Source organism: Lithobates pipiens, unplaced genomic scaffold (genome assembly GCF_037356315.1).
Source record: "Lithobates pipiens isolate NorthernLeopardFrog02 unplaced genomic scaffold, aLitPip1_a1.2 Scaffold_16, whole genome shotgun sequence".
NCBI classification, from domain to species: domain Eukaryota; kingdom Metazoa; phylum Chordata; class Amphibia; order Anura; family Ranidae; genus Lithobates; species Lithobates pipiens.
Genome location: NW_027507748.1, coordinates 112,461,813 through 112,605,991, shown reverse-complemented (window position 1 = coordinate 112,605,991; position 144,179 = coordinate 112,461,813). Strand labels below are relative to the sequence as shown.

The window sequence follows — 144,179 nt, the reverse complement described above, 5'->3', positions numbered from 1 at the left end:
GGGGAGAAGACGGGGAGGATGCTGGCTTGGATAGCTAAGGAACAAACCCCGATTTCTACCATAGCTAGGATACAATCTGTAGATGGGACCATACACACTGATCCAGCAGACATTAATAGTTGCTTTGAAGACTTTTATGCTAAATTATATTCTTCTAAAATGAATTATTCCACCGAGCAGTTACACGAGTTTTTAGATGCTGTGATGTTTCCGACCCTGACCCCCCGAAGCTAGGGAGGCCCTGGATAGTCCAATCACGATAGAGGAGGTACGGGTTGTGCTGGGATCCCTCCAATCAGGAAAGACCCCGGGTACGGATGGGCTCCCACCTGAATTTTTTAAACAATACGCGGACGATCTGGTGCCCAGACTTCATGACATGTTCAAGAAAACGTTGTCCGGCGATGTCCTTCCCCACTCTATGGCTCAAGCTATTATTGTCGTAATACCCAAACCTGGTAAGGACCCCCAGCTCTGCTCCTCTTACAGACCTATCTCCCTTCTTAACTCTGACGCCAAGGTATTGACTAAAATCCTTGCTAGACGCCTTAACGAGGTAATTCTTACCCTAATTCATGACAACCAGTCGGGCTTCATGCCCGGGAAGGGGACGGACATCAACCTTCGGAGACTGTATGCGGTCTTGTCCTCAGGGGTCGGAGATGTTGACAAAGCAGTAGTGGCCTCCCTGGATGCGGAAAAAAGGCTTTTGATTCAGTGGAGTGGGTCTATCTTTGGGAGGTCCTCCGCAGATTTGGCTTTGGTCCCATCTTTATCTCCTGGGTCGAGGCCGTGTACAGGTCCCCGACTGCCAGGGTGCGCATGGGGGCTGTCCTCTCCTCACCTTTCCCCCTGAAAAGGGGGACGAGACAGGGTTGCCCTCTATCGCCGGGGCTTTTCGCCTTGGCGGTGGAGCCTATGGCCATCCTTCTCAGGTCCACGACCCTAGTGAGGGGCATAGACATAGGCCCTCTGACGGAAAAAGTGTCGCTCTATGCGGACGACACGCTGCTGTACCTTCGAGATGATGGTGCTTCCCTGCAGCGGGCACTTGAGGTTATAGATAGATATGGGCATTACTCAGGAGTCCGTATAAACTGGGGTAAATCCGTACTTTTCCCACTTCATTCAGGGGTAGGCCCTGTAGACTCTGACGGGCAGCTCCGGCGAGTATCCCAGTTTAGATACCTGGGGGTGGAGATCAGTAGGGATCTTGGGCAATATGTTGCTCTTAATCTTGCCCCTGTGGTGGCTCAGATTACGCAGAAGTGTGCGGCTTGGAGGTCTCTCCCCCTATCCCCGGTAGGTAGGGTCAATTTAATTAAAATGTCTATCTTACCTAAACTCATCTATCTTTTTAGGCAGACTCCCGTCCCCATACCCACCTCCTTCTTCAGGAAACTGGACAGTGTAGTTGTCACCTTTATTTGGAATGGGGGGGCCCCCAGGAAAATCTACCTTACAGCTCCCGGTTGCAATGGGGGGCCTTGCCCTTCCTTGCTTCCTAAAGTACTACTGGGCGGCGGTTCTTGTGACACTTAAATGGTGGCTGGGTGGGGAACAGGCGAACCCGGCGGCGGTGGTAGAGGGGGCCTTATTGGGGACCCATTCCGACTTGCGGAATCTAATTTATAGAGGGCCCAGATCCAACTCGGGGGTGACAACGCCTATGAAGGCAACAATTCAGGTATGGGACACGGTGACCAAGAGGCTGGGAAAACCACACACCTGGTCCCCCGAGACGCCATTATGGGGTAACCCGCGTCTCCCTCACTTCTACTCCATCCCGGACCCGGTTGTCTGGACTAGATACGGGATTGCCACACTGGGGGATATAGTGTCCCAGGGACAGCTTCGCACGTTTGATGACTTAAAGGGGCTTAGAGGCCTATCAAACCGAATGTTTTTCAGGTATCTCCAGGTCCGACATGCTTATAGGTCCCAATTTCCTGAACCAATTACTCTCCAAATGTCGGATCTGGAGAAAGAGCTTAGGTCTCCTGAACGGACTAAAACACTGTCAACTATCTATAATATGTTGGCACTCTTGGACACTTCTAGGGTTTCTCAGCTGTATGAGACCCGGCGAAGGGACATTCCGGATTTAAGGGGGGGGGACTGGGAGGAGGGGATCCAGCAATACTTGGCCCTGGTTATCTCTTTGAGGGATAGATTCACCCAACTAAAATTTCTACATCGTGCTTACTTCTCCCCGAAACGCCTGGCCAGGATGTATCCGGACAGATCAGCGGCATGCCCCAGATGCGGAGCAGGGGAGGCAGATTTCTTTCACACAGTCTGGTCATGTCCGTTGATCAGGAGTTTTTGGTCAGAGGTCCTGGATGATATCAACTCTGTCAGTAAGCTACATATTCCGAATAGCCCCCTCCCCCTTCTCCTGGGCATATGGTCCTTCATCGAGGCCCCCCAGCGGAAGAAATTGTTTGTGTTCTACGCCGCTATGTACGCTAGGAAGGCGATTATGCTTCACTGGAACCAGGCTCAGCCCCCTACCAAACAGTTCTGGTTGACACTTATTAATAGGGTACTGCCTCTATATAAGTTAACGTACATGGGAAGGAATTGCCCTGGGAAGTTTGATAGAGTGTGGGTGGATTGGGTAGAGGCAAAGCAGGTGACTATTGGGTAGACGATGATTCCTTTCTGGATTGACCGAGATTGGACCATAATCTGACGCCCGTGCTGTGGCTGGCGTGGGGGGCGGGTGGGGGTGATCGGTGGAGGGTGGTGGGCCTGGCGCCCCCCGCTCCCCCCTCTGGTAGAGTGGTTTGGGCCCTGACAATACTTACGTGCTTGCAGCTTTGAGGGTGGGCTGAGGCCCCAAAGACACATCCCATCGAATTTCAGATGTACTTGTTAAGCACCCGGGTTTATGATCGTTTGTAATATCTGTCTATTTTGACTGTTTTTGGATTGTATTGCTTGTTTTGCCATGAATAAATAAAAATTTTATGTTAAAAAAAAAAAGCCAGAGGATTTTCGGTGGGAGAGGTGTCCAAGTCTGACCTTGCCCCTAGGTATTCCTGCACCATGTAAATCAGACGCTGGCAATGGTTGCTGGAACCGATCATACCTTGGGGCTGCGGACTAAAAAATTGTCTGAAAGCATCAGTCAGACGGCCACCTTCTCCACCGCTCCTTGTGACTGATGCCTCAGCAACACGTTGTCCAGGACCAGGAGTTTGTAACCTGCCAGTCTCTGGGAACGCGTTGAACAGACCTTTCTGCAAGGCCTCCTGGAGATGTCTCATCCTCTGCTCCCTCTGCGATGGCAAGATAAGGTCGGCAACCTTACCCTTGTACCATGGATCAAGGAGAGTGGCCAGCCAGTAATGGTCCCTCTCCTTGATCCGAAGAATACAAGGATCCTTCCGCAGGCTTTGCAGGATCAGGGAGGCCATGCAGCGTAGGTTAGCTGAGGCATTCGGTCCGGAGTCCTCTGGGTCACTAAGGGCAACATGATCCGCAGCTACCTCCTCCCAGCCACGTACAAGTCCACATGTTTCTTGGGACTGTAAATCATCCCTACAAGACTGCTGCTGCTGCTGATGCTGAGTGCCAGCCTCCACGCTGACACAATCATCCTCCTCCTCCTCTTCCTCCTCCTCATCCTCTTCCTGTGTGATGGGTGGCACAGCAGGAACACTGTCTGGATAAAGGGGGCCTTGAGAGGCAAGGAAGTCCTCCTCTTCCTGCCTCTGTTCTGCCTCAAGTGCCCTGTCCATTATTCCAGGCAGCGTATGCTCCAAGAGGTGGACAAGAGGTACAGTGTCACTGATGCATGCACTGTCACTGCTCACCATCCTTGTGGCCTCCTCAAAAGGTGACAGGACAGTGCATGCATCCCTGATCATGCCCCACTGGCGTGGTGAGAAAAAACCGAGCTCCCCTGACCCTGTCCTGGTGCCGTAGTCGCACAGGTACTCATTGATGGCCCTCTGCTGCGTGTGCAGCCGCTGCAGCATGGCCAATGTTGAGTTCCACCTGGTGGGCATGTCACATATAAGGCGGTTCTTGGGCAGGTTCAACTCCTTTTGGAGCTCAGCCAGCCGAGCACAGGCATTAAATGATCGGCGGAAATGCACACAGACTTTCCTGGCCTGCTTCAGTACATCCTGTAAGCCGGGGCACCTGCCCAAGAACCGCTGCACCACCAGGTTAAGGACATGAGCTACACAGGGCACATGAGTCAGTTGTCCCTGTCGGAGGGCGGAGAGGAGGTTAGTGCCATTGTCACAAACCACCATTCCTGGCTTAAGCTGGCGTGGCGTCAACCACCTCTCGGCCTGCCCCTGCAAAGCTGACAAAACATCCGCCCCAGTGTGGCTCCTGTCCCCCAAACAAACCAGCGCAAGCACGGCATGGCATCGTTTTGCCTGCGTACTTGCGTAGCCCCTGGAACGCCTACGGAGCACCGCTGGTTCTGAGGACAGAGCACTGGAAGAGGCCATGGAGGAAGAAGAAGAGGAGGGGGTGGAGGAGAGAGGTGTGTCACAACCAATAGTAGCATTTTGGAGGCGTGGTGGCGGAACAACCTCCAACACTACTGCACCTTGTCCTGCATCCTTCCCAGCTGCCAGAAGAGTGACCCAATGGGCCGTGAAAGACAGGTAATGTCCCTGTCCATGCCTGCTGGACCATGAGTCAGCGGTAATATGCACCTTACCACTGACCGCCCTGTCCAGCGAGGCAAGGACATTGCCTTCCACATGCCGGTAGAGAGCCGGAAACGCCTTCCGTGAGAAAAAGTGGCGTTTGGGGACCTGCCACTGAGGAACCGCACATTGTACAAACTCACAGAAGGGGGCAGAGTCTACCAACTGAAAAGGCAGCAGTTGAAGTGCTAGCAATTTAGCCAAGCTAGCATTCAACCGCTGGGCATGTGGATGGCTGGGAGTGAACTTCTTTCGCCGGTCCAGCAGCTGGGGCAGGGACATTTGCCTGCTATAATCGGACGTGGGTGTACCGCTAGCAGAGTTCCCGGAAGCATTTGGCTGTGACACACCTAATTCTACACCTTCATTCCTCTCAGAGCAGGTTTCAGAGAGGACTGAAGGTCTAGTGGGGTTGGAGATGTCAGCTGATGAGGAGCAAGGAGAGGTCCGCTTTGTTCTTTGGTGTGGGTCTTTGAGGTACGCTTGCCAACGAGCTGCATGGCAGGTCAACATATGTCTGGTCAAGCATGTGGTGCCCAAGCGGCTGATGTTTTGGCCACGCGAGATACGCTTGAGACATATGTTGCAAATAGCAGCGGTGCGATCTGATGCACTCGTCTCAAAAAAGGCCCACACCAAAGAACTTTTAGAATAACGCGCAGAGGCAGCGCCATGCACAGGCGGAGCTCTGCGGTGTGATTCAGTCGGTGTGCTGCCCCTAAGCTGGCCCCCGGAGGGCATCCTGCCTCGTTGGACATGTGCCTCCTCCTCCTCCTCCTCCTCTCTCCTACCAGGCACCCACGTGGAGTCAGTGCCCTCATCATCCCCTCCCTCTTCATCGCTGTAGCAAACCTGGCAGTATGCTGCAGCTTGTGGAACATGACTGCCAGATTGCTGTCCTTCTTGAGCATCCCCTCTCTCTGCGCTCACGCTACTGCCTTCCTCTAGCTGAGTGTCATCATCAGAGCCCACAAAACACTGGGCATCCTCCTGGAGCATGTACCCAACACTGTGCTCAAAGAGTTCAGGAGACTCCTCAGGAGGACGTGGTGGGTCTAGGGAAGGAGTCACTGATAAAGACATTCAGAGGAGGGAAGACGATGCGTTGGCAGCTGCTTTGCTAGTACCCTGAGACTGGGTGAGAGAGGATGAGGAGGATGAAGAGGGCTTGGTCATCCACTCTACCAAGTCGTTGGCATGTTGCGGTTCAACATGTCCAGCTGCCGAAAAGAAGGACAAGCGTGTCCCATGGCCACGTGCTGATGACAATACACCGCGTCCACGACCAGCACTGTTGTCTCTAGACACAGAGCCTGCTTGCCCTCTTTTATTGGCTCGCGCCTGTCTGCCTCTCCTTGCTGGCCTTCCAGACATGGTAATGGCCTGAAGGGAGTTGGGTAAAACAGCAGTGTAATGGAGTCACACAACACCCACTAAGCCCTGCAGATGGCTCTATTAGAGAACAGCAATAAACGGTAGATACAGGTGTATATTGTGCTGGAGTCACACAACACCCACTAACTCCTGCAGATGCCTTTATTATAGAACACCAGAGATAAAGGGGTATACTGTAATTGAGTCACACAACACCCACTAAGTCCTGCAGATGCCTCTATTAGAGAACAGCAATAAAGGGTAGATACAGGTGTATATTGTGCTGGAGGCACAAAAAACCCACTAACTCCTGCAGATGCCTTTTTTATAGAACACCAGAGATAAAGGGGTATATACAGATGTATACTGTGCTGTGCTGGAGGCACACACAACTTCCAATAACTCCTGCAGATGGCAAGTGGGCTCAAATAGAGAAGAGCTATGTAGGTGGATATAGCGGTGTGTACTGGGTACAGAGCACGCAGACAGCACGCACTATCTCCTAATACTACTGACTGCAAGCTCTATTATAAAAGATAGATCACTAGCTATATAGGTGAGGTGAATATAGCGGTGTATACTGCGGTCAGGGCACCCAGACAACAACCACTACACAACAGCAAGATCGAAAATCGGCTGAAAACGATCGGTGTGTACTGTGTTGAAGGTACACAGAACACCCACTAACTGCTTCAGACGCCAACACACTACACTAGGCCGCCGCGCTGGCGGCCTTATATAGTGTGGGGCGTGTACTACACAGCCTGAGCTATGATTGGCCACAGGCATCCTGCCTGTGGCCAATAATGGCTCTCCTCGCTGCTGGCGCTGTGATTGGCCAAGCAATCGGGGTCACAGTGCATGCTTGGCCAATCATGAGCCAGCAATGCACTGCGATGACGCAGTGCATTGTGGGCCGTGAGCGCCACACGAATTTGGCGCGAACGGCCCATAACGTTCGGAATTCGCAGAACGGGCGAACAGCCGATGTTCGAGTCGAACGTATGTTCGACTCGAACACGAAGCTCATTCCTACATACAGTGGTGTGAAAAAGTGTTTGCCCCCTTCCTCATTTCCTGTTCCTTTGCATGTTTGTCACACTTAAGTGTTTCGGAACATCAAACCAATTTAAACAATAGTCAAGGACAACACAAGTAAACACAAAATGCAATTTGTAAATGAAGGTGTTTATTATTAAAGGTGAAAAAAAAATCCAAACCATCATGGCCCTGTGTGAAAAAGTGATTGCCCCCTAAACCTAATAACTGGTTGGGCCACCCTTAGCAGCAACAACTGCAACCAAGCGTTTGCGATAACGTGCAATGAGGCTTTTACAGCGTCCTGGAGGAATTTTGGCCCACTCATCTTTGCAGAATTGTCCTAATTCTTTTTTTAACAGGTAAGTTTTTATTTATCACCATTACACGAATTAAACAAACATTAGTACAATACAACAGTGCATCGTACAACACAGCATAACACAGTGTTCAGTATCCAGTCGGTTAATCAAACTTACAGATCAGCTGATAAGGGTCAAAAGGTAGAGGGGAGGAAACATGGTAAAAGGAAAAAGGAAGGAGAGGAAGAAGCGGGGGGGGGGGGGGGTGGGGGGCGGGGGGGGGGGGTGGAAAGCAATCAGAGGCCAAGCCTCCAGATACAGCTCGTAGGAATAGATAAACCACATCAATTCTGCATTTCACTCGTAGCATTCAGTAGTGATCAAGTAAATACAGGAGAACATCCCAGATCCTACAACCACCCATCCCACAGTTGACCCATCTACACTCCCACCCAAGATCCCCAAATCTTGTCAAATTTAGACGGGCACTTCCGACTCATGTAAGTCAACTTATATAGTGGAAGAGCGGAGTCAATCAACCCTTTCCATTGAGAAATCCCAGGGGGGTCCGCCTTCTTCCAGTTAAGAAGAATAGTCTTCCTGGCATAAAATGCCGCATAAAATACAAACAGTTGTCTATGCGTACCCACCACCAATCCATCACACACCCCCAACAGCAGGACCACAGGGTCCATCCCCACCGAGAGGCCCCCCACCGAATTCAGAACCCCCACCACCTCCCTCCAGAAGGTCTGAATAACTGAGCATTCCCACACTACATGCATAAATGTCCCAACCTCCACACCACATTTCGGACATCTATCGGAGCTTATTGTGTATATTCTCGAAAGTCTCTGTGGAGTGTAGTAAGCCCTATGTAAAAACTTCAGCTGAATGAATCTATCGCGCGCAGAGATCATCCGGGGGATATAATTCTGGATGCCTTCCTGCCAGTCCTCCTCATTCAGTGATGGAAGATCAGACCTCCATTTGCGAAAAAGCGCAGACTCTGCTACGGGTTCCGAAGCGGAGAGCCGGAGGTACAAGGAGGAGAGGACACGATCAGCATATTTGGAGATGAGGAACTTTTCAATCTGGTGCGAGCAGACCGAGATTGGGGCAGGGAATTGGGCCCGCGCCGCATGGCGCAGCTGCAGGTATCGAAAAAACATCTTATTCGGCAACCCGAAATCCCTCTTAAGGGTATCAAAATTTAGGAGGGCCCCCCTAGGCATAATCTGCTGTATGGTTGTGATGCCATATTTGGAGAATTGTCCTAATTCAGTTACATTAGAGGGTTTTCGAGCATGAACGGCCTTTTTAAGGTCATACCACAACATCTCAATAGGATTCAGGTCAGGACTTTGGCTAGGCCACTCCAAAGTCTTCATTTTGTTTTTCTTCAGCCATTCGGTGGTGGACTTGCTGGTGTGTTTAGGATCATTGTCCTGCTGCAGAACCCAAGTTCGTTTCAGCTTGAGTACACGAACAGATGGTCGGACATTCTCCTTCCGGATCTCTTGGTAGACAGCAGAATTCATAGTTCCTTTTATCACGGCGAGTCTTCCAGGTCCTGAAGCAGCAAAACAGCCCCAGACCATCACACTACCACCACCATATTTTACTGTTGGTATAATGTTCTTTTTATGAAATGCAGTGTTCCTTCTACGCCAGATATACTTGGACACACACCTTCCAAAGAGTTCCACTTTTGTCTCATCGGTCCACAGAATGTTGTCCCAAAAGTCTTGGGAATCATCAAGATGTGTTGTGGAGAAATTGAGATGAGCTTTGATGTTCTTTTTGCTCAGCAGTGGTTTTCTCCTTGGAACTCTGCCATGCAGGCCATTTTTGCCCAGTCTTTTCCTGATGGTGGAGGCATGAACGCTGACCTTAACTGAGGCAAGTGAGGCCTGCAGTTCCTTGGACGTTGTTGTGGGGTCTTTTGTGACCTCTTGGATGAGTCGTCGCTGCGCTCTTGGGGTAATTTTGGGCGGCTGGCCACTCCTGGGAAGGTTCACCACTGTTCCATGTCTTCGCCATTTGTGGATAATGGCTCTCACTGTGGTTCGCTGGATTCCCAAAGCTTTGGAAATGGCTTTATAACCCTTTCCAGACTGATAGATCTCAATTACTTTCTTTCTCAATTGTTCCTGAATTTCTTTGGGTCTCGGCATGATGTGTAGCTTTTAAGGATCTTCTGGTGGACCTTACTGTGTCAAGCAGCTCCTATTTAAGTGATGCCTTGATTGTGAACAGGTGTGGCAATAATCAGGCCTGGGTGTGGCTAGAGAAATTGAACTCAGGTGTGGACAACCACAGTTATAGTATGTTTTAACAAGGGGGGCAATCACTTTTTCACACAGGGCCATGATGGTTTGGATTTTTTTTCACCTTTAATAATAAACACCTTCATTTACAAATTGCATTTTGTGTTTACTTGTGTTGTCCTTGACTATTGTTTAACCACTTGACCACTGGGCACTTAAACACCCTTAATAACCAGACCAATTTTCAGCTTTCGGTGCTCTCGCATTTTGAATGACAATTACTCAGTCATGCAACACTGGACCTATATGAAATTTTTGTCCTTTTTTTCACACAAATAGAGCTTTCTTTTGGTGGTATTTAATCACCGCTGGGTTTTTTTTTTTTTGTGCTATAAAAGAAAAAATACCGAAAATTCTGTAAAAAAACGAATTTTTCTTTGTTTCTGTTAGAAAATTTAGCAGATTAGTAATTTTTTCTTCATAAATTTTGGCCAAAATTTATACTACTACATATCTTTGGTAAAAATAAGTACAAATTGGTGGATATTATTTGGTCTTTGTGAAAGTTATAGAGTCCACAAGCTATGGTGCCAATATCTGAAAATTGATCACACCTGAAGTACTGACGGCCTATTTCAATTCTTGAGACCCTAACATGCCAGAAAAGTACAAATACCCCCCAAATGACCCCTTTTTGGAAAGAAGACATTCCAAGGTATTTAGTAAGAGGCATGATGAGTTTTTTGAAGTTGTCATTTTTTCCCACAATTCTTTGCAAAATCAAGATTCTTTTTACTTTTTTTTTTTTTTTCACAAAATTGTCATATTATCAGGTTATTTCTCACACACAGCATATGCATACCACAAATTACACCCCAAAACACATTCTGCTATTACTCCCGAGTATGGTGATACCACATGTGTGAGACTTTTACACAGCGTGGCCACATACAGAGGCCCAACATGCATGGAGCGCCATCAGGTGTTCTGGAGCAGCCAGGACAATTCTGACATTTCTCTCCTACATGTAAAAATCATAATTTATTTGCTAGAAAATTACATAGAACTCCAAAACATTATATATGTTTTTTTAGCAAACACCCTGGAGAATACAATGGTGGTCTTTGCAACTTTTTATCTCGCACGGTATTTGCGCAGTAATTTTTCGAATGCTTTTTTTTGGAAAAAAAACTGTTTTGTGCTTAAAAAAAAAAAAAAACACAGTAAAGTTAGCCCAATTTTTGCATAATGTGAAAGATGAAGTTACGCTGAGTAAATAGATACCTAATATGTCACTCTTCAAAATTGCACACGCTCGTGGAATGGCGGCAAACGTCGCTACTTAAAAATCCCCATAGGCGACGATTTACATTTTTTTTACTGGTTATATGTTTTGAGTTACAGAGGAGGTCTAGGGCTAGAATTATTTCTCTCGCTCTAACGTTCGCAGCGATACCTCACATGTGTGGTTTGAACACCGTTTTCATATGTGGGCGGGACTTACACATGCGTTCGCTTCTGCATGCGAGCACATGGGGACAGGGGCGCTTTAAAAAAAACATTTTTTTTTATTGTTCATTTTACTTTATTTATTTTAGTTTGACATTTTTTTTCCCCAAAAATAATTTTTTTGATCACTTTTATTCCTATTACAAGGAATGTAAACATCCCTTGTAATAGGAATATGGCATGACAGGTCCTCTTTACAGTGAGATGTGGGGTCAATAAGACCCACATCTCACCTCTAAGCTGGGAAGCCTGAAAAAAAAAAAGATTCTGGCTTTGATCGTATTAGCGATTCGGTAGAAGCACCGGAGGGCGGAGGGCGGCGGGAGATGTCTATGGCTGGGTATTGCAGGGTATCACCGACTATGGCTGGGTATCTCAGAGCATGATGTTGCAGAGTACTGCGTTGCAGAGCATTGCAGGGTATTGGCGGGTGTTGCAGAGCATTGCAGAGTGTTGCAGGGTATTGGCGGGTGTTGCAGAGCATTGCAGAGTGTTGCAGGGTATCGGCGGGGGTTGCAGAGCATTGCAGAGTGTTGCAGGGTATCGGCGGGGGTTGCAGAGCATTGCAGAGTGTTGCAGGGTATCGGCGGGGGTTGCAGAGCATTGCAGAGTGTTGCAGGGTATTGGCGGGTGTTGCAGAGTGTTGCAGGGTATTGCAGAGCGTTGCGGAGTGTTGCAGGGCATTGCGGAGTGTTGCAGGGCATTGCGGAGTGTTGCAGGGCATTGCGGAGTGTTGCAGGGCATTGCGGAGTGTTGCAGGGCATTGCGGAGTGTTGCAGGGCATTGCGGAGTGTTGCAGGGCATTGCAGAGTATTTGCAGGGAATTGCAGAGTATTTGCAGGGAATTGCAGAGTATTTGCAGGGAATTGCAGAGTATTTGCAGGGAATTGCAGAGTAATGCAGAGTATTTGCAGGGAATTGCAGAGTAATGCAGAGTATTTGCAGGGAATTGCAGAGTAATGCAGAGTATTTGCAGGGAATTGCAGAGTAATGCAGAGTATTTGCAGGGAATTGCAGAGTAATGCAGAGTATTTGCAGGGATTTGAGGGGTTAATTTTCGGTGAGCAGCGATGTGGGCACTGCAGATGCAGCCCACATCGCTGCTGACACCGATCTCTTCCCCCTCCGCTGTACCGATCGGTACAGAGAGGGGGAGGGAGGAACCGGCGTCATAACATGACGCCGGCTTGTTTACAAGTGATCACTCCGTCATTTGACGGAGCGATCACGTGGTAAACGGCCGCGATGAGCGGCCGTTTACCGTGATTCGTGATGCGCCGGGTCCACTGGACCCAGCGGTCACGGATGCTCTCGTGTGCGCGCCCCAGGGGGCGCGCGAGAGCAGAATTCTGAGAGGCCGTTAATTAACGGCCTCTTAGAGTTAAACAACCGCCCTGATGCCGTTAATCGGCAATGGGCGGTTGTTAAGTGGTTAAATTGGTTTGATGTTCCGAAACACTTAAGTGTGACAAACATGCAAAGGAACAGGAAATGAGGAAGGGGGCAAACACTTTTTCACACCACTGTACCAACTTGTTGAAGTCATTCATATGAACGTTTGGTATACATATATGCGGACTTGCATTCTCCCTTCCAGGGGTGTTATTTATTTCCTATTTCTTGCAGTCTGTTCTAGATTCTAAATATTGCAGTATTACATATATGTATATTGTGTTTTAGTTTTGTTCACATACCATGAGAGGTATTTGTTAGACATGAGCATTCGTTTTCGTCCGAATGCATTTTTGTCCGAATTTCAGGTATTTTCGTTATTGTTTTAACAAACGATAACGAAAGTGCAGAATCCGAAAAACGAAAGATCCCACATAAACAAATGCTTTATTTTAGTTTTTGCTGTGACAACAGTTCGATATAGATAGGAGATTCGACATGACGCTGACAATAACAATCTGTGTCCATCGAACCTGTGGTCGAATGTGCCTAACCTTAACTCCATTAGTGCAGGATTATTCTAGATAGAGAGAAAAGATTCGACATAGAGAGAAAAGATTCGACATAGAGTGAAAAGATTTGACGTAGAGAGAAAAGATTTGACATAGAGAGAAAAGATCGCTGCTGGAATTGGGTGGGGGAAGTAAAATATAAATAATGATGATGATGAATGTTATTGGCTGATTGTAACCAAAGAGAAGGAGCAGTAAAATAGCTAGAACTAAGTACACATGTACAGCCAACTTACTTTCACTTACAATTGCTAGCAGAGAGAGACACACACACTGAATCATTTCAGAAGAAAGTCAATCTTAGCTGGTCCATTTGTCAGAGAACCTAAATTATTTAGCAATTAAGCATAAGCACAGCAGCAGAACAATAGTGAAGCAAGCTACAGTTCAACTTAACTTTTTCATAATAATCTGCTGTTATTGTGTTAGTGTTGTGAACTTGATAGTGATACTAGTGTTGCTAGTGATGTGATAGCCTCAGAGGCTGCCCGTGTTGTGGGGGGGGGGGGGGGGGGTATTTATTATTATAGATTCTATATTATAGATTGAGATTCTATATAGATTCTATATACCCTATCTTGTTACCTGTCTGATCAGTGATCACTATCACCAGTCCATTTTCTGTTTAAACTATATACCAGGGATATGCAATTAGCGGACCTCCAGAAGTCATGCCTCTGCCTCTGGGTGTCATGCTTGTGGCTGTCAGTCTTGCTATGCCTCATGGGACTTGTAATTCTGCAAGAGCTGGAGGTCTGCTCATTGCACATCCCTGCTATATACATTCAACATGAACGACAAAGATTCGACAAAGCAGCGAAAAACATACAAACGTTGAATCTTTGTCTTATGGTGTCTGTCGAAAGTTCTAAGAAGATTTGACAGAGCAGATAAACTATATGGAGTCATACAGTTTAGCTGCTCTATCAAATCTTCTTTGAACATTCGACAAACACCATAAGCCTTCAATGACAGATTCGACCTTAATTAATTTGGATTTTCGGACGAACACATTTTTTAACGAAAAACAAAATAAATAAAAACGAATTTCGGGAGTAACTAAATAAATGTATTTTATGGACGAAAACCAAATCCGAACCTAAATATTTCATTGTGCACATGTCTAGTATTTGTGTGAGATAACACTCACTCATATGTGTTCATCACTAACTATTTTCATATTTTGTATTATTTAGCATTCTGCATTTAAGTTTGTGCATTTTCTAAGCTGCTACATGTGTTTACATATTACTATATGTCACTTACGGCTTGGATATATGTTTTTAGACTAGTGTTTTAATCGCTTATAATACTTTAGTACATTTAATAGTTGCAATTACATCTTGTGATTGCATGTCTTTATATGCAATACTCAGCCGCCCACTTACATTTTAGTTGAATGTGTGTACAGCATTGTGCCTACATCACTCCAGTATTGATTATACCATTCCCTTTTTGTTGTGGGTACAAATACTATAGTTGGTATTTTAGTTATATATTTTTTATTTAGTGATATACACAATCAATTAGGTGTTGAAATATACATTTACATTTTATGCGATCACATGCATTTTTAGATCACGCCTATGGTTGCTTCCCCATAGGTTTAATATATATGTTCATTTCACTTGCTTTTCACAGTGATTTATACACTTTAAATTTTGAGTGTTATATCAAGTATTTATAGCACAATTTGCCTCCAGATTTCCATTCTGGTTAGGTCTTTGTGTAATACATACATCACTAGCGCCACACTTTATATATATATATATATATATATATATATATATATACACTGCCTGTACTGACTGAATGTCGAGTGAACACTGAATATATAATATATGCTAAATGCAGAATATATATATATATATATATATATATATATATATATATATATATATATATATTAATTTAACTCAAGCTATCTCTCTGTCTACGCCAACAACACTACACACAGCCGCTTTTTGTCTTTATTCATGTCAAATAAAACGGTTTTAAGGATTTACACTATGGATGCCGTTTCAGATTTTTATGTGGATACCGCATTATATGCACCTTGTTCCGGAGCGAAAGAACATACTGGTTCCAGGGACATCATGACTGGAGATCCCATTTACTACGTGCTCTTTACCCCTGCAGGGGTGAGGGCATATATCTAAGGGGGAGCACGAGAAGTCACCTTGTCTGTTGCACAAAAGTCGAGATAAAGTCGCATCACTCGAAAACCAGCACAAGTCACTTTATTGGGAATACGGATATTTAAGATTAAGAGACTTTATCCTTTTTCTCTTATATATATTATTTCACTTATGGACTGAGTATTTATCACATTTATTCTTACACACATATTTGTGGCTTTCATTAGCTGTGCTTGTATATAAGTTTTTTGTCACACAGTTTTTCCATTCATTGATTAAATTTTCACTCTCAATATTCTTTTGTTCCATACGCATTTCCGTTATTGATTTATTTGGTATTAGTGGGTCACTCTGCTATGTATATATATACATATTTATATAGCAATTAGGACATACTATAAGCTATCAATCTTACGGTGGAAACTTAGGCCGCGTACACACGGGCGGACTGTATGGCCTACTTAGTCCGTCGAAACACATTTCAGCGGACAGTCCGCTCGTGTGTGGGCTTCAGCGGACTTTTTCAGCGTGCAGTCTGGCGTACTAAGTATTTCGGATCTTTCGAAATTCTGTCCGTCATACTTTGGTTTCAGCGGACAATCCACTCGTCAGTAGGCTAGTTCGACGGACTAAGAATGGCGCATGCTCAGAGAGGATTTACAGGGCGGAAGGGTGCATTGCTGTGTATTGGACTTCCTATTTCTAGTCCCGTCGTACGTGCTGTACACGTCATCGCGCAAGCTTTCGACGGACTGTTTGTGCATCCGTGTGTGGTCAAGTCCGTTCATTCGAAAGTATGACGGACTGTCCGTCGGATTGTATGACGGACTAAGTAGGCCATACAGTCCGCCCGTGTGTACGCGGCCTTACACTTCTCAGGTGTGAATAAGGTTTTTTTTCCATATTTTATTGGCTTTTGCATATGGTGGTTCACACTACGTAGGGACTTACCTTAACATATTTTTAACTGTCCCATATAGATCTCATACTGTCATATATCAATTTACAAATCGTCATGATTAGGTAACACTTAAGCCGCGTACACACGTAGCCGTCTGTCCGACATACTTGGTCTGGCGGACTTCCCGCCAGACCGTCCGTCTGACTTTCCGAACGGGCTACTTGCCCACACACGGCACTTTTTCAGCTGACTAATACGGCGTACTAAGTCCGCCGTACTATCCGCCCTACTTTTGAAATGAACGGACTCGCCCACACACGCGGAGGAAAGTCCGCTCATTTCGAGCGCATCTCCAGGTAGGCGGGGCCCACGAAGGATACGCGCTGGCCCCGCCGCCTGGTATGGACTTAAAGGGGAACCCCAAAGCCGAAAAAAATCGGCGTGGGGGTCCCCCCAAGTCCACAACAGACCCTTGTCCGAGCACGCTACCCGGCCAGCCAGGAAAGGCGGGGCGAGCGAGCGCCCCCCCCCTCCTGAGCCGTACCAGGCCGCGTGCCCTCAACATGGGGGGTGCCTTGGGGAAGGGGGGGCCGCGCGGCCCCCCCACCCCAAAGCACCTTGTCCCCATGTTGATGAGGACAAGGGCCTCTTCCCGACAACCCTGGCCGTTGGTTTCGGGGTCTACGGGCGGGGGGCTTATCGGAATCTGGGAGCCCCCTTTAATAAGGGGGCCCCCGGATACCGGCCCCCCACCCTATGTGAATGAGTATGGGGTACAATGTACCCCTACCTATTCACCTGTAAAATAAAGTAAAAAAAAAAAAAAACACAACACACAAGATAAAATAATTTATTGCACAGCTCCGGGGGTCTTCCGTCTTCGGGGGTCTTCTCGCCGGACTCCTCCGCTATCTTCTTGTAGCTCTTTTACTAGCGGAGGAGCCCGGCATTCTTCTTCCGACTTCGGGGGTCTTGTCCCCCTCTTCGGTTCTTCTGCCGGGCCACCGCGCCTTCTTATAGATCTTTTACAGGCAGTGGCCCGGTCTTCTGTCGCCGCCGCCGCCGCTGCCTTCCGTTCTTCTTCTTCTTCTCCTGGAGATGTTGACTCGACGTTGTCTCCGGCCGCAATGCCAGGGACGCGCTGTGCTGCGACTTATATAGGGACAAGGGGCGGTGTCACATGGGTTGATGTAACATGGGTTGGTGTCACATGGTGACCCCGCCCCCTTACGATGTCACAGTCCCGGAGGATGCTGGGACTGTCGCCATGTGACATCAACCCATGTGACATCAACCCATGTGACACCGCCCCTTGTCCCTATATAAGTCGCAGCGCGTCCCTGGCATTGCGGCCGGAGAGAACGTCGAGTCAACATCTCCAGGAGAAGAAGGAGAAGAAGAAGAAGAACGGAAGGCGGCGGCGGCGACAGAAGACCGGGCCACCGCCTGTAAAAGAGCTATAAGAAGGCGCGGTGGCCCGGCAGAAGAACCGAAGAGGGGGACAAGACCCCCGAAGTCGGAAGAAGAGGCCGCGGTGACGAAGAAGAATGCCGGGCTCCTCCGCTAGTAAAAGAGCTACAAGAAGATAGCGGAGGAGTCCGGCGAGAAGACCCCCGAAGACGGAAGACCCCCGGAGCTGTGCAATAAATTATTTTATCTTGTGTGTTGTGTTTTTTTTTTTTGTACTTTATTTTACAGGTGAATGGGTAGGGGTACATTGTACCCCATACTCATTCACATAGGATGGGGGGCCGGTATCCGGGGGCCCCCTTATTAAAGGGGGCTCCCGGATTCCGATAAGCCCCCCGCCCACAGACCCCCGACAACCAACGGCCAGGGTTGTCGGGAAGAGGCCCTTGTCCTCATCAACATGGGGACAAGGTGCTTTGGGGTGGGGGGGCCGCGCGGCCCCCCCTTCCCCAAGGCACCCCCCATGTTGAGGGCACGCGGCCTGGTACGGCTCAGGAGGGGGGGTGCGCTCGCTTGCCCCTCCTTTCCTGGCCGGCCGGGTAGCGTGCTCGGACAAGGGTCTGTTGTGGACTTGGGGGGACCCCCACGCCGATTTTTTTCGGTGTTGGGGTTCCCCTTTAAGTCCATACCAGGTGGCGGGGCCAGCGGCGTCTCCTTCGCGGGCCCCGCCTACCTGGAGACCCGCACGAAATGAGCGGACTTTTCTCCGGGCGGGAAAAGTCCGCTCATTTCAAAAGTACGGCGGACTGGCGCACACACGGCCGGATTGTCCGCCGAAATGCGAGACCGGCGGGAAGATTGGAGTGCAAAACTACATTCTAAGTCCGCCGTACTTTCGGGTCAAAAAAGTATGCCGGAGGCTACACACAGGGGGATTGTCCGGCGGACTTAAGTTTGCCGGACTTTTCCACCCGCTTGTTTGATCATGTGTACGCGGCATAATGCAATTTTCAAAAAAATTTTAGCAGCGCCATTTCCCTTTTTGTGATAATTTTATCTCTCTGTCCATACCAACAACACTACACACGACCGCCGTGTAAGCAGCCTTATATAGTGTGGGCCGTGGACCCTGCCTTTGGCCAATTATGGCTCTCCCAGCAGAGCATGCTGTGATTGGCCAAAGCATGCAGGTCTGGTGCATGCTTTGGCCAATCATCATACAGCAATGCACTGCGATCCCACAGTGCATTATGGGGTGTTCCACAGCGCTCAAATTTTCCGCTGTTTGGCGAACGGGCAAACATCGAGCTTATCCCTAGTCAGTATGAGAAGTTAGAAGGGTCATGTTTTTTTCTCAGAAGAAATGTTCTGGCATTCTTGTCAGTTGCACTAGGGAAAAAAATGTAATAGTAGAACCTGTTTATAGTGTTTCTCACTGACACAGCCAACTTTGCTGCAGATAGTATGCTTTCTAAACTCTCCTCTCTCAACTGCTGAAGTGCTGAGCTTGTAACCCCATGCATCAACACAAGGAGAAGGAAATCAGAAGAAGTACATCAGGGGAGAGGAGGAGGTAGCTGTATCAGCTGTGTGTGATTAGGGAGAGCAGCCCACAATGTACAGCTGGGCGGGTCTAGGAAAGCACTTGTGGGCTGATACTGGGGAGGAGAGTGGGAGGAATCTCCTGGTCTAGTGGGAGGTTTACCCCAAGGTCATGTGGGTGTGTTCAATGACATCAGCACCTCTGCATTTCCTGACTCCAGGGCCGTCCTTCATAGGGTTACCACCTGTCCAGGATTTACCCGGACAGTCCAGGTTTGGAATCATGCATCCGGGTTTCAGACTGCCTGAAACCCGGACACATTATTCAGACTGGACTATGGCTTCCCAGCAGGTTTGCCCAAAGGTCTGTCCAAAGCCAGCACTAACAATTTTAACAACCCCCCCCCCAAAAAATAAAACAACACACAGATGAGACGGGAGAGAGGGCTCAATCTGCTCCTCTTCCTCCCGTCCCTACCCCTCTATGTCTGCTCACACTCCAATTCCCGGTGCAGTGCCTCAGAAAAAGATAGCGGGGGCCAGAAATTGGAAGTCTAGCAGCCTCAGATACATCTGAATAAGAGGTGCTGACTGCCAAGGGGTGAGTGAGCTCACCATCCATCCCTGTCTGTGACTGAAGTCTCCCCCCTTCTCTCTCCTGTCTCTGAATCAGTACGCTAAGGTAAATCAGGGTTCTCAGAGCACCCCTTACATCAGAGTTCCCCTTTACACCAAAGGCCAAAGTGTTCCCCCTTACAGCAACCAGAGTCCTCTCCGACCATCAGTGTTCTCCCCCTTAAATAGGGGTTCCCAGAGCATCCCTTATGTAAGAGTCCCCAGAGTTCTCCCTTACATCAGAGTCTGCAGAGTCCCCTCTTACAGTGAAAGAGAATCCTGAGTTCAGATGTAAAAGGGGAACTCTGTGGACTGATGTAAAGGGGGACTCTTGTTATTAACATATGATTAGAAATGTTATTTAACAGCAAATATGTATAGTTTATACTATTAAAAAAATGCTGTGCGCTGCTAAAGTGTTCGGGTTTAATTTGAAGAAAAGGTGGCAACCCTACCTATGCTTAAGACGGATTATAGGAAGATAAGAAGTGATTTCTGTTGAAGCAACTGCTAGCTGAAGTAAGGCCTGCTTCCGGGGGGCTCCATAAGAGCTACATTACAGCTATACAGGCACACAGAGAAGGTGGATGTTTAGGGGGAAAAAAAAGTGAAATTAGCCTTTAAATATTAGGCTTTGGAGCGGTAGGAAAAAAGCATATGCTGTGCAAGCCCTACAATTGACATCATCTTTTCGGAGCTGCTTTGGGCATTTTCATTAAGGATGTCACTGGAGCTAAGAGTACTCATCTACCTCAGCAGATGTCAGGTCACCTTGAGGCGAGGTGACAGGTGCACCCCGTAGAGATCAGGAGTGCACCGCAAGGTTGTGGACCCTACGGCTGACTGCTGCAGACGGGGGACAGAACCCACTGGGGTTAGAGCGTAAGATTCCCTGGGGACGCGGAGTCTAAGAGCCAGCAGGTGTTCACCAGCGCCTCTAGTGGTGAGGATGGACTTGGCTGCAACTGGCTCCAGGTCGCGACCCCCAGGGTCCCCCAGCTCACTCCCACAGTAGGCAACAGGAGGATAGGGATGGTGAGGGACAAAGCCAAGGTCGGGGCCACAAGCAGACAAGAATAGTTGGGGACACGCCAAAATGTCAGGAACACAGGCAAACAGGGATAGTCAAAGACACGCTAAAGTCAGTAACGAAACAACAGAAGAGCACACGGCAGGTAACAGGAAGCCAAACACACAAAGGAATACACAATGGTTGATCAGCACTGATGGCCTGCAGTGCACAGGTTAATATAGGGCTTCCTGATAGGGCCTGGGGTGGAGCCATGCTTAGAGGAGAGGTTATAAAAACCACCAGGTGGAAGTGGCTGGCCTCTTAGTCTGAACACATGAGGGGAGGTAAGCAAACACAGGAAGATCACTGCATAACCATGACAGCAGATAGCTTAGTCTTCAAGCTGGGAAGTCTCACCTCTCTTCCCTTTCACCCCCTTCCCAAGGCCAAGAAGACTTTCTTTTGTTACTAATAGGCTTTTAAAAGCCTACCAAAATCAGATCTAAGCCAGGAGACCAGTTTTACTGCAAACCATAGGCCCATAAATCACACACAACTGCAGACAAGTAATTTTTGGCATGAAGGGATGCCTCCGCTTACTAGAAGTGCAACGTATCGTCACCGATCTGTGATCCGAACGGGTCACCCTGCTTGGATCAGCCTAGCTCCAGGGGGGCAGCCATCTTTCTACACCCAGGTTGTTTACAATGCAATCACTCTGTTAAATGATGGAGCGATCACTTGTAAACAAACCGGCGTCATGACATGACACCGGTTCCTCCCTCCCCTCTCTGTACTGATCTGTACAGTGGAGGGGAGAGATCGGATGGAAGTAGCACTACTGTGGGCTGGATCTGTAGTGCCTACAGCGTTGCTCTGTGACAGCCATCCCTCCATACCCTGCCAATACTCTGAAATACCCTGCCATACCCCGCCAATACCCTGACATACCCCGCCAATACCCTGACATACCCAGCCAATCCCCTGACATACCCAGGCAATCCCCTGACATACCCTGCCATACCCAGCCATACTCTGTGATACCCTGCAATACTCTGCGATACCCAGCCATACTCTAATACTCTGCGATACCCAGCCATACTCTGTAATACTCTGCGATACCCAGCAATACTCGGTAATACCCAGCCATACTTGGCGATACCCAGCCGTACCCAGCCATACTCAGCCAATATTAGAGTGGGGGGAGATGTCTATTACAGTGGGGGAGATTGTGGATATTACAGTGGGGACTATATCGTGGTGGAATTTTCACAGATTTTTGCAAATTCAATTATTATTTACTGATCTGAAAAATGATCCAATCCGTGACTCTGATCCGAGGAACGATCCGATCCGGGAGTTTTTTGATCCGTTGCACCCCTACCACTTACCATAGTGAAGAGCATCTGTTAGCCTTGGTTAATTTAAACAATTTTACCAACATATGTTAATGTATTAAAACCTTGTTTTCTTCTTCCCCTTCAGGGTCCTTCTGGTTTGAACTCCTGCAACATTCTCCCCCTACTCCTCCATTCTTTATGCTGATTTCATTCAGCCAACTGACACCACACAGCTGGTCCGGACTCTGCAAAGATCCCAACTTTAATGTGAAGTTCCACCCAGATGCCTGGACCGGCAGCTGTTTCAGTCTCTCAGTGACCTGCTGTGAGACTAAGCCAGCCACTCCCGCCCGGTGCCCCTCCACAGTTTAGGGCTCTAGCGAGCACTGGGGCCAGAGCAGAGAGAGTTACCGGTTCTCTGCTTACTGAAGACTGAGAAGTGAGCTATCAGCAGTCTTTGATCGCTCAGTTTTCAGTCTTAGAAGCAATGGGGGACAGATGCTGCATCCAATGCTGCATCCACCCTGGTGAGTATAATTTTATTTTTTACATTTCCTTTAGGTGTTTGTTAACATTTTTACCCCAGCACTAACAGTTTACAACTTTCAATGCTTCTCGCACCTGCTTTCTGTGCTGCTTCTCTGAATGCCCGGTCTGCACAGAAAAACTTTAAAAGTGGACAATGTAGTCTCCAGTCAATCTGTTAGTTAGGAGGAGGAAGGGGAGGCGTATTGAGAAGCAGGGGTTGCAAGGGTGGCTGTATAGGACACTGCAAGAGAAAACAGGCACCCTGAAACAAGAAACCTGGGGCAGTGGTCATGGCACCCAGCTTAACCACTTCAGCCCCGGAAGGATTTACCCCCTTAATGACCAGGCTATACAGCACTGTCACTAACTGACAATTGTGCAGTCATGCAACGTTGTACACAAACAAAATTGATGCCCTTTTTTCCCCCAGAAATAGAGTGTTCTTTTGGTGGTATTTGATCACCTCTGCGTTTTTTATTTTTTGCGCTATGAACAAGAAGAGAACAACAATTTTGAAAAAAAATATATTTTTTTTAAGTTTTGCTTTTTTCAATAAAAAAAACCCCGCAATAAGCATATATTGATTGGTTTGCACAAAAGTTATAGCGTCTACAAAATAGGGGATATATTTATGGAATTTTTATTATAATTTTTTTTTTCACTAATAATGGTGGTGATCAGCAATTTTTAGCTGGACTGCTACTTTGCGGCGGACAGATTTAAAAATAGCCACTGATTACTGTATAAATGGCACTGGCAGGGAAGGGGTTAACACTAGGGGACGATCAAGGAGTTAAGTGTTCCCTAGGGAGGTGTTTCTAACTGTGTGTGTGTGGGGGGGGGGAGTGTACTGACTGGGAGTAGAAAGAGATTGCTGTTCCTTATCACTAAAAACAGCCAATGTCGCTCTCTACTCCCCTGTCAGAATAGGGATCTGTTTGTTTACATTGACAGATTCCTGTTCTGGCTCTCTGTGGAGCAATCACAGATGGCCGGTGGACATCGCAGCCACGCGCATCGGCTCCGGTGATTCGTGCCCGCCTGCTATTGCTCTTAAAGCGGCCAATGCATGGCTACAGCGATTTGCGCAGCCGTACCAACCTGCCATAGTATAATGATGGGCGCAAGTGATTAAACATGATCATTAGCGATCCAGGATTAAAAGATAAAGAAAATGCATAGTCAGTAAGTGATGGATGCTGTTTAAAGGGGCTTAAAAAACTGAGGGTGTAATATCACTTTAACAATGGCAGCTCCCAATTTCTTTCTGTACCATTTTTAAAGCAGGAAACCCAGGAGAAAAAAATGGAAAGGATATGAGACTAATCATAAACATCATCAGACAGCTGTCAGCGTTTATTGCCTGTGGTTACACTAATACACCACATACAGAAACACTGGTCATGCTTTCAACACATTCACTGTGTATTGTAAATCCTAAAGTTTTACAAAAAAAAAGTGCAATAATTTTGCAATAGAAAAAGGCATACATAAATCATAACCTATAGTTGATCTACGTAGGTAACATTTTTTGGCAAGTTTTGTCCACCTGCTTTCATGGCAGCTGTATAGCGGGCATCTGTCCGTTTTTTAATTGCTTGGGATAGTCTCTTTGATATGCTTGTTCTTTTGGGTTCTTCTATGTATTCTAGCTCAGTTAATTCTAGCTCATGGCCAAATAGTTCAATCTAAAATTAGAAAACATTGATTATTTCATTGCTTCGTTTAACATAAGAGGTGAAACACATTAAACTAAATCGAACGTTTTATATCAGAAGACCTATACTTATAATTGAAAGTACCAGGTATTTATTACACAACTTTATGTGACAAAGCAATCGTCAAAAATATATAACTTTCACGCATAGTTCCTGATTAGAAGGCATTGTTCTACCTGTTCTACCTGTTCTACCTATGACAGTACCTACACAAACTTCACTATTTCGGCCTCACAGGTGCTTGTCAGGACTTTTTTTCAAAGACATATCTTGCCCAATCCTACCTATGATGTTAGATTAACACTGAATGATGTCATTGGGGTTGGGGGCTCCAGGAACAGAAAGGCTGGCCTGCCTAGTGATAGCTTTTACCTTTACTAATATGGCTGCCATTTCTCAGCCACCCAACACTGACAATGCAGGTCTGAGCAACTTCATAACGCTCCTAAAAACTGGCCATACACCGATCGAAATTTCAACAGGGACTGGATCAGTTTTGATCAGTGTATGGCTATCCCCACTTGACAGAAGTCAATTATTTGATCAACTTCTCTTAAAGGGACATGTTCGAAAACTTTTCTGAATCAGCAGCTGCAGCGAATCGGCTGCTGCCACTGATCAGTGGTGGGTGCTGCTGTCAGAATTCAATGTCCCAGTGGAAGCATTCTTCCCTCCACCTCATTTGTGTGGTTGAAGAAGCCTAACAGGTTTTATTTTTCATTCATCCCCTTGGCTGAACGAAAAAAGTATGTGTATAACGCCCACGTTTTGTACACATTTTGTATTTTTTATGCTTTTTTTTGGCTAGTTTGTCAACAAATTGGCCAGATTAAAAAACACAAATCATGGCAAAATCACAAGAAATTTGCAGTAAAACCGTGGCAACAAATGCACTACTTGCTTTTCTGCCTCATCTCCATTGAAATCTATTGAACAAAAAATGCACCGTTTTGCAATTAAAAAAGTAGCAGCAACTGAAACAAGCATAGATGTGAACGTGTCCCATAGGAAACAATGTTAAATGGACTGCAGTGCGTTTCTGCAAAAAGCACTAAAAAGAACGCATAGGTGTAAACCAGGCTTTATAGCTCTTAAAAAGCAGTGGAGATCACTTACCTTTATTGACCAAAACTCTTTTCCAGTCTAACAATATTTGACAAAACTCCTTACCTTCAATAGAATGGAAAAGAGAACTGTCCTGTCTATGCTTCAGTGAACTGCTGCCAACACTGCTTATTTATAACTCCACATTTTTATCGTCAGGTTTAGCACCCATTGCGGCAGAGATAGGCACAGGGTGCAAGTATTAAAAAAAAACCTTCAAAGAGACCCAGGGATGACAGCAGTTGATCACTCCCCATGTGGCTTGAGTGAGGTCGATATAATGGAAAGGGACTAAAGAGGGAATATTAGAAAAAGTACCAAAAAAGTTTTATTCACATAATATAATGAAAAAAAATTCCAAAGCAACACATTTACCCCCCCCTCCCCCTCCCTCCCAATACATCAAACCATTTACCATAGGACAATTTAAAAAAAGAGACAGCATTGTCTTGCTTTAACAAACTGACATTCTGGACCTTTCCACAAACCAAATGTATGCAAAGTATACAGTCAGTGAAATTCTATAAACAAGGTAGTGTTTGTGTTATTTTGGAATTTTTGCATTATATTATGTGAATAAAGCTATTTTTTATACTTTTGTAATATTTCCCCTAGAGTCCCTTTTGATTATATCCACCTGGCTCAAGCTACGTGGGGGTTAATCAACTGCTGTCATCCCTGGGACTCTTCTCAGGGGTTTTTGTATTCTTTAGTTTTCTTTGGGTTACATCCTCCACACCAGTATGGGGTAAGTGGGTGGCCGGTTAAGGAGACAATTTTTCTCCCCTTTCGAAACTGGTCTTTTATATTCTGTACAGTGAGCAAGGAGCTGTATTTCTATATTATATAAATTAAGAAAAACTATTTTGAAAATAAGTGATGTTCTGACTATTAAATTTCTTAAGGCTCTAAATGTCCCCCCAAATTGTTTAAGTTGGGACTTAGTGTATACAGTTTTTCTCCCATACCATTGGTGGTCAGTGTGCCCCCTTTATGGTCAATATGCCTCCTTGTTGCCCTATAGACACCCCTTTGATTGGCAGCCAGTGAGAGCTGTATTACTTTCATATACACATCGGCTAAAAAGCAACAAGGCCTAAGAGGAAGGTTTTATTGACACTTTTGTGGTTACATATGTACATAGCCACAAGCTGTAAAAAAGAGTGTTGTTTATATACGGCACTCCAGAAAAAAGGTTCCCTCCACCCACCATTTTTTCCAATACAGTGGTAGTAAGTTGGTTAAACTAATTTACCAACAATATTAATTTAAAATGTATAATATATATATTTTTTTTGATCCAGTAATTGTGCCTGACAATGATAGTATTAAACACGTGCAAATTCCCATCTTCAGGCTGCAGTTGCATCTGCAGCCTGAAAGCTTCCTTTTAGTAACTGAAAGTGGTTCTAAAGCCTCAAGGTTTTTTACCTTAATGCATTCTATGCTGGATTGAGATCAGGCTCGGGTATGTATGGGGGAGGGGATCCTGTGCACAGGTTTTTTACATTAATGCAGAGAATGCATTAGAGGCAGAAAAAGCCTTTATAACATGAGGACCAGTGTGAGGCTGACCCATCCACCCATTACCATAATTCTTGCTCCTGCTATTAGAAGATTCACCTCCAGAGGTTGGCATATGTGTGTTTACATCCCAATTATTGCCATGTGTATTGTGTAAGGTGCCAGTCACCTACTTAAATAAATGTTTTTAACAACCACTACACTCCACTGTGCCCTCTGCTGTCTTTATCTGTTATATCTGTATGTGTATCTGCTCTAGAGAATCTTCAGTTTCTCAAAAGGTGCTGCACTAAAGTGTCTTGGAACTATGTCGGAGCCATTCCATAATCTTCCACAGCCACTCTCCTTGGGGCATAGATCTGTTTGCACCCATGACACCATAATCTCCACTAGAGGTGGGCCGAACACCTCACGGTTCGGTTTGCACCAGAACTCTTGAACATCGCAAAAGTTTGGACCCGAGCCGCAATCACTATTTAAGTCTATGGGTCAGTGCAAGTTATTGGCCATAAAAAGAGTTTGGGGGCCCAGATACTGCCCTGGGGGACATGTATTAATGCAATTTTTTCTTTTTTTTTTAAAGATCGTTTTTACAGGAGCAGTGATTTTAATGATGCTTAAACTGAAACAATAAAAATGAAAAATTCCTTTAAATATAGTGCATCTAAAGTGGTGCATCTGTACCATGTACTTATAGAACCTGCTGTATCAAAACTGCCATTTATAAAGAAACAAATGACATTTAAGTTTCCGGCAGGACAATAAAATTGCTGGCAATACAAAAAATGTTAAAAGAAAACGTTGCGGGTCCCCCCACAATCCATACCAGACCCTTATCTGAGCATGCAGCCTGGCAGGTTAGGAAAGGGGGGGATGAGCGAGCTCGCCTCTCCTGAACTATGCCAGACCACATGCCCTCAACATAGGGGGATGCCAGCCCCCTCCCTATGTGAATGAGTACGGGGTACATTGTACCCCTACTCTACATGAGTAGGGGTACAATGTACCCCATACTCATTCACATAGGGAGGGGGCTGGGATCTGGGGGCCTTCTTGTTAAAGGGGGCTTTAAGATTCCGAAAGCCCCCTGCCCGCAGACTCCTACAACTACAGCCCAGAGTTGTGGGAAAGAGTCCCTTGTCCCCATCAACATGTCAAAGTGTCAAAAATAAATAAAGCTAGGAAGCAGTTTTTGACAATTCCTTTATTAAAAAAATAAACAGTGTCCCCCGATCCATCATCAATTATGACACCACCACGGACAAAGGCTAACTGCCAAATGCCTGCTCCGCCATTTGATAGTTTCTAAATAGGTAAGGGGTAGGGCGAACGGATGAATGGGTGAACGGGCAAACAGGTGATGTGCGGGCCAAATTTTGCTTAACTCAAACTGTTTGCCCAATTCTAATCTCCACTCCTGTAACCATTCACTTTTGGTCTGCCTTTCAGTTGTTGCCACTTGGCCTCTCCTAAAGAAGACACCCTGAAAACTGCGATGCCAAACCCCAACTGTTTTGTGGTAATTGTGAAGGCAAGGCACACCTTATATTCTGTCTTGGTGAGAGACTGCTGAATGGCCTGAGCCAAACTATAATCTGTTGAGCTCTGTATGTAGGCATATCTTGGCAAAAAGGTTCTCATGTTGTTTTTATGGTGGTTGTGTGATTACAGTTTGATTGGTTTTTGGACAAAGTGGAAAAGCAGAAGGGAGGCTAGGCCTTAAATTGGGCCAATAAGCATTCACAAGGTTTTATTCTTGAGCACAATAGGCACATCTGAGATGAATTTTGATTCTGGCAGACCAATTTTCATTTCTTTGTTTGGCACCTATACTATCATACTCCATATCTGCTATGTACAGCAGTGTTTAGTATATGCATCAATACGGTTCATAAACATAAATTACCTCTGCATTCTTAACATCCTCTTTGTAATTCTTCTGGTGTTTTCTTGTAATTCCATTCAATGTATCTTTTTCTGCTACAGTCCGGCCATTAATGACTATGAAAATAAAAGTAAAATTACAAAAAAAAAAAACTTTTTGGAAATGAGCATTAACATGTGAAGTATTTCTCTTAGCTAGTAATACTGTATATTTGAAGGTGAGCCAACCAAGCAACTAATTACACAGATGAAATACACATAGGTTACTTGTCAAAAGATTTGTATTTTTGTCCATTTAGACCTTGGCTTTACACAGCTCTGTTACACAACACAGTCCTGCCTGGCAGAGCAGGAGACCTATTTTTTTCTGCTGCAGTTTCATTTTCTCTCCCCCATTCCCCCACACCTTCTGACTGGACAGTGAAAGGAGAAGCAGCACACTGATAAGCTTACCATCCGTCAATCTGCTCTATTTTCAAATCAGCATGCGTCTTGCACTGCAACATATCTGGTAAGTTCCTTGTGCTGCTTCTCCCTCTTACTCTCCCTCCTCCAACCTCAGAATGCCTTGCATTCATTAAATACAATTATTTTTGGCATACTTCAGCTTTAAAGTAAACAATAGGATGTTGCTATATTTTTACAGTTGCCTCAAAGTGACAAGTATGTTTCTGTTGCATCCAATATATTAAAATTTTTGGAAAATCATTTAATTTGTCACAATAACAAATGTACGCTCTGTATATAAAGATTCTACACTTTATACTTGATGTGTATTTACAGCTACCGTATTTATCGGCGTATAAGAAGCACTTTTCCCCCCTAAAATCAGGGGGAAATTGGGGGTGCGTGTTATACACTGATCCCCCGCTGTTGCTAGGGCTTTCTGCGGCTTCCGTGTATTTTCGGCCGCACTCGGCCGATTGCGGCTATCTTCGACCGTTCTCGGCTATCTTCGGCTGCACTCGGCCGTTCTCGGCCGAGAATGGCCGAGAACTACCGGCTCCATTTTTAAACGGCAAATGACTGACAAGGGTGCAAGTGCAAGGCTGCATATGACTGACAAGGCTGCAAATGACTGACAAGGCTACAAATGCAAGGCTGCAAATGACTGACAAGGCTACAAACGAATGACAAGGCTGCAAATGCAAGGCTGCATACGACTGACAAGGCTGCAAATGACTGACAAGGCTGCAAGTGACACTGACAAGGCTGCATTGATGGGCATTTACATGTAAGTTTTTTTCCTTAAACTTCCCTCCTAAAAGTTTTTTCCTTTTAAATTCCCTCCTAAACTTGGGGTGCGTGTTATACGCCGATAAATACAGTATGTCAATTTTCTTATCCATACATTTTTTATTTTATCAAAAGAGAACATCAATTTTTTTATGTGTTCACTGTATAATTACTCTCATGTGACAATAAAACCATAAAAAAAAAAAAAATACTACACTTAGGCTGGCCATGCAATGGTCGATTCTCAAAATGATTTTCTATTGAAAATCCGAAATTTTGTGTGTTTTGTAATCCGATGGTGCCACCATTGATTTTGAAATTCGACCAACCAAGCCTTCAATTTCACCTCCGGTTGCTACAGAAAATAATTTTCATAGCTGGGCATCTTCTTTTCTTCCAGGCAATTTTCTTTTCTTGCACATGCGTTCTTTTTCGATTACATTTCTTGCACAATTTTCATTAATTAGAAAATCGTTCATTTTTCAAAAAATTTCCAACATGCCCAATTACTCAAATTTGATGGCCACACAAAAATCAGCTGTCTCTGCAGCTCACTAGTGGTGCGAAATACTAACAAAAATTCTTAGATAAGATTTTCGAAAAATAAAATTCTTTCGAAATTCGACCCATGTATGGCCTGCCTAAGTCTGATTTAATGCTACTGGACATAGGGTTGTAGGCTGCATGCTACATAGAATACTAAACACCATGATGATTGCTGCTATACGTTTACAGTAGAACTGTTCTTCAATTAGTTGTTGCTCAAGGCCAGGATCAGAAATGCACCTTACAGCTAGAACAAATTCAACAAACATAATGGCCACTAGGTGTCACTGTTGCTGCACAAAGTCAGTTTTTCCTTCTAAACTTGATGCTTATTGCTGGGTGGTAACAATCTCCTTGTATCCTAAATGCTCCTGTAAAATGTCATACATGTCTTACATATGTCTGCAGAATCCATCATGTGCTTTACCAGATCAAGCACCACAGTGTTGGCTGTTTTTCCATTGACTTCTTTAATAGTGGAAAGTGTCCCTGGAAAAAAAAAGCAAAGTACCTGGACATCAAAGATCTCATAAGTCTCCACAGAAATGTTTACTAGGGACAAATTTAATTAATATTATCAACAAACCAGTTTCCTGTCCAGGAGACAATGGAGTGGCAGTTGGCCTTCTCTCTGGAGGGGTCTGTGAACTCACTGAAGGTGGCGGAGCCATGACACTGGAACAGAACACATTACAAAGGCTTAGGGTCTATTACATCTATGAGTACTGGAACAGTTAGCACTCAAAATCCATACACACCCTGCAAGTTCAAGTCTTCATACTTAACTTTTTATCTTTTATAAGCATTCTTTGTACTGTGTTTACTCATGTATTCAGTGTGTATGTATGTATCTGTATGTGTATGCAGTATGCATGTGTGTATGCAGTGTGTATGTATGCAGTATGTATCTGTATGTGTATGCAGTGTGTATGTATGTATCTTTATGCAGTATGTATATGTATGTGTATGCATGCAGTGTGTATGTGTGTGCATAGGTGGTACAGCTGTGCTATTTATAAGAGGGTGGTGGTGAAAAGGATCAAAAGGAGTGCCGTGCGCTAGACTGTATGTACTTATAAATCCTAAACTATGTACCATACTCCTGACTTTTGCGGTCTGTGCATTACCTACTCCTGACCCCCTCGATTTATACATTTAACACCTTAAACCTGTAAGTTACCCACTCCAGCCCCTGCACTATATATACGTTATCCACCTTGAATCCCTGCACTATGTATGTTACATACTCCTGCCACCTACACTCTGTACAGTACATCATTTATTTATTTTTTATTAGAAAATGTACATGGTACAGACATCCAGTATGAAGAAAGTATATCATTGAAATATAACAGTGACAATTGGGGGTGGAAAAGACATAAAGCATTAGACTTCATCAATCATGACTCATATACGCAGTGGCGTCGCTAGGGGGTGGCTATTGGGGCTATAGCCCCGAATCTTGGGCCCATAGCCATTTGTCCCATATCTTAGTATATTCATGTGGGCATCCCCTGTGTTCATATATTAGCTTCTTATATTTATTCTTAGCATCTTAAAATATTAAGTGTGGTATTGATGTCTTCCAGTCTTGAATCGAAGACATTACATACTTTTAACCCCTGCATTCTTTATGTAGGTGTAAGATTTAAGTCCCATCCACTGTTACCAAACTTGTGCTACACCTACTGCATCACCCCCATTCTCAGGAATTATAATTTTCAAAAGTTCAAGGTATGCTCATGGAAAAGACAGTGATTTTCTAGGCTTCTTTTAAGCGCAAGATTGCTTTTGAAGACATAGATCTCTGTATTATAATTATAACTAAACAACAGGCTTACAGTACGCACTTTTCACTGATCATTGCTGTCCATTATATGCCATTACCTTTCTATGGAGTGTCCACCAAAAGATCTCTACAACAGAAAGAGAAATACGTGAAATACTGTTTAGACAACCTAGGCCTATTTTGTACAGATACAGTGATTAAAGACGCATTCAAGTTAAAAGTTTAAACTTCCATTATGCAAATCCAATAAATGTATGACATTTAAAAGTATGCAGCACAGCTACAGTATATCATATGGCACTGTGAGGTTGATTTACTAAAATTGGAGAGTGCAAAATCTGGTGTAGCTGTACATGGTAGCCAATCAGCTTCTAGCTTCAGCTTGTTCAGTTAAACTTTGACACACAAAAAAACCTGCACACTGATTGGTTACTATGCAGAGCTGCACCAGATTCAAGTCTAGCATAGCATCATAGAATATAATTATGATAAACTTTTTTTAAAGGGAACCCCCAGTTTTTTTTTCTAAACATTGCATGGATTTTAGAAGCAGATTCTTACTTGCTCCTGTTTTGTAGATATTGAGACAGGCAATGCAGGGCACTTGACAAAAGCCACCCTGCCTACCATAGTCACATGAACAGCAAACATATATTGCAATGAAACTTAAAATATGACATCTGAAAACAAATTTTGATATTTTCCCATTAAAGTTTTGAATAATAAAACAAACACCAGCAATTGCTGCTTTTTTGAGGCTCCCAATTGTGGTTAGTATTCTGGATTAAATAAGACATTGGTCCCTCTATGCCCCTGCTGGTGTTGGGAAGTTAAAGAAAATATTAAGGAGAATAAGATTTAAGCTTCATGGGGTGCTACAAATTCAACCAGATCACAGAGTGATCACAGTTCTCAAAATTCCCTGTATTTCTTTGTAGATTTGTGTACTCCGAGTGTAGTTACTCCATAAATTTATGGTTTTAATTCTAGAATATGGATCTAGCATGGACTGAGCTGGGGAGGGGATTAGGTATGCTTCCAATGTAAAGCAATGCGGTTGCAGGCCAACACAATTGCCGTGTACACACGACCAGACTTTCCAGCAGAAAAGGTCCGATGGTCTTCCTGACGGACTTTCAACGGAGTTATGAATAAAGTCCATTCGAAAGTCTGTTCGTTTTGAACATGATGATGTACGACGGGACTAGAAAAGCAAGTTCAATAGCCAGTAGTCAATAGCTGCCCTGGCAACGTATTTGGTCCGTCGCACCAGCATACAGACGAACGGTTTTCCAGATAGGAATTGAGTCCATCGGACAGATTTGAAGCATGTTCTATTTCTAGGTCCGTTGGATTTTTTAAAAGAAAAATGATCAGACTATCCCACACACGATCGGACTATCCGACTGAATGATTTAGTCGGACCTAGTCTGCCAGAAAGTCCGGTCGTGTGTACGCGGCATCAGGGTGCTTTCACACTGAAAGCGCCCGGGCGTCGGCAGTAAAGTGGCGCTATTTTTAGCCTTGCTTTACTGCAGTTTTAGCGGCGCTTGTTTTCAAGGAGCAGGAGCGAGGGTGGATCGGTATATTCACCGCTCCTACAGTGCTGCAAAGAAGCTGCTGGCAGGACTTTTTGTGAACTCGGGCTTTCACACTGGGATTGCAGCTGAGGGTTTTTTCAGGAGCTTTTCAGGCGCTATTTTTAGCGCTAAAGCGTCTCCAGGGTGAAAGCGGTCTGAGGCTACTTTCACACTGCGGCGGGCAGGCGTCGGTGGTAAAGCGCCACTATTTTTAGTAGCGCTTTGCCAGCAGTTTGGCAGTGCTGCTCCATTGATTTCAATGGGCAAGGGCACCTTAGGAGCAGTGTATACACCGCTCCTACAGCGCTGCAAAGATTCTTCTTGCAGGACTTTTTTTTACCGCCCTGCAAGCGCACCGCTCCAGTGTGAAAGCACTCGGGCTCTCACACTGGAGAGACTATTTACAGGTGCTATGCAAGTGCTATTTTTAGCACTGTAGAGCCTGTAAAGCATCTCAGTGTAAAAAGTATCTTAAGGGTGGGGCAGTCATTGCCTGTTTTGTACAAGTCATTCAGTGATAAATCTAGCAGATTCATTGTAGAGTGTAGGAGGATATTCACAAAACAAAATGAGTTAATTTATAGTTTTAGATAAGAGTTTTTAATTGGCATGACTAGTAAATATGTAGCAAGAGGCAATTTCCTCTTGATATCTCTAGCAAATATTGATATTTCTACATATCACATGTAGATTCTCAACACGATATTGAATCAATTTTCCATGTAAAGCATTCATATAGACTTTTTGCTTGTGTCCAGGAGGGTTGTCAGCTTATAAACGTGTAGGAGAGGGTGTTCTTTCCTAGTAATTTTTTCCCATGCCCGTATGTAGGGGTGTGAATGGATCAGAAGATAGGAAATTAAGGACTTGATATATGTCAGAGGTAAGTTCCTTGTGAGGAGAACCCTGCCTACAGAGCTCTTCAAAGGGGTGATTTTAAAGCCTAAAGCCTCGTACACACGATTGGATTTTCAGCAGGGAATTGTGTGATGACAGATCATTTGCCCTAAAATCCGACCGTTAGTACGCTCCATCAGACAATTGTTGTCCAACAAATGTTGGATGGCAGGCTAGTAAATTTTCGGCGGACATCGGTCTGTTATCAGATTTTCCTATCGTCTGTACACAAGTCCGTCACACAAAAGTCCAAAGTACAAACACGCATGCTCAGAATCAATGCTCACCAAACACGACATTCGCAGAACGTGCCCAAAGGGTGGCGCTCAAGAGCTACAATTCCAAGTAGTATGTCACTACGTTCGTGTTTGTTGGCCAACAATTGTGTACTGTTTGTATGCAAGACAAGTTCACGGCACACACCCTTTGGACAAAAGTCTGATGCTTTGTTTGTGGAAAACCCAATCTTGTGTAATGAGGCTTAAAGAGGGATTCCACCAAAAAAAAAAAATATTAAAAGCCAGCAGCTATAAATACTACAGCTGCTGACTTTTAATAAATGGACACTCACCTGTCCCGGGTTCCAGCGATGCCGGCAGCCGAGGCCGATCGATCGCTCGGCTCTCGGCTGCTGTCGCCACCATTCTAGGTGAGGGAATCAGGAAGTGAAGCGAATCGGCTTCACTTCCCGGTTCCCTACTGCGCATGTGCGAGCCGCGCTGCGCAATAGGAAATCTCCGCGCTGTCACTGGGACCCGTGTGTGTCCCAGCAGACAGCGCGGCAGGGCAGGAAATGGCGTAGACTCCCACGGGAGTCTATGCCCGGAAGTGGGTGAAAATACCTGTCTTTCACAGGTATCTCCACCCCCCTCCCCCCTGAAAGGTGTCAATTGTGACACCGGAGGGGGGGAGGGATCCGATCAGCGGAGGTTCCACTTTAGGGTGGAATCCCGCTTTAACTCCATGTTTCAGACTTTAAAGAAGGCTAAGGCCGCGTACACACGGGCGGATTGTCTGTCCAACTTAGTCCGCTGAAACGTGTGTCAGCGGACAATCCGCTCGTGTGTGGGCTTCAGCGGACTTTTTCAGCGGACAGTCTGGCGGACTAAGTCTTTCGGAATTTCCGTAATTTTGTCCGTCCAAACTTGGTTTTGTCCGTCCAAACTTGGTTTCAGCGGACAGTCCGCTCGTGTGTAGGCAAGTTGGACGGACTAAGTATGGTGCATGCTCAGAAAGGATTTACACGGCCGAAGGTTGCATTGCAGTGTATTGGACGTCGTTTTTCTAGTCCCGTTGTACGTGCTGTACACGTCATCGCGCAAGCTTTCAACGGACTGTCTGTTCATCGTGTGTGGTCAAGTCCATTCATTCAAATGTTGGACGGACTGTCTGTCGGATTGTCTGACGAACTTAGTTGGCCAGACAATCCGCCCGTGTGTACGCGGCCTTAGTCCTTGGAAGGGGAGGAAACACAAACTTTAAATAAAAATTGTATTTACTATATATACTATATATTGTCTTGTGCCTTTAGTCAAATTTAGTGATGATCATAGAATTTGGAATAGTTTCACTTGTGCTTCAAAGCACTGAGCTTGGATGGATGGATGAAGCAATCCAAATGTTCTCTACTCCAACAGTTAATGCTATAAAAGCATAGAACTGGATTCTAGATGGATTCTAGATGCTTGAAATGTGCTGTAATATAATACTTTGTACAGTCCAGGAAACCTATTCCACCTTGGTGCATGAAAGCCAAAATGACTGCTTCAGGAAATACTATTTATAAATTTGCACTAAATCAAGACAGCTGCTTGGAGTCTTATAAGATCTTTAAAAGAAGTCTTATATAGAAGGGTTTAGAATACATATATTTGGTCATGTGGTCTCCATCTTACCTTGCTTCAATGCCAGTCAAGACAGGCATACCAGGTCCAGGTGAGTTACTCATTAAAGAGGAAGTAAACCCTGATGTGATGGGTTTACTTCCTCTTTGGTTCCCTGCAAAGGTTAAGCATAATGGACTACTATGCATCGCATAGTAGTCCATTATGTGTCACTTACCTGACACAGGAGCCAGCGAAGTCACCACTGTCCCCAGTAGTCTGGAGCATCCATCTTCTTGGTGGGTCTTCCTGCTCCGCCGCTGTCATTCGACGATGTCGCAATGATGTCACTTCTGCGCATGCGCACGGAAGCCGCCACTTGCGGCATATCACTGTTGACAGCGGCATGCTCAGTGCACCTGCGCGCCGCTGTCTATGGCGCATGTGCCGTAGACAGCGGTGCCTGTGTTTTGGCAAATATCTCCTAAAGCGTGTAGGTTTAGGAGATATTTCTTGGACCTACAGGTAAGCCTTAATCTAGGCTTACCTGTAGGTCAAAGTGGTTTGTAAGGGTTTACAACCACTTTAAAGTGTTACTAAACCCACAACAGTAAAATCAGTCTGTATATGCAGTAAAGCCTGCTCATTATACTGACTGTGGATCCTAATCTCTCCAATATATCTCCTGATATATACAGAGCCATGGGACAGGCTGCACATGCTCAGTTTGGTGTGTATTGCTAGAGAGTTTTTTTTCTTCTTGGGGATGTGATCGGCCCAGGGCTAATCATCACTGTCCAGACAGAGGGTCAGGAGTCCTGCATTTTCATAGGACAAATGTGTGGGAATGAAAACTCCACCTACAAGCTTTAACCAGCCACTCATAGAAGTCACAAGGCTGCTCTAACTTTATGAAAAAAAGTATTTAGCAGTTTATATTTACAAAAATAAATGAATTTCCATGTACCGTGGGAGATCAGATATAGAGAATGCAGACTCCTGGGTTTAGTAACACTTTAAGTAGTGAAGCAAGAATAGTGTGCACCTTTAACAACAGGTGAACAATGGCAGCTCCCATATCTGTGCATTAATAGGTTCCTTTTGAGTCAGTCAAATAAAGAATTATTTGAAATAAACTAAATCTACTGTAACTTCAAAATAGGAACAGGAATGGGTTAATATGCTTGGAAAAAATATATGAAACACACTTTTTTCTTTTCTTTTTTTTCTACAATTGAACTTCTTTCCTGCAATTATTTCAGTGTAGAGTGTTTGATTTAATAACGATTGATTTTTTACCCTTCTTTGCTGTAAAAGCCTTCTGACTTCACTTTGCAAATCATTTATCTGCTTAGTTGCCCTCTTCTCTAATTCATAGTTCTGCTGCTGCTCCTGGTAGAAAAGAACAAAATGAACACAAAAGAAAATGAGCATCTTAAGTTTTCATTAGGCACATCTCATGTCATATTCACAACAGGGGTAGGTTACATAGTTAGTAAGGTTGTATAAAGACACCAGTCCATCCAGTATGTCTACAATTGTCCCCATCACTGTACATTGCATGCTCACATTGGTCCCTGCCCTCAGGGAGCCCACAATTCACAGTCCCCATTTATATACCAGGGCCAATTTTGGACAGAGGCCAATTGGCCTACCTGCATGTCTTTGGGGTGTGGGGGAGGCTGAGGTGCACCCACACGGGCACAGGGAGATTATGCAAACTCCAGGCAGGTGGTGTCATGGTTGGGATTTGAACCAGTGACCCTTGTTACTGCTAGGTGAGAGTGCTAACCACTACACCACTGTGCCGCCCCCAGGTGTCGGTGGTGTTAAAATGTTTTTTTAATGCATATAAATTAATGTTTAGTGGAAACTCTATCCTATATCCTTCATTTGCCTTTAAAAACACATTAAATTCCAGTTCACATCTATGTACTGGAATTAAATGTGTTTTTAAAGGGAAATGAAGGATATAGGATAGAGTTTCCACTAAACATTAACTTATATGCAGTAAAAAAAAAAATTTATTACAGGAAAATGGTCATGAATGGTTAGGCCCTAAAAAAAAGGGTTCAAGTGGAGAAGACGCATGCCTTGTGTTCCTTTGTTGTTTTTTTGGCCACCTGCATCGATAAGAGAATGTTAACCCTGTTCTGCTGTTTATTCTTGGATCAGAAAATAGCAAGTCTGTGAGACCTCCCTATCAGATGGGATGTATTCTTGGACCAGATGCTATTGTTTTCCCTTACTAGGTAAACTGTTTTGTCCCAACTCCATTGGAACACATGTACACGCATTTGATGTGATCATCCATCTTTGTACAACAATTATTGTGAACACATTTTTTAGTGGCCAGATAATGTATACATGTCTGCCTTTAAGAGTATAAGAGCACCTGCAAACCTTCACCACTATTGCCTCTAAAGCCCCGTACACACTATCAGATTTTCTGCAGATTTTTGTCTTCAGATTTACCAAAACCATGTAGTGCAAGGGCCTGCCAAATTGAAACTCCTAAGGTTTGACCTCATATTATATGGTTTTGGTAAATCTGAATCAGCAGAAAATCTGATAGTGTGTATGGGGCTTTAAAGTGATTGTAAAGGCTCTAGGCTTTGTTTTTGTTTGTTTTTCTTAAATAACAAACATGTCATACTTATCTCCACTGTGCAGTTAATTTTGCACACACAGAGTGGCCCCAATCATCCTCTTCTGGGGTCCCCTGGTGGCATTATCAGCTCCTCTCCACATTGTATAACCTCCTAGGAGAAGTGCTCTACCGGGGGATTAACTTGTGGGTGCTCTCCCAAGTCCAGCATTTGCGTCCATAGATGCAGAATGCAGGACTTGGCCCCGCTGCCCGGCGCTCGCGTCACTGGATTTAATTGACAGCAGCGGAAGCCAATGGCTGCACCACTATCAATCTATCCAATTGAGCCGAGAACCCCCGGGGCAGTGAGTACAGCGCGTCTCCACCGAGGGAACAAAAGGCTAGGGTGAGTAAAACGAGGGCGGCGGGCGTGGGATGGGAGTGTGGATTTGCTGGGGGCTGGTCACTTTCAGAAGTTTTTTCACCTTAATGCATAGGATGCATTAAAGTGAAAAAACACGAGGGTTTACAACCCCTTTAAGCTTTCATTTCCCTCTGCTTATCTTTATTCATATTCTGGTATATTCTAGATTACATTGTGCCTCAAACTAACGTGATGCTGACAGTGTCTGGTGAATGGACAGGCTGTCTTCACTATATTGCGCTCAACCTAAAATATCACATTTAGACTGCAAAAGTGGTTGGCACTGCAGCTGAGGCTCCTGTAGCCAACAAAGTCCAGGTATATACCCTAGACCACAAGTACTTGTGATGAAATAAAAGTTTATTAGCATATAGGGTAAAGATCCATGAATTTAGGCCTGGTTTGGTCTTAATCACATGATTAAGGCCACTCTAGCCTGAAACACGTTAGCGTTGCTACATTCATGGATTTTTACCTGTATGCTAATGCTATTTTATCACAAGTACTTGGTTGAGTGCCGGCTTTAATACTGTATATATCTGTCTTTACAGCATAGCGGCAGAAGGACAGCAATATGTTATTCATTACTTTTTATATACTATTCTTTAATGCAATTCATAAAACATGAGCAAGATAAAAAAAAAAAAAACCTGTTTTTATGTAGGACTGACAAGTAGGTCTTTTTTTTTTTTTTCATTGGTCTTGTAAGTCTTTGTAAGCTGTATAAGCTTCAGCTAACCAATCATGTGCAAAGTGTAGTTTTTTTTAAAAACTCCCTGTACATACCATAACTGAAAATATTTAGCAAATTGGCCTTATACAGTGAAAAACAGGGTATTACTCGAACCTGTCTGAGTTGATTTTCAAGATCAGATTTCTCCTTTTCATATTCCCTCCTGGCACCCTCCAACAGTCTGTTCAACCTTTCTTCCTCTTGCCTATATTACAAAAAAATATTTATACAGTAATATGTAATAATGACTCCAAAAATGCATCATAGTCAACCAAATAATTAAATGATGTTTTTCCAAAGATAACCTCTTTAATCCATTCACTGTCATGTATTTAGCTAAGCAGATTGCATACCACCCAGAGTCCTAGTACTTGGTAGAGGACTGGGCTGAGGGTAGCATGGCGTTCCCCTGCAACGTTGTCTCTGTCTTCTCTCTCGCTTCTGTTATCCACTTAATTGGTTTTTCCATGTGTTTTAAAATTGGCATATATAACACTTTGAATCCCTATCAATAAAAATGTCACAAAACTTTGCTATAAAGCTGACATTTTCATAGAGCGGTAGTCTCCATACCTTCTAAACAAAGGACTAGTTTACTGTCCTTCAAACTTTAGGGGGGGCCAGACTGTGGCAAGTGGGAGAAGAAAATGTCCTGGCGTCAGTGGGAGTAAACAATGCCCTGTCATTGGAATTAATGTGCCCCATCATTGGTGCCAGTGGAATAGTGCCCCATCATTGATGTCACAGGAAATAATAGTGCTCCATTATTGGTTTCATTGGGAGAAATAGTGACGCATCATAGGTATTTGTGGCAGGAATAGTGCCCCATCATTGGTATTAATGGGAAGAATAGTGCTCCATTGTTGGAGAACTAGTACCCCATTTTCAGTGTCAGTGGCAAGAACTATGCCCAACTGGGTCTGTTATCCGTGACCTGACTGGTTGAAACGACAGGCACTGTGAGACACATGGAGGACACCGCTCGCTGCCATCACCTGCTGCCCCACCGAGACAGGATAAGTGCTGGGCAGATGGGTGGGGGGGTCACAGTGGCGGCATTCGATGGCATAGTGGCAGAATTTGATGGCACAGTAGTGGCATTTGATGGGCACAGTGGCAGCATTTGATGGCACAGTTGCAGCATTTGATGGGCATAGTGGCAGCATTTGATGGGCACAGTAGCTGCGTTTGATGGGCACAGTGGCTATGTTTGATGTTCACAAGGGTGGCAATTCATGGGCACAGTGGCTGCATGTGATGGCCACAGTGAGGCTACAATTGAGGTTTTATTTGTTCAGAATTTTTCAGTTTGTTTGCGCCCCCCCCCCAAAAAAAAAAGTGGAGACCACTGTCATAGAGTATTAAAAGGCCTGAACACAAAATGAACATGACAAAGTATAAGCAGCAGCTGGCATTGAGGGTTGTTGAGTAAAGAGACTCTTTAAATCCTCCCCTCACCTAAAATAGTTATCTACAACGTAATAAACAAGGTTAAAATAAAGACTCTCAGTAAGTGAATCAAATTCCACTTCTCTCAACTTCTTTAGTTTTGGACCTGAGAAATGGAAAACAAAGCCTTGAAGGGTAATTGCTGCAAGTGTTCCCATATAGGAGAACACTGACCCTTCAAGGGCAGTCAGATACATTTCCATATTATTCTTTAGTAAGACCCCTTTCACACCACACCGCACATTGCGTCGGCGGTAAAACACCGCTATTTTTAGCGGCGTTTTACCGCCGGATTTGCAGCGGATTTGCGGCGCATTTCGGCCGCTAGCGGGGTGCTTTTACCCCCGCTAGCGGCCGCGAAAGGGTTAAAACTGCCGGCAATACGCTGCAATAGCGGCGTTTTGCCGGCGGCATTACAGCGCTGACCCATTGATTTCAATGGGCAACAGCGGTGGAGGAGCGGTAAACACATCGCTCCTTCACCGCTCCAAAGAAGCTGCTGGCAGGACTTTTTTTCTGACGCCCTGCCAGCGCACCGCTGTAGTGTGAAAGCCCTCGGGCTTTCACACTACATACAATGGTGCAGCTTCTTTAGGGCGGATTGCAGGCGCTATTTCTAACGCTATAGCGCCTGCAAAACGCCCTGGTGTGAAAGGGGTCTAATTATATCCATGGAAACCTAGCTGTAAGACCCCTTTCACACCAGGGCGTTTTGCAGGCGCTATAGCGTTAGAAATAGCGCCTGCAATCCGCCCTAAAGAAGCTGCACCATTGTATGTAGTGTGAAAGCCCGAGGGCTTTCACACTACAGCGGTGCGCTGGCAGGGCGTCAGAAAAAAGTCCTGCTAGTAGCTTCTTTGTAGCGGTGAAGGAGCGGTGTGTTTACCGCTCCTCCACTGCTGCTGCCCATTGAAATCAATGGGTCAGCGCTGTAATGCCGCCGGCAAAACGCCGCTATTGCGGCGTATTGCCGGCGGTTTTAACCCTTTCGCGGCCGCTAGCGGGGGGTAAAATCGCCCTGCTAGCGGCCGAAATGCGCCGCAAATCCGCTGCAAATCCGGCGGTAAAACGCCGCTAAAAATAGCGGTGTTTTACCGCCGACGCAATGTGCGGTGTGGTGTGAAAGGGGTCTAAGAAATCACGAAGCTGCTTTATAAAATACCAGAGTTTGGTCTGCCATTTCTACCTCATGTGGTAATGAATTTCACACCACACTTAGGACCTGAGTCAATGGGCAAATGCAGCTTGGCATTTGGTTTACATTTGGGATCAGTTTAAGACCCCTCTAAGATCATTCAGAGTTCACTGACAGGTGCATTTGACCTGCAATTGACTTCAATTTAACACCTTGCTGACTGCGTAACACATATGCCCACATACCACACATATGCCCACATACCACACAAATGCATCCCTGGCAGCTGAGGAGTTTCGCCATCAACTCTCGGTGTCTAGTTATGATCGGGAGGCAGCATTCACACCTGAGTGTAGAGTCTTTGAGCGATTTTCTGGCGTTTTTTCGCATGTTTTTTGGTGCGTTTTTGCACATTTGTATGCAGTTTTTTTGGGCTTTGGTGTTTTTTTTATTAGCCAATAAAGAAAACCAATATCTGTTACATCATTTGTTGCTAGGTATTTCAGCTTTTTTTAACGTTTCCATTAGCTTTTATTTTCTTCTTTTATTATTATTCATTTATTATAATGTTTTTTGGTTAGGGTAAGGGGTTCGAGTTCAGTTTAGGTTACGATTAGGAGTTGGGGTTAGGGTTATTTATTATTATTTTATTTATTTTTTATTTTATTTATTATTATATGAATAATAATAAATTAATAAATAAATGTAAAATAAATACACAAATAAATAAAAATCATAAATAAATTAACACTAAGTAACATTAAATAAATAATTAACCCTTAATTTTAACCCTTACCCATTAAAAAATAAAATCATAATTAATAACTAAATACCTTAAACCTAACACAAAAAGAATAATAATAATAATAATTATTATTATAATTATTATTATTAATAATGTATTTTTATTTTGTTCGAGTTTGGGTGTTTATTATTATTATTATTTTTTTTTTTTTAAATGTAGTGGCAGAAATGTACCCCTTATTTAATATGCGGACATATGAGCAATTTATACAAACTGGTGTCTAGAATCTCATTATTATTATATTATATTATTATTAATGTATTGTTTTGTTCAAGTTTGGGTGTTTATTATTAATATTTTTTTTTTTTATGTAGTGGCAGAAATGTACCCCTTATTTAATATGTGGACATATGAGCAATTATACAAACTGGTGTCCAGAATCTCATGGGAAGAAGGCTAAAGTAAAGCCAAGGGGGTAAGAAGTGTGTGTATTGGGGTGGGGGTAGTCAGTCTCGTTTTAACTGCTTCTGGACCGCCCACCACATATATACTGCGGCAGGGCAGCTCGGCTGCGCAGAATCACATAATTGTATGTGATTTTGTGCACGTAGTGCGGGGGGGGGGGGGGGGGGGGGTGCTGTGATAAGAAGCGGCCCACCGATTGTTCTGTGGGGAGAAGGAGCAGTGGTGTTCCTATGTATACAAGGCAAACAGCTGACCTGTCAGGGAGCAAAAGAGATCTTGTGCATTAGCTAAGCTGAAACACAATCTCTTTTTTCCTGCAGTGTATCTGTCCCCCACACAGTTAGAATGTACCACCCAGGCATACACTCAACCCCTTGATTGCCCCTGGTGTTAACCCCTTCCCTGCCAGTGTCATTTATACTGTGAAAGTGCATTTTTTAGCACTAATCACTGTCCCCAAAAAGTGTCACTTAGTGTCCAATTTGTCAATGTCACAGTCCCACTAAAAATCACTGATTTCTGCCATTACTAGTAAAACTAAAAATAAGAATGGCATAAAAATATCCCATAAATTGTAGACACAATACCTTTTGCACAAACCAATCAATATACCCTTATTGGGATTTTTTTTTACCAAAAATATGTAGCAAAAATATTTAGCAGAATACATATTGGTCTAAACTGATGAAGAAATTAGATGCTTTTTTTTGTTTCACAAAAAATTTTTATTGGGAATGTTTTATAGCAAAAAGTAAACAATATTGTTTTTTATTCAAAATTGACTTGTCTTTTTTTGTTTATAGCGCAAAAAATAAAAAACTGCACAGGTGATCAAATGCCACCAAAAGAAAGCTCTATTTGTGGGAAAAAAAGGACATCAATTTTATTTGGGTACAGCGTCACAGTTGTCAGTTAAAGCAACGCAGTGCCGTATCGCAAAATATGACCTGGTCAGGAAGTGGGTAAAACCTTCCAGAGCTGAAGTGGTTAAAAAGACTTAATAGGTCTAAAGCTCAGCCATTTACAGGCATATCCCACTTTTTAGTACACAATGGGGTTTATTTACTAAAGCTGGAAAGTGCAAAATCAGGCTCACTTCTGCATAGAAACCAATGAGCTTCCAGGTTTTATTACCAAATCTTAATTGAACAAACTGGGATTAGAAGCTGATTGGTTTCTATGCAGAAGTGAGCCTGATTTTGCACTTTCCAGCTTTAGTAAATAAACCCCATTGTGTACATAAAAGTGGGGTATGCCTGTAAATAGGTGACTATCCTTCCTTATGTTCCTTCATGTATGCAGTGCTAATCACATTCATATCTTTCTATGGCTTCATTGAGTCTCCTACTTTTCCACTGCGGTTATCGCTAAATGCTGTATCAGATAACAATAAGAAAGTCAAGCACTTATTTGTTTAGACAGCCTCTTAGGGATATTAAACTGTCCTAAAGATTTTGTAACATTTGATATTTAAACACAAGCTGACACCTGCTCAGAATTTTTATTAAACCACACTATGCATTATAATATTATTTTGACTTGCCTTTATTTAAAATACAATAAAACCTTGGTTTGTGAGCATTTTGCAAGACAAGCAAAATTTTTTAATAACTTTTGACTTTATATACAAGCAATATCTTGATATACAAGTAGCGACATTTCACAACTGAGTATAAAAGAGAAGAGAGACGCCTGTAAGTTCCGGTTCACACAACAGCAACCTGAAAGTCGGCACGACTTTGCCAGGCAACTTCAAGGCAATTTCAAGCAAACTTTGAGGCAACTTCAGGGAATTCCTTGGTAATCTTCCTGTGATGTCGGATCCAAATCACACCAATTAAGATAAGGATCCGACTTGGAGGAAACTTCCATTGAAATCTCTGGGTACAAGTCGGCTAGAAGTCACCTTTAAGTAGTACAGGAACCTTTTCTGAAGTCGGAGCGACTTCAGTAGTGTACATTAAGACAGCTCTCACTCACTTCAATGGAATTTCTTATATCCAGTGACTTGCGGCGACTTGAGGTCTGACAAATTCCCAAGTTGCTGTAGTGCGAACCGGCACTAAGTGTAGCAATATGTTTACGTTTAATGAAGGTAAAACATTTAGAAACATATTGCTACACTTAGCTGGGCCTCTCTTCTCTTTTATACTCTGTAGCTCCTGCTGGATTTTTCTTCTAATCCCCTTGTGAAGGCTTGCATTTGCGGATGGACATTTTATGGTTACACAACCTGGTCACATTGCTATAATCTTTTTTTATTGACTATAACCTGAAGGACCTATGAATAAATGGTTGTGGAAAAAATCATTTGAGTTTCCATTATTACTTATGGGGAAATTTGCTTTGATATACAAGTGCTTTGAATTACAAGCATGTTTCTGGAACGAATTATGCTCCCAATCCAAGGATTTAATGTATAACTAAAGGCAAAATGTTTTTTAGTTTCTGATAGAGTGGAGAGTGATAATAACACTTGTCAGGTTTTTATGCCCTTCTGTTTGTCTTGTTTACCATTATCGCCGATAGTGAAAGTAAAAGAAATTCTCAAATTTTGGGTTGTCCCCAGAATAATAATAGAGGAGAAGTCTACCAATGGGGACACTAGTTATGGTGACCCTGGTGACAACCAGGGATCCCCTTACTGTGGAGTTATTTACACTAACTTCCATCTTTAGCTATAGGACCGAAAGTAAGAGGGAACATCCCTCTATGCCCTCTAGTCGGTGTTGATGTGGTCTCAATACACAACCTGTATGCCCTTAAAGCATATTCCATCATCCAGTTTTCACCCAATGGCTGTGTATCTCTGCTTTAAACTGCCAGAAGGCAAATCGCATAACAACAGAAATGACAAATTGCCCAATAAGGAAGTTATACAACCTTATAAATAACTGTAAAAAAAAAAAAAAACCTGCATTCAGAATTCCAGTTTCTCCTTTTTCTATTAGCTGTTGTGTAATGATTGCCTCTGGCAAACACATGATTTATAGAGAATCAGGTGTGGTGTACTAAGGTGTATTAAATAACATTCTCATTTCCCCTTAAAGGTAATCTGTCACATGAGTCGATATCTGTCTTAATCACATCTTTGATCCGCCTATAGCTCTGGGCATTCTCTGACTCACCATGAAATAGAATTTATTCAGGTTCTGGAAGTAGAGGAATGGCTTTTGCTCAGATACATATTGGCTTAGGTTTCCTGTTGTGAAAGTACACCTGTCACCATAAGCTAATTAAACTAACAGCAGGACTGTATGAAAGCCCTCAACAGAGGCTTGCATGTACCATTAGATTTCTGCTTAAATGCCCAGAAGCCCCTAAACATGGGCAGTTCTGTTTTTTCTATGTAGGGTGTTTGTCCTCCCACGTCTTGCTTTAGGTCTCTCTGAGTGAAGGATGGCCTCACTGACCAATAGGGATGTAAGGAATGCAGGAGATATGCACAGGAAACTGTAGGTGTCTGTGATACATCCCAGTCTCTAGTTTTATTAGTTCATGGTGATAATTGGTTTAATTTTAAGTCAATCTGTGCTATGTTCTATGTTCTTTCCATGTAGGGCATAACTTGACTCCTCCATCCTTCCACTCCACTAGAGGTCTCGATGAATGAGGGATGGCCTGACTGACCAATAGAGAGATATGGAATGCTGGAGATATGTACAGGAACCTGTAGGTGCCCACTATACATGCATGTTCTTAGTATAATTAGGTTATAGTGATTGTAGCACACCCCATGCAGGAGCTGCTGGTGAATAGGGATCCCCCACCCTGCACAGCCAGGCACCCAGAATTTTCACAGCACTGTGGGAGTCAAGAAACAGTCCTTGCAGCTTTTTTTTCCTTTTGTTTTATTAGAGGTATTGAACTTGGATCGGGTTAATATTATGGGATGCCTACTTGACTGTAGCATAACTTTTCAGGAATGACTTCTGTGTAGTCTATTTACACGCTCCTCCAGCACACCACTTGTTTGAAGCACAAAATTCCCAGAGCCACCTGCCACACTGTTAGATGATCTGAAAATTGGGCTCAGTCAGAATTTAGCAAATAGCCTTTACAGGCAGGGACCGTGGGCCCATGGTTTTGTAGTAAAGCCCATCCGGCTGCAGCTGCCTCTTTCTCTAGCCCTCCTGGCTAGGTTTCCACAGTCCTCCCAGACTGACTCTGCATCCATCTCAGACTGCTCTCAAACAGTCCTCTCTGGCTGCCTCTCAGTCTTCCCCGACTGTATCACTCACCGGCCCACCTGGCTGTCTCCTCCTTGTAGATCTTCTGGACATGCTCACTGGCTCCTGCTATCCTCAAACCTGCTCCTGTGCCACTGGACAGGATTCCTCCTTGGGATATCAGAGGATACCTCCTGCACCCGGAGGTCAACCTCCCCACCCCCAGACTAGGGGGGTACTTTTAAGGGCCAGCTGACAGCCTTCTATCACTCCATCTCCAATTTCCACCTGAACTCAATTGCCCAACTGGGCAACCCATCTGTTGGGGATTGGTCAAGGCCCTCATGAATACTCCAGGCAGCTCCTCCTAACCTGAGTGATGGATGGCTGCTCTGACCAATGAGGAGGTATGGAATGCAGGAAATATGTATAGGAACCTGTAGGTGCATATACATCCCTATCGTTAGGTTGATCAATTTATGGTGATGACTGGTTTAATTTAAAGTCAATCTATGTATTTGTAGGGCAAAGCTGCAGGTTCACTTAAAGGGTAACTCCACCTTTTTTAGGGACAAATCGCAAATAAAAAACATGAATATAGCATATACAATTGCTACACAAGTTATATTGTAATTGAATGTTATTAAAAATTACCTTTCATTTTCAATCTGCAGCACTCTAGTTTTCTGAAAAATGCAATGCAATATGGCTACCTGGAAGTGTTCTGTACACAGATGGTGTACAGAATGCTACCCAGATATGCTACCCAAAGAGAGTGATAATGCAGCACGCTGTGGTGAACAGTGGGTGTGGCCAAACTGCTCTTGCTGACATCGTCTCTCCGCACCCCCTTGATATCAAACCTGCCCACAGATAGTGGCCTGCAGCTCCCAGGCAGGAGCAGATTTTTGTGTAACGATCTCAGATACTTGGGGAGCCACAGACCAGTCTGAATAATGTATCCAGGTTTCAAGCAGATTAAAACCCGGACACAAGATTCAAAACCCGGACTGTATGGGTGAATCTTGGACAGGTGGCAACCCTACCTGTGATAGTGCTGAATGGTGCGCCATTGTCATGGAGAAAACACATTCTCCTACATATGTGGAAGTACCTGGTATTTCCTTCAGCTCCTGCCACTGTTTGCACCAACAGGGGAGTGAAAGAAAGGTGAGTAAATGTTGCTGGAGAGGGGTGGGGATTAAAGTAAATGCTTTTTTTGTTTGCCTTGAAAGGGCAAAAGAAATGTTTGCTTTAGTTGCAGTGAAGGCTTTGCGCATTAAACCAGAGATTTGCTTGAAACAACTCTACCTTCCCTCATAATCATTCTGTTGATTTAATTCAAATGCATTAATTTGAATTATCTTTCTGTCAGTAGCTCTTTTGATTTACTTTTTAATATAAATGTTTTTCACCTTCTTTGCTCTTCTTCATGCTGACGTCTTATCCGTTCTTCTATGTGCTCCTTCTCTGCAGCTTGTCTTCTCAGTAATTCCCGTTCTTCTCTGCAATTTCACAAATAGTGAGAGACACAAAGTCAACAGCAATGACATTTATATGACTAATAGGCTGACTTATTGTTCAACCTTCATGTCTTTTGCCGGGCTCCATCTTATGTATACTGATAACAAGGCTTAGATTATTTTATTTTCAGAAAACTTTCTTTATAGCTTTTCCTGTTTTTATTCTGAACACTTTAATGGAGGCATTTCACTGTGTAGATAAAATTTCATTAGCTTCAGACACTTGGCTGCAGAAAATTTAATTTACCTCGCTTTTCGACGATCTTGTGGCCTTGTCCTTAAAGGTGCCGTCACTTTTGAAGTATAATTCCACTGTGAAGCAGCTAAAAAAAAAAAAAAAAGAAAATATCTATTCATGCATAGATCCAGGATTACAAAGTGCGCACAATCTTAGCTGTAAACTGTATATAACTAGGGTGACCACATTTCCAAACTACCATTCAGGGACACCCCCCTCCTTCCCAAAAATCAGCTTGTACTGTAACATCGCCGCTTTACTCACTGACATTACTTCTCCTAGCCAACCGAGACCCATTCTACCTTGTTCCAATGCTGGCCCTACACTGCCCTGCATTGATTAGGCGAGATTTATTATTTTTCCAATCACAAGCAGGGGGTGGAGCCTGCGCTTTTCCAGACATGACAAGTACTGTCAGTGAGTAAAGTGGCAATGTGGCAGCCTTTTTTGGGGCATCAGATCGGTCCGGGGGGGCTGGGGGGCTGTGTCACTTTCATTCTGAGACACTGTATTGTCCTGAAATGAAGGTGCCCAGGACAGTCCTGCATTTTGCAGGTCTGTCCTGGGCAATCTGGGACATGTGGTCACTATACATATAGATGAATATAGCCTGTATTTCATGTTAGTGGTTATGCTACTTGTAGATCAAGGATCCTCCAAGTATGTCCCGCCAGCTGTTGTGGAACTACACATCCCATGAGGCATTGTAAAACTCTGACATTCACAGACATGACTAGGCATGATGGGAATTGTAGTTCCTGAAAAAATTTTGTGATGTCATTTAATTTGTGGGTTTATGTATATTCTTTCTTTGATAGAAGGCGGTGTATGCCATGCATGACCAGCATCCCTTGAGGAAGCCCGTTCAAGGGGCGAAACATGCTAGGAATGCCATCATTTCTTGCTGTGTTCGAGATGTTAAAATAATTAGCATTAGCCATATTCTGTACCTTACGCTTTTTTCATTTGTTCTTTGGAATAAATAAATTTTTATTCTATCTCTTTAATAAAGGAATATTTTTTATATATTTGATATTTTTCCTAATTGATTCTGCACCTATAAAGTCCCGTTTCAATGTTTTTCTACCCAACTGGAGGACCATAGTTTGAAGACTACTGTTGTAGACAGTATATGACCTGCATTTCCTGGTTGTGGTTATGCTACTTGAATACAGAGCCTTGCAAAAGTATTCACCCCCTTGGCATTTTTTGTGTTTTGTTGCCTCATAACCTGGAATTAACATGGATTGTTTGAGGATTTGCATCATTTAATTTATAGAACATGCCCACAACTTTGAAGATGTTTTTTTTTATTGTGAAGCCAACAACAAAATAACAGAAAAATGTGCATAACTATTCACCCCCCTAAAGTCAATACTTTGTAGAGCCACCTTTTGCGGCTATCACAGCTCCATGTCGCTTTGAATAAGTCTCTATGAGGATGCCACATCTTACCACTGGGATTTTTGCCCATTCCTCCTTGCAAAACTGCTCCAGCTCCTTCAAGTTGGATGGTTTGTGCTTGTGAACAGCAATCTTTAAGTCTGGCCACAGATTTTCTATTGGGTTGAGGTCTGGGCTTTGACTGGGCCATTCCAACACATTTACATGTTTCCCCTTAAACCACTCAAGTGTTGCTTTAGCAGTGTGTTTGGGGTCATTGTCCTGCTGGAAGGTGAACCTCCGTCCTAGCCTCAAATCACACACAGAGTGGTACAGGTTTTTCTAAAGAATATCCTTGTATTTAGCACCATCCATCTTTCTCTCAACTCTGACAAGTTTCCCTGTCCCGACCGCTGAAAAACATCCCCACAGCATGATGCTGCCTCGATGCTGGTGTTCTTTGGGTCATGTGATTCGTTGGGTTTGCGCCAGACATCGCGTTTTCTTTGATGGCCAAAAAGTTAAATTTTTGTCTCATCAGACCAGAGAACCTTCCACCATACATTTTGGGTGTCTCCCACATGCCTTTTTCGCAAACTTAAAATGTGCCATTTTGTTTTTTGCTGAAAATAATGGCTTTCTTCTGGCCACTCTGCCATAAAGCCCAACTCTGTGGCGTGTATGGCTTATTTTCATCTTACCTACAGATACTCCAGTTTCTGCTGTGGAACTCTGCAACTCCTCCGGGGTTACCTTCGGTCTCTGCGCTGCCTCTCTGATTAATGCCCTCCTTGCCCGGTCCGTGAATTTTGGTGTGAGGTCATCTCTTGGCAGGTTTACTGGTGTGCACTGTTCTTTCCATTTGGTTATGATAGATTTGATGGTGCTCCTAGGGATCATCAAAGATTTGGATATTTTTTTTTATAACCTAACCCTGACTTGTACTTCTCAACAACATTGTCTCTTTTTTGAGAGTTCCTTGGTCTTCCTGGCAGTGTATGGTTAGTGGTGCCTCTTGCTTAGGTGTTGCAGCCTCTGGGGCCTTTCAAAAAGGTGTGTATATGTAATGACAGATCATGTGACACTTAGATTACACACAGGTAGACATCATTTCACTAATTATGTGACTCCTGAAGGTAATTGGTTGCACCAGAGATTTTTATGGGCTTCATAGCAAAGGGGGTGAATACATACGCACATGCCAAGTATCATTTTTTTTATTTCTGAAAAATAGTTTTATGCATATATTTTTCTAATTTTACTTCACCAACTTAGACTATTGTGTTCTGATCCATCACATATAATTAAGATTAAAAAAACATTGAACTAAAGGCTGTAATGTAACAAAATAGGTAAAAAGCCAAGGGGGGTGAATACTTTTGCAAGGCACTGCATGACCTGTATTTGCTGTTGGTGCTTATCCTAGCTGTATACAGTATAAAAGGTGTTTTTGCAGTTGCTGTTTATCTACATAATATATAACTTTTATTTGCTGTTGGTGGTTATTCTTACTGTATACAGTACATAACCTATATTTGCTGTTTGTGGTTACCCTAGTTGCATAAACCTATAACATGTATTTACAGTTGGTGGTTATCCTAGCTGTACTGCTGTATACACTTATAAGTTTTACTGGTGGTCATCGGAGTTTACTTTATAACTCAACTCCAGCCAAAGCAGGGAGAAGTAGGGAAAGCTAGGGCTGTCAAATGTTTATGCTGCCTGTGGCCTCAATAAGGAGAAGTCCCTTTACTTCCTATTTGTTGGGTGTCAGGCAGCACAAGAAGCGAAGACAGATAAAAATAAAAATAATAATTTTATATTATTTTTGAATTATAGGAGGAAACATTGCTTTTGGAGTAGGGCTGAAACAACTAATCGATCAATCGACAACTAATCGATTATGAAATTAATCGATTACTATTTCCATAATCGATTAATTGGGCAGTAACATAATGGGGTTAAAAAAATAAATGAAATGAGCCCTTTATAGTACAAAAATATAATCACTACTGTAAATATTACTTTCACTGTTCTACAGTAAAAAAAATGAACCCCTTCCAGTAGTGATTATCTGCTTTTTTTGTACTATAAAGGGCTAATTTTAGTCTTTTTAACCCCATTATGTTACTAAACGTCTCAGGCCTGGTTCACATCTATATGTTTATTGGTGATTTTTGCAGAAACACACTACAGTTCATTTACAGGGTTTCCTATGGGACACGTTTATATCTGTGCTTTTTTTCAGCCACTGCGTATTTGGAGAGGGTCAGGGACTTTTAACGCAAAATGGTGCTTTTTTGTTTAAATATACTTCAATGGAGAAGCTGCAGAAAAGAATGTAATGCATTTACAAATTGCAGTAAAATCACATGCGCAAAAATCAAAACGCACAGCAAAAAGCACTGCAGAAACAGATCAAAAGCAAAAACTGCATAGGTGTGTACCGAGCCTTATGCTGGCCACACGGATCAATTTTCAGGTGAGAATATTCAGATGAAAAATCTTTGTACATTCGCTGAATGAAAGGATGTTGTTTGAAATTATCACTTTATTTCTGAACAAAAACCACATACACTGTCTGAAAATTCTTTTGACCAAGGAGTTTTCTATTATTTCCAAATTTTCCCATCACTGTGGTTGAAAATGAACATCAATTTGACCCACTTTTTTTTTAAGGTTATTAACCAATTAATCTAAACAATAACCGGCCAACTAATCGATTATGAAAATAATCGTTAGTTGCAGCGCTATTTTGGAGTATTTAAAAAACGCTGTATGTACACATTAATGCAGTATTAACCCAAAAGCAAATATTTCAATTGGGAGAAAATGCTTAATTTACAAGCTGAGGTCCACAGGCTTGGACCATAAGGTTTGTGCTTGGGTAAAAAACTGGTTACAGGGAGGCCCTTGTCCCCATCAACCGTGCTTTGGCTACCCCAAAGCACCCTCCCCATGTTGAGGGCATGTGGCCTGGTACGGTTCGGGGGGGTGCTCTCTCGTCCCCCCTCTTTTCCTGCGGCCTGCCAGGTTGCTTGGATAAAGGTCTGGTATGGATTTTTGGGGGACCCCCACGCCATTTTTTTTACATTTTGGAACGGGGTTTCCCTTAAAATCCATACCAGACCTGAAGGGTCTGGTATGGATTTTGAGGGGGACCCCCACGCCACTTTTTTTACATTTTGGTGCGGGGTTCCCCTTAATATGCATACCAGACCCGAAGGGCCTGGTATGGAATTTGGGGGGAACACTGCACTCTCTCGCCCCCCCTCTTTTCCTGCGGCCTGCCAGGTTGCGTGCTCGGATAAGGGTCTGGTATGGATTTTTGGGGATTTGTGCCATTAAACAGTGACTCCCGCACGCCGTGTCCTGTCACTAGGCAGAATGGGGAGATGCTGTGTTTACATCGGCATCTCCCCATTCTTCAGCTCCGTGAGACGATCGCGGGCAACCCAGCGGACATCTAGTCCGTATTCGTACGAACTTTAGAACCCTATTAAAGTCTATGGGACTCAAACGTTCGAAATCAAAAGTGCTCATTTTAAAGGCTAATATGCAAGATATGCAACATCAGCAATAAGGGGTATCTTCAGGTGTATACTTTGCTGGAGGCACACAACACCCACTTTAACTCCTGCAGATGGCTGTATTAGAGAACACCAGCAATAAAGGGTAGATACAGGTGTATACTGTGCTGTGCTGGAGGCACACAACACCCACTAACTCCTGCAAATGCCTGTATTAGAGAACACCAGCATAAAAGGGTAGATACAGGTGTATACTGTGCTGGAGGCACACAACACCCACTAACTCCTGCAGATGCCTGTATTAGAGAACACCAGCAAAAAAGGGTAGCTACAGGTGTATACTGTGCTGGAGGCACACAACACCCACTTTAACTCCTGCAGATGCCTGTATTAGAGAACACCAGCAAAAAAGGGTAGCTACAGGTGTATACTGTGCTGGAGGCACACAACACCCACTTTAACTCCTGCAGATGCCTGAGAAAAAAAAACACACTGTCCCTGCCTATCTTGCTCTTTCCCTGCACGCCGGAACACACTACACAAGGCCACCGCGCTGGCGGCCTTATATAGTGTAGGGCGTTTACTAAACCCCCTGAGCTATAATTGGCTACAGGCATCCTGCCTGTGGCCAATTATGGCTCTCCTCACTGCCGGCGCTGTGATTGGCCAAGCATGCGGGGTCACAGTGCATGCTTGGCCAATCATGAGCCAGCAATGCACTGCGATGGCGTAGTGCATTGTGGGGCATTCGTGCCACGCGAATTTGGTGCGAACAGTCCACAAAGTTCTGAATTCACCGAACAGACGAACGGCCGATGTTCGAGTCGAACATGCGTCGAACACCGAGCTCATCACTACTGCCGACGTATTTCTACAGGAGCCGGTCCTTAAGTGGTTAAGCTATACATATATTTAAATTTAAATTTTGTATGTTTTTTCTGTATTTTTACTCTTCATAGACCTTAAAAGTTTGGCAGGAATATAACTCAGGTGTTCTCTGTCTGTGTACCTTGTGTTGGATCATGTACTGGAATCTGGCTTTTCCCTCCTTGGTTTAGTGCATTGAAGAGATCCTGGTAAAAATGTTTATTTATCACCATCTGAAAATCTTGAACAGATAAGGCTGGTCCATTGGCTTTAAGTGCTGCCTCTATTTCACTGTGCTGGAATATAGAACAAAAATATTCTGACTGATTAAATGACATGTCAGAGAAACCCATTTAATGCAGTACTACAGAATGCAGGCATACACAAGGATCATAATCATCTCTTGATTGTGTTATTATAATACTACTGCAGTATGGATACCATTAGTACTCATGTACTATATACAGTTGTTCTCATAAGTTTACATACCCTGGCAGAATTTTTGATTTCTTGGCCATTTTTCAGAGAATATGAATGATAACACAAAGGGGGTTATTTACTAAAGGAAAATCCACTTTGCACTGCAAGGGCACTTGAAAGTAAAGTTGCTGTAGATCCGAGGGGGACATGCAAGAAAAATAAAAAACAGCATTTTAGCTTGCACATGATTGGATGATAAATTCAGCAGAGCTTCCCCTCATTTCAGATCTACCCCCCAGAATTACAGTGACTGCACTTTCAATAGCACTTGCAGTGCAAAGTGGAGTTGCCTTTTGTAAATAACCCCCAAAAACGTTTCTTTCACTCATGGTTAGTGTTTGGCTGAAGCCATTTAATATCAATCAACTGTGTTTACTCTTATTAAATCATAATGGCAACAGAAACTACCCAAATGACCCTGATCAAAAGTTTACATACCCCAGTTCTTAATACCGTTAAAAATAATATTGCATTGGTGATGGACTATAGTATTCAACATGAACAGATTAAGAGAATATGTAAGAAATATTGGAACATTATAAGTAAGAGCAGACATTTGGGAACAATTCTGCCAGAGAAACCTAAATTCACACATGGAAGAGCACCAACTTTAAGAGATTGTATTGCTAAAAATGTGCTTGACCTTCCATCCAGAAACAATTTTTCCTCAGGAAATGCATTAAATTAGTTGTAAAGCTTTGATATTTATTGATTTTATTTATTTATTTTAGTTACTTATATAGCGCCATCAATTTACGCAGCACTTTTACATATACATTGTACATTCACATCAGTCCCTACCCTCAAGGAGCTTACAATCTAAGGTCCCTAACTCACATTCATACATACTTAGGACAATTTAGACAGGATCCAATTAACCACTTCCCACCCGGCCAATGCATATATACGGCCGGGTGGGAGCCGTCTACTCCTGATAGGCCGTTCAGGAACGTCCTTCAGGAGTAGCGGGATCGCGCGCGCGCGCGCTCGGGCAGCGGCGCGATCCCGATGTGCTTGTGTCACCCGGACACGGCACATCTCAGATCGGCAGGAGGGCTCTGTGATTGGCCCTCCTGATCACATGACGGCCGTATCCAATCACGGCCGTCATGTGATGTAAACAAACAGCCGGTTGCTAGGCAATCGGCTCTCCTCTCCTCACACGGAAGTCACCGCTGAGGAGAGGAGAGCAGAACGCTGCAGCCGGCTGATGATCAGTGAGTATGGGCTGCTTTTTACAGCTTTTTACTCACTGATCATCAGTGTAGTGTAAACACACAACACACCACACAGTACAAACACAGTCCCCACATATGTCCCCAAAACACACATGTCCCCAAAACATACATGTCCCCAAATAATAAAAACACATGTCCCTAATAATAAAAACATGTCCCCCACATATGTCCCACTAAAATCACATGTCCCAATGATTATCTGCACACATATGTACGTGATCACCTGCACACATATGTACATGATCATTTGCGTACATATGTCCGTGATCACACAAACCAATTATTATACACTTAACGGAATTTTTTTTACCAAAAACATGTAGCAGAATACATTTTGGCTTAAATTTATGACAAAATTTGATTTTATTGGATTTCTTTTCAAATAGAAAAAAGAAAATATAGTTTTTTTTCCAAATTTCCGCTATTTTTGCGCTTATATCGCAAAAAAAAAAAACGGAGTCGTGAATAAATAACACCAAAATAAAGCTCTATTTGTGCGAACAAAATGATAACAATTTCATTTGGGTACAGTGTAGCATGACCGCGCAATTGTCACTGAAAGCGCTAGAGCGCTGAAAGCTGAAAATTGGGCTGGGAAGGAAGGGGGTGAAAGTGCCCTGTATTGTAGTGGTTAACCTACCAGCATGTCTTTGGAGTGTGGGAGGAAACTGGAGTACCTGGAGGAAACCCACACAGGCACAGGGAGAACATGCAAGCTCCAGGCAGGTAGTGTCATGGTTGAGATTTGAACCAGTGACCCTTCTTACTGCTAGGTGAGAGTCCTATCCACTACACCACTGTGCCACCCAGATATATTTTTTTTAATGGAAATAAAAAAACATGCCTATATTTACTTGCTTTGTGAAATCGCTTTGCACAGAGCAGCCCTGATCCACTTTTTCCGGGGTCCTGCTCTTCAATGGATGCCCTCACAGAAAGCCCTTTTCCCTGGGGGCACCCATCCGGGGCTCGCTCTTGAATCCCGCTGCTGCGCCCATTGACACAGACAGTGGGGCTCAGCCCCACCCCCCGTGTCACAGGATTTGATTGCCAGCAGTGGGAGCCATTGGCTCCTGCTGCTATCAATCTCTCCAATGAAGAGAGAGACAGCGGCTGGAGCCACTGAGCTTGTGCACATTGCTGAAACGGATCAGGTTTAAGTAAGAAAAAGGGGGGACCGGGGGGGGGGGGGGTGCAGTACAGAACGTTTTTTACCTTAAAGGATAAGTTCACCTTTTCAGAAAAAAATTATAAATGCACATTTTTTTGCAGGTAAAAAAATGTGCATTTATTATTTTTGTTGCAGGAGCCTGTAAAGCATTGCACCAGTGATCAGCAGATCGCTGATATTATGGAGGTCTCCTGCAGACCTATCAGTGTATTTGCTTCGAAGCTGATACACGCTGACAGGAAAAATGACTGAACTAACACAGGAGTACCTTGTAGTTTTCCATTCACAGAATGCTGTGAATGAGTGACACGGTCGAGTGGGGTGAGCCCCATATGGCCACATTTAAAGAAAAATGTTGACAGCTAGTGGGTGGTGAAGAACCCCCGCTAGCTGGCACAGCGAGGATCAGGGAGGTACAGGGGCCGGTGCATTCATAACATGTTACATGTTACACCCCGAATATAGGTGTAACACGTAACATGTTAAGAAAGGTGAACTTATCTTTTAATGAATAGAATGCATTAAGGTGAAAAACCTTGAGGCTTTAGAACCACTTTTAGGTAAAAAATGTCTAGCCTTTAGAACCACTTTAAAGGGGCAACAAATTAACCCCTGCCTACAAACTTAGGCAACCCCAGATAGAACATGCAAACTGTAGATGCAGAGCAGAAATGCTAACCAATAAGCTGCTGTGCTGCCCATTTAACACATAATGGAACAGATAGATGGGAATTAAGCACTGCAGAGAGGCAGACAGGCTTTTACACCACTGGTTAGTACCCACTGATCTATGTTTTATCGACAGCTTGTTGTTTGTAGCTTTATGGAAAATACTACTATTCTACTTAAACAGAACACAGTGTTATACAAGTTATGAAATCCTGCAGTTTTGTGGTAGTACTTACAGAGCTGCACCCAATGAGATGACTTTGAAGAAGCAGGAGAAAGGTCAATCCAAAACCTGGCAGGCAGTTATAACTTGGTTCATCCAGTCCAAGAATGTACTGGTCCCACATGTACAGCAAGGTATTCATGTCCAGATAACCTGTAGTAATTTAAGGTGTTGGCTCAAAAATATAGTATGAGTTATTAGGTATTGCTTAATTAGTTATTAGGCATTTGCATGCTCAAAAACATATAAAAAGTTTTTTCTTTTTTTCTTTTTAGGAATGCATTATAAATAAAATGGACATATGTGAATAAAGTAAATGGATTCACTGTCTGTGTGTAATATAATGTATGCATTGCTGGTATTTGCCCCTGGAGTTTAAGGTAATGGCAAGGATAGGTAGAGCAGGAGCAGTGTAATGTAATACCCTTACTTACAATTTTCATTTTTACAGCAACAATCTTTTTTTTGTCTTTGGATGAATACATAAAGAGCCTTTCATTTAGAAGTGTGTTTCACATTATAATATTAAAGTGGTTGTAAACCCTTACAACCAACTTTGACCTACAGGTAAGCCTAGATTAAGGCTTACCTGTAGGTCCAAGAAATATCTCCTAAACCGAAAGACAGCGCGCCGCGGTCAACAGCGATATGCCACGAGTGGCGGCTCCCATGCGCGGGAGTGACGTCATCGCGGCTTCGCCGAATGACAGCAGCGGAGCGGCAAGACCCACCGAGAAGATGGATGCGCCGTACTACAGGGGACAGCGGTGACTTCGCTGGCTCCTGTGTCAGGTAAATGACACATAATGGACTACTATGCGATGCATAGTAGCCCATTATGCTTTACCTTTGCAGGGAATGAAAGAGGAAGTAAACCCATCAGGGTTTACTTCCTCTTTAACGTTTGCATATGCATAGAAATCCATAGATGCACTCAGTAGCTACAGGTTACATTTTAGATGATATACAGTGCCTTGAAAAAGTATTCACACCCCTTGAAATTTTCCAAATTTTTTCAAGTTACAACTAAAAACGTAACTGTATTTCATTGGCATTTTATGTGATAGACCAACACAAAGTGGCACATAATTGTGAAGTGGAAGGAAAATAAATGGTTTTCAAAATTTTTTGCAAATAAATATGTCAAAAGTGTGGCGTGCATTTTTATTCAGCTGCCCTGAGTCAATACTTTGTAGAACCACCTTTCGGGACAATTACAGCTTCAAGTCTTTTTGGGTATGTCTCTACCAGCTTTGCACATCTAGAGAGTGACATTTTTGCCTATTCTTATTTGCAAAATAGCTCAAGCTCTGTCAGATTGGATGGAGAGCAACTGTGAACAGCAATTTTCAAGTCTTGCCACAGATTCTCAATGGATTTAAGTCTGGAATTTGACTGGGCCATTATAACACATGAATATGCTTTGATCTAAACCATTCCATTGTAGCTCTGGCTGTATATTTAGGGTCGTTGTCCTGCTGGAAGGTGAACCTCCACCCCAGTCTGAAGAATTCTGTCCAGCTCCCATGTCCCTGCTGAAGAAAAGCATCCCCACAACATGATGTTGCCACCACCATATTTCACGGTGGGGATGGTGTGTTCACAGTGATGTGCAGTGTTAGTTTTCTGCCACACATAGCGTTTTGCTTTTAGGCCAAAAAGTTCAATTTTGGTCTCATCTGACTAGAACACCTTCTTCCACATGTTTGCTCTGTCCCCCACATTGCTTCTCGCAAACTGCAAACAGGACTTCTTATGGCTTTCTTTCAACGATGGCTTTCTTTTTTGCCACTCTTCCAGAAAGGCCAGATTTGTGGGGTGCACAACTAATAGTTGTCCTGTGGACAGATTCTCCCACCTGAGCTGTGGATCATTGCAGCTCCCCAAAGAGTTACCAGGAGCCTCTTGGCTGCTTCTCTTAATAATACTCTACATGCCGGCCTGTAATTTTAGGCAGACTGCCATGTCTTAGCAGGTTTGCAGTTGCACCATACTCTTTCCATTTTCGGATGATGGATTGAACAGTGCTCCATGAGATGTTCAAAGCTTGGGATATGTTTTTATAACCTAACCCTGCTTTAAACTTCTCCACAACTTTATCCCTGACCTGTTTGGTGTGTTCCTTGGCCCTCATGATGCTGTTTGTTCACTAAGGTTCTCTAACAAACCTCTGAGGGCTTCAAAAAAAAAGTTGTATTTATACTGAGAATAAATTACACACAGGTGGACTCTATTTGCTAATTAGGTGACTTCTGAAGGAAATTGGTTCCACTTGATTTTAGTTTGGGGTATCAGAGTAAAGGGGCCTGAATACAAATGCACACCATTTTCAGAAATTTTCAGATATTTATTTGTATTCTATTTGTAAATCATTTTGAAAACCATTTATCATTTTCCTTCCACTTTACAATTATGTGCCACTTTGTGTTGGTTTATCACATAAAATCCCAATAAAATACATTTACGTTTTTGGTTGTAACATGACAAAATGAGGAAAATTTCAAGGGGTGTGAATATTTTTTCAAGAAACTGTATGATTTGTGATCTATAGGGGAAATACATTATAAGGAAAGTGGAAAATATTTTTTTGTCAGTACTACAGTATGTAATGTCCACTCTGTGTAGAGTCCTCCTAAGTCCAAGTAGCAAAAGCCCAAAGAAGCCTAGGTATACCGTACAGAGGCCCCATAGTATAAGCAAGGGCATCTTTGATTCTGTCCAGGTCTTGATAGCTGCCAAGATATCATATTGCTGATAATGATATCCTCATCCCCTAGTAGATTTTTTAAATATTGATACATGAAAAATGCAGTCCATGCATGGATTGTGCACGTTTTATCTATTGCCCTCCTTCATATTGTTTTATCCCCTGAGCGGCCTGTCCATACCTTCCTCTGTTTCCTGTCCTTTAGCTCCCCTTCCTCCTTTTTGTTTTCAATTTTTTTTTCCTGTTTTCTCTTTTCCTTTTTTTTCTCCTCTCTTTTAGTCCTAATTGCCCTGCATTGACTGTGTAGTAGACACTCTGCAACATTGTTTCAGTGAGACTGCTTCCCTCTAGTGCCAGCTAAGACTCTGTGTCTTCACATCCTGCCAGCGCAGTGTTTACCACGAGGGAGCAAAGCATACAGGGAATTGTAGTCGCAGGACTTAAGTTTCACATTCAGATTGAACTGTATAGAACTACTAGAGCCAGCATGCTCTGCAGGAAAATAATCCAAAGACTCCATCTTGCTGATCTGAGGGAATTCAGACTCCACGAGGCAGAGGAAGAGATTAGACCTGGGGGAGAGGGTCTGCCTCCCCGGTCCACCTCATGATTTCAGGCATCCACTGCCAGTCAGGACATCCAGCCTGAGAGAGGGGGATCCCTGGTGCAAATCCAGATGCACCTGCACCGACAGTGTCAAGCATTCCGGTGTGAGGTGACCAGTTGGGTCACTAGAAAAGCCTGCCTGTTCTAGGACATTTGTTTGGGCCTTGACCACAGGTTTGGGTGAGAGGGCTTTTGGCCATTTTCAGGAAACAAGGACACTGCACTTAGATAGCGTTGTATGGGCACTGTATACAGACATCATTAGTCATCTTGCTGACACCTGTAGTGCTACAGGACACAAGGCCTTTTAGATACAGAGACACTATATACAGACACCATTGTCCTTTCACCTTGCTGAGGAAGATGCTGCATTCTTTACTTGATAATCTGGACCAGTTGTGTTGTTTGGCCCTGCTATTCAGGAGTTTAAGTGCACCAACGAGAGTGGCTTGCTGAAGAGACAAAGCCTCGTCTTTCTTTAAAGCGACTGAAAATACTAGTTCCTTATAGGCCCAGTTTATCTGGGAAGCTAAGCCATTAAATATTGATTTGAATACAGTGTTTGTTGTTGGGCCTATGGTGTCAGGAGACAGAAGAGAGAGGTCTGACATAAAGAGGGTCAGTCTTCTGCTCTCCTCCTACTGGGACTCATAGAGCCAGATCTAAGTGGAAGTAACCAAATCAGAAATAAATTGTCATACTGTGATATATTTGCCATTTAAGTGTGCCTCTGCTCTTGGGACATTCTCAGGTTTGTAATCCCCTGAAAGCAGCCTGAATATAGTATTGAGCTATATTGCTCTTAATCTCAGTTATTGATCTTCAGTTGATTACTTGAATATATATATATATATATATATATATATATATATATATATACATATATATATATATATATTATTACTGTCTGTTGCTTTTCCACAGAAATATTGCAGTAAAGACAATTTCTGTGTTTTATCATAATGTGTGTGTTTCTCATTGGTCATTGCACTCACACTATTACCAGTTTTGCCAAGAACGGCAGAGACTGTTATTGGAGTTGGGAGGCAGAGTACGCAACAAACATACTTAAAGCAGAGTTCTACCCAAAAATGGAACTTCCGCTTTAAGTGCTGGTGACCCCCTGACATGCCACATTTGGCATGTAATTTTTTTGGGGGGAGCGAGTACCTTGTTTTTACAGGTACCTGGCTCCCACTTCCTCCCCTGGCGCTGCGGTGCCAGGAGGAAGATCACCTCCCCCCCCCAAATTCCCTGCAATCTTCTGGGACATGTCCCAGAAGATTGCCCGGCCATTCACAGCATGGTTTACGAATGCGCAGTGCGTGCCCGGCTGTGAAGGCACTGCCAGGCACTCACAGTTACAATGCTGATGCCGCGGAGAGGAGTGGGAGAGGAGTGGGGCTTTGTACGCCCGAGTCGCTGGACCGCGGGCAGGTGAGTATCTGATTATTAAAAGTCAGCAGCTTTTTGTAGCTTCTGACTTTTACATGGGTGGAACTCTGCTTTAAGTGGCTCCTGCAGGGGTAGCGCAAAAACTGGCTTTGTAACTTGTCCACATGTGTCCTTCTGTAGGGTCAGTTCTGTTTTCCAATCTTTATATCTAACATGGGCATTAGAAAGGTCTTTCTATGTTATCAATATATTGTTTATTCCATCTGTATGTAATCCTTGCTCTATATTTTTTCTTTCCTCCTTTGTTTTTTTCTCTCATTTATATGTGGTATTACATGTGACCTTCCCGTGCTTCAGTAAATTATATGATTCCTCCTTTCTGCTGCAATAGGTTGGACTTGACATTTGTTTAGTTAGATTATTGTCTTTATTCCTTACTATGTATCAATGGAAATTTTCAATAAAATCAGTTTGTACACCACAGAAAATGTTCAATACATAAAGGTAACCTGTTTCTCAAAGTAGGCTCAGGGATGAGAGAGATTTTCCTTCTGGGGTCAAGAATAGTGTTGCAGACCCAAACGAAGATCAGCCATGCTTCAGTCCACTGCTACACAGAGGTCTCAGCATTATCTGTCTTGATTTATTATTTTAAATGATTTCAATTATTTGTTTAGGCGTCAGCAGAGTTTGTCAGAGAATTATAGTTAAAATAATGTATATGACTGATCAGGAACAACTTTAAATTGCCTATAAAACACTGCGTTGTTGGTTATTGATTTAAACTAAAACAGTTCTTAGTAGTAGAATTCAATTTTTTGATCTAATTTAGAGGACCTAAGTGGTTTAAAAAGATTTTCTATAAGGTCTAACCACATACAATAATACCCCTGTCTATAACATGTGAAATCTCAACTACTTTGTTCATTAGAAGATGTGGTCTCTGTTCTGAAGTTAGGATAACACATGATTGAGGCTGAAATCTATTTTGGCTTTTATCAATAGGATATTGATGGCTTCATACCGACAAAGAAGACTTGGAAGACAGGCTGTAATATCCTTTTCATCGCAAGTGTCAAGGCATATTCTGGATCCTCAGCTGTATCACACAGAATAAAAACATAATTACATTCAATGATAGTTTAACAGGTTGTCTGTTATGAGTGATTGATGCACAGAGAGCAACCAAACCTAAGAATATATATTGCTTGGATTGCTGAAAAAAATGAATTTATATTATACCATGTAAGAACAACTATCCAAGAAATTAGAGTTTAGACAATGGAAGCTTGCAAAAAAAAAAAAAAAAAAAAAGAGAAAATGATATCAATACATCTAATATGATCTTGAATCCTTTATTATGTAACAACTCATGGACAGATAAAAAATAAAAAAACAGCTCCAAAAAAAACCAAACAGCGCTTTCATATATAATTTAAGCATTTTTGAGATGTAGCGATCATGCTGGCTTTTACGTAGTTGTGTTGAATTTGGTAAAGGTACTCCAGTTGTATGGTGCACCTAGAATGTGTTTGTCAAACCCAATAGACTCAATGTTTAGGGGTGTAAATATACATGCTTGCGGACTTTGTTTTCTACTCTCCAACCCCAATACTTCTAATCAATATAGAACCCTATTTGTCTTCTTAGCAATCTTACAGAGGTTCCCCAAGTGAATATACTGTACACTCAGTTTAACCAAATGTATTTGCCAAGGGCTATTGCAACCTCCATTAATTATTATTTAGGCAGACAGTGTTGGCCCCCTACTGCTGCTGACGTTTGAAGGCTATTATAACATATGATTGATAAAATAATATATGGTATATTTATATAGTTAATTAACCATAGATCAATAAGGGGTGTCTTCTCTCCGGAGAGGAAGTGAACATATTCACCACACATATGGGACCTGAAGTTATGTGAATATGGATACATGACATATATCTATTTGTTTGAATGTATCTTCTATCACTCATTATAATGTGTTTCTGTAGTAAATTGATGTACAGTTTATAGTACCTCCCTTAATTCTTAGCTAAAATGTGCAAATTGAACATACAACAGGTGCATTTAGCTCAAGTTGACACTTAAGCGTAGCCAGCCCAGTGAAGTTATATTTATATTTCTGTTGCCCGCTAATGCTGTAAAATGTTGAAACTAAAGTTAGAAAAAGTAAAAAATGTACCATGCGGTGGCATTTTCAGAGAAAGAAATACTGGTACTAGTATATAGTGTTACTTTGCATTCTCTAGATGGCTATGGTTCAGCTTTGGATAGAGAAGAAAATTCACTTCTTGGGGGATTTCCTTTTAACCACTTGTTTTTTGGGCACCTAACCCCCCTCCTGCCCAGACCAATTTTCAGCTTTTAGTGCTGTCACTCTTTGAATGACAAGTGGGCAGTCATGCAACACTGTACCCACGTAACATTTTTTATATTTTTTTTCCCGTTTTATATTTTGTTAATAAATTTTACAAACAGGTCATTTTTTTCCTTCATTGATGTACATTGATGAGGCTGCTTTGATGGGCACCAATAGGCTGCACTGATGGGCACCGATAGGCTGCATTCATGGGCAATGATAAGGCGGCACTGATGGGCACTAATAGGCAGCACTGGTGGGCACTGATAAGGTGGCACTGGTGGGCACTGATAGGTGGCATTGGTGGGCACTAAGAGGTGGCACTGATGGGTGGCACTGATGGGCGGCACTAAAGGGCATTGATAGGTTGCACTGAAGGGCACTAATAGGTGGCACTGATAAGTGGAACTAATGGGCACCGATATGTGGCAGTGATGGGCACTGATGGGTGGCAGTGATGGGCACTGGTAGGTGACACTAATAGGCAGCACTGCTAGGTAGCACTGATGAGGCACTGATTGGCAACCCTGGTGGGCATTGAAAGGTGGCACTTGTAGGCATTTATAGGTGGCACTGATTGCTGGCACTTTTATGCACTGGTGGGCACTGATTCATGGCACTGTAGGCACTGGCAGGTGAAACTGGCAGGCGGTACTGTTTGTCACAGGTGAGACGGCTTCACCTCTTCCTCTTTGGGACTGCTGTCCCTTGCACAGAAGCGGGTGATCAGCTTTTTTTTCTTCTCACGCTGAAAAAAATTCATTACTGATCTTCTGTTTACATCATGTTAAGGGGTCGGGATCGACCACTTACTCCAATCTGTGATCCCCTGAGTCTCGTGACACGGTGATCACAATGCGCGCCGCGCGCTCCCTGCAAAGGGGAGGATGTCTATTGATTGCTTCCTGGCAAAGTAGATCTGCACTATAGCCTTCATTCCGCTATAGTGCAGATCCGAAGGAGTTAATTCCTCTCTTGGTTAAGCAACAGGAAATGTGAGGAATTCCCATATTAGTTGTCACCAGAGCGTTTGTTCCCATTGGAAATTTTCCTTTCACCTCCTGTTCTGGGGACAGCTATTGCATTTTGGATTATCCATCATTTTATGTCACTGTCACAGTTACTAAAACAATTATAGGTAGGGGCACAGACAGCAATTAAAATCTAACAGGGTTTGCAACCTTTTCACACTACGCAAAACTGAAAAAAAAATGTTGGCTTTACATGCACTTTATCAGTAACTAGGCTTTTAATGATGGCCATAGAACACTAATATTTATGACAAACACTAAAACTATATACTGTAAATATGTACTGTGTCACCCACCTTGTGAAGTGTACATATTCTGGACTGCATGTGCCAAACCTGGGTCTGTTTTTAGTAATGAAGATGCAATGGACTGGAAAACCTCATTATCATTAGTTCCATTCTGCATGGGAGTAGATATTAAAGAGTATGTTAAGACAAAATAGGAAAAAAAACACACTTAGTACAACTCACGGAGTACATTCATGTTTCCCAATGTTTTATCCCTTTAAACATACTGCAATTAGATCAGGATAATGGTCAATGTACTAAAAATCTAATAAGCTCCTACCTTCCTCTTTGACATAACAACACCACTCTCAATTCCTAAGTACATGGTGTCAGCCCTGCCTATTTCATTTTTAAAGAATTATAAAATACACAAACCACTCCTAATCTCATTACATACACTTTAAAGTCAAATCATGTAAACAAATATGTGCAGTATATGGAGACACTTTATTCATGTTCTTGTGTTTAGAGGTGGTCTGACAATTTTATACATAAGATAGGAAAATAGTTACTTTGGGGATAAAGAGAGTAGGAGGGTGCAATCGGGGCCCCAATTCACGGGTAACGGCCCCCCCTACAAAGCATCAGTGGAGCTCCCGGCTGTTATAGTGAGATCAGAGAATGGAAGCCCCGCCCACATACCTCTAAATGTATGTAGTGAGTTTGGCTGCCCAGGTATGTCCTTGCACCCATAAAATGCCTGACTGCTTAAACCCTGAGCTGTGTTATTCAACTGTCAAGCTGTGCGTTGCTAAAAGTTCTCTGACCATCACCTGCAGTATGTCCGCAGTCTTTCATTGTCTCCTGCAGTATGTCCGCAGTCTCTGATTATATCCTGCAGTATGTCCGCAGTCTCTGATTGTCTCCTGCAGTAGGTCCGCAGTATCTGATTGTCTCCTGCAGTATGTCCGCAGTCTCTGATTGTCTCCTGCAGTATGTCCGCAGTCTCTGATTGTCTCCTGCAGTATGTCCGCAGTCTCTGATTGTCTCCTGCAGTATGTCCGCAGTCTTTGATTGTCTCCTGCAGTATGTCCGCAGTTTCTGATTGTCTCCTGCAGTATGTCCGCAGTCTCTGATTGTCTCCTGCAGTATGTCCGCAGTCTCTTATTGCCTCCTGCAGTATGTCCGCAGTCTCTGATTGTCTCCTGCAGTATGTCCGCAGTCTATGATTGTCTCCTGCAGTATGTCCGCAGTCTTTGATTGTCTCCTGCAGTATGTCCGCAGTCTCTGATTGTCTCCTGCAGTATGTCCGCAGTCTTTGATTGTCTCCTGCAGTATGTTCGCAGTCTCTGATTGCCTCCTGCAGTATGTCCGCAGTCTCTTATTGCCTCCTGCAGTATGTCTGCAGTCTCTGATTGTCTCCTGCAGTATGTCCGCAGTCTTTGATTGTCTCCTGCAGTATGTCCGCAGTCTCTGATTGTCTCCTGCAGTATGTCCGCAGTCTTTGATTGTCTCCTGCAGTATGTCCGCAGTCTCTGATTGTCTTCTGCAGTATGTCCGCAGTCTCTGATTGTCTCCTGCAGTATGTCCGCAGTCTCTTATTGCCTCCTGCAGTATGTCCGCAGTCCCTGATTGTCTCCTGCAGTATGTCCGCAGTCTTTGATTGTCTCCTGCAGTATGTCCGCAGTCTCTTATTGTCTCCTGCAGTATGTCCGCAGTCTCTAATTGTCTCCTGCAGTATGTCCGCAGTCTCTTATTGTCTCCTGCAGTATGTCCGCAATCTCTGATTGTCTCCTGCAGTGTGTCCGCAGTCTCTGATTGTCTCCTGCAGTATGTCCGCAGTCTCTTATTGCCTCCTGCAGTATGTCCGCAGTCTCTGATTGTCTCCTGCAGTATGTCCGCAGTCTCTTATTGCCTCCTGCAGTATGTCCGCAGTCTCTGGTTGTCTCCTGCAGTATGTCCGCAGTCTTTGATTGTCTCCTGCAGTATGTCCGCAGTCTCTGATTGTCTCCTGCAGTATGTCCGCAGTCTTTGATTGTCTCCTGCAGTATGTCCGAAGTCTCTGATTGTCTTCTGCAGTATGTCCGCAGTCTCTGATTGTCTCCTGCAGTATGTCCGCAGTCTCTTATTGCCTCCTGCAGTATGTCCGCAGTCCCTGATTGTCTCCTGCAGTATGTCCGCAGTCTTTGATTGTCTCCTGCAGTATGTCCGCAGTCTCTTATTGTCTCCTGCAGTATGTCCGCAGTCTCTAATTGTCTCCTGCAGTATGTCCGCAGTCTCTTATTGTCTCCTGCTGTATGTCCGCAATATCTGATTGTCTCCTGCAGTGTGTCCGCAGTCTCTGATTGTCTCCTGCAGTATGTCCGCAGTCTCTTATTGCCTCCTGCAGTATGTCCGCAGTCTCTGATTGTCTCCTGCAGTATGTCCGCAGTCTCTTATTGCCTCCTGCAGTATGTCCACAGTCTCTGATTGTCTCCTGCAGTATGTCCGCAGTCTTTGATTGTCTCCTGCAGTATGTCCGCAGTCTCTGATTGTCTCCTGCAGTATGTCCGCAGTCTTTGATTGTCTCCTGCAGTATGTCCGCAGTCTCTGATTGTCTTCTGCAGTATGTCAGCAGTCTCTGATTGTCTCCTGCAGTATGTCCGCAGTCTCTTATTGCCTCCTGCAGTATGTCCGCAGTCCCTGATTGTCTCCTGCAGTATGTCCGCAGTCTTTGATTGTCTCCTGCAGTATGTCCGCAGTCTCTTATTGTCTCCTGCAGTATGTCCGCAGTCTCTAATTGTCTCCTGCAGTATGTCCGCAGTCTCTTATTGTCTCCTGCAGTATGTCCGCAATCTCTGATTGTCTCCTGCAGTATGTCCGCAGTCTCTGATTGTCTCCTGCAGTATGTCCGCAGTCTCTGATTGTCTCCTGCAGTATGTCCGCAGTCTCTTATTGTCTCCTGCAGTATGTCCCCAGTCTCTGATTGTCTCCTGCAGTATGTCCGCAGTCTCTGATTGACTCCTGCAGTATGTCCGCAGTCTCTGATTGTCTCCTGCAGTATGTCCGCAGTCCCTGATTGTCTCCTGCAGTATGCCCGCAGTCTCTTATTGTCTCCTGCAGTATGTCCCCAGTCTCTGAGTGTCTCCTGCAGTATGTCCCCAGTCTCTGATTGTCTCCTGCAGTATGTCCGCAGTCTCTGATTGTCTCCTGCAGTATGTCCCCAGTCTCTGATTGTCTCCTGCAGTATGTCTGCTGTCTCTGAACCTCTCCTGTAGTATGTCTGCACTCTCTGACACTCTCCTGTAGTATGTGTATTAATGTGCCCCTTTACTTGCTCAATTATTTAGGATTGCTCCACTGCTCAGTGAGAGGTAATGATATGCATTAACCTGTAGCAACCAATCAGCGAACCGTAGTGATCTGCTTTAATCTCTAGCAGCCAATCAGTAAGTGGTAATGATGTGCATTAACCTCTAGCAACCAATCGGCAAGCAGAAATTATGTGTTGTAACCTCTAGCAACCAGCCAGCGAGCAGTAAGGATAGGCTGTAACCTCTGGCAAACAATTGCAATCACTGCATGATCTGCTGCAGTAAACTGATTTTGAGTCTACCTGCTATTTTTTGTATGTCTCAGAATGGAGGGGGGGCCCCAAGAAAATGTTTGCCCACGGCCCAATCAAAATTAAAGATGGCCGTGCTCTCAGTAGATCAGTGACATGTGATCCGTCCACACACGTAATCACGCCCCCCCTCCCCTTTACCAGAGGTCAGTACGGAGACAGCGGGGAGCAGACAGAGTGGAGAGCCCAGTGTCTGGCCACAGTTCAGGGAACACCCCCTTGGGAGAGCGTGCATGGCAATCCCCTCCTCTGCAGCCCAGCCACTTGCTGTCCACTGGGATCCCTTCTCCAGCTCCGCACCTCGATCCCCGCAGGCAAACTAAAGCTTCCATGCTGCGCCTTCTCTTCTATGGGGCACAGGGTGGAAGTTTTAGTTTGCCTGCTGGAGGGACAGGTAGGTAATTAAAAAATCCGAATCCCCAGCGAGTGGCTGAGGATCCATATTTTGCCGCCCCCCCTACCCTGGCGTCCTAGACAGCTGCCTGACCTGCCTTTTGCTGGTGCCAGAACTGGTCAGAAGACAGGAAAATAAAGACCTACAAAGAGTGCTTAACCACTTCAGCCCGGAAGGATTTACCCCCTTCCTGACCAAGCCCTTTTTTGCGATACAGCACTGCGTCGTTTTAACTGACAATTGTGCGGTTGTGTGATGTTGTAACCAAACAAAATTTTCATTTTTTTTTACCCACAAATAGAGCTTTCTTTTGGTGGTATTTGATCACCTGTACACTTTTTATTTTTTGCGCTATAAACAAAAAAATAGAGCGACAATTTTGAAAAAAAGCAGTATCTTTTACTTTATGCTATAAAAAAATATCCCCCAAAAAATATATATATAAAAAATCTAATTTCTTCTACAGTTTAGGCCAATATGTATTCTTCTACATATTTTTGGTAAAAAAAAAGTTATCACATCTACAAAATAGGGGATAGATTTGCTATAAAAATGCACTGATAACTGTGTAAATTTCACCGAAGGGAAGGGGTTAAACCCTAGGGTGCGATCAAGGGGTTAACTGTGCTCCCTCAGCATGTTCTAACTGTAGGGGGGGATGGGCTCACTAGAACATGACAGATGTCACTGCTCCTGATCACTGGGAGCAGTAGATCCCTGTCATTTTGCTAGGCAGAACAGGGAAAAGCCTTGTTTACATAGGCATCTCCCCGTTCTGCCTCTCCGCGACACGATCGTGGGCCACCGGCGGACACAGAGTCCACGGGACCCGCGGCGGGCACGTGCACGCAGATGACGCAGCGACATACGTGCCACTCTGCCGACATATATCGGTGTGAGCTGGTCGGCAAGTGGTTAATATTTAAAATATAGCTTTGAAGAAGGAAGTGGAAGGAGAGTAGAGAGAGAGAGAGAGATGGTGGTACTAGGGTTGCCACCTGTCCAGGATTCACCCGGACAGTTCGGGTTTGCAATCATGCGTCCGGGTTTCAGACTGCCTGAAACCCGGACACATTATTTAGACTGGACTATGGCTTCCCAGCAGGGTTGCTGGCTGCAGTTTTCTAAGCTGAGAATGTCTGTTACACTTTTTCACACTGCCCAAAGTCAGCACTAACAGTTCCTCCAGCCACACACACAGAGACGGGAGAGGAGAGAGGACTCGATCTGCACCTCTTTCCCCCACCCCTACCCCTCTGTGTCTGCCCACACTCCAATCCACAAGTCCTTTCCATACATCAGAGTTCTCAGTGTTCTCCCTTACATCAGAGTCTGCAGAGTCCCCCTTTACAGTGAAAGGGAACTCTGCAAGTTCAGATTTAAAAGGGGAACTCTGTGGACTCTGATGTAAAGGGAGACTTTTGTTATTAACTTCTTATGATTAAAAATGTTATTTAATAGCAAAATATATGTATAGTTTATACAATAAAAAAAATTACTGTGCGCCACTAAAGTGTTCGGGTTTGACTTGAAGAAAAGGTGGCAACCCTAGGTGGTACTACCTGAGAGTGTAAAGCTGTACATGTGCAAGAATCCGCTACTAACACTAGAACAAAACAGGACCACCCTCTCTCTTTATAGTATACATAATGAAGGTGGTATAGCATGGATCTATACAGTTCACACATGGATAACACTCTGTTTAATATTCTAGCACCACTAACTTTAGTAAAAACAACTCTGAGTCTGTTATATTATATTACAATTGATTATTTCAGGATTTCTACCAGACTCTCTTCTGGAGATATTACCAACAACATTTTATTAAATGAATTAGGACATTTTCAGTATAAAAGGTAAAGGTTGCTGCTGCTGCTTTGAGGGAGAGAATTAGATAGGAGTCCTGCTTCAGAAATCTAATAACTCAGAGATCTACCTTGATTTTGTTGTGTGGGTGCAGTGCACAATCTTTTTACACTGCCCTGAGCCCAGTGCCAGAGAAAATATAATATTATCTTAATATTATATTATATTATATAATAATAATTCAATATTTAATAAATATAATCTATACTGCTTCAAATCTATATAGATTATATTTATTAAATATTGATTTTTGACTATTTATTGTCCCTCTCTACAGACCAAATTAGATGAGGCTGTCGGTCCTTGGCTTGGAATTTCACCTTTCCCTTTTTTCTTTTTTTGACCTTTTCTAGATTTTATTGTTTATAACTATTGGACAGCTACTAGATGGGTGAGGTACTTTTCAGGGTATCCTGGTTTATGTTGTCTCGTGTTCTTTATATCAATACAACTCTGTTCATTTGTCATTTGTCATTTATCTTTATATGCTTTATATGTCATTTATCTTTATATGCTTTATAATATCAATATTATATGCATATATTTTTCTTTTGTAAACTGCACCTAAATGGTACCTAATATGATGTTTTTCCCTATTAGCTCTTTGCTACGGCAACTTATAAAAGAAGTTACACCACAAAACTCCTGAGGAAACTCTGTTTTCGGAGCGAAACATGTAGACAGTGGTAGTGTCTCATTATACCTATATGTGAACCCGTTGTCTAAGTGCTGTCAAATGTTCTTTGTTGGTGTAGGTTTTTAATCAATTTTCTTTTTAAAATAATAAAATGAATTTATGTATATTTCTATTATGAAATGTGGTAGACTTGCTTAATTTGATACCGTTAAAAGTCCCTGAGGCTGGTTACCTTACAGCCTTGTCTGTCCCCCCCCCCTTTCTTTGCTATATCATAATTACATAATTTTGGGATGTTGGTATCTTTAGTTTGAACTTTTTTGAGTTTTTCTGCATTAAAACAAACAATAGTTTTTAATGAATACATTTTAATAGTATGAAACAATTTTTACGTCAGCAATAGAATGAGCCCAGAGTGATACTTTTTTTTTAAATATTATGGTTTGTGCAATTAGTGGGCTTTTAATAAACATAAGGATTTTGCAGTATTATACTATGTTGAGTTTTTCGTTCCTTTTACAGTTGCCACTTATGATTGGATGCCGTAGAGCCAATAATGGGAATTTGCCACTTGTCACCCATTATTTGGGACAGTGCAGGAGACCTCCTATAACATAGAGGTCTATATTTTTGGTAAGAGGTGTGTTATCTATGGTGGTAGAGGAAACTGACATTGGTAGTTTCTTACTCTTGGCTTGCTGGATTCCAGAAAGTGGACATTTTGCACTATGAATACATATGGAAGTATACTATGAACTTTACAATGGTCATGTCTTTCTTTGGCATCAATTTGTACACTTGTTATGAATTGCATGATATATTTTTTTACGTTCTAAGTTGATATGTCAATGTTTAAAGATATATTTTTGTTTTATTAAAATGTTTTGCACTGAAATAGCATACATGATACGTTTGATATTTTGTTTAAAGAGTTCTTAAAGGGATAGCACAGCACATTTTGATTTCTATTATCTATACTAACGAACCTGTGTAAAAAAAGAGGCATATACTTACCTTTCAGCCTGCTCTGGTCCAGTCACGTGATGCCCTGTGTCAGTAAGTGGCGGCTGTAGGAAAATGGAGAGGGCGCACCAACAATTGTTGTGAAAGCCGTGAATGATGATGTCACCCATAAGCTATATATCTTTTTTTTGCACAGGTTAGTAAGCATAGGTGTTAGGAGGAGAGAGGGAGCATTTTTAAGACTACTCGGCTTTAGCTGAAATTCTCCTTTAAGACCATGTTACATGTTACACCCATATTTAGGGTTTTAAATACAGTTAAAAAGAAAAATCAATCTCTTAGCGCCGGCGCCTCCTGGTCCTTTAAGATGTTTTGATGCTGGGAGGCAGGGCTTAAGACAACGTGACCGCCATGATTTGCTGTTATGGCGGTTATGTGCTGTCGGTTAGATAATGGCAACTGTGCCGGGAGAGCTTTGCGCAATCTCACCACAGGTGTATGAGCAACAATTCATGCAAGTATGCGGCCCCTCGGAACCAAGGACCAGGTGCCGCATATTTGTGTATGGCTGACGCCAAGGGGTTAATAAAAGTAAGTTTGGTGTTTTTTTTCATGTTAATTGTGGTTTTAATTTTTTTACTCAGAAAGTAGAATTACTCTTTAAAGTGGTAGTAAAGTCTGCTTTGTGATTTTTACCTACAGGTAAGCCTATAATAAGGCTTACCTGTGAATAAACTGACCCTTTTGTTTAGGAGATATTCACCCTGGATGCAGCCGATGACATCACCGGTGCATGTGCTCTGGCAGTCTGGCATACCGTGCCAGACCTTCAGAGCACCGTGCTGTAACTGAGGGCTCCCGCACGCATGCGTGGGAGTGACATCATTGTGGCTCCAGCCACTCACACAGCTGGTGTCTGTGAACCAGGAAGGAAAACCTGGGGAAGATGGAAGCCCTCTCAGCAGTGACAGTGTGCCACTGGAGGGCTTCATTTTAAGGCAAGTATTTCATAATGTGCTAATATGTGATGCATACTAGCACATTATGCTATTATTTTACAGGGGAAAGTTTTTTTCTTCGTTTTTTTTGTAGCGGTTTATTACCGCTTGCAATAAAAACCCATGTATATCTTGGAGCGACTTTGAAAGAATATTGTCATAGTTAAGGCTCCTTTGGCCCCATTCACCCCAGCAAACCAATCAGGTCTGCCTGTCCGTTTTACAGGAAAACCCAACTGGACCACCCATTGTTCTCTATGGGGTGACGGATGTCAGTGGACATGTATCTGCTGCCTCCTGCCGGCATCCCATCTGATCCAGTCTGCTAAAAACAGAAGGATGGGGATACTTTCAGCATCTGTCCGGCGGCTCGGATGACAATTGGTTAGAAACAGACATGAAGTCTATTTCCATCCTACCGCCCCAAAGAGAAGCAGCGGGCTGTGTCCATGTCCACTCTGCATAGCGGAGTGGACATGGACCTGTCATCTGACTTTTCAGCGGGTATCGGCAGAGAGATCCCCCACTGAGCAGGCAGATCCACTTGAATGGATTCTACCCCCCTTGTGAAAGGGGTCTTTAACATAAAATGTTATTCTTTTTTTTTTTCATTTGTTTAAAAACATTAGAACTTTGTCGCTTGGACATTATGATACTTCATTAAATATTGAACCAGGGATTATGAATTGGGTTTTGCCAGCATGCTTTTTACTATTAGATTAGCTCTGCAAATAGTCTGTGCCAGCTAGCAGTGAAGGAATTGGTAAATCATTGCTGCACCACCGAAACAGTCTCTGAGGGAATTGAAAAAGATTTCATTAGTTTAATCAGGTTACACATTTGTGTTATATAGATTGAAGTTGGCATTATTTCTTTTGAACAAATAGATAATCTACAGTCAGCACTTTTCTTATCAAGTTTTATACATAAAGCATTGAATTATTTAAAATTACCGTATATACTCGAGTATAGGCCGACCCGAATATAAGCCGAGGCCCCCAATTTACCCCCAAAAAAACTGGCAAACTTATTGACTCGTGTATAAGCCGAGGGTAAGACATGCCTGTCCATCCCTGTGTGTGTGTCCGTCCATCCCTGTGTGTCCGTCCATCCCTGTGTGTCCGTCCATCCCTGTGTGTTCGTCCATCCATCCCTGTGTGTGTGTGTGTCCATCCATCCATCCATCCCTGTGTGTGTGTGTCTCCATCCATCCATCCATCCATCCCTGTGTGTGTGTGTCTCCATCCATCCATCCCTGTGTGTGTGTGTCCATCCATCCATCCATCCCTGTGTGTGTGTCTCCATCCATCCATCCATCCATCCCTGTGTGTGTGTGTCTCCATCCATCCATCCATCCCTGTGTGTGTGTGTATCCATCCGTGTGTGTGTGTGTGTGTGTGTGTGTGTGTGTGTGTGTGTGTGTGTGTGTCCAGCCTACCTGTGTCCCGAGCCTTTGTCCCGAGCCTCCGTCCCGTGCCGAGCCTCCTTGCCTCCGTGCCTCGCCGCCGTGCCTTGCCTCCGTTCCGTCCCGTCCCGTCCCGTGGCCGTGCCTTGCCTTGCCTCCCTCCCGTGCCCTCTTCGTTCGTCGGCGCCTCGGCGGCCATTGTAAAATTCAAAAGCTGCGCCGCCGCCTTCGCCTGTGATAGGCGGAACACTGAATTTCCCAGCAGCCTGTGTTCCGCCTATCACGTACATCGTATCATCCTCGTCCGTAGTACGAGGATGATACGATGTCCGTGATAGGCGGAACACAGGCTGCTGGGAAATTCAGTGTTCCGCCTATCACAGGCGAAGGCGGAGCCGGAGGCGCGGCTTTTGAACTATAGAATGGCCGCTGTCTGTCTGCTCGACACGCTGATCGAGCGGGCAGACAGCGATGACTCGAGTATAAGCCGAGGGGGGCACTTTCAGCCTCAAAAAAGAGGCTGAAAATCTCGGCTTATACTCGAGTATATACGGTAAGCTTCTTAAAATAGACAGTTTTTTCAATTATAATTAAAGTGACCCTGTTGCTATAGTAAAGTTTTTAAACTACAGTGATTGTATAGGCTCAATGTTTTTTTACCTTCATGCCTTCTGTGTGCAGCAGTGCCAGCCAGAACACCCCCCCCCCCCAAAACATACCAGAGCCCCATCTCTACCCAGCGATGTGCATGAGAGGGTCTCTCCCTCCTCATTGGCTGAGACAGCAGCAGTAGCCACTGGCTCCTGATATTGTCAATCACAGCCTGCGAGCCAAGGAGAAAAGGAGGAGAGAGTGGGGTCGGGGCCGAACAGCGCTTTGTGTGTGAATGGACACACGGAGCATCAGCTTGATATGCGGGCACTAAGTAGAAGGGAGGGGCCTGGAGCACTGGCGGGGGACTTAAGAAGAAAAGGACCGGGGTTGTGAAAAACCATTGCACAGAGCAGGTATGTAGGACATGTTTATTTTTATTTTTTTAAAACCTGTACCGTTAAGCCATACCTATAAGAGTATGTATACCTGTAAAAATCTGCAAATAGTTTTTTTTTCCAGGTGCCTGCACTGCTAAATTCCGCTCTGATGCTGAGGAATTATCAGGAAAATCATGTGTGCAGCCTTGCACAAAGATATGCGCATGTAAATAACAGATTGTACTGTCCCCACAGATGCTATAGGTGCGTCAACATGCGCACATTAATAAAAATGCACATGTGCATTAGTTAGAATGATTGTGCATATTGGGCACTTATATTTTGGTGCATAGCGCCCTATTTACAGAAGTACAGGAGTTTAGAAGATTGCTGAGTGGTTATCAGCTTCTGTCACCTGTGACCAAGTCCTGTGCTTACATCTGTGACCTGACCTGGCTTTGTCTTGAATCTGCTTTATCCTGATATTCCGTTACTGACTCGACCTTGTCTTCTGTCTGCTGATTAGGTACCTACTTCTCTCATACTAACCTTGACCTAGCCCCTAACTCTGCCTCTGCTTCCTGATTCTGCACTTCTGCCACCTGGTTTTTGCCAACTCCTGGCTGCCCAATTACGTTACCAGATCCTGCATCTGTAAGCTTCTAGTTTACCTTCTGCATGGATTCCAGAACTGCACTGACTGCACTCTTTTGTTACCCAGAGCTTTTACTGGGCATGATCTTCTACAGGGAAGAGGTGAGGAAAAATAGACTTGGCGCTATACCTTCCCCCTGAGAATCTGTATGTTTTAAACTTTTGTAAGATATTTTCCAGCTTGCTGGCAATTAAATGAAAATATTGAATATTATGAAATCAATGAATAGCAAATGCTTACCATAACCAATTCTAGTGATATATAAACCAGTGCAAGTACAAATAAATTACATGTGCCACAAATTATATACTGTCATTATTTAAAAAATTATTAAAAATGCAAGTGGAAAAAAGTGGTGGCTATTTCTTGCCTAAAAGTATGGTGACTGTGCTTGATCTATGATAAAAGAATCATGCTGGATATAATCAAGATAAAGTAACGTGATAACCAGCACACAGTGGCAAACATCCGGATGACGTCTGAGTGACGAAACGCGTAGGGCGTGGCCATACGACGTACACCTCTAGCACTAACCAGGAAGCTGAGCGGGACTTTTAAACCTGCCTGAACGCTGTATTATCACTGCAATTGCAATATCTACGTTTGTAAGTAGGTTTTACTCATTTTCTTTAATAAATATGTATTTTAAACGGTATCACGCTATGGATATGCCTCTCTTTTGACATAACACACGTGGTTTACTACACTCACCGAAAAACGAGAGACCCCCAGTATCACATCAGAAGCAAGCCAGAGAGCGACACAATAGCTGATATTGTGAAGGTCGATCCACCCCGGATGGGGTATTTTTTCCGGTGAGAGCATATTATTGAAGTAACCACTGAACACGGGAAACACTGTTTGGAAATCATCACCCCCCTTCCTTCCCTTTATGCACGGAGGATCACGCCACTCACTAAAGACTATTCACAATATAAATATATATGGTTCACTATGAATGTTAATTCCAATTTTTAATGTTTTTTTGCACAATACATGTTTATTTGCTTTTTATGTTTGCCACTGTGTGCTGGTTATCACGTTACTTTATCTTGATTATATCCAGCATGATTCTTTTATCATAGATCAAGCACAGTCACCATACTTTTAGGCAAGAAATAGCCACCACTTTTTTCCACTTGCATTTTTAATAATTTTTTAAATAATGACAGTATATAATTTGTGGCACATGTAATTTATTTGTACTTGCACTGGTTTATATATCACTAGAATTGGTTATGGTAAGCATTTGCTATTCATTGATTTCATAATATTCAATATTTTCATTTAATTTCCAGCAAGCTGGAAAATATCTTACAAAAGTTTAAAACATACAGATTCTCAGGGGGAAGGTATAGCGCCAAGTCTATTTTTCCTCACCTCTTCCTAGTACCTTTCCACCTGTTAAGGTGGAAATAAATAGAGGCTGCTCTTACCTATTTTCCCTCCTATTTTTCCATATTACATATTTTTCATAAATTCAATCTACTCTATAGCAAGTGGTCCATAGCGCAATCTAAACCCCCTTTCCTTATGATCTTCTACAGGCCCCTATGACACTCTGTGCTCTATTATACCATGTCAATAACTCTAGGGGAAATGGGACAGGAGGGGTAAGGGAAGCCCTCTCGTCAACTTGGCCTTGACTAGGTATGTGGCAGAAGTCTTCCACTGAAGTCACCACTGTGGGTCCCCCACAGCTCTCTTTGGTTCCCCATGCTGGCCTGCACCTCACTACTATATCCTGTAATGGGTGGAGGAGGTCAAAGGGAGGAACCAACGAGAGTTGCAGGGAACCAAGGAGATAAACATTTCTGAAAATGTCAGTTTCAGTAACCAGATATCGAATGCCATTCAGGAAACAGTGCAACTTTGTTAAGTTTCATTTAATTTACCAGATTTAAATGTCTTCTTGTGGGGCTTCTGAAATAGATTTTTGCTCTTTGTCTTTTTGTTTCCTTGTGGAACAAATTTCTCATTCCAATGCATGTGGGTGGTAATGCAACCTCCTACTCATACTCCTGTGTATGTTGCTTTAGAGCAAGGATGGTACTCAGTAAGAAGGAACATATCTACCTAAATTCAGAGTGTTGCGATTTCAGAAATGATAGGACTGTACAGTATCTAGCAATGCAGCTCTCTGCACAACAGGACTTATAAAATGAAAGTTTATTGTCACCTCATTTTTCTGATTCTGACACATAATAGTTGGTCTTAAATCCATGAAAGCAACATACTGCTCCACCAGTAGTGTGGTCATTGATTCCAGTGAGGTGCTTGGATTAGATGAGGCCATCACAACCTGAACCAGAGGTACAAGCAAAATATAGTCTTCTTTTAAGAGGCTAACTTGGTTGCGCTTGTGATAATAGGACAATACATTCCGCATACATCTTCCTGCATCTAAGGATCCACAAAGAAACAAATGAGCATCTATGGTCCTTAAGCACAGGATATGCCATCTAGAACATAACACTATACTTAAGATGCTATAAACATATACAATAATGAAAGAATTGGTATACAAAGTAAATATTTCATATGTCAGAAAGAACTATATCCTATTGTGTCACTTTTTCTTAGGCTTGGATCCATGTTAATGAACTTCAATGACAAACCAGTCAGGTAACAAGAACACTTCAGTCTTGCAATTATCCAAGCCAAGAAAAACACTGATTGTAAATCAACCACAGTAAACTGGAGTATAAAGTGTGATATACATTCCAAGTCTAGGACATTTAAAGTAATGATCCTTTCCCCAAAGTTTAAACATTTTATATACATAGCACCAAAACACACCAAGCACAGATCCAACACATTTCATACTGAATGTCACACATTTTATCTAAAGTTTCCATCTTTCTCAAGATGCCATTAAGTATAATTGTTAAGTTAAAAGTAAGATACTAAAAAACTGCAGCTGGGAGAGGGGGACCAGGACCCCAGGTCTTGCCATAAGAGCAAGGGGTGATTTTTCCCACCAATCTCAATCTATAACCAAATACTGGTATTGAGTAGAATTACCCTTTAAGCCATTCAGATCTGCTCACAATGACAAGGCCTGTTAAAGTTCAGGCAAAGAAGTTTGTCAGAAGTCAGAAGTTTGGCTCAACTTACTAAAATTCAGCTTCTACTTGTATATCTGTTAAGTCGAAAGCTTGATCCCTAGTCTGGTTAGGTTGACTAATCTGACTATATTTGGAATATAGTTATGCTCATATTTTAATTTTCTTTTTTTCAACCTCTTCCAGCCAGTGGGATTCTACCTCCATTGGGTGGGGGAAGCAGGCTTTCCGATCATGTGACCACTGTGTTTAGCTATTATAGTGACCACATGGTTGGGAGTTGATCCCCGCCTCCATATCATTCACAGTGACCTGAAGCTGTTGGTGACCGTGCAGTTACTGTGCTGGGAGCACCATGTGAGCGCACTGCTAACATGAAACAGTGTCTCTGGCTGTATGTATATATGTGGCGCCCTGGCATTAAAGTCCACCACTTTGCTGTCACATATATGCATACAGCAGATTTTGGCGCTCTGTATTCATTAATTTACTACTATCTCAATTTGACCTGATATGAGCCTCTTGCAGTCCCTTTACAGCAGAGCTTAGATTGGCAGAAGCAGGACAAGGAGCCAGATAGTTATGCTGCAGTGATCAACAAAGACCATACTGATAGGAGGAGAGAGAAGAATGACAAAAAAAACAGGACTTCTGCCCTGCCAGAAAAGGCTGTGTTATGTTTCAGAATTTTAGGACTGGATGGACAGAAATACAAATTAACTGCTCCCTTATACATATTGTTTTGTCTTAAGTAAGTCTTTAAGTAACCAGTGTGGTCTTCTTGGCATATAGTGTGGTGTAAATTATTTCTATCATCTGGTGCTACCTGTTACAGTATTTATTAGTCTTCAAGCACTTCTGATGTTAGTACAAACTGCAATACTTACTCTTGTTGTCTTTTAGATGCTGTAGTGTTTGCTCTTGGGAGAGCAGAGCATCACAGTGCAGCGCTATGTCCCTTTCCAGGACAGAGCGGACCTTGTTCAAAGACACTTGTGTTAGATATTCCATTCGGGCTATGATAGGAACCCAAGAAACAAAATAAAAAATAAAAAAGTTAGACAATGAAATTATTAAGCTGAAATAACACTGACAATAGCAGCTATCGGTACTATTAGTTGAACATTTGGAGTTGTTTCATAATGTATGTTTCTACTGGTCTTTATGCTAAATGATAAGGTCCTCAAAATGCCGTAAGCTAAGTATAAAACTAACAAGCCAAGGCTACCCATGTTGTTCTTGACTGGAGTACTCAAATGGGCCAATATCTCATTCATGCTTGGAAAAGCCAACTTAGACTTCATACACACTAGGTGGAAGGTGTACGATCCAGCAACTGCAGTTGCTCCAAAGCTTTGTAAATGAGGTAAGGCTTCACTTTGCAAACAATACGCAATCACATGCAAGAAAAATAAAAATAACTGAATTTTTGCTTGCATATGACTGGATGATGGAAGTCAGCAGAGCTTTTGCCTTATTTACTAAGCTCTGGAGCAACTGCACATATCTGCCTTCAGCAAATCAACCCCTTAGTGTGCATGAGGCCTAACTGATACTGTTACATGGAAAAATGCACCCCTGGATCCCCCTGGATGTGAATTTCCCACTTTCTGCATCAAAGTATCATATTCAAAATGCTTCACAAAAGTAGTTGCATTCTAGCTTTTTATTTTGTGTATTAAATTCAACTTGAAATAAGACCTTTCTCTTCCGTTCATTGACGGACATGGCACCTTAATCTTGACCTTAAGGTTATATCGCCACCTTTAGGAGAGGACTAGGTAGAACACATAAAAAACAAGCACAGTACCGCTCAAGGGGCGGTCCTACTGGCTATAACCCCTCAGTCTGCTCCTAGCAGCTCAGTTTACCCGGTTGTTTACCCCCCCCCCGGTATCTAGGTTAAATAAGGTGACCAAGAGTGGAAGAGTCTCCTGCTTTCAAGGACCCTGTCGACAGAAGGGCCGAGACAGTGGCCCAGTCCATGTTTACGGTGGTGGGGTCAGTGCTCCAGCCGGTGTTAGCCATGGCTCTGGTGTCACAGATGCTTACTGAATGGGCTAGGTTGTTGCATCGTGAGTTGGGGAAGGAACAGGTTTCCCCAGTCTGTGTGGAACTGGTAGACCAGTTGGTGCATGGTCTCAAGTATGTCTGTGATGCAGCCCTGGATACGGCCCCTTTGTTTCTAGAGCCTCAGTATCAGCAGTAGTGCTGCGTCGCCTGGTTTGGCTCAAGTGTTGGTTTGCGGACCAGGCATCTAAGAAAGCTGTGGCAGATTTGCCCTTGCAAGGTGAGAGGCTGTTTGGTGCCTCGCTAGATGACATTATTAAGAATGTTACTGGGAGAAAGAGTACTTTTCTCCCACAGTCCAGAAAGGGTAAGGAGCCATGCCATAGGCAAGGGCCCTCTTTTTCCGCTCAGAAGCAGCTTTTTCATCCGCCCAGGTCGGCAGGTAAGCATTCCCAGTCCAACAAGGTGACAACTGAGGGACAAAAGCGTTCCTGGTATCGTAAGCCGAACAAGCCTGCAAACAAATCAGCTGCCGCATGAAGGTTTGCCCCTGCGTGACTCTCAGGTGGGGGTTCGTCTTTGGGAGTTTGCAGTCTGGTGGGCCTCTCTTCTTTCCGACCAATGGGTTTGTGAACTGGTTGTGTCAGGCTACAAGATAGAGTTTCTTTCCTGTTCACCAATTTGTAACTCTTCCCTTTGGCCTAGCAACGACTCCCCGGGTCTTCACCAAGGTGCTGGCCCCAATTCTGGCATTGCTGAGACAACAAGGGATAGTGATCGTGTGTTACCTGGATGACCTCCTCCTGAGAGCAGCTTCTGCCTCAGAATTAAAGGGAGGATGTGGCGATCACCATACACACTCTCCGGGAGTTTGGCTAGGTGTTGAATCTCCAGAAGTCTGTGTTGGTGCCGACTCAGTGCCTGGAGTACTTGGCGTTGATTCTGGGCTCCTCAGAGGCGAGAGTCTTTCTCTCTTTGAATAAGCTGCAGACTCTTTAATCCACGGTGCAGTTACTGATGTCCCGCAGGTGGTCATCACTTCGTTTTTGCATGCGAGTTCTGGGCCTCATGGTAGCCACTTTTGAAGTGGTACCATATGTTCAATTCTACACTTGAGTCTTGCAGAAAGAGATCCTGTCCAAATGGGACAAATCTCCATCATCCCTGGATTGTCAATTTTGGGTGAGTCAGCTAGTCAGGGCTTTGCTTCTCTGTTGGCTGGAGTCCCGGGCTCTTCGGTCCGGGAAGTCGTTCCTTCCTCTACATTGGACAGTGATCGCGACGGATGCTCAGGGTCACTGGACGCAGGAAGAATCCTGCCTGCCGATCAATGTGTTGGAGCTTTGGGTGATCAGGTGGTGCCTCTCCACCTGGTCGCAGAGACTGTAGGGGCATCTGGTCAGGATCCAGTTGGACAACGCCACAGCGGTGGCGTAGGTCAATCATCAAGGAGAGACAAGGAGTTCAGCTGCAGCGCAGGAGGTCTCCCACATCCTATAGTGGGCAGAGTGGTGCGTGCCGGCTCTGTCAGCTGTATACATTCTGGGCGTAGAAAACTGGCAGGCAGACTATCTCAGTCGTCAGTTTCTGGACCAAGGGGAATGGTCACTGCATCCGGAAGTGTTTCAGCTCTTTTGCCTAAGGTGGGGCATCCCGGATGTGGATCTTCTAGCCCCCCAGTTCATCTGTAAGGTGCAGAGGTTTGTGGCTAGGTCAAAGGATCCCTGGGCGGATGCGTCAGATGCGTTGGTGGCCCCATAGGGGCATTATCGGCAGATTTTTGCCTTTCCCCCTCTCAGACTCCTCCCTCGTCTTCTACGTGGAGTGGAGGCCGAGGGGATTCCGGTGATTCTGATTGCTCCAGATTGGCCTTGACGGTATGCTGACATAGTACGAATGGTGGCGGATGTTCCTTGGAGACTGCCGATGCAGGAGGACCTGCTGTTGCAAGGTTTGATACTTCACTCTACTTTACTGTTGCTGGTTTTAACGGCATGGCTGTTGAAAGCCAGGTGCTGTGGGACCGAGGGCTGTCGGCTTCGGTAATTTCCACTATGCTGAGGGTGTGGAAGTCTTCTTCCAGGAAGATTTATTATCGCATGTGGTAGTCCTACATCACCATGTGTGAGGAGATGCGGTGGCGTCCACGTACATATTCAATTTCCAGGATCCTGCTGTTTTTGCAGCAAGGAGTGGATCAGAAAGTTGTATTAAGCGGCAGATATCAGCTTTGGCTGTCTTTTTTCAACGACCCTTGGTGACTCACTCATTGGTGCGTACGTTTGTTCAGGGGGTTCGGCATGTGGCCCCTGCGGTACGACCACCACGGCCCCTCATGGGATTTGAATCTGGTGCTCTCGGTGCTTCAGAAACCGCCGTTTGAAAACATTAGGGAGATTCTTTTATTGACACTCTCTCAGAAAGTAGTCTTTCTTGTGGCTATTACATCTGCAAGGCGGGTTTCTGAGTTGGCGGCCTTGTCATGCAAGTCTCCCTACTTGATCCTCCACAAGGATAAGGAGGTGCAGCCCTCTTTTCTTCCGAAGGTTGTTTTGGCCTTTCATCTAAATGAGGACATTGTGCTCCCGTCCTTATGTCCTCGGCCGTCACATCCCAAGGAAGTCGCTTTACATTCTTTGGATTCAGTCCGGGCTCTGCGGGCATATCTGTCTGCTACTGCTCCTTTTCAGAGGTCGGACTCTCTGTATCAGTGGCTGGTCCGAAGAAGGGCCTGGCGGTCTTGTTGGCCACCATTTCTTGGTGGATCAGACAGATTGTGGTTCAGGCTTATGCCATAAGGGGACGGGAGCCTCCCTTTCCTGTCACGGCACATTCTACCAGGTCAATTGGTGCTTCCTGGGCTTTCTGACATCAAGCGTCCGTTTCTCAGGTGTGTAAGGCGGCGACTTGGTCGTCCGTACACACTTTCACCAAATTTTACAAGGTAAATGTGGACGCATCTTTGGATGCACGCAAGGTTTTGCAGGCAACCGTTTGAGGTTGTGACTTACAATACTGTTAAGGTGCCTGAAAAAATACTTTCTCATATTAACTGTATTTTAACTTATTTGCTGCTAGGATGATCTCTAAATTCAGTCTAGAGCATTCATTTGTGACAACTCACCCTTTGTGTTGGACAGTTGCAGCTTCCAAGCTAACGCTCTTAAGGCTGTTGGTATAGGCTGATTGAAGAGGACATGTAGTTTCACTTTCAGGGTGGGTCTTTTTTCAAGAATACTGACCTACAACAAATAAGATGTCAGTATAAAACAAAAAAACAAGACATCAGAGTAGCTGAATATAACTCTCTAAAGAGATTCCCTGTCACTTTTAAAAACAAAACAAAAAAAAGTCTTGTGAGGACTCAAGTGATCTCCACAAGGCCTATTTCCACCCCCCAGATATTTATAATTGTGTTTTCATGCAACTTTTACTTTTCATTTTATTCAGTAGTTCACCAGGGCAGGTAAGTGCTGGTGCCCAGTACCTGGTGTGCTAGGCTTGCATCTCTTTGTGAGGATGTTGATTTTGTAAATAAAAAAAATATATTAGCAAATAAAAAGTGCCAAACCGGAGCAGTATTAGCTTTTTACTAGTTAAAGACATCATTGTATATAGACATTTGGCCTTTTGCCCAATCTGACCAAACATGCACAATGTCGAGCTTCCGTATAGAATTGATTGAACAAGTGAACAGAGTGAAGAAAACAATCACACTTGACCCACCACTCCATCCTGAATATGAGAAGCCACCAAGTCAGACTGACTTGTCGGAATACTGACATCTTGCAGTTCCTGAGCAACATCTCTGTATATATTTTCTTCCAGACAAGAGCTGATATGTCCAGCTAATTTATTGTAAGTGACACCTGGAACACAAAATGTTAGATACCCATTTTAGAAGTAAAGTAGTACCTACAAAAGGAATACATCAGATATACTCAGAGTGAAAAAAAAAACAAGAAAGTGTTCCTTTTTTTTTTTTAACAAAAGTGAACTTTATTCAAAGTCAGTGCATACAGGTCAGCTTACAGTACAGAGTCATTCAATGCTAATTGTCTATACATATATATCAACAGAGTGCAAGTTTACATATAATGTTCATGGTCAAGAAATGTGCTAAGGAACCGGACAGCGTATGTTCATATTTGTTCAGTATATCATAAGGAGGGGAGAAGAAGGGGAGGGGGGAAAGAATACCAGTAGGGGAGAGGGAGATTGAATAGGGTCGGAGAAGGAAGGGAGCACGAGGGGGGGAGGGGGAGGGACGGGACGGGGGCCAGAGGGGGGGGGGGGCAGGGAGGGGAACCACTACACCAGTTTCACATTTTTCGATTCCCGCCACTGAATCATAAAACCCCATCTGGGTCAGGGGGAGACAACCCCATCGGCAAGGACCCCCACGAGTCTATTCAGGAGGACCATATCTTGTTGAATTTATTCGGACAGTTTCTATTGACATATGTTATTTTATACAGTGGCAGAATGTTATTCAAGGTATTTCTCCAAGCGGTGATGGTGGGAGGGAGCTCAGACCTCCATTTCAACAACACCTCCCTTCGGGCATATTATGTGGCATAAGCCACGAACAGTTTCCTATATTTCCCAATAGTGGGGTTGTTTATCACATTTAAAAGCAAAATTTCTGGCTTCAATAGGAGGGAGCTTTCAGCCGTCTGATTGACATCAGCCAGAACCTGTTCCCAGAACCCCTGTAGCGCAGGGCAAGACCAGATCATGTGTATAAAGGTGGCCTCCTCACTTCCACATCTAGCACAGTTGGGGGATCTATCCCTGTAAATAACTGCCAGTCTCTGCGGTGTATAGTAAGCCCGGTGCAAGAATTTCAGCTGTATAAAACAGTCCCTGGCTGAAATCAAGGTCAAAACATATGAGGAGACAGAGGACTCCCAGTCTTCTTCCTCAAGGGACGGTATGTCCCTTTTCCATTTAGTTTATAGCTTAGGTTGCTTAGTTGGCATTGAGACTGACAAGTGGGAATAGATCGTAGAGAGGGGAGCCATTAGGATCTTGGTGGTTAACAATTTCTCAACTGGGTCCGTCCCAAGAACCATTCCACCCGGGAACTGATGCTGGAAGGCATGCCTCACCTGTAAGAACCAGAAGAACATCCAGTTCGAAAAGCTATATATAGTTTTAAGTTCCGGGAAAGTGCTCAGCCTGCCCCCCGTCACCAAATGTTTCAAGGTCACTATCCCTCTATTAGAACATACCTGTGGGTCCGGTATACCTCGGAAGTGAGACAGATTAGGGTTTCCCCACAGAGGCACATGAGGTACCTGGGGTATGGTGTATCACCCTAGCTCGGCCCCAGACCTTGATAGTTGTGTGCATCAGGGTAGTTAAGTTGGGATAAGCTCTAGCACCACGGAAGATCAGGTTACTAAACGCAGTGTAAGACCCCAGGATTGCAGCCTTCAGGGTCACCGCTGGGTTGTCCCTCAGTTGCAAAAACCACTAACGGGCAGTTACCAGCACAGCCGCCCAGTAGTAGTGATGGAAGTTGGGGAGGGCGAGCCCGCCCTGCCCAACTGATAATTGCAGGGTGGACAGCGCCAGATGTGGCACCTTGCCCAGCCATACAAAGGAGGTGACTATAGACTTTATTTTGTTAAATTAGAACACTGGGATCTCAATTGGGCGATTTCTGAATAGGTAAAGGAACTATGGTAGGAATACCATTTTAATAAGATTCACTCTACCTACTGGGTTCAGAGGTAGCGACTTCCAGTCCGTGCATTGCTTGGTGAAATGGAGCAACAGTGGAGCCAGGTTAAGTTCCATGTACCTGGCTGTCGTTCCACCCATACATATTCCCAAGTACTTAAAACCATCTACCCAAACTAGCGGATTCTGCATAGGAGGCCTAGGTCTGTTAGGGTTTAGAGGATAAATTAAGGACTTCTCCCAATTGACCCTAACGCCTGAGTATGTTCCAAATTTGTTGACTATCTGCAGGGCCGCAGGGAGTGAGGAGGAGACATCATCCAGGTATAGGATAGTGTCATCCGCATACAAGGATATCTTCTCCTCCACCACTCCCACCCGAATTCCCCGAACCGTGGATGCGTCGTGAATTCTCGTGGCTAGGGTCTCCACCGCCAGTGCAAAAATCCCAGGTGAGAGTGGGCACTAGGCGAGGCATACATCAAGCGTAGCCACTGGATAAACATTGGTCCAAATCCAAATTTCCGGAGGACAACCCGGAGGTACTCCCATTCAACGAATCAAAGGCTTTTTTGGCGTCCAATGACACCACCACCCAAAGGCTATCCTCCGGAGCCCTATCCATATGCGTCAGCAGTCTCCGTATATTAATATCTGTCCCTCTGCCCGGCATGAACCTGGACTGGTCCGGATGTATGAGTGCTGTGATTACCGTGTTCAGGCGGCCCACCAGAGCCTTTGCCAGAATTTTCAAGTCCACATTCAGAAGCGATATGGGCCGATATGAAGAACACAGTTCAGGATTCTTGCCAGGCTTAGGGAGGACCACGATAACATAGACCCAGGTAGTACCCCACCCTCATGCGCCCGCAGCAGGACCTCTCTAAAAATGGGTAGGACATCATCCGCGTATTGCTTAAAAAACTCCGCTGGGTACCTGTCTGGGCCCAGCGTTTTCCCACCCTGCAGTGATTTAACCACTATTTGGATCTCTTTTAGGGTCAGGGGCCTGTCCAAAGCCTCCCTGGTGGTGTCAGTAAGACACGGTAGGTCCACTTGGTCCAGTTATTCAATTAGTTCCTGATCTGTATACTGGGCTCTAGAGCTATAAAAATCCTGATAGTAGGAGGCAAACCGGGCATTAATTTGAGATGAATCAGTAAGGATTTCCCCACTGGGTGACTGGATTCTCGATATAGAGACCGGGGAGGAGTGCTCCCGGGACAACCATGCCAACAATCTACCATTTCACTCGCCCTACGAACATTACCAATGTGAGCCTGAAACTGCCCGCGCATGCAAACCTTGAAGGCATCCCATGAATCCAAGACAGGAACATCTCTATCTCGCGTATTCCGGAAGGTAATTATATCTGCCTTACCCGGGATGTCAATCCGTGGGTCAGAGAGCCAGAACCATGAGAGACGCCACAAACTCTCTGATGGTGGACAGGATAGTTCCAGCATCAGGGAGACCGGGGCATGGTCCAAGACCCCTCTAGGCAGAATAGAAATGTCCTTCACTCTAGAAAGGAAGGGACCCCCCGAATACACCAGGTCAATCCTAGAAAACGTTTTGTACCTCGCTGAGTGGCAGGTAAATGCCCTCAGTCGAGTGTGTCGCCAGCGTCAGACGTCTGTGAGGTTAAACACCTCCGCCCAGGCCCTCAATGCCGTAGTAGAGCCAGAGGACTAAGACAGTCTGTCCATTGTGGAGTCTGGGACCATGTTAAAATCCCCCATCAGCAGGATATTATCCGTGTCATACTGCGTGAGTTTTGCTACAATCTGGTATAACAGGGACATGGAGGCCAGCGGGGGGACATACAAGCCCACTATTACTACCTCTAGAGACATGACATTTGCGTGAATAATAACAAAGCACCCCACCGGGTCCACCTCCAAAGCTAAAAGTTGGAAGGGCAGAGACTTACGTATAAGGATACTTACTCCCCTCGCTAGATTTGAATAGGTTGAGTGATAGGAGTGACCCACCCAGGGTCTACGCAAGCTCATAACTCTACCCCCTGTCAGGTGTGTCTCCTGGAGAATACTAACTTGTGGGGAGCGCTTCTGCAAAAACTGGAACACCAGTGACCTCTTAATCTTGGAGTTCAGACCCCTGGTGTTCCAGGACACAATCTTACAGTAAGCCATTAAGCTCCACATACCACTCTGCAGGGCTAAGAAATACCTTTAGGAGCCACCGAGCTCCCACCTCACTGCCAGTTCGTACCACCTGTATCACAACTCCTGTGTAAGGCATGAAGCAGTTAGGACATACAGCAAGCCGACTCATACAAACAATAACTTGGGTGAACAAAATATAAACCCCAATCCCCCCACCCCCCCCCCAAATCAGAGGGGGCCTTACTCCCAAAACAGAAAGAGGCAACCGGCCCCTGTGGGGGTGCGCACTGCAAGAAGGCACCGGAGTCCCAACCTCTGAAACACAGTACATGGATCGGGTAGCGGAGTCCAGCAGGTTATTCAAAACGGTCTCCAGGCCTGAGCCGGGGGCATTAGGCTTAGGTTGCAAACATAACAAGAAGGATCCAGGGGCAACTCGCCAACATGGCAACACCAACAGCTCTGTTCTGCAGCTCCGAAGGGTAAGGAGATTCACAAAACATGTGGACTTGTAAGGGTGTCAGGTACACTTAGACAGGTGCTACATGCCAGAGGAGAGGGCAACCCACAACCAACGCCAAGCAAGGCCAGGTAGCATATCATCAAGTCTCAGTCCACGTGCCCTCCACCCCTCTGTAGTCCTCATCGCACCCAGGACTAATCATCTACTGCCCACAGGGAGGACCTGAAAGGAGGGAGGGGGGCTACCCCCGTATTAAGACCCCAGCCGGGGGGGGCCCACTCGTGGGAAACAATGAATCACCCGTACCGTACAAGAAAGATATCAGTTAACTGGGTCTAAACACTGTTGATCTAGCATTCCAGGGTGCCCTTTGGGGGAGGCAAGATGTCAGAACATTTCCAGTTGGCAGACAGAACACTAATAAGATTCAAACATGCAGGTAGATCAATGCCTATGTAGCGTTTAAATCCACGATGAGGCCTCTGCCGGCTATGTAAAAAATCTCGTGGACTCCCCATCCTCCACTCGCAGCCGGGCCAGAAAAAGCATACTATACTTTAGCCCTTTGGCTCGCAGTTCAAATGACTGTGTCTCCATAGTGTAGTCAGGATATATCATCCATCTTGCATTTTCAAATTTAAACTCCTGGAGCGCCCTAGCCTCCCTCCGAACCACATCTGTCTTTATAATGCAAAAGTTTAAATATAAAAGGTGTGGGGAGGAGAGCCCGGCGGGCCACGTGTAGCCGCCATGCGGTGGGCCCGTTCAACAGTGAAAAAGGGAGAGAAGTGTGCCCGTGGCAAGAGTTCCTTAAGCAGGCGTTCTATGAAAGTAACAGGGTCATTACCTTCGGATTCGACGACGCGCAGATTATTGTGCTGATTCTGGTTCTCTGCGTCCTCTGCTCAGCTCTCCAGGGCCTTGACTCTGGCCTTTAGGGTGTGCAGGTCGCTGGGGTGGTCCCGCACAGTGTCCTCCGTCGCCGACACCCGCTGCTCCACCTCCACCTCCGCCACGCAGGCGCGGAAGGAATCCAGGTCATGGCGGATAAAGTCCACATTGGTCTGCAAGTGGTCCATCTTATCCATTAGCGCTGACTGTCCTGTTACAATAGTCTGCAGGGCTGTGGCAAGATCCGCCGCCGTTGCGGGAGGAGAGTCCGCGACGTCCGTCTGGGATTCCGTGTGGGTCGAGAAGGCGGCCTGGCCCCTGCCGTGGGCCCTGTCTCGTGCGGCTGCTGCTTGCGTTGACCTCCGGGATCTACCTCCGGGCATGGCCCGGGGGATCGCGCTGCTAGCAGGGGATGTTTTCACCGCTTGTTTCTGCCCAGATGCCACCGTAAAAAGGAAGATTAATGCCCGGACTCCAGGAGCTCTGTTAGTGAGCGTCCTCTCCCATCGTCATCTTGGACACGCCCCAAGAAAGTGTTCCTTTGATTATTTTTAGTTTTGAACTCAAGGGAAGCCTAGCTGTTTTCTCACAGGATCTCTGTCTATCACATAATGTAATTTGAACACCATATCCATCACATAATCCTTACTGCTTCCATTACTGTCATTATCTGTTATAGTTATAATGTTCTAGGGATGCTGGTAGTGGCAGTACCCAGCAGTGATGGTTTGAACATGGCAGCTAGAGCGTGGGGGGAGAAGCAAAAATGTTAGCTGCTGCTATCTTCTCCTCCTCCTATCTCTGGACTGATGCAGGCCAGGACAAGAAGGTGAGTCAGACTCCCTCCTGAGAGTCGTGGTACTGGCCCCCGGGGAGAGAAAAAGAGAGACAGACAGACTGTAGGCAGGACAGTATAGTGTAGTATAGTAGACAGTATAGTGTAGTATTGTGGTCAGTGTAGTGTAGTATAGTAGACAGTGTGGTGTAGTATGGTGGTCAGTGTAGTGTAGTATAGCGGTCAGTATAGTATGGTGGTCAGTGTAGTATAGTGGACAGTGTAGTATAGTGGACAATGTAGTATAGTGGACAGTGTAGTGTAGTATAGTAGACAGACAGTATAGTGTAGTATGGTGGTCAGTGTAATGTAGTATAGTAGACAGTATAGTGTAGTATGGTGGTCAGTGTAGTGTAGTATAGTAGACAGTATAGTGTAGTATGGTGGTCAGTGTAGTGTAGTATAGCGGTCAGTATAGTATGGTGGTCAGTGTAGTGTAGTATAGCGGTCAGTATAGTATGGTGGTCAGTGTAGTGTAGTATAGTGGACAGTGTAGTATAGTGGACAGTGTAGTGTAGTATGGTGGTCAGTGTAGTCTAGTATGGTGATTAGTGTAGTGTAGTATAGTGGACAGTGTAGTGTAGTGTAGTATGGTGGTCGCAAGGGGGCGCAAATTACTTGCCTTGCCCGGGCGCTGACAATCCACGCTATGCCACTGGTCAGGAGTAAACTGACGTTTTAAAATTGTTGGCCTGCTAAATATCCCACATCAAACATTCATTCTCATCTTTTGAGCAATACGATTTTATATGACCTCTGACACCCCAACTAAAGTGTCAAGATCACGCAACATGAATTAAAGTGTTACAGTAAAATCCAACTGTATATGCAGTAAACCATGCTTGCTATACTCATTGTGGTACCTAAATGGTTAATCCTCTACATTGTGTAAAAAGGCTGCTTAAACTTGTAGGCACAATCCTCTATAAGAGAGAGCTTTTGGACTCAGGCTGCACATGCTCAGTTTGGTGTGTATTGCTAGAGAGGTTTTTTTCTTCTTCTTGGGAGAGTGCATGTGATCAACACATGACCAATCAGCACTGCCCAGAAAGAGGGTCAGGGGTCTTGCAGTCTCATAGGACAGTCAGAAACCTCCTCCTACAAGCTTTAACCAGTGTTTGGCTGGGCACTGATAGAAGTCAAAAACTGCTCTAACTGCTGATGAGAAAAGATATTTAGATTATATATACTAAATATTTATATATATATATATATATATATATATATATATATATATACTAAAATAATTGCATTTCCATGTTCTGTGTACTGTGGGGGACCAGATATAGTGAATGCAGGGTCCTGGGTTTAGTAACACGTTAAGCTAAACTAGAGGGATTTAAATCTATTATAAGTAAGCCTGCATAAATATAACAATATAAAACAAAATATTCAGATTTCTAAGTCTGCCCAATCTTCACTAGTTCCCTTTAGGGTAACCCATGGCAGAGATCATTCTAGCAGGGTTATGTCACCTAATACTAACTTTCAAACGTATTGTGCTTTGATTTATTTGAAGACGTTATCACAAAATACAAATCGTTTTTATTGAGTTTTTATTGAGTTTTGTATTGTTACACATACAAATACAGTGTTAACACTAAGAACCAAAAATTTAAAATAAGACCATGTTCATGCATCATTCATCATCAAAAAAAAGTAGCAATACAATATATTATACATATATATATATATTTATGGTTCAGAGCCCTATGTCCGATACGTATAACGATGACAAACAGGGTTAACATAAACTTACCACTTGAAATAGACCTGAAGGTGTGCCCTGGTCTAACGTACGGTATACCAAAATAAGGGGGCATACCCTAGATAAGAAATGAGGATTAAATGAAATGAACATGAAATGAAGTGAAATGAGTACTCTGTGAGGAGTATGATGCCTTGAGAAATGCCCTAAAAAGGGGATGGGAGGGTGGGTATTGCACACAGGAACCGACAAGGAACACAGCAGAATGGGCTGATTAAATACCCCTCCGGGCTCCTCCCATAAATTCCGGCCACCGTACTGGCTGATAAGGAACACAGCTGAACGGGCTGATCAATTACTCCTCCGGGCTCCTCCCATAAATACAGGCCACCATACTGGCCTTTCAACTTATGGTTCAGAGCCCTATGTCCGATAAGTATAACGATGACAAACAGGGTTAACATAAACTTACCACTTGAAATAGACCTGAAGGTGTGCCCTGGTCTAACGTACGGTATACCAAAATAAGGGGGCAAAAACATACTGGTAGGGAATTGCTCTTTATCGATTGAGTTTGATCACTGAGTGAGTTTAACAGATGCCTGAGCTATTTCCACCTGAGGATTGTGGCTGTACCGGGTGAAGCAGGCAGACTCCTACCTGCCTAGCTATTCAATGACATGTCTGGGGACCCGCTGTTACCGATTCTGTAAAAGTGGATGTCTACGCTGGAGCTTACTTGCTGCTCTTTGAAACCGCTAGGGGAAGTACAAAGTGATCTTTGTATCAGGCTAAGTAGCGTCTACATAGCTCTCGGCCTGCTGGATTACCGCAGGTGAACTTTCCAGGTCACAGGAACCTGTAGTAGGCCAACACCTGGCTGCTTGTAGGACCATGCTAGGGGAGAGAACAAACGAGGGGATAGTCAGGATGGTCGGAATACCCTTAAGGATGTCACCCGTTCGGGTAAGCATTTGTCACCGACCATCGGTTGGATTTCCTGGACTTCACGAAGCATGGTTCAACCAGCGTGGGACATGAATAAAGAAGGTTTGCGGGGTCCGGCAAGGACAAGAAATGTTGCCTGCCGGCTAGGTATCGCCGAACAGTGTTATGGGATAGGCAGCTAGGTATGACAGTATGACGAAAGGCCAGTAACTGCCTGATGTTGGAGGTTTCATAGGAGTGGTGTGTCCGGAATTTCTGAAGGCCCTCCAGGCCGTCTGGTAGTTTGAGCATGTTGCGAGAAAGTGAGACGTTTACGAGTTTGGTCGCTGTTTGTAGATATTGTACTAAACCGGGGTTTAGGTGAGACCGACCAAGGACAATGGCTGACACTGGATCGGCTCCAGTCAAATACGACAGCGCATCTGCTACGAGATTGCTCTAGGCCAGGAACAACGTATAGTCAACTTTAAACTGAATTATAACGACAGCTGTACCAGCCTACCCAGGCAGGACATGACTGCTAGGGATTTAGACCTATCTTGCAATAATCTCTGCTGGTTGCCTGATGGTGGCCAAAAATTGCAGCGAAGCCTGTGATGGTCGCTACATCTGTCCCTAGCTGGGGTGATAGGGGCGAGATAGATGGTACAAACATGATATACCGATCTACGTAGTATGGAACCTCTGATATTGAAAGATCCGTGGCATCCAGATTAAGGGTCTGACAGGGGCCCTGAATCTGGGAGGGGAAGACGAGGATGCATGACATAAAGACCAACCCTGGGGAATGACCATATTGCAGAACTGAGCATACCCGAAACAGACTGAAACTGCTTCTAGGTATACCCCTGTGTGTGGGTGAAGTGTTTGAAAAACTGACCTGATAGGGTCAGCTTGTCAAGGGGGAAACTGGCGTGCGAGGATGTTCTACATGTCCCTAAAGATGGCAGTTGTGATGGGCAAGCGTCTAGCGTTGGCTACGGGCAGATGTTTCTGGATACCCGTTAGAGGGGATCTTACTGTATGGGCTCATCAACAGACGGCTCACCGGGGTCCTGTAAGGATAGAAATGTCGGGTGCTGGCTAGATATAGCCTGACCGTTTTACGAGAAGAAGCCAGCTGCGTGTGGCAACTCGACCTCTGGTGTAGGACGGAAGCTGAACTCAACTGCCCAACGGGAGGAATGAGCGTCAGGAATGGCGAGTGGCGTAGTCGCTGGGGCTAAGTGGCCAAATGAGTACCGCTGAAAATGATGTGTGGCTGAGTGTCAACAAAATGCTTGCAACGATCACAAGTTATGCTAAGTTGCACGCCTAGCCGTGATAGCAAGTGTTGCGCTTAAATGTGTGCACACAATGATAGCAAGGGAGTTAACGTCACTGGAGATGTGTTTGTGGTGGCTGGACTCGGTGGTGTCGCAGACGTCCGGACACAGGGCTGTGAGCAGTATGACCTGAAAAGGCTGAATAAATTATGCCAAGATGCGTGCTTGCTACGATTGCAAGAAGTTATGCTAGGATGAAAAGACAAAGTCCACCCAGCCCACGACAAAATCAACAATTTAGACAAACAACATTGCACCACCCGACACACCCAATGCTATCCCCACAGCTGATCCAGAGGAAGGCAAAAAACCCCCGCAGAGCATGCTCTAATTAGCTACAGCAGGGGAAAAAATTCCTTCCTGACCCCTCGAGCGGCAATCAGATTTCTCCCTGGATCAACCTACCTACAATATAGCACCCCGTTATACTACGTACGTTAGGAAGATATCCAGGCCTTACCCAGCAATGCACTGAGCCAGCCAGAACTGCCTGCCAGCAAGGATAGTACTACGTTTGTGCCTGGGGCTTGCTAGCGACAACTGCAAAGTTTATGCTAGGATGTGTGCTAGCAACTATTGCAAGAAGTCTATGCTTGGATGCGTGTTTGCAACGATTGCAAGAAGTTTATGCTTGGATGTGAGTCTGCCACGATTGCAGGGAGTTATGCCTAGATGTGCTTGTGGTGACTGCAGGATGTTTGTGATTGGATGCGTGCTAGCAACAAGCTAGCACAGAGTTGTACTTGGATGCGTGCGAAATGAATCCGATAAGACATGTACGTAGCTGTAGGGCAACGTAAGCGTAGGACATACATGACAGGGTGCAAGGCTTACGCAGGGGAATGGTACGAGGGGTTAAGAAAGTTGCAAGGCTTACCTGATTGGAGGATGGTGTAAGAGGGGGTGGAGTAGAGTTGATGGGAAGGCACGTGAGTTTAGGAAGGTCAGCAGTCTGGAGCAGCAGGTCAGGAGGAACGTTCAGGATCAGCTCCCTGGAAGAGATGAGTGGGTTAGAGCAGCTATGGGACCAGCTTAGGTCGGCAGCAGAACAGCATGGCGCAGACTGGTTGCAAAGCCAAATTGCGGCCACCCTTCAGGGGGTAGGGCAGGGACCTTCAGCAGATAGGGTACCCCCGACACGGGCAAGGAGGTCACGGCCCCCTGTGCGCCTTAGCCCTGACATTGCCCCCCGGACTCAACGCCGGCTTGGGAGCCCCAGCTGGGCCCCTTCAGGTCCCCCTGCGAAACAGACGCCCCGGTCAGCTAGCGGGGGGCCTGGAAGGAATCCCCGTCCACGGCAGAGTCCCAGAGGGAGGGGGGTCACTTACCGGGACGGGTCTCAGGCCACCTCCAGGTCCACGCGATCGGTGGTGGTTCCAGTGGTTCCCCCTGGCGATGTTCCGGTCGGGGGGGCTGCTCGCCGGGGGAGAGTGGGGTCCTCGGGCGCCGGCCTTGTCCCTGAAGCGGCCGGCGGCCTGCCACGTGGGTGCGCCATCTTGGCTTCCGGGGGGGGCCCAGCAGTGAATGCAGAGCGGCAGTCGGGTGGCCACGCCTCCGGGCATGTTTCTGTGCCTGGGAGGGAGGGCCTGCGGAGGAGCAGCGCGCGCTCGAATGGTGCGGCGCACGCTGATGACGTCAGCGGACGTGACGTCGGCGCGACCGGAAGTGAGGTCGAGGTAAACAAAGAACATGGCGGCCGCCATGCTCCGAACGGGCGGAACGATCGGGAACGGCCTGGGCCGTCTGGAACACAGGCGCGGAGGCCCCCGAGGGGCCAGGCGCTTTCCGAAGACAGCAGCATGGAGGAGGGGGAGCTGCCTGATGAAGAATGGGCATCGCCGGCGGCAGTGGGGACAGCGGCTGGAGGGCCTTCCAGGCGGCAGCAGCCCGGTAAGTCATCGGGGTCTTTGGGGGGGTTGTTCGCTGGGGTTAGTGGGGGGGACGGGGGGAGGGGGGTCCCAGCGGGGATAGCGGGGGGGGGGCAGTGAGTTGTTGTCAGTGCTCAAAGAGGTGCTGAGCCGCCTGGGGGGCGGCTCGGGGCCGGCGCCCGCCCCGATTAACCCGTGGGTGGGGCCGCCTCCAGCGGCTCCGGTGGAGGGGGGGACGGCTGTTCCCGCCGGGCAGGGGTTGGCGGGGGGTGGGGTGGCGGCGGAGACGCAGACGGAGAAGGAGGCGAGGAAGGACGGCGAGGGAACAAGTAGTGCGGCGGTGGAAAAGGACAAAGATACTGAGAGGATTCGCCTGGCGGATGCGGCGAGGAGCGAAGTTTATGTGTGCTTCGAGGGACCGTTAGGAGCGCATTTGAAGAAGGAGGTGAGGGAGAGGATTTGGAAAGACGAGTATGTGGAAATCTTCTCGTTGTTGCCGTTGGAAAAGTTTAATTTAGACAGGGTCAAGCCGGATGAAAGCAAAAAGGAAGAGGAGGAGAAGAGGAGATATAGGCTTATTCCACGCACGTTTGCGAACTGGCTGCAAGCATTTGCGATCTTAGCTAGCGTGATTGGGGAGAAGGCGCCGGAGAATTGTTCGGCGTTGTTCTGTTACCTGGAGGCCATTAGTGAGGCACACAGGGTTTACGGGGGCTTGGCCTGGCTACGTTATGACGAGCAGTTTCGTCAACGGAAAGCGGTGCGCCCAGCTATTAGATGGGACCACAAGGACATCAGCCTGTGGATGAAGTTGATGACTTCGTCCAGGGCCCCTGGACAGTTTTTTCCAGGGGGGGCCGGCGTCGCCGCCTCAGCAGGATCGCTGGCCCCAAAAAAGAAAGGGGTTTGCTGGCAATTCAATGAGGGGACGTGCAAGTTTGGTAACACCTGTCGTTACAAGCATGAGTGTTCGGGATGCAGTGGAGGGCACCCCTTCGCGCGTTGTTTCCGGCAAGGAAAAGGTCGTCCCGGGGACTTCGCTGGAAAAAGGGATGACGCCGGTGAGGCTGGAAAGGATGCTGCCTTTCCTAAGTAGGTATCCTGATCGGGTGGCGGCGGGGTTGTTGGAGGCTGGTTTTAGGGATGGGTTTCGGATTCCGAGTGCGTTGAGGGAGGTTCCCCCGCTGGCAAAAAATTTAAAGTCGGCTTTAGTGCATGAACAAGTGGTGTCAGCTAAACTAGCGAAGGAGGTGGCGCTGGGCCGGATGGCCGGCCCATTTCTTACCCCTCCGATGGCGGATCTGGTGGTCTCGCCTTTGGGGGTGGTTCCGAAAAAGGAACCGGGGCAATTCAGGATGATTCATCACCTGTCTTACCCCAGGGGCGGATCGGTAAATGATGGTATTGACCCGCAAGCTTGTGCGGTTACTTATACGTCATTTGATGCGGCAATTGCGTGGGTGCGAAAGTATGGCAGGGGGGCTCTCTTGGCAAAAACGGATGTGGAGGCGGCGTTTCGTTTGTTGCCGGTGCACCCAGGGAGTATGCGCTTTTTGGGTTGTTGCTGGCAGGGATCTTATTTTGTTGATCGCTGCTTGCCTATGGGATGTTCTATCTCGTGTGCCCTTTTTGAGCTGTTCAGTTCGTTTTTTGAATGGGCTGTGCGGGAGACGGCGGGGGTCAACTCGGTCATCCATTACCTGGATGACTTCCTGTGTGTAGGGCCCCCAGGATCCCGCGGCTGCGGGATACTGCTAGGGACATTGCAGCACCTGGCCGACCGGTTTGGGGTTCCCTTGGCGAGGGAAAAGACGGAGGGTCCCAAGTCGGAGATAGTGTTTTTGGGTATCACGATTGATTCCATGGCCATGGAATGTAGGTTGCCTGAGGAGAAGGTGGTGGTGCTGAGGCAGGAGGTGGGCGCAGCGCGAGGGAGGCAGAAACTCAGGTTGAGGGAATTACAATCTCTCCTGGGAAAATTGAATTTTGCTTGCAGGATCATGCCTATGGGGCGGATTTTTTGCAGGAGGCTGGCGGCGGCCACAGCAGGTGTGAAGGCGCCCAATCACTTCGTGCGGTTGTCCAGAGAGTTGCGGGACGATCTGGGGGTGTGGGGGGTGTTTCTGGTTGAGTTTAATGGGAGAGCAATAGTGCAGGAGGGCCCGGTCAGCAACGCTGATTTGGAGTTGTTTACTGACGCGGCGGGTTCGGCGGGTTATGGTGCTTATTGCCAAGGGCGATGGAGTGCTGAACCATGGCCGGAATCTTGGAAGGAGGCGGGGTTCTTAAAAAACCTGGTCTTACTGGAGCTTTTTCCCATAGTTCTGGCTGTGGAATTGTGGGGGGACAGGCTTCGGGATAAAAAAGTGCGATTCAACTGTGACAACATGGGGGTGGTGGTGGCAATAAATAATGTTTCGGCTTCCTCGCCTCCGGTGGTCAGGTTGTTAAGGAGGTTGGTGCTCAGCTGTTTACGGCTTAATGCATTTGTTTATGCGGTGCATATCCCTGGGATTGAGAATAAGTTGGCGGATGCTTTGTCTCGTTTTCAGTGGGAGGACTTTCGCAGACTGGCGCCGGACGCAAACAGACGGGGGGAGCCGTGCCCTCCAGAGATGTGGGGGATTGCGTTGACATCATCGGAGGACTGATTCAGCAGTCGTTGAGTGAAGGTACTCGAGCGGCTTATCAGGCAGTGTGGAGGGAATGGTCGAACTGGTTGGGTGAGGTTGGGGGGTCGGAGAGCCCTACAGAGCTGCTGATGTGGGTGTTAGGGTTTATCTGTTATAATTATGTGTCCGGGGTATCTGGGTCGGCTGTCAGCAAAAAAAAAATGTCGGCTTTGGCCTTTTTGTTTCAATGTAAGGGGTTGGTGGATGTGACTAAGGATTTTCTAGTTAGAAAGGCGTTGAGGGGTTTTAGAAAAGGGGCGGCGAAAAGGGATTCTCGGCGCCCGATTTCGTTTGAGGTTTTGGGCATTTTGTTGCGCCACATCGGGAAAGTGTGTTCCTTGGTTTTTGAACAAAAACTTTTCCGAGCTGCTTTCCTGGTGGCTTTCTTTGGGGCGTTTCGGATAGGGGAATTGGTGTCACCTTCCAAAACCGCTGCGGGGGGTTTGGGGAGAGGGGACGTTCACTGGGCCCCTTCTTCGGTGGTAATTTTGGTCAGGAAGTCCAAAACGGATCAGTTGGGTAGAGGGCTACGGGTGGAGTTGTTTCGGGGGGCGGACCCTAGTTTTTGTCCAGTGGAGGCTTTAAGGGTTTATTTAGAGGTTCGCCCAGAGCGGGACGGGGTTTTATTTATGCATGCCGATGGTTCGTGCCTTTCGCGGTTCCAATTTACGGCAGTGTTGAGGAAGTGTTTGGAGAGCGGGGGTTTGTATCCAGGGGATTATGCGGCTCATTCCTTCAGGATAGGTGCAGCCACGGAGGCAGCTAGATGGGGCTTGCCAGAGGACGTTATTAAGCGAATTGGGCGATGGGAGTCTCGGAGATATATGCTCTATGTGCGGCCACACCTTTTGTAAAAGGGGTGGGAGTCTGGTTCTTTGGGACGGTCGTATGTATGTTGTTGTTGTTTTGGGTTGTTTGGGTTAATTGTTGGCCATGTCATTTCAGAGCCGGGATGTCTCATTTGGATTTTGGGACATTCTTTTGTGTTTTGGGGGGCTAGACGGGCGGATGTTCGGCCGGATGGCAGACAACTCAGACTGTCACGGGAGGAAGGCCGAGTTCGGTGGATTGGCATTCCAGGGATGATGTGGCACAAAGTGGTTCCGGAGGTCCATCGTTATGCGGGCCTGGATCGGGCACCGGACGTCCTGGTCCTACATGTGGGAGGTAATGACTTGGTCGTTAGGCCGATGCGCAACATTATCAAGGACGTACGATGGGATTTCATCAGGCTTCGCACTGCCTTCCCGGACATGATTATTGTGTGGTCCGATATTGTGGCCCGCATGTCTTGGAGGGGGGCCCGGTCTTGGGAAAAAATTGATAAGACACGGATAAAGGTGAACAGAGAGGTGGGGAGGTTTGTGGCCCGTAATGGTGGTATTGTGGTGAGGCATTGGTAGTTGGAAGTGGAAACTTGGAGGTATCTGCGGGGGGATGGTGTCCACCTTAACCCGGTTGGGATTGACCTGTGGGCTTTGGGTCTGGAGGATGGTATTGGCAGGGCTTTGCAGGTGTGGCGGCAGGCACAAGGGTGAGGTGTCACTCTTGTGCTGCTGTGGCGGTAGGGTCCTTGACGGCTGATATACAAATTATACTGTTTCAAGATGAGGTTTTGAAATGTTAGGACCCATCATATGTATGGAGTCCTCCCGGGTGGTCTGGCGGCTGGCCAGACTGACGGGCTAATAAGTTGGGGGTCTGTGGTCAATTGGTAAGTCCCCGAGGCAAGTTGGCGGCTGGGGACGAATGCCATAAAAAAGTTGGGATTACAGGCTCAAGAAAAATGGGGTCGTCAGGGATCAACAACTGTTGATCTGATGAGCTGGTTTTTTGTTACAAGAAAATAGATGGAAAATAAAAAATGGTTACAGAAGTTTTTAAATAAAAGTTTATTTTGGTTTTTTGTTAAAATAAAGGCCTAAAAGGCCATTTACATCCAGCAGGTGTCTGTGTCATTATTTTTAGAATAAGGTATAAAAGGGGAGGTGTACATGTATGGATTGGCGTAGTAAGGTATCTGGCTACCTTGTCAAGACATGTACGTAGCTGTAGGGCAACGTAAGCGTAGGACATACATGACAGGGTGCAAGGCTTACGCAGGGGAATGGTACGAGGGGTTAAGAAAGTTGCAAGGCTTACCTGATTGGAGGATGGTGTAAGAGGGGGTGGAGTAGAGTTGATGGGAAGGCACGTGAGTTTAGGAAGGTCAGCAGTCTGGAGCAGCAGGTCAGGAGGAACGTTCCCGCCCGCCCGCCCTTAATATAAGGAGGGTGTGGGGACTATGTGTTCAGGAGGAGTGCAGGTGGCGGTAGGGTCCTTGACGGCTGATATACAAATTATACTGTTTCAAGATGAGGTTTTGAAATGTTAGGACCCATCATATGTATGGAGTCCTCCCGGGTGGTCTGGCGGCTGGCCAGACTGACGGGCTAATAAGTTGGGGGTCTGTGGTCAATTGGTAAGTCCCCGAGGCAAGTTGGCGGCTGGGGACGAATGCCATAAAAAAGTTGGGATTACAGGCTCAAGAAAAATGGGGTCGTCAGGGATCAACAACTGTTGATCTGATGAGCTGGTTTTTTGTTACAAGAAAATAGATGGAAAATAAAAAATGGTTACAGAAGTTTTTAAATAAAAGTTTATTTTGGTTTTTTGTTAAAATAAAGGCCTAAAAGGCCATTTACATCCAGCAGGTGTCTGTGTCATTATTTTTAGAATAAGGTATAAAAGGGGAGGTGTACATGTATGGATTGGCGTAGTAAGGTATCTGGCTACCTTGTCATGAACCGGATGTAGGTGTGAAATGAATCCTATGAATTGGTTATGTGATAATCCGACCCAAACGATCGTAGAGTAGATGACAATGAATCCGATATGAATTGTTGAGTTATACCCATAAGGCTGAAAAGACGGGTGCGGATTAATGCGTTGCTGGTTTGAGGGATTTGAGTTGGTAAGCGATGAATATGTGGAATGAAATAAATGAAAATGTTTGCCGTGATATAGACAAGAATTGGTATGTTTATGATTAATGATGAGTTGGAACTGCGGAGCACAGAACGAAATGAGGTCAAGACACCTGGGGCATGCCTAGATGAATCAGTGCATGGAGGGTGCTACTGGACTTGACTGACCTGTAAACACAAAGGCAAAACCAGTTGAGGATTCCATACCTGTCATAGACAACTGGCCAAATGGTGACTCCTAATGGGAGTGGCGAGCTTTGAAATGAAACGAAATGACATAAAATAAAATGAAATGAGACAAACACAATGAAATGTTTTTTTTTTTTTTTTTTTTTTAGATATATATTTTTTTTCTTTTTCTATTTTTATTATTCCTTCCTTCCCCCCCCCCCCCTTTTTTTTTTTTTTTTAAATGAAATGAGACGAACAAACATAAACGAAATGTTGCCTTTGATGAGAACCTGCCATGGCAGAAGCGTAGCTCGGTCGTGTCACAGGCGCCACTGACAGCGAGCCGGACTCTGGAGCATGTACTGAAATGAGGCAATTAGTGAAATGAGGCCAAATGAGCATGGCCCCCTGTCCAGAACCCGAATTTGTAAAACAACTGGGTTTGAACCGAGGTGCAGGAGGTGACAGTGAGATGAGTGAAATGAGTGAATCCGCCATGACAGAGGCCCGAATCGCCATGCCGTAACTTTGCGACTGAGCACGAAACGGTGAACCCTGTCTCTGGAGCATGTACTGAAATGAGGCGAAGCAGCTGGGCACACCGGAACGAATCGGTGCACATAACTGCGACAGGTTTCGAATCGGAGCGTAATAAGTGACATACCATGACAGAGACCGGAATCAACGAGTGGCCCACCGATTCGGTAAAGAATCCGTCTCTGGAGCATGTATAGAAATGAGGCCAAACAACTGGGCGTACCGAGGCGAATCGGTGCATCGATATAATGCGACTGGATTCGTAACGGGGCGTGATAGGTGACCAGAAATGATATGCCATGACAAAGACAAGAATCGAAAAACTGTGGCTGAACCTGCGAATGATTCTGTCACTGGAGCATGTATTGAAATGAGGCCGACAACTGGGGCACACCGGAGCTAATCGGTGCATCGGAGATGCGACTAGATTCGAATCGGAGTGCGACTCGTGACTGAAATGAAATGAAATGATTGAAATGATCGAAATGATTGAAATGATCGAAACGATTGAAATGATTGAAACTCTCCGGTTAGTTAGAATTTAGGACGACTGTTTGGGAATTTTCAAAATGATCCGAACGATTCGGACGTAGGGACCCGTGATTTGGTCGGTATGCGGAAGGTTTGAAAAATGAAATGCTCGATGTGGTGTCATGAACGAGTGACCACGACTTCTTTCGAGAAGAATGAAATGAAATGCAATGATTAAAATGATTAAAATGAGCCGGTTAATTAGAATTTAGAACATCTGATTGGGAATTTCGAAATGAACCGGACGATTCGGACGTTCCAGTAGAGACCAGTGATTTGGTCGGTATAGCGGGTTTGTGAAATGCTCGATGTGGTGTCACGAACGGATGACCACGACTTCTTTCGAGAAGCAAGGAGCACAAATGTTTAGAGGTAACGGATTGTCACGTACCTTTAAGCAGAGCCCGGAGTGCAGGGAGTGGCCTCTCGTAGACCTCTGACTCGAGAGACCCTGGTAGTGATGACAGGGGCTCAGGAGCACAGAGGGGCACAAGTACCTGACTGGATAGCAGGTGGTAGAGGCAGCAGACCGTTGAAGGAGGAGGTGTATTGTTCTCCGGTGTCAGAATGCAGGCAAAGGTGAGGTAAGGTTCAGCAGACAGCAGAAGGATTCCTGTAGTCCAGCAACGGCATACAAGTGATTGCAGGAAATGACAAACATCGGAGGGGTATTGTAGTCCAACAACGGATGCAGATGCAATGGAGTAAGCGGAAGTGGAAGAGTCCAGTAGTCTGTAGCCAGAGGTAGAAGGCTACAAACGCAGAGGGAGTACAGCCAAATATTGCGGAGGACTGGGAGGTGTCCTGTAGTACAACAGCAAGCAACTTACAGTTGACGGATGGTGTAACAGTCCAGGTCAGGCACAGGCAGGCAGATCAGGTACAGAAACGGAATCCAGAAGAGTAGTCGGGTACAAAGCCAAAGTCGGAGGGCAGGCAGCAAACAGCAGAGTCGGGAACAAGCCGGGTTCGATACGGATCGGGATACAGGTACAGGTTCAGATGCGGATTACCAGGAAGCACAGGAACGCTGTTGATCAGGCAGCAAGGCAGTGAAGCATGGCTCCAGTTTAAATAGCGCTATTGGCGCCAATTTGCGTCAAACGGCGGTAACGCTCCTGAAACTGGGCAAAAGATCTTCTGCGACTTTCGCCGCTCGGACGTCCGTGAGGAGGGTCTTCCTGACATTGCCCCCCCCCCCAATGGGCAGCCTCCGGATGCCCAACTGGGACATCTTACCTGGGTGAGATATTTTAAATGCCAGAACCAACCTCTTGGCGTGGATGCCAGTCTCTGGTTCCCAGGAGTTCTCTTCTGGACCATACCCCTTCCACTTCACCAGATACTGGACCTGGTTGCGTCTCTTTCTGCAATCCAAAATTGCTTCTACTTCAAACTCTTCTTCACCATTAATAAGCACAGGTTCAGGAGGGCCCACGTTCCGATCAGTGAAGGGATCCTGGATTGAAGGTCTTAAGAGGGACACATGAAACACTGGGTGAATACGCAGCGATTCTGGTAATTTCAGTTCATAAGCCACATTATTAATTTTCCTGGTGATTGGGAAAGGACCCACAAATTTTGGGCCCAGTTTTCTAGATGGGCATGTTCATTTTAGATTCAGAGTAGATAACCAAACCAAATCTCCGGGTTTTAGATCGAGCTCCCCTTTCCTCTTTCTGTCAAAAACTGCTTTGTTGCGCTCTTGGGTTCTTGCCATCGTTTCTTGAAGCAACTTGTTATTGGTGCAGAAAAAGTTCAAAGTTTCTTGAGCTGCTGGAACCGTGCATTCTGGGATATTGGCTGATAGGAACTGAGGGTGAAAACCATAGTTCGCAAAGAAGGGAGATTGATTAGTTGCAGAATGAACAGAGTTATTGTAGGCAAACTCGGCAAGTGGTAAAAGGGATACCCAATCGTCTTGCGAAAAAGAAGAATAACAACGCAAATATTGCTCAAGGGTCTGGTTTGTTCGTTCGGTCTGGCCGTTGGTCTGGGGATGATAGGCAGAAGAGAACGAAAGATCAATCTTCAAGGACTTACATAAAGCTCTCCAAAATTTTGATGTAAATTGTACCCCACGATCGGAAACAATGTTCGCAGGTATAGCGTGGAGTCTTACAATCTCCTTAATGAAGATCCTTGCGGTCTCAGGGGCAGAAGGTGTACCCTTCATGGGCAGAAAGTGAGCCATCTTGGACAATCTGTCGACCACCACAAGGATAGTGGTAAAGCCTTCTGACGGTGGTAGTTCTACAATAAAGTCTATGGAAATCATTTTCCAAGGTCTTTCCGGGATGGGGAGTGGCTTCAGCAACCCCCAGGCTTTGGCCTTGCTACTCTTGTTCTGGGTACAGGTAATGCAAGATTCTACATAAAGTTTACAGTCTCTTAGCAGCTGAGGCCACCAGAAGGTGCGTTGGAGAAGTTCAGCGGTCCTGTGTACCCCAAAATGACCGGCCAGTTTGTGGTCGTGGCAAGACTTAAGAACAGCAACCCGTAGTTGTTGGGGCACGTAGATCTTATTTTCATGCCATAACAAGTCATTGCTAGAGAGTAAGGTGGTGTTTGAGGGATGTGAAGCTGAAGATGAAGCCTGCTTAAGTTGGGATAGAAGATCTTCCTGGAGCATAAGGAAATTTCCGGGCGCAAGGATGGTGTCTGTGGGTTGAAGAACTTCGGGTTCGCTGAACATCCGGGATAGCGCGTCGGGTTTGGTGTTTTTCGATCCGGGCCTATAGGTAAGGTGGAAGGAAAATCTTGTAAAGAAAAGTGCCCATCTGGCCTGACGCGGCTTCAGCCTCTTAGCAGTCTTCAAATACTCTAAGTTCTTGTGGTCAGTGTATACCAGAATGGGATGGGCTGCTCCCTCCAGGAGATAGCGCCATTCCTCAAGTGCAGCTTTGATAGCGAGTAGCTCCCTGTCCCCGACATCATAATTCCTTTCTGCTTCAGACAACTTACATGAGAAGAACGCCACTGGATGCAATAAAGCCTTGGGGCCCTGTCTCTGAGAAAGGACTGCTCCCACTGCAACTTCGGATGCATCCACCTCAAGGATATAGGGTAGCGCAGAATTAGGATGCTTCAGGACAGATGCTGACACAAATTGTTCTTTAAGGGAAGAAAATGCGGCCTGTGCCTCCGGAGTCCACTGGAACTTGATACCTTGTCTCGTTAATCTGGTGATTGGAGCGATGATTGTAGAAAATCCCTTGATGAATTTTCGATAAAAATTCGCAAACCCCACAAAGCGTTGAATTCCTCTCTTATCAGTAGGGGCTGGCCAGTCCAGGATGGCCGAAACTTTTTGCGGGTCCATCTTGATTCCATCCACCGAAATAATCAGCCCCAAAAACTGAATGCTGCGACGTTCAAACTCGCACTTCTCAGGTTTTGCATACAAGCCGTGTTGGCGAAGCCGAGTGAGAACCTTCTTAACGTGTTCCCTGTGAGCTGGCAGAGAGGGGGAGAAAATTTAGATGTCGTCCAGGTATACTATAACAAACAGGTCGAGAAAATCTCTAAAGATATCATTCACAAAATGCTGGAAAGTCGCAGGAGCGTTGCATAGCCCAAAGGGCATTACGAGATATTCAAAATGTCCGAAGCGGGTGCGGAAGGCAGTCTTCCATTCGTCCCCGCTTCGGATACGGACCAAATTATAAGCTCCGCGAAGATCCAGTTTTGTGAAGATACTAGCTGATCCAAGGCGCTGGAATAATTCGGGTACCAAAGGCAATGGGTACCGGTTCTTGACTGTAACTTTATTTAAGTCCCGGTAGTCAACACAAGGGCGGAGAGAATGGTCCTTCTTTTCCACAAAAAAAATTCCTGCCCCAGCTGGGGATGTAGAAGGACGTATGAACCCCTTTTTCAAATTGTCATCAATGTAAGTCCTGAGAGTCTCCAATTCCACTTCTGTTAAGGGAAATATTCTCCCGAAAGGGATTTCGGCTCCGGGAAGGATCTCAATTGGGCAATCGTAGGGTCTATGAGGGGGAAGTGTTTCTGCCCCCTTCTTGCTGAACACGTCCAAGAAGTTATGGTAGGCCTCAGGAACGTGCTGGCGAGTCTCAACATCGGTCTCCATACACATTAAATGGGGTGAGACCTTAATTGATTCTTGGAAGCAGTGTTGACGACAATAGGGAGAGAAAAAGTAAATGTTTCCGGTGGACCAGTCTATTTGCGGGTTGTGTGCCCGGAGCCAGGGCATACCCAGTATGATAGGGAAAAGGGGAGATTCAATAATGTCCAGGCAGAGTTGTTCCTGATGGTTACCGGAAATAGTAGCAGTCAAAGGACATGTCTCCTGTGTCACCGGTCCTGATTTGATAGCTGACCCATCGGCAAGGTGTACAGACAACCCCTTCGCCCTGGGCCGCAAGGGCACTTGGAATTTTTGGGCAAACGATAAGTCCATAAATCCACTGCACGCTCCAGAATCAACTATTGCGGGGACTTGAATGTTCCCTCCGGGTAGCTGAAGAGAGACGGGAACAGCCAGGTGAGTAGCATTACTAGGCACAGCAGGTAAAACAGGAGAAAATACAGAAGAATGCTTACGGAATTTGGCAGGACAGGATCTCACGTAATGTCCGGGTTCCCCACAGTAAAGACACAGATTGTTGAGCTGCCGGCGTTGTCGTTCCTCGGTGGTGAGCGTTGGTCTAAGTAAGCCCAGTTGCATGGGTTCAGGCGTGTCAGCAGCAGGATGTGCAGGGGGATTTGGTACACGGGGTAACATCCAGACTGGTCGGGGCGGCCCGGCAGTGCGTTCTGCTCTCCGTTCTCTCAAGCGTCTGTCTATCTGGATGGAGAGGTTGATAAGGGCTTCAAGAGTTGCTGGAACACCCACCCGGGCCAATTCATCCTTTAGAGGTTCAGAGAGTCCCATGCGAAACTGGTATCGCATCGTTCCAGGTAGTATCGGAACTCCAGCGCCGAAATTCAGACGCATAGTCCTCTGCCGCTCTGCAGCCTTGCTGAAGGGAGTATAAGGCTGCTTCCGCAGTGGCCGCCTGTTGAGGATCCTCATATAGCAAACCCATTGCTTGGAAAAAGGTATTCAGGTTGTTAAGGCATGTATCCTTTTGTTCCAAAAGATGGTGGGCCCATGCCTGGGGCTCACCCAGTAGGAGGGCGATGACAAAACCCACCTTAGTGGACTCAAGAGAGAAAGTTCTGGGTTGAAGTGCAAAAAATAGTTCACAGGCATTGCGAAAAGCTCTATACTTGCTGCGATTTCCCGAAAACCTCTCCGGAGTTGGGACCTTGGGTTCAGGGGGCATCATAACTACTGAGGGCGCAGAAGAAGTTCCTGGCACGGTAGGGCCTGTGGTAGATAAGACCTGGACACGCTCTTCCAAACGAGAATAGCCTTCTTGTAGAGATTTAACAGCCTGGGTAAGTCCAGCAAGATGACGGCATAAATCATCCATGGCCGAATCTCCCTGCGGGGGCTCAGACATGGCTGCCTGATACTGTCACGTACCTTTAAGCAGAGCCCGGAGTGCAGGGAGTGGCCTCTCGTAGACCTCTGACTCGAGAGACCCTGGTAGTGATGACAGGGGCTCAGGAGCACAGAGGGGCACAAGTGCCTGACTGGATAGCAGGTGGTAGAGGCAGCAGACCGCTGAAGGAGGAGGTGTATTGTAGTCCGGTGTCAGAATGCAGGCAAAGGTGAGGTAAGGTTCAGCAGACAGCAGAAGGATTCCTGTAGTCCAGCAACGGCATACAAGTGATTGCAGGAAATGACAAACAACGGAGGGGTATTGTAGTCCAACAACGGATGCAGATGCAATGGAGTAAGCGGAAGTGGAAGAGTCCAGTAGTCTGTAGCCAGAGGTAGAAGGCTACAAACGCAGAGGGAGTACAGCCAAATATTGCGGAGGACTGGGAGGTGTCCTGTAGTACAACAGCAAGCAACTTACAGTTGACGGATGGTGTAACAGTCCAGGTCAGGCACAGGCGGGCAGATCAGGTACAGAAACGGAATCCAGAAGAGTAGTCGGGTACAAAGCCAAAGTCGGAGGGCAGGCAGCAAACAGCAGAGTCGGGAACAAGCCGGGTTCGATACGGATCGGGATACAGGTACAGGTTCAGGTTCAGATACGGATTACCAGGAAGCACAGGAACGCTGTTGATCAGGCAGCAAGGCAGTGAAGCATGGCTCCAGTTTAAATAGCGCTATTGGCGCCAATTTGCGTCAAACGGCCGCGCGCGCACCCGCGGTAACGCTCCTGAAACTGGGCAAAAGATCTTCTGCAAATTTCGCCGCTCGGACGTCCGTGAGGAGGGTCTTCCTGACACGGATGCGTGAACGATATCGGAAAAATACGAAGTTGATATTTCAGTGAGTGGTTCGTGAGTTCAACAGATCACAGTTTAGTGACATGAAATAACATGAAATGAGAAATGGGAGCCGAAGCCCTACCCGTGACCGCCGAACCAGATGCGTTGCACGACACCGGCAAGTTTTCGAGTTGTTGCGCCTCAGACAATACACGAACGCTCACGACGGCAAAACCGACTGTAACACGAGGATGAAGACAGGACTTCAATGAACATGGAACTCACGAACACTGCACTCATTCTATCGAACGGTCTCGAATAGTCGGCCCTAGATCTGTGGCGTAGCTACTATTGCACACAGGAACCGACAAGGAACACAGCAGAATGGGCTGATTAAATACCCCTCCGGGTTCCTCCCATAAATTCCGGCCATCGTACTGGCTGATAAGGAACACAGCTGAACGGGCTGATCAATTACTCCTCCGGGCTCCTCCCATAAATACAGGCCACCATACTGGCCTTTCAACATATATATATATATATATATATATATATATATATATATACATCTATCTATCTAGATATATATCGCTAGATATAAATATATCTATATCTATCTATCTATCTATCTAGATATATATCGCTAGATATAAATATATCTATATCTATCTATCTATCTATCTATATATATATCTATCTATCTATCTATCTATCTATCTATATCTATATATATATATATATATATATATATATATATATATATATATATATATATATCTATATATATATATATATATATATATATATATATATATATATATACCAATATATATATAAAATATATGTTTATTGTATCAGTATCAATAGTCATGAAACAATACAAGTCCAAACTATCTGAACGAGATCAAATAACACAGGAAATCATTTACGTGAAATTGTCAATGATGTCGGGGTAAAGTGATGTGAGTCATGACACACGTTATAGCTATATACACCATCATGTCATATAAAAATGTGAAACAATGAATGAGGAACAGTAAGCAAAAACGGTGCAGATCCAGTTCCCCACTAGTGCACCTGACTGTAGGTAATGTCTGTAGGTGAGTATTTGTTAAGAACTCATGATGGAAGGCCGCTATGTTTGTAGCAAAAAAGAAAAAGAAAAAGAAAAAAAAAACAGGTAAAAAGACATTAACAGAAAAGTTGGGGGGGAGAGGAGTCTGGGGAGAGTTGACATAGTAGAACCTGGGTCAAACTAGTTCAGCAGCAGAAGGGTAGCAACTGAGGCGAGTTTGAAAAGTCCATCCAAGATTACCATAGCTCCAAAAATTTGGAGTAACTCTCATTGGCAGTGGCCAGTGCCTCTTTCATCCTCATTATGTTATTTATTTCATCACAGCTTTAACACCTTTTCAAAATAGTTTACCTTTTTTTTTTTTTTAATACCTTTAACCAATTAACCCCCGGAAGGATTTACCCTCTTAATGACCAGGCCTTTTTTGCGATAAGGCACTGCATCGCTTCAACTTACAATTGCTTAGACATGCAACGTTGTACCCAAACAAAATTGATGTCTTTTTTTTCCCACAAATAGAGCTTTCTTTTGGTGGTATTTGATCACCTCTGCATTTTTTTTTTTTACGCTATAAACAAAAAAAGACCGCCAATTTTTAAAAAATATATATATTTTTTACTTTTTGCTATAATAAATATCCCCCAAAAAAAAGTTTAGGCCAATGTGTATTTTTCTACATATTTTTGGTATATTTAAAAAATGTATATTGATTGGTTTGTGCAAAAGCTATAGTGTCTACAAAAAAGGAAAAGATTTATGGCATTTGTATTTATTTATTTATTTTTTACTAGTAACGGCGGTGATAAGCGATTTTTAGTGTGACTTCAACATTGTGGCGGACAGATCAGACACTTTTGACACTTTTTTGGGACCAGTGATATTTATATAGCAATCAGTGCTATAAAAATGCACTGATTATATACAAATGTCACTGACAGGGAAGGGGTTAACACTAGGGGGCGATCAAGGGGTTTAGTGTGTCCTAGGGAGGTGTTTCTAACTGTGGGAGGAGGAGACTGACAGGGAGTACAGAGAGATTGTTGTTCCTAATCACTAGGAATCACTGATCACACTGCACTTCCCTGACAGAACAGGGATCTGCCTTGTGTGGCGAACTACGCAATGTCCGGCCCTCCTCCCCCCCGCTGCCTTCTGGGAGACACACAGGTCCTAGAAGACAGCAGGGACCAGTCAGAAGGCGCAGCATGACTCGTGCATGCACAGTAGGATACAGGCTGTGAAGCTGTAAGTGGTAAAAAAAAAAGCACTTGTGGGTTTACCTAATCTTTTTTTTTTTTTGTGACCTAGGGGGGCCCCAAGGGATTCCTTTCATTTTCTGGGATCTCCTCTCACTTCCTATTGGTTATGGGACAGGAAGTGAAGGTAAATTAGCTCCAATGGGAAACAGATGTAAAAAAAAACCCTGACGTGCTTTTTTACTCTATCCAAAATGTAAAAAAAAGTTTTGCTTATAGTTCTACTATAAACATGGCGTATTAGTCAAATTTAGTGCTGCTAGGTGGTAGACAATCCAGCTAATTTATAGTCTATTTGTGCATATGGGTTTCCCCTAAATTCAGTTGTGCAGCTGTGGTTAATCCTTCTGTCATTAGGTGTCACTGGTACCTCTGCTATTAGTATGAGAAATTACAGTAAACCTGACTAATGAATAATTATGCTTCCCTGAGCCAACCAGTAGGAGTATTATGGCCACTGGTGCATTCTTGGGGAAGGGTATAAATATCTGGAGAGGGCAATGTGATCGCTATCTTCCACCCAGGCTCTGGCCTGGGGTGAGTATACATAGAGCAGCTATGCAATTACTGATGAAGCCTGAGGCCTATATATGTGCTTGAGACCTAGAGTTGGGACCTAGCCTAAGAGTCAAGGAGTAACTCCAGATGTCACAAGGGACTGGAAGAAGCTCGAGAGTGGAGCTTGAACCTCACTGGAGTATGTACTGGTGGCTGATCTTCATCTCGGAGGACTGTGAGTGCTTTATGCTATTTTGTGGAGTCTGCACGTCTACTAGATCATGGGTGTCCTGTGCCCTATCCCTTTCTCCCTGGAGTTTTTGGTGTGAGCAATAAATTCCCTTCTGTTTTTATCTAAAAGTGACTGGTGCCCATCGGTTCACCTGTCCTACCATGCCTACAAGACTTACCCCTGAGGTGAAATGTCAGCCCGTATGCAAATATTCTCCTGTGCTCATGGTACTAACTGAAAAGGTTCAATTGGTATACCACTTATTCATGTCAACTGTCTTGCTGCCTGCTCAGGATATCAGATATCCTCAAACTTGGAACTAACGAAATAGAGAGAGAGAGAGAGAGAGAGAGAGAGAGGCGCACCGACCTAGTGCATTACCACAATAAAATTTACCAGCAGTGTTCAGGTATTTTCACCTTCCTTGTAATTCCCATTGGTTCGTATATGTGCAAATCAGAGGAAGTCTTCCCTTTGCCTGCATTGTACAACGTACCCACATATACATGGGATTACTCTCTAAGCATAGGAAGTCTATGGTAACAGCCCTGACCATAACAGGGCGGAGAACCACCTCACTACCGGAAATGACGTGCCAGCTCCCGGCGGAAGTGGCGATGAAATGCACATCCGCCGACACTTCCCCGCATACACTCTCGGCGTGCAGTCCACAGACACTTGGTGTCTGTCTTGAGACTGTACTGCTGGCATTCCTTTTATTCCACCTTGAATGACATATTGCAGGAGACGACCACAATCTCCATGTGTCACTATTCACAAAAGGGAAAATACATATATCCATGGATCGCCATGGGTATGTTCTTTCTGCTGGCTTACTTTAGTTATCGTTATGAGTATCAGATCGAGGTGCTATAACATGTACATGTCTCCATCACTAATTATCATGCATCCTGTGCAAGTATGGGTAATCATGGGCTATGTATATTTGTGTGTACATGTGTACTTTTGAACCGGTTTACAATTTGGAGTTTTTGTTATCTGTTTATTTATTATTATAATATGAATAGAGTTTCAACTCCACCCTTCCTAATCCCACCCCTCTTTCAATTGATGGGTGGGGGTCTTTGTTGGCTGGGTGTGTTTATATATGTGTCAGTAACTGTGATGCCAGTGGATCATCCACTACTACATATATGTTTTGGCTCTGATAAAGCGGGTCCGCTCTCGAAACGTGTCAGTCATTTGAATATCTCCTGGTCATCTGGAAAGACCGATGGATGTTATTAGATGTTTATGCAGTGGAGGACATTTACTATCATTTGCATTTTTTACTAATCTCATTTGTGAGTATATATTGCTCTTTTTAATATTTTAATACATTTTATTGTGGTAATGCACTAGGTTGGTGCGCCTCTCTCTCTCTATTTCATGAAATGTCAGCCCATCTGGTCTCTGGGGGGGTCCCATCATGCCTCCGGGAGTCAGGGGGGTGCTACACAAAAAAAATACAAGAGAAAGGGGAAAGGTATGGGGTTACAGTCAATGAAAATGTGTAAGGGAAGCTGTATGGAAGTGAGCAGGTTGGCAACATAAAAATGGATATAAAAAGTCTATACAACCCTGCTAAAATGTCAGATTTCTGTTATGTAAAAAAAATTAGACAAAGATAAATCATTTCATTACTTTTTTCACCTTTAATTTGATCTATAAACTGTACAACTCAATTGAAAAACAAACCAAAATCTTTTAGACGGGGGGGGGGGGGGGGGGAGTAAAAATAAAAAAATAAAATAATGTGGTTGTATAAGTTTGCACACTCTCTTACAACTGGGGATATAGCTGTGTTCAGAATTAAGCAATCACATTCAAACTCATGTTATATAGGAGTCAATACACAGTGCCTCTGATTAACTACAAATAAAGTTCAGCTGTTCTAGTAGGTCTTTCCTGACATTTTCTTAGTCCCATCATATACCAAAAAAAATGGTCAGCAGAGAGCTTCCAAAGCATCAGAGGGATCTCATTGTTAAAAGATATCATTCAGGAGAAGGGTACAAAATAATTTCCAAGCCATTAGATATACCATGGAACAGAGTAAAGACAGTCATCATCAAGTTGAGTAAATATGGCACAGCAGTGACATTACCAAGACACCCCTTCAAAATTCATGAAAGGACAAGAAGAAAACTAGTCAGGGAGGTTGCCAAGAGGCCTACAGCAAAATTAAAACATCTGCATTAATATCTGACAAGTACTGGCTGTGTGGTACATGTGACAAAAATGTCCCATATTCTTCATATGTCTGGGCTATGGGGTAGAGTAACAAGAGAGAAGCCTTTTCTTGCGAAGCCTGGCGAAATTTTGCAAAAACACATCTGAAGTCTCTCAAAAGCATGTGGGAAAATGCGTTGTGGTCTGATGAAACCAAGGTTGAACATTTTGGCCATAATTCCAAAAGATAAGTTTGATGCAAAAAACAACACTGCACAACACCAAAAGAACACCATAGCCACCGTGAAGCATGGTGGTGGCAGCATCATGTTTTGGGGCTGTTTTTCTTCAGCTGAAACAGGGACTTTAGTCAAGGTAGAGGGAATTATGAACAGTTCCAAATACAAGTCAATATTGGCACAAAACCTTCAGGCTTCTCCTAGTAAGCTGAATATGAAGAGGAACTTAATCTTTCAGCATGACAACGACCCAAAGCATACATCCAAATCAACAAAGGAATGGATTCACCACTAGAATATTAAAGTTTTGGAATGGACCAGCCAGAGCCCAAATCTGAATCCAAATGGAACTCTGTGGGTTGGCCTGAGGAGGGCTGTGCACAGGAGATGGCCTCGCAATATGAGAGATTTGGAGTGTTTTTGCAAAGAAGAGTGGGCAAATATTGGCAAGTCAAGATGTGCCATGCTGATAGACTCATACCCAAAAAGACTAAGTGCTGTAATAAAATAAAAAGGTGCTTCAACAAAGTATAAGTTTAAGGGTGTGCACACTTATGCAACCATCTTATTTAATTTTTTTATTTTTACTTCCCTACAACTAAAATATTTCAGTATGTTGTTCAACTGAGTTGTACAGTTTATAGGTCCCATCAAACATGGAAACATTTCTTAAATGATTTATCTTTGTCTCGTTTTTTTTCATCACAGAAACCTGACATTTAAAAAAGGGGTGTGTAGACTTTTTATATCCACTGAGACTGCCATTAGTCAAGGCAGCTGGTAGATCCAGACTTCTGAAGTCGGGATGACGTGGCGCTGCCTGGACTGATCTTGGTGACATCAGTGGAGAGTGGTCTTCAGACCATTCTCTGCTGAAAACTGGTCACAGGAGTCCAAAACAAATTGCACTCCAGTGACCCATAGGAGAAGCCCAGCCAAACGAGCTCAAGCTGGACTTCTCCTTTAATGTCATTTACTGCACTTAGCAATAGAAATTGTCAGTTGTGCCATTATATAAAATGTTTATTCATATAACAAGGCTTTTATTTTCCTTTGCAGTCTGGCACTAATTATCTGCCCCCCATTTTATAAGCACATTTATTCCACTGTGCACACTAATTGAGAGCTTTCTGTGAATTGATAAATGTGATTACAGAGAATCCCATAGCATCTCCTAATTTACAGTACCTGAATGTAGAGCTTTGGCTGCTTTTTCCAGGACAAAAACCTTTTCAGATTCTGACAGGTCATTGAAGAACTTAATATTATTCTCATTCATCTGCTGCTGTACAGCATCATATAATTTGCTAGTGAACTCCTTCCACTCCTGTGCCACCAGAAAGAATGCATTAATTAAAGCTGAACTCCGACAGTTATACAGTAAACACTGGTTAAATATACATGTGAACTATCTCATCTGACACCAGACTTGCAATTCTGTCTAGACACTACCAGGATTCATACATCTCTGCCAGACAAGACAGCCAAGAGGGTATCGCCACTTTCTATGGCAGGGGTAGGCAACCTGGGGCCCTACTACAAGTCCCATCATGCCTCTGAGAGAAATTTTAACTGACAGCCTCGCAATGCCTCATGGGAAATGTAGTTCCACAACAGCTGGAGGCCCTTGGGTTGCTTACCCCTGCTCTACAGGATGGGGTCACCTACTCATCTAAATCATGCTGATTGGACAATGAAGGAACAATAACATATATAAAAACATCTCTGGTCTTTTTTTTTGTCTGCTCATATGCATACATGGAAGCCTGTCCTGAATCTAGTGTTGCCACTCCATCTCCCAGTATGCTGTACAGGAGGTGCCAATGGGCACATATCAAGACTTTCTGTTCCACTGACAACTGTAAAGTTTTAGCCCCTGTACACACGGTCAGAGATTTTGCCAACCAAATCCGTCGGATTTAGTCCGACGGATTGTGTCCTAAACTGTTGCATACACACGGTCGGGCCAAGTTGGCGAAAAATCCGATCTTTCAGAACGTGATGACGTAATTTCGTTACGATGGGACTACATTCAGGCTAGTAGCCAATAGCTTTGATGTAGGAATTTGATCTGAGCATGCGTGGCACTTGGTCCGATCAAAATGCTATACACATGATCGGATTAGGTCCGACCGGCCCAGTTGGTCGGGAAATATTTCCAACATGTTGGAAAATTGGCTCGGACGGAGATTCGGACGGAATCAGTCCAATGCATACCACACACAGTCGGATTATCTGACGACACGGTCCGATAAGATGCATTCTGACAGATTCTCCGACCGTGTGTACAGGGGCTTAGATTTCCTATCATCTTCTCTCCTGGTGACAACAATTACCAGAACAAGACAGCAGACGATAAAGAGGCATATTTACCAAGTATTGAGAAACTGCAGGAGGGAAGGTGCCTTCAGAGAATCTTTGATCCCTGGTAAACACCAGTGCCATTTTTTCATGTGATTTGACAGCTATGACCGCCAATGGAACCATTTAAATCTCCGCAACTCATGTCACAGCGTCTTTGAAAAAGGTTACTGCACTATTTCTGTGCAATTTAATATGAAATCGCACTGATCGGCGGCTTTGAAATTGTGCAAAAATAGCGCAATTTCAATGCTACACTGGTGGGAACTGGGGCAAATATCCTGAAAGAAAGCTCCCGCTCTGCAAATGCCTTGTATACAGTGTTGCTTCCTTTTCGATTTAGGCGTACAAGGTGTGTCTACAAAGTTTGGTAAATAGTCCGATATCTCAGCAGTAATATGGGCCCACGCACATAGCTATCCGGAGACATGTTGAGAAGCACCACCTAACATGGACTACACGTGACTGTGATGCCGCGTACACACGACCGGACTTTCCAGCAGAAAAGGTCCGTTGGATATTCCAATCGTGTGTGGGCTTCATAGGACTTTTTTCTTCAAAAATTCAGACAGACCTAGAGATAGAACATGTTACAATCTGTCCGACGGAATTAATTTCTATCGGAAAAACCGTTTGTCTGTATGCTGGTCCGACGGAGCAAATATGACGTAAGGGCAGCTATTGGCTACTGGATATTGAACTTCCTTTTCTAGTCCCATCGTACGTCATCACGTTCAAAATGAACGGACTTTGGTCCGTTCGCTTGTGGGCAAGTCAGTTCGGAACGAAATCTGTCTTAACTCCATCGGAAGTCCGTCGGACCTTTGGTGCAAGTGTATGGGATGGAAGCCATGAGCAAAAAATGTGTTTATGGCTGGTTCAATTGCTTTCAGGACAGGAAGGAAATTACTGAGGATGAACCAAGTTTGGGTCGACCGTCTGCAAGCAGAACCCCAGACATGATCGAGCGAGTGCGACAAATGCTGGCACGAGATTGGCGACTGACTCTATGATTGATGATTTAACATGATTTTGCCACAATTTGCATTTTTAAATCTGCTCAAACCCCCCCCCCCCCAAAAAGAGCCTAAAAAAACAAAATGCAAATCACGGTAAATAAAAATACAGAAAATGTGTAAAGTACAGCTGAAAGCACTGCAAAAATTCTCAAAAGCAACATGTATAGATGTGAATCGAGCCTAAAGCCCCATACACACTATCAGTTTTTCTGCTGATTTTTGTCTCCAAGATTTACCAAAACCATGTAGTGCAAGGTTGCATACAAATTGAAACTCCTAATGTTTGACCTCATATTATATTATATTATATGGTTTTGGTAAATCTGAAGGAGAAACTGATAGTGTGTATGGGGCTTTAAATCGGCCATCAAGAAAAAAAACAATCCTCTTCCATGTTCATAAAGTACAGTTTGCACATACCTCCCAACATTTTGAGATGGGAATGAGGGACACCTACTAGCAAACATATGTAGGCATAGGACACGCCCCCGCCACACCCCCTTAAAGGATAATTAACCAAAAAAAGGTTAATTAAATCCACAAGGGCTTTTTTTTTACCACTACTATTCCTTTATATTGGCGTTTAAAATTTACAAATGCAGCAACTTATATACAACTATATAGATCAAACCAAAATGAGGGAGGGGGGGGGGGGGGGAGAGGGACAGAAGGACATTGCTCCAAATCAGGGACAGTCTCTTGAAATCAGGGACAGTTGGGAGCTATGGATTTGCATGCTTTACACATGTGCTTTCCACTTTGCCTGCTTAGGGAGTCTGAAGCCAGTGAGCCATATTCATTAAAATGAAAGGGGAAAAAAATTCACAGGGGGTGGAGGGAAACCTGTTTCATGACTGTACTCGGTCATGTGACAAGGCTCACCTATCAGATATGCAGAGAACACACACTGTAGGGCAAAACAGGCTTCACATCTCACTATGCATTTTATAAATGAAACATACAGTAAAATACAGGTGCAGGGTGGAGTGATCACAGCGATGTGTGGAGAGCGGTGTTCATTCGCTATTTAATGGGGCACAGCAGGTTGCCTCGTGCGTCATGCAGCCATGATTAAATTGCCTGTTTTTTTTAAAGATATTTATATCAGTATACTGGCAAAATCGCCCTTGATGTTAACCCCTTCCCTGCCAGTGTCATTAGTACAGTGACAGTGCATTTGTTTAGCACTAATCACTATATTGATGTCACTGGTCCCCAAAAAGTGTTGCTAGGATCACAGCTCAGCCCCCGACCCCCACACCAACGATTAAAAAATGGAAATTCATTCAGCCTATTTGCCTATATGTACCAGAGACATGCATTCTGTACTAGTTACTGTATATTATGGGGGATAAAAGATTGGAGGATGAATGGGATTTAAGGATCTCAAAGCCTTTCTCTTTGGGCAGTGTCACCTGATTAGGACAGATGTAGAAATGTGTTTTTTGTTCTACCTGAAATGATTTACCTGCAGGTTCTGAATCTGTAACCTGGTTTTCTCCAGCCATGGGAGACTTGCTGAGCGTCCTGCCATGTCTGTCCCTGCTTTGTGTATTCATAAGACGGAAGCCTCAGTTGCTACAACAATCTATGCAAATACGCACCGAGCAGAGTGTAACACAGGAGAGTGCTGCATGATTATTAAACTGGAAGGACGCACAGCAGGTTAACCCTTTACACACCAAACGACAAGGAAGGGGGAAGGCAGTGTTTAACCACTTCAGCTCCGGAAGGTTTTACCCCCTTTATAACCAGGCCATTTTTTTGTGATACGGCACTGGATTACTTTAACCGATAATTGCGTGATCGTGCGAAGCTGTACCCAAATAAAATGTATGTCTTTTTTCCCCCCCACAAATAGAGATTTATTTTGGTGGTACTGGATCACCTCTGTGGTTTTTATTTTATGCGCTATAAAAATAAGACTGACAATTTTGAAAAAAAAATATTATATTTTACTTTCTGCTTTAAAACATATCCAATAATTTTTTTTTTAAATTAATTTCTTCATAAATTTAGGTCAATGTGTATTCTGCTACATATTTTTGGTAAAAAAAATTCCAATAAGTGTATATTGATTGGTTAAGCAAATGTTATAGCCTCTACAAACTATGAGATAGATTTATGGAATTTAAATTTTTAATTTTTTTTTTTTTACTAGTAATGGCGGCGATCGGCGGTTTTTAGAGGGTCTGCACCATTGCTGCGGACAAATCTGACACTGAGTAACACTTTTTGGGGACCAGTGACACCAATACTACGATCAGTGCTAAACAAATGCACTGTCATTATACTAATGACACTGGCAGGAAAGGGGTTAACATCAGGGGCGTTAGCACACAGCACACACTGTGGGAAGACAGAGATCTGTGTTCCTGCTTAGCAGAAACACAGGATCTCTGTCCTCCCTTCTCACAGAACGGCGATCTGCCTTGTTTACACAGGCATATAAGAAAAAAAGAAAGGATAAGGCCTTCCAAAGGTGTCGCAGTAACTGTGGGGTTCCCCCGCTGACAGCTGAATGTAAATGAATCAATTGCCAGTAATAAAAAACTGAGAAAAAAAACAGCATGGGAGTCCCCCTATCCATACCAGGTGCTTATCCACACCAGACCCTTATCAGAGCATGCAGCCTGGTAGGCCAGGTAAGAAAGGGGGGGGAAACAAGGGAGTGCCCCCCTCCTGAACTATAGCAGACCACATACCCTCAATATGGGGGGTGCTTTTGGGTAGGGCCCCCCCCACAGCATCTTATCCCCATATTGATGAAGACAAGGGCCTCTTCCCCACTACCTTGGCCTGGTAGTTGTGGGGGTGCAGGGGGTGACTTATTGGAATCTGGAAGCCCCATTTAACAAGGGAATCCCCAGATCCTGCCAACCATGTGAATAAGTAGGGCTACATTGTACCCCTACTCATTCATCAAAAAAAGTGTAAAAAAGGAAGCCCCATTTAACAATGGGACCCCCAGATCCTGCCTCCCCATGTGAATAAGTAGGGGTACATGGTACATTGTACCCCTACTCATTCACCAAAAAAGTGTCAAAAAGTAAATAAAAATGCCGGTCGCCGACTGCGTACTGTAGCTGCGCAGAATCATGTATATATACGTGGTTTCGTAGAGCACCGATCAGTCACCAGGTCCAGGTCAATGATTTTTGGCCTGGACCTGCTGATTAGTTCTACCGAATCACAGATCAGCCTGTGATGAGATCTTCACTCCTGGAGACCTTTGTGGTTCCAGCGAGAGAGAAGAGACCAGTCACAGTGAGTAAAATCAGCACACTTACCCCGTAAAAACACGGTCAGGCACATTTTAACCCCCTGATTGCCCCCCAATTAACCCTTTCACAGCCCTGCCACCAGTATCATTAGTACAGTGTACAGATATTTTTTATTGAGCACTAAGGCCTCATGCACACTGGACCTTAAAGAGGAAGTAAACCCTGATGAGTTTACTTCCTCTTTCATTCCCTGCAAAGGCAAAGCATAATGGACTACTATGCATCGCATAGTAGTCCATTATGTGTCACTTACCTGACACAGGAGCCAGCGAAGTCGCCGCTGTCCCCTGTAGTCCGCCGCATCCATCTTCTTGGTGGGGTCTCGCAGCTCCGCCGCTGTCATTCGGCGAAGCCGCGATGACGTCACTCCCACGCATGCGCACGGGAGCCGACACGCGCGGCAGCTCCGTCGTTGAGAATGCCCCACTCAGTGCGCCATAGACAGCAGTGCCTGTTTTCGGGCAAATATCTCCTAAACCATATAAGTTTAGGAGATATTTCTTGGACCTACAGGTAAGCCTTAATCTAGGCTTACCTGTAGGTCAAAGTGGTTTGTAAGGGTTTACAACCACTTTAAGTAGCTTTGCAGTGAGTTTTTTAATGGCCGCAGGGTGCCCCCCTTCCCCAAAGCACCCATCCCCCATGTTGAGGGCATGCCGCCTGGTACGGTTCGGGGGGGAGGGGGCGCTCGCTAGTCCCCACCCCCTTTCCTGACTGACCGGGCTGCATTTTTTCGGTGTAGGGGGTCACCCTTAAAATCCATACCAGGTGACGGGGATTGACTTCCTTCTCTAGTCCTATTGTACCGTTCATTTTGAAAGTCCATCGGACCTCCGCCAAAAGTCAGATGGGAAGTCCGTTGGACCTAGTCCACTGTAAAGTCTGTTCGTGTGTGTGTAAGTCCGCTCGTTCGGAAAGTCTGGCGGACCTCCGCTGCAAAGTCCGGCGGATTGTGTGCCGGACCAAGTCTGCCGGAAAATCCGATCGTGTATACACGGCATTAGTGTTTTTTAGCGTATTTTTTTTTTAAGAAAAAAAAATTATTTAGTTTATTTTTTATTTTTCTTCAATGGATCAAACATTTTAAAAAAATGCTGGTGAACAGCGTTTTGTGACACTGAAAACAGCTGAAAAACTCCTCTCAGAACCCACTAGTTATGTGTTTTTTTTAAAGCCAAAAAACGCCCCAGCCAAAAACTGCTGATAACAGCCTCTGTGTGCATTGACACATAGGACTACATGATGGGGAGTTTATTGACTGTAGAAAAAAATGTCTGAAGCCAAAAACAGCTGCTGTAAAAACATCCAAAAACGTCCAGTGTGCATGAGGCCTTAGAGTCCTTTAGTGTCACGGGCGACTTCAGATAATGCTAGTGTCCATTGGTGTCAATCCCAGATACCCTTAGATTGCCTGCCACATATTCACTATAACATTTAACCCTTTGATTGCCAGCAACACTATCATAGACACAAGATAAGTCTGTAATTGCTACACTTCTCTCTTTTGCCGCTAGGTGGCGGGTACCTGGTGGCATTAGATATGAGAAGGGCAATGCAAGGTCAGATTATGGGTATTTGGGGTATCCCAGCCAATAGGCAGGGGTTTCTTAAATCCCTCGGCCTGCGGGGAGAACCTATATCTTTGGGTGGAGTCAGGTAATCGGTGTTCTGTGCCACCTGGACGGCTGTCTGGGTGGACGTGTGTTGTATTGTTGCTAGGCTGTCTGAGTGCCTATACAGAAGCAAGAGAGCAGCAAAGGGTTGGGATTGCGGCTTGAAATCCAACCAGAAGTCACGGTTCTGCTGACCGGGGAACCTGTTGTGGTCAGAGGTGGAGGAGAAGCTGTCACCACTAAAGGACCAATCACCTTGTTGCCGGGGACCACAGTGAGTAACTGAAGCAAGTACCGGAGCAGTATTCTCACCAACCAGGGACCGAGCAGGCCAGTGGGGTAAAGCTCGAGAGGTATCTTGAGTGTCAAGCCAGGGACCCAGCAGAGAAGTGGGGGTGACGCTTCAGAGAAGATACCACCATGAAGATTGGAGGAGCTCAGGGGATTCAGTGGCAGTGAATCATCTAGTCTAGTGAGAGACTGGGAGCTCAGTGAAGTAAAGAAATGCAAGAAGCGATTCTAGTGGAAGTGAAGGAACTCTTACACTTTGTGTTAGGAACTGTTAAAGACTGTTGCCATAGGAGACAGCATTCCTTCATATGCAGATGTGGCATCTTGCTGGATGCTTTTCCCTGCGTGGCTATCCTCCTATTGAAGTCTCAGAGTCTGCCAGTTAATCTTGCAACTACCTAAGGATGTCCTGGCCCTAACCCTCTTTCCCAAACTTCCGTTAAGAGAAATAAAATCTCTTTTGCATTCAAGAAGTGTCTGGCGCCCAATCAATCCACCTTGTATTACAACCACTAAACCATGCAGCCCACAATATACAGAAGGATGTCAGCTATCTCTGGCCCTGGAGGTTCTCATTAGACCAAAGGAGACCTGGGACCTTGCTACATATACTAGTATCTCCAAAAAATGCAGCATTAGTAGGATCAGCTCTGGCACCTGCCAGCACCTGTGATTAGCCCCTTTGCCCTCCCAACAAGTGCAGTGTCAGTAGGTCACTGTCACTTCAGATTCATTGCACACAAAACTATAGTGTCAGGCCTGATATCTGATAGCATTAGCAGGTAAACGTTATTTGTAGCGGTTCAATTAGTATCTGACAGTCAGTTGCTCTTTTTCTCATGAGTTGCACTAGATACCTATAAATTTAGTGGCCAAAATGTCCAAAGAAATATACTTTAGTGAAGAGGCCTACAGGATTCTGAGTATGTCAGATGAGAATGAAGGGGAGTCCTCTCTGACAGAATCAGACTCAGACTACAAACCTGTAGAGAGCAGCGGCACCCCAACAGGTAGCTTAGACCAGTGGTTCTCAACCTCGGTCCTCAAGTACCCCCAACAGGCCATGTTTTCAGGTTTTCCTTTATCTTGCACAGGTGTTTTAAATCAGAGTCAATGGCTTGGTATTTTGAACAGCTATTTTATCTAGGAGAAATTCCCACAACATGGTCTGTTGGGGGTACTTGAGGACCGAGGTTGAGAACCACTTGCTTAGACGATGGATAAGAGGTCCCTGCTAAGGCCAAAAGGCTTGTGGCCTGGTATGGTTCAGGAGTGTGGGCCCCCTGCCAGCTGTCAGACTGAGGTGGGGATCGGAGGGAGATGCTGCAGGAGCTGGAATATGTTACATGTTCCACCCCAAATACCAGTGGAACATGTAACATGTTCAGAAAGGTGAACTTAGCCTTTAATATGTACAGTCTGGAGGAAATAAGGGAAAGGGGACACATGACTGAAATCTTTAAATACATCAAGGGGGTGAATAAGGTTCAGGAGGGCAGTATTTTAAATATGAAGCCAAGATAGAGAACACGGGGACATGACTGCCAACAAACGGGAGGTAAATTCATAACTAATCTTAGAAGGTATTATTTTACTAAAAGTATAGTTTGATAGGCCAGTCAACAGTACAAACATAAACCTATACATACTCAGACAAAAAAGTTAACAAAAAACATGTATAAATTAAAATTTGAGAGGGGCAGACTGGATTGACCACTTGGTCTTTTTTCCTGCCATCACTCATCTATGTTTCTAAGAGGAGGAGGGCTATGTTTTCAATATGAAGCCAAGATAAAGAACACGGAGACATGACCCCAAACAAGCTAGAGCAAAGAACTAATCTTAGAAAGTAGTATATTACTAAAAGGGAAGTTGTTCTTTTGAACAGACTTCCAGCAGAGGTAGAGCTGGCAGTAAGTCAGTCAACTTAGTGGATTCAAACATGCTTGGTACAAATAGAGCTATACTCAGACAAAAAAGTTGACAAAAAAAATCCCAAAAAACAAAAACATGTATTTAAAAAAATGGGGCAGATTCGATTGACCACTTTGACTTTTTTCTGCCATCACATATTTATGTTTCTAGGAGGACGGAGAGCAATTATTTCAATATAAAGAACATGACCTCAAACAAGCAAGAGGAAAGTTTATAACTAACCTTAGAAAGTATATTTCTAAAAGGGTAGTTGATCCTTTGAACAGACTTCACGCAGAGGTAGAGGTAACCATAAGTCAGTCAACTTAAGTGAATTCAAACTAGCTTGGTACAAAAATAAACCTATACACAGACAAAAAAGTTAACAAAAAAACAAAAATATATATAAATGTAAAAAAAATGGGGCAGACTCGATTGATCAGTTGGTCTTTTTTTTCAAGACTCCTCTATGTTTCTATGTTATGGTCCAATGCAGACTCAGGCTATTGATGGCTACCGTTCTGGAAACCAATATTAACCACTAATATTATTAATACTAATAACCACTAATACCGTGTACACATGACTGGACTTTTCGACGGACTAGGTCTGACGGTCTTCCCGACTTACTTAGAGTTCTAACTGACTTTCCGAACAAAGGACTTGGCCTTAAACAAGCACACTAAAGTCTGATGGATTCGAACATGATGAAGTACGACCAGACTAGAATAAGGAAGTTCATAGCAAGTAGCCAATAGCTGCCCTTGCGTTGGTTTTCATCCGTTGGACTAGCATACAGACAAACTGATTTTTTGACCGGAGTCCGTTGGAAAGATTTGAAACATGTTTTATTTCTAGGTCCTTCAGAATTTTGGAGAAAAAAAGTCAGCTGGAGCCCATACACGATCGTAATATTCGACGGATTCATTCCGTCGGACCTAGGCCTTCGAAAAGTCCGGTCGTGTGTACGTGGCAATTACCAATGCATTCCTTATATCCACGTGATTCTTTCAGTTATAACTTGTATTTTGAAATACTTTAATAAAAATTCTTTAAATTTAAACATTGGGACTGTTCTTGGAAATCAGAGACAGTCAGCAAGTGTAGATGAGTACAGTCTTAACATTGATGATTTTGGAGGGGCCTTTAACATTGGTCAGTTTTCTGTTGAGAGTGGAAAACCCTTTAAAACAATGTATGACTCTAAAACTTGATATTAATTCAGCAACTAATACAATTTCTTACACCGGTTTAAAGGGAATAAAATCTCTAACTGGCAACAGCTTTGCTAAACTCATTACCAGACTGCAAATGCAACAGGTTTTTATGATTGCTGAGAGCGATAACGGTCAGCAGAACAGAGAGGAATGATCAGTAAATGAACAGTTGTTCCAAGTTTTAGCGGCGCTGTTGTGCAGATTAAATCTATCCACGTACTCATGTTTGTCAATGCTGAGAGCAAAAATATGTTAGAGCTACCTAAATTTGACAGAACATTAATATTTTCTGCCTGCAGGGCCGGTTATAAATTATACATGAAATCTTAATATGAGGCAGATATATATGTAGACCCTGGGAACCTGGAGAGAAAAACTCAGTTCACTTATTACCTTCCAGCAGACCTACAGACAATAATTTCTTTTACATCTACTGAACACAGTCTGACGCTGTGTATCGGTCCAAATGCCAATTGAAAAGATATAGATTTAAAAGAGTGTCTAGCATTTCACAGGAGAAGGCAAACAAAGCTTTACATTTCTGCATTGCGACAACACAGTAGTTAACTAAATGCAATGTGTGTGTTACATGTGTTGGTGTATTGCAGTTCATTTTGAATAGCTCCCCAACACACTTATGCCCTGTACACACAATCGGACATTCTGACAACAAAATCCATGTTTTGCTTCCGACGGACGAACATCGGAATTGTGTACACGCGATCGGAATTTTGTGTGACAGAAATTCCTATGGAAAAATGTGTGATGGAGCGTACACACAGTTGGAATTTCCGACAACAAGGTCCTATCACACATTTTCCGTAGGAAAATCCAACCGTGTGTATGGGGCATAAGACCCCTTTCACACGGAGGCTTTTTTCGGGCGCTAAAGGGCTAAAAATAACGCCTGTGAACCACCTGAAAAATGCTTCAGCCCCAGTGTGAAAGTCTGAGTGTTTTCACACTAGAGCGGTGCACTTGCAGGATGTATGAAAAAGTCCTGCAAGCCGCATCTTTGAAGCAGTGGAGCAGCAGGGTATACACCGCTCCTCCACCACCCCTGCCCATTGAAATAAATGGGCACTGCTGCCAAAGTGCCTGTGACAGCAGTGCTACACTGGCGCGATTAACCCTTTCTTCAGCAGCGAGGGTTAAATGCACCCTGCAAGCGGCTGAAAAGCGGCGTTATAACAGACGTAAAGCGCCGCTAAAATTAGCAGTGCATTACCGCTAAGGCTCCCAACGCCCCAGTGTGAAAGGGGTCTAACGCAACATATACGCATTACAATATGCTGCACAGCATAGAAACGCACAATAATGCTTTGCATTAAACATTAGGAGACATGTCCAATAATTGGGCCGTTTTTGATGATTTATTTCAATGGGCTGCCTTAATGCAATGCACATTAACATATGAAGTTCCATGTGTTAGTGCATGTGCATTATTACACTGCATACATTTTAATGAGCCCTGGTAAATGGTAAATCAATCACAAATGTTTTTGCAAACCAAACTGGTACTCACTTTTGTGAGATACTTTATATATAACAAAGAATGGTGGTAACACTATATCCAGGTAATAAAGTGCAATATGCAATAAATCCAGAAGTAAAACCTTCTACAAGAAGGATAAAATGTGAATATAAAATAACCACTGTGTGGTGGGACAATCCAAAAAAAAAGGAAAACAATGTCTGTTTCAATGTTGTGTGGATCACATAGGATTTCAGAAGAGCAATGACATGGAGCGGGCTCGTAGACACCCAACACGTTCCGTCCACAAATACTTCAACTGTCCATGTTATTGTGCTTCTGAATTCTATAGTTGCCATGTGTCTGCCACAGTACACTGTCAAAATGTGGACAAAAAAGTGAATGGGCATGGATGTAACAAAACTGACATCCATTTCATTCTGCTCAGATTCATCATGGGATCTGCTCATGGATTCCCTGCTTAATGGCCCTGTGGGAAAGGAACCTAAAAAATACATACTGAAACATAATTTTTTAATTGGGGCACTTTAATTATCAAAAGATGGTCTAATTTGTCTATTCATGAGCACTGCCATTAAGGACCATTTACATCCAGCATGATCCGTTAAGATGCATTAAACAAACCAAACTGGTCCAAAAATTGTGCATGCAGCATTTTCAGCAGTGCTGTAACAAGGGTGTACAGGGAGGATGTGTTGGAGTGCATTTGAGAAAGAATGGCATCCAAATGCACTGACACACATAATGCGTGCATGCATGTATAAGTCTACCAAAAAAACTCTACCTCCTGGTGTTATTTTTGCTGGGGGGGGGGGGGGGGGGGGGTAAAGCTGAATTTTGCATATGGTAATTACCAGTCCTGGGAAATCACGAGTAATCTCATCAAAGTAATGAGAGAAAAGAGGAACTCATTTAGAAACGAGGAACTACTGCAGCCAGCATATAACATATAGCTAATCTGCCATGCAACTGAACTTCTAACTACCTGTGGACCTGGGATGCCTAACCTGGCTTTAGCTTATGTTGGTTATTGAGCTATAAAACTAGAATCCCCATCCAGAAGTCATAGGGATAACTAGAACAGTGGTCTCCAAACTTCACCCCAGGGGCCGGATGTGGCCCTTTTCTTGCCTTTATCCAGCCCTTGGAGCACTATCCCTTCCAGTAACATCAACAATGAGGCATAATTCCTGTTACTAACACCAACAAGAGGGTACTAGTCCTACCTCTGACCCCAACAATGGGTAACTATTCTTTTCAGTGAATGAATCTCTCCAATGGGACACAAATGGCAAAAAAACAAAAAAAAAACTGACTGGGGTTAGAACCTTCCCTTATTTTATGCAAAAATTAAAAAATAAAAGGTTTTCCTTCAGTTCTACTTACAATATATTTTAAAAACTCATTAAAGTGGTTATAAAGCAGTGGTTCTCAACTCCTGTCCTCAGGACCCACTAACAGGCCAGATTTGCAAGATAACTGAAAATACATCACAGGTGAAATAATTTACTGCTCAGTGATTGCAATATTCTAGTGTGCACAGAACCCTGCCCCCAACCCATAGTACCCTGCACCCCTCCACAGAACCCTGCCCCCAACCCATGGTACCCTGCACCCCTCCACAGAACCTTGCCCCCAACACATGGTACCCTACACCCCTCTACAGAACCCTGCCCCCAGCCCATAGTATTCTGCATCCCTCTACAGAACCCTGCAGCCCTCACTATACACCCTGCACCCCTCTACAGAACCCTGCGACCTTCACTATACACCCTCACTATTGGCTGGCAAGTGACACTGCATCTGGTGACATGCTGGTGGAAGGGTATGGGTGGCAAGTGACACACTGCATCTGATAGCAGGTTCAGGGCTGTTTAAGGCAGGGCAAAAGGGGCAGCTGCCCTGGGCCCTGTCATTGTTGTGGGGCCCAAAGCAGCTGCCTCATACTTGCCAACTATCCTGGTTTAAATTCCCTTGTCCCTTGAGGTTTTAGTCCTGTGCTGTGTCCGAATACCTCAGTGTGAAGTGCTGCTATTAATGCTGCCCAGCTCTGCCCTATTGTTGTGTACAGATGACTCACCTGCAGACCCTGTGTTTACATGTAAATTGCCAGCATTCATATGTAAATAGCGTCGGCGGCAGCATTCATATGTATATCATGCCCACCTGAGGTCATATCCACAGTAATCTCTAGAAACCAATCAACAAGCAGAAATCATGTGCTCTAACCTCTAGCAACTAATCAGTGAGCCGTAATGTGTGCTGTAACCTCTAGCAACCAGTCAGTGAGTGGTAATGATGCACTGTACCGTCAACCAATCGCAATAGCCGCCCGATCTGATTCATTAAACTGATTTTGAGTCTAGCTGCTATTTATTGTATGTCTCAGAGCAGGTGGAGAGCAAAACTGCATGGGGGGGCCCCAAGAAAAGTTTTGCCCAGGGTCCAATCAATATTAAAGACGGCCCTGGGCAGGTTATAGGTGGCAAGTGGCACACTGCATCCGCTGGCAGGCTATGGGTGGCAAGCGACAAACTGCATCGGATGGCAAGTGACACACTGCATCTGGCAGCAGATGACAGTGGCAAGTGACAAGCTTCATCTGGGGGAAGGCGACTGTGGCATGCTGTATCTGGTGGCAAGTGACAAGCTTAGGGTTTCCACTGATTCTGCATTATGGTGAGTTGAAATATTTCATTATATATTACAATGTAGTAATAGAAGCATAGTGCTTTGATCATCCTGACACCATATTAAGCATGATTATTTGAGTGCTCACATTAGCCATTCATCCGAAAAATCACCCACTGTCGAATTCCCTGTCAACCCAGAGACTACATTCCTATCCCCAATGCAAAAAGGTTGGGGACCGCTGTTCTAAAGACATCACTTCCTCCTAGCATTCTATGATAGAGATAGCCACGCAGGAGGGAGATGAGTGACAGATTCCATTGTCCGCAAGAGTTTATTTATTTTTTTTGGGGGGGGGGGGTCCCTGAATGGCAGTTTGTAAATGTGGTCACCCTAGCTTCAAGTCTTCTGGGAAGGCTGTCCCCAAGGTTTAGATGTGTGTCTATGGGGATTGACCATTCTTCCAGAAGCGCATTTTTGAGGTCAGGCACTGATGTGGACAAGAAGGCCTGGCTCGCAGTCTCCGCTCTAATTCATCCCAAAGGTGTTCTATCAGGTTGAGGTCAGGACTGTGCAGGCCAGTCAAGTTCCTCCACCCCAAACTCACTCATCCATGTCTTTATGGACCTTGCTTTGTGCACTGGTGCATAGTCATATTGGAATAGGAAAGGGCCATCTACAAACTGTTCCCACAAAGTTGGAAGCATGAAATTGTCCAAAACGACTTGGTATATTTGCCCTTTCAAATGAGAAATCCCTTTTCCATTAAGCAACAGGTTTAAATCAAGGTGGATATAGCATCGCTGAAATCCATGCCTACAGTGAGACCAGCTGTAGTCCAAAAAGGAGGCGGCTGGGAAGGATCTGCCACTCAAGGTACTTTGGGTTTCTGAAAATGTATGTTTGGGTGGTTTCTAGTAACTTTCTGGCCTAAAATTATTTTTTGAACATGTGCACAGAAAATGCAAAAATGGCTCCGGCAGTAAAACGGTTAAAAGATGGTCAAGAGTCTATCAGAGGTTTGTACATTGATAGAAAGAAAATTGCCCGTGTTTATCTGGATGTACCAAAACTCTTCAGAGTATGTTATAGCGAAACCCATGAAATATTGCCAACAAGCTATGATGTCTGTATTGGCACTTTTCCTTTTTTTAGAGGGTGTGACTGTATATATAATTGCCATTGTCTACCAAGGTAATTACCTGAGCAAATGCTGTAATGTTTTATATGAGTTCAGCTGAATATAAAATGCTGAGAAATGTAAATACCGTGCAAGGCCCTTCTGTCTGGCAAACAATTTTCCACAGCAAATGAGTAACAGCCAGTTCATTAACATTCATAGTTATCTATTAAAAATTGTGCTCTGTCCATGCATGTTGTGGTAAAGCTGCCAGCATGACCAATATTACCCCGGGTATAATAATATCCTACTTATATCCTGCTTAATATCCTGCTTATGTTTTGCCACTTGTATTTATGACTCAGTCTCCAAAAGAGCTTCTGGGCCCAGTGACAAAGGCAGAAGCCACCGAGTGTCCCCAGAGCTGGGGGAGAGGAGGGGACCTAGGGGACTGCTGATGAACGATTAAAGTGATTTAAAACCTGAAACACCTCCTACATTACATAAGCCCTCTGCCCTCTACAGCCATTCAAAATGCTGATCTATAAATTTATCTAATGCCGCGTACACACGAGCGGACTTTTCAACATCCAAAGTCCGACGGACTGATTCCGTCAGACTATTCGATCGTGTGTGGGCTGCAACGGACTTTTGATTCGCCAAAGTCTGACGGACTTTAGAATATGGAACATGCTTCAAATTTTTCTGGCGGAACTCCGCCGGACCCGGTCCCTTCGAAAAATTCGCTCGTGTGTATGCTATTCCGACGGACTAAAACCGACGCTAGGGCAGCTATTGGCTACTGGCTATGAACTTCCTTATTCGAGTCGAGTCGTACGTCATCACGTTCGAATCCGTCGGAGTTTAGTGTGATTGTGTGTGGCCAAGTCCGCTCAGTCAAAAAGTCAGTCAGAATTCTGTCGGAACTCCGGCAGAACTCCGGCAGAACTCCTTCGGAAGTCTGTCGGACATAAGTCCTCTCGTGTGTACGGGGCTTAAGAGTTCAGAAAAAAGGGGGTGGAGAGCTGAAGTTACATTCTGCAGAGCTAAGGGAGGAGAGCTCTGACAGCTGATTGGAGGGAAGGGACAACCCCTCCTCCACACAGCACACAGAAAAAACAGCTGAGGCTGTCAATCAGCTGGGGATCCCTCCCCTGTCACCATTTTTCTCTTGGTGTCAGGAAAAGTTACCAGGAGTGACTCATGCTGATAGCAGAGGAACGAAGCAGCAGGCAAAAGTGACACTTGGTGCTCTTAATTGAGTACACACTATAGAGGGATATGCTTTGTTCATATTTCACGTCTGAGGTTTACCCACTTTAACCACTTAAGGACCAGAAGGACCAGAAGGATTTGCCACCTTAATGACCAGGCCATTTCTTGCAATACGGCACTGCGTTGCTTTAACTGACAATTGCCTTGTGTAAAAAGGCTGTTTGATCCTGTCTTCTCTGATCCTCCCCTTCTTCCACAGCCACAATCCATCTCCTGATAGAACAGAGCCTTGGGGGCACTCTGCACATGATCAGTTTGGTGTTTTATTACTGCGTGGTTTCCCATATACTGTGTGCACACCTGCCATGACCATTAGGGGTCCAACCCGTTCTTTGGGATTTTAATTATTTTTTTATATTATGGAGCACCATCAACTGATTTTCTGCAGGAATCCCAAAGGGATATAACATGCTAGTCCACCAGACTCCACCTAACAATAAAATGTTACTGTTGGGTGAAGTGATCCTTTAGTACAGGGCTTCTCAACAAGGGTTCAGTGGAACACTAGGGTTCCTCCAGAGGTTGCTAGGGGTTCCTTGAGTTCTCACTGACACCATTGATCTTTTTAGCTATCTGTAAGGGGGTAAATCTTCCCAATGTCCACAAGTATAAGGAGCATTCTTCCCACTGACCTTCACACTAATGCAGGGTTTCTCAACTAGGGTTCCTCCAGAGGTTGCTAGGGGTTCCTTGAGTTCCCACTGACACCCTTGATCTTTTTAGCTATCTGTAAGAGGGTAATTCTTCCCAATATCCACAAATGTAAGGAGTATTCTTCCCACCTACTATCACACTAATACAAGGTTTCTCAATTAGGGTTCCATTAAAAGGTTGCTAGGGGTTCCTTGAGCAATGACCACTTTCTGCCTCTCAGATAAGTTCCCACTGACACCATTGATCTTTTTAGCTATCTGTAAGGGGGTAATTCTTCCCAATGAACACCTATGTAAGGAGCATTCTTCCCACTGACCATCACACTAATGTATCGTGAGTTGTAGATATAGTAACACTAAGTATGGGTTCCCTGAGACTGGAAAGTTTTTATAACGATTCCTCTGTGTTGAAAAGGTTGAGAAAGTGTGCTTTATGCTGTGTACACACGTCTGACTTTCTGGCAGAAAAAGTCAGACGGAATCATTTCATTGGATATTTCCATCGTGTGTGGGCTTCAGCAGACTTTTTTTTCGAAAATTCTGACGGACCTAGAAATAGAACATGTTTTAAATCTTTCCAATGGAATCAATTTCTACCGGGAAAACCGTTGGTCTATATGCTGTTCAGACGGACTAAAAACGATGCAAGGGCAGCTATTGGCTACTGGCTATTGAACTTCCTTTTTCTAGTCCCGTCGTAAGTGTTGTACGTCACCACGTTCTAAACAATCAGACTTTGGTGTGATCGTGTGTAGGCAAGTCCGTTTCAGTGGAACTCCGTCGGAACTTCGACGGAAAAACCGCCAGAATTTATTCTGACGGAAAAAACGATCGTGTGTACGCAGCATTAGTCATTTAACTGTTGAACCGTACTGATCATTTAAAAAAGTTCTTGTTTATTTTTCAGGTTGTTATAAAGCAAATGCGAAAACAGTGAGTACAATAGTATATTTGTTTGAGGAGTCATGTGACCAGGATGTTTTTACAGTTTCTACAGGATGTATGTAGGCAGGAAAAGAGCAGACAGGTAACTGAGAGATATTGCTCGGTTAACTGAAGGAAATCTACTTTGTACGAATGCGACTTAACAGGTATGTCTCTGTTTCAGTGGAAAACTGGAAACATCAACTACTTACAAAGTAACAATTTCTACAACTTTTTTCAAAAACAGAAAAACAGAACATTTAGATTGTGACAACAGTTTTTTTTTTTCAATTCTTTATTTTTAAGCATCACAAAGTAAGTACAGAACCATAGAACAGACACGTCAAAAATAAACATATGTTCATACAGAGAGGTTCAGCGAGAGGAACATATAGGGTTACCACCTTTTCTCCAAGCCAAACCCGAACACCTTAGCAGCACGGAGCATATTTATTTTTGTTTTTGGTTCATAGTATACATTATAGCAGGGGTAGGAAACCTCGGCCCTCCTGCTCTGGTGAAACTACAAATCCCATCATTTGAAAAAAAAGAGAAACGCTGGGACTTTATATGAGACCATCCAGTATAGAGGTCTACATCCCTGTTTATATGAGGAAAAAAAGGGAAAATTAGGGACAAATGGGGAAATTGGGACTTTATATGGGACACATCACTAGGGCAGAATAAGGCATCAAATGTAATTAAATTAGTATATTTATTTGCTGGTACCACATGAGAGCACAAAGCACAAAATGATACAAACATAAAATCAATAAGTATGGTACAGAGTAGATAAAACATGATAATTTAATAACATTATAGTAAAATAGTAGTATGTTAAACACTGTAATACATGATACATGATAGTAACATTCAGCACTACACCCAACATGTATATACGCAATTAGAATTGTATTGTTATTTAAAAAATTGATGACTTAGACGTTGAGACCCCAATGATAGGTACATGATTGCTGTGACATGACATGAGAACCCATGATAGGTACATGATTGCTGTGACATGACATGAGACCCCATGATAGGTACATGACATAACATGTCTAACATTAGAATCTCACCCGGCTCCAGTGTGAGTGTGACCTCCTCCAACCCGGCAGCACCACCTTGTCTAGTCCACGCTCACCCCAGACACGACACCCCTGGCCCCAGAGCCGTGTGAGAGATGTAGTTCTATGGGGAAGGGGGGTTGGGGAAGCAGTGTGGGTGAGATGCAACTTGCGTAGGATGGCCAGTCAGTGTGTGCTCTTCTTCCTCGTGTGCCCACAGAGCGGACGCTGCATGCCACCTGTGTCACACATGCCATAAGTTCGCCATCACAGGCCTAGGCTAATGACCAGACAAGAAACAGGAAGTGGGCTGTATAAGGTTTTTACTGGCAGAAAAAAAATTTTTTTACTATCCAAAGTTAAAACAACAAGGGGAAACGATTTAATAGATGGAAAGTTGTAAAAATGACTGAAGGTCCACTTTAATAAGATACAAAACATGAAATCAACATTTACAGGGAGCTAAATATTATTTGTTCACATGAGTGGGGCAAAGGAATTTCCCACCAATTACTTGGGATTAAATAACTGTCCCTATCATGAGATACAGATAGTAGGATTTCCTACTGAGATAGGTCTGGGGATGTCACGCTTGTACTGTACTTCTGCACTGAGGCTTGCAAAATCATAGCGTAGTCTCTGTGGGGGGCTTATCACCCTCTTGACTCTGCTCCTTATGCTCTGATGGAATAGGTGGAATTCAGAGACTGGCTGGGGGATTTCCCCAGGCATTTGGACTGAAATCTTCTCTTGTTGCATTTCCTCCTGAATCTGAGGTACAAATTCAGTGGCATCTGGCTTGAGGTTTCCAAAATAAGCTGCCAGGGGCATTAGACCAGCATTTATAGACTCAGATGGCCACAACCATTCAATACCAACATCTTCTTCATCACTGTCTTCCTCCTCTTCTTCAACAGATGAGGAATACTTTTCCTTGTTAGCCCTGATCTGATTCCTCAAGTCATCCTCTTGTTTGCCATTTTCCAGTAGCTTGTTGAGGGGTCAGGCTATTTTCAGTTCAGTTGCATTCTGGGGATTTGGCCAGGAGTTGACTGTTTCCAGCTGACATTCCTCCTCAGGGTGCATGTTACAAGGAAAGGTGGGTGTAGTGCAAGATGGAAAGATGGGCGCCAGTCAAAGTTTTACTTCTCTTAACAGGAACAGGGGAGAGGGGATTAAGGCACAGGACACCCTTAGGCAAATGCAATAGAAACTTGGCAAACTCCACAGACCAAAAATAGTACTAGGCAGACAGCAAAACAGAAAAAGGGCCTTTAAGCTAGGGTGACCAGACATCCCCAGTTTCCGGGGAAGTCCCTGGATTGAGGACACTGTCCCCGGAGCCTGTATGTCCCCGGATTTGTCCCCGGATTGCATTGGTATGGATGGGGGGGGCATCTGTTACTCTCGCCCTGGGTGAAACATTTAGGGGGGTGCACAATCATTACTGTGGCCCCCCCAAGTGTGCTGTGTTGCCCCCCCTGCCTAGGGACTCCTGTAGTCTAGCCTGTCCCCCATGATCCCATCCCTCTGGTGAGGGCGGCCTGTGTGTGTGTGAGAACAGAGGAGGGGAGGGCAGTGCAGAGCATACGGCAGCTATTGGAAAAGCTCTTGGCAGGGGATACTGAGGAGTGGGTGTTGGGAACAGTACCTGGTGCTGTGGAAAGCCCTGCTATGATAGATTATCATGAAGGCCATGGAGAAGTGAGCAAAATCAACCAATCTACGCTGTTCATGGGGGGGGGGGGGGTGTGCAGGAATCAGGTAGGTCAGTGTAGTGGTCAGTATAGAACTCAGGTAGGTCGGTGTAGTAGTCAGTATAGGAATCGGGTAGGTCAGTGTAGGAATCAGGTAGGTTAGTGTAGAGGATAGTGTAGGAATCAGGTAGGTTATTGTAGTGGTCAGTGTATGAATCAGGTAGGTGAATGTAGGGATAAGGTAAGTCAGTGTAGGGATAAGGTAGGTCAGTGTAGTGGTCAGGTAGGTTAGTTCAGTGGGCAGGTAGGTCAGTGTAGGAATCAAGTTGGTCACTGTACTAGTGGAAGGGACCCAGGGAGTGATAAAAGTCTGGCAGGGGTGCACATTTCTTTCCTTGTCCCGGGCGCTGACAACCCATGCTACACTTCTGACTCCATATATAATTTGAGGAAAATATGCGTATAAAATTGTTTACCATTTGCCAATTAAAAAATAAATAAAAAATATGTCCCCAGATTTAAAAATCTGGTCACCTTACATTAAGCTGAGTGCAACAATCTGTATCTTGTAGTCCTATGGCAACGACTTCACTCACAGTGTCCCACTGTAGAACCTCAAGCTCATCTCACAGTATCCCACTCTAGATCCTCAATCATAGCTTCCAGCCACCTTCTCAAACTTCACCCACTGTATTCTTCAAGCTTCACCCAAGCTACCCGCTGGGTTCTTTGAAATCCCAGCTACGCGCTGGATCCCTAAATCTTTAATCACAGCTACCCGCTGTACTTCTCTTCAAGCTTTACTTAAAGCTACCCGCTGTATTCCTTCAAGCTTTACTCACAGCTACCCGCTGTATTCTTGGATGAGTTCTGTCCTGAAGCTTCTCACTTACTTCACTGTCCCCGGCTAGTGAAGGGTCTGCTCTAGTACTGCTTCAGAACTCCATCCCTTCTACACTCGCCTCTGTCAACGGCTTCTCCTTTGCCTCTGGCAATGATCAAACTCTCCTCGGGCCGAGCCTCTTGACACGTGGCTAGGCCTCAAGCTTCAGGCCTACACCTCGGGTGTTGCTCCACACACTCACCCACTCAGGCAGCAGAGCAGGTGGAAGGAACCCTGATCACCTGACTCCTTCCAAATAAATAGACTATCCCTGCATGTTCAGTGGCCAAAGAAAGCTCCTGTTGTGTGGCTGAGACAACCCTATCTTCTCCTAACCTGAATTCAATGTAATCTATCATCTTAATGCCAAAGACAACAGTGCCACCTATTGACAGAAGAGAGAGATGACAATTAAACTCAAGCTTAGGAGAAGAACCAGTTGATCAAGCATACAAATTAGCCAGGCTAGTTACCACCTAGCACAACTAAATTGACTAGCAGCCCTGTTTAGGACAAGGTGCTACATTTTTTTTTGTGGGGTTCCCCTTACTATTCATACCATACCTGTAGGCCCTGGTATGGAATTTGGGGGGATCCCACAGAGTTTCTGTACAGTATACAGATGCATGCAAAAAATATAATCCGTATATTTTTTGCATATGCATGTGCCCTGTACTTGTGTTTACGATAGCACCACTGTATACACAAGTACAGCAGCACATAGCCATTCATGTCAATGTTGCTGTGGACATATTTAAGGACTTCTCTCCTGCATCAAGTGCAGGGGTTCTCAGATCACCAGATCACCAGAATACTAACAAAAGAAACTGTGATGAATTAATTGACAGGATCAACAATGCCTGGATGAGGAAATGGCATACTGAGAAGGTAGGCTGTGATCCCTGGATGACTCTCATTGCTTCGATTTCAATTGTGACTAGGGTGTATCTTTAAGAATAAAATTATTATGAAACATCAAAGAGAATAACTAGATTCAAGAGAACATACTCTTGCCTGGCAATTGAGGCATGAAGGAAACTGGATAAAATTAATTAATCTGTTTTTTAAATGTCATCTGGAAAGGGCACTGAAAACTGAGCATTGCTCTTTTTCAGATTTGTTTTCACAAAAAAGACTCCACCCTTACCTGCCCAACTAAGATTATGTTCTCCTAAGCGATACAATTGTAGCCTGGAGGGAGAGAAGGAAGAATTGGGCTTCCTTTCTAGGGACACCCTGTATTTTCACCCCATAGTGTCTAGAGAGAGGTTTTTTTTTGGGGAAGATTAAGGGATTCCCAGACTGGGACCCTACTTGATGTAGGCATCAGGAATTGGACACCTGTTTACAGCAAGGAACCAATATGCTTTTACTCTTTACTCTTACTCTTGACCACACTTTACTAAATATTATACATTTACACTTCTGGAACCTATGAAAAAATGGTAGTAGGTTGAGTTACTCCTTTTTAGCAGCATGTTCATTTTGCTGTACACAAGGTGTCACTTGCCACCACTAGAGGGCATTTTTGGAGCTGGGAGACCTGCTGTGGATTAGGATTTAAAGTGAATATAAACCCAAAT

General features: G+C 44.5%; 1 protein-coding gene across 2 annotated transcripts; it reads right to left on the bottom strand.

Annotated features, from left to right (window-relative positions):
• Nucleotides 1-23,948: 23,948 nt before the first annotated feature.
• LOC143981986 (uncharacterized) lies at nucleotides 23,949-124,139 on the bottom strand. Of its 2 annotated transcripts, XM_077480278.1 has the most exons (19): nucleotides 124,001-124,139; nucleotides 120,341-120,479; nucleotides 88,378-88,520; nucleotides 87,776-87,893; nucleotides 83,529-83,657; nucleotides 81,756-81,979; nucleotides 68,153-68,255; nucleotides 65,485-65,559; nucleotides 59,766-59,905; nucleotides 56,114-56,267; nucleotides 50,201-50,276; nucleotides 49,846-49,935; nucleotides 40,582-40,672; nucleotides 38,020-38,112; nucleotides 32,519-32,547; nucleotides 31,218-31,306; nucleotides 31,028-31,120; nucleotides 28,872-28,966; nucleotides 23,949-24,307 (listed from the first exon to the last, which is right to left on the bottom strand). In XM_077480278.1, the coding sequence occupies exons 1-19, from the start codon at nucleotides 124,064-124,066 to the stop codon at nucleotides 24,122-24,124; spliced, it is 2,133 nt and encodes a 710-aa protein (XP_077336404.1). In that variant the 5' UTR covers nucleotides 124,067-124,139; the 3' UTR covers nucleotides 23,949-24,121. The 2 variants fall into 2 exon arrangements, with proteins under 2 accessions (XP_077336404.1, XP_077336406.1); XM_077480280.1 differs by lacking the exon at nucleotides 120,341-120,479 and having other exon boundaries at nucleotides 124,001-124,101.
• Between the last annotated feature and the right edge of the window lie 20,040 nt (nucleotides 124,140-144,179).

Bases quoted from the DNA above. Each gene is read 5' to 3' on its own strand.
- LOC143981986 (XM_077480278.1), bottom strand. From the start codon at position 124,066: ATGGCAGGACGCTCAGCAAGTCTCCCATGGCTGGAGAAAACCAGGTTA. The intron at 65,560-68,152 runs GTGGGTGACACA...TGTGTGATACAG, and splicing joins GAATATGTACACTTCACAAG to CTGAGGATCCAGAATATGCC. The intron at 32,548-38,019 runs GTAAAAAATCAA...TTTCTGTTGTAG, and splicing joins GGCTTTTACAGCAAAGAAGG to AGATCTTTTGGTGGACACTC.